Source organism: Somniosus microcephalus, chromosome 4, assembly GCF_052327205.1.
Source record: "Somniosus microcephalus isolate GS21.2 chromosome 4, FLI_Smic_1.0, whole genome shotgun sequence".
Lineage (NCBI taxonomy): Eukaryota > Metazoa > Chordata > Chondrichthyes > Squaliformes > Somniosidae > Somniosus > Somniosus microcephalus.
The window spans coordinates 103,389,384-103,533,562 of record NC_140990.1 but is presented as its reverse complement, the minus strand read 5'-3'; the positions used below and the strand labels follow the sequence as shown (position 1 = coordinate 103,533,562).

The 144,179-nt window shown below is 47.9% G+C and overlaps 2 pseudogenes; one reads left to right on the top strand and one right to left on the bottom strand.

The window, feature by feature from the left end:
* Positions 1 to 44,720: 44,720 nt before the first annotated feature.
* LOC147119634 (uncharacterized) lies at positions 44,721 to 134,844 on the bottom strand (annotated as a pseudogene).
* Positions 84,577 to 106,390, top strand: LOC147119635 (uncharacterized; annotated as a pseudogene).
* Positions 134,845 to 144,179: the final 9,335 nt, after the last annotated feature.

Genomic DNA, 144,179 nt, shown 5'->3' with positions numbered 1-144,179 from the left:
TTCCTCTATCAGGATACATTTTAGATTAATCATCAGGTAGAAATAACATATTGACAGAAGTATCCTGGACACATAAGTCAACCGTTAATGTATAACAGGGCATGAATCGTGTAACCGGAGGTCCTCTTTAATCATATATAGGGAGGCTAGCTTTACTTACGGTCACAAGTTATCAGGTCATTGGTACATCAAAGGAACTCATTATTTCACTTCTACATTCTCATTAGGTGGGCAGACATCTGTTCTTGGCTGTAGTCCGAGTACTTACAATAGCTCTAGTTACACATCGACACTTGCCCAGTGTCAAGTCTGAAAGCTTTTACCCAGCAAGCACTTGAAATTAACCCCTTATATCATGTAGATTTCCTCATTCCCCCCTTTTGTCCTTTCTAAGGACAATCTATTTCACTAAGTTTAAAAAACTCTACATCAAAGGTCTCACCCTTAATATCCTCATATTCAGACATCATTGGTACTGGAGGAGTTGACGTTAATAAGGAAAGGACTTTTGTACACAATAATTTTAAACAACCAATCAATAAACTAATTAAAATTATCATCACAATTGCGATTAAGGCTTCCAAAATTTGCTTTCCCAATGCTCCTCCCCATCCTGAAATCCAATCCCACATGGACCATGGTTCAGGTTGACGTAGTTTCTCTACAGCCTCCTTTATGTGGTTTACCAGGTTGGTGATATTCTCTGAGCTATCTGGGATATAGGTGCAACATTTGGTTTTTATGATTGCACATGTGCCCCCTTCTTTTGCCAACAACTAGTCCAGAGCCATGCGGTTTTGTAAGGCAACAGTGCGCAAAGCCACCATTTCTGCGTTTCCATCACTAAGAGCATCAGCAGTATCATTGGCTATTTGTTCCAACACTGCTGCCATGTTTATAGATTCTCTTGCTAACTTCCCTGTTCCATATCAGGGAAATGCTATAGCAAAGAACCTTTCAGTTTCTGTAATGGCTCGTTTTGCTCGTGTCCCAGGGTGGCTATCCTAAGATGAAATATGATGTATATAGGGCACTACATATCCCAAATAACATGACCCAGTCCAATTTTGTGGCAACCAAGGGTATGCTCTATGCCCACAGATGAAATAGGTGTTATTATAGGCTTCAAATTTGTTCCATATCTGGTGCATCATTCCTATTCCTTGTTCTCCTTTCCAGATTTTTTTTTACTAGTCAAATTTTGTACTGTGGACAGGTTCCACCGTCCCCAATAGGGCCATTCGACTGCGCCCGGTGGTTTAGTAGTAGTTTTAGTCAAAGTGTAGTTACATTTGCACTTACTCCATCTATCTTCTTCTACTATCTTATTCTGCCTAATCCTAAGACTCAGGGGTTGATACGGGGGTACCTGCATAGTGTGATCCTGAAGCTGAACCTTCATAGTCTCGTTATAGCATATAATATAAAAGAAATCACTGTTTAAAAGTACACATTCTTCTATGCATGGTTTGCCCTTCAGGGGATCTGGGTAAATCAATGTGGCAGTTTCAATTATCGTTGACAAAGAGAACAGTCTTGTTAAAGTCCAAATCCAGTTCATCTTGGCAGTGTATTATCTTCGACTGATGCCTTCTTACAATGGGATGCGTGTATCCATGTTGGTCGCTCCTTTACATTCACAGCGGTGTTTGTGGTCAGGAGCACTTGGAAGGGTCCCTCAAATCTGGGTTGAAGGCTATTCTTTCGCTTGAAGATTTTTATGTAGACGTTATCTCCTGGCTCGAAAGTATGGCACTTTCCTTCAGCGGGATCGACCTGGGCTTCCTTCACCTGTTGATGGAAACTAGAAATGCATTTGGTTAGTGCAATGCAATAACTCAACATATCTTCCTCCATTTTATGAATGTCCATTTGTTTAGCTGTTAAAGGTGCCGAAAAGGGCAATCTCTGTGGCCTTCCCATGACGATCTCGTGAGGCGACAATCCTGTAGTTCTGTTGGTAGCAGACCGCATTGTCATTAAAGCTATGGGTAACAGATCAACCCATTTAAGTCCAGTTTCTTTACACAGTTTTGCAAGCTTGTTTTTCAGCATCCCGTTATATCTTTCCACTAGTTCAGCCGACTGTGGATGATAACTGCAATGGAGGTGCTGGTTAATCTGTAAGGCTTTGCATAGTTCCTTAATCACTGTTCCCGTAAAATGGGACCCATTGTCACTTGACAGTTTTGCTGGTATCCCAAAGCGAGGTACAATGTCCTTCAATAAACATTTAGCAACAGTGGTAGCGTCACTCTTTCTACAAGGAAACGCTTCAATCCATCTTGAAAACATATCAATAATAACTAATACATATTTAAAGCTCATACATACAGGTAATTCAATAAAATCCATTTGCAAGTGTACAAAAGGACCCATGGGGTTTGGATGGGATGCGGGCTGTACCTTCTTTATTTTTTTTTTCCTGCATTCATGGTCTGGCAGATAATACAATTTTCACATATTTGTTTTGCCAACTTTGAGATTCCTGGTGCATACCAGGTCTTGAGGATATAGTCCGCCATCCCCCCTTTTGCCCGCATGGGTGAATTTATGAACACATCGGGCAATTGGTGATAGTAATGATTTGGGTGCCACCATGCGGCCGTCATGATGAACCCATAAGCCGTCAGTGTTTTTTAAAACAATGATTAACAACCCATTCCTTTACTTCATCAGAACTGGCCCTATCTTGATGGGTCAGCACATCATCTAAGGACGGGGGCTGCGGTATCTCTGGCTTTTCCCTAACAGGGAAGGCTGAAACTTGTCGTTCAGTACTTGATATAGCTACTGACTTAGCAGCGCTATCTGCAGCAGCGTTTCCAAGCGCAACCTTGTCCAAATGCCCCGTGTGCGCTTGGCACTTAATAATTGCAATCTGTTTACGTCTCTGAATAACTAGTAAAAGATTTTGCACTTCTTGTGCATTTTTAATCTGGGTTCCCGAGGAAGTCAGGTAACCGCGAATTTTCCAAATTTGTCATGCTCATGTCTGGTTATTTCTGAATAGTTCAATATCCATTGTCTACAATAGCCAGTCATTCCTAGAAAATGCTTCATTTCTCTTTTAGTTTTTGGCAACGATGTGTTGCAAACGACCTTTATTCTATCCGGCGTTAACTCCCTGTTTTAACAATGATTCCATCATTGGCTCAATTCCTTTTTCTGCTTTCTCTGACAATGGATACTGTGGCCTTTTGGGTAATGGTGCAGCTGGATTAATTGTAACTTTATAGGGCTGTGCAGTCTAATAGTTAGGTATTTTAAATTTAAAAACGGCTGATAATCTTGTCCTGTTTTGTCATAGCAGGCCGTGCAGTGCAATTTTGGATGCCATTTCCCTAGTTTCAGGGATTCCTGGTATTGTTTTATGGAGCTTGTAACGAATCCCCACGCTCCTAACAGACTGACAAGTTTGGGACTCAAACTTGGGTCGGCAATTTCCCATGCGTAAAGAACAGGGTGTTTTATTTCTGTTACTGGGTACGCATATGCCTTATCTACTTGGATTTCTACCATTACTCCTGATGGGGAGCAAATGATTGTAGCATTCATTTTGCACAGCAAGTCTCTTCCACATAAATTCATAGAGACATCTCCTGATAACAGAAAGGAGTGTTCTTCCTCAAATTCTTCTACTTTTACTGTGAGGGGAGTCGATTGATTCAAGCATTGTAGTATTCCAGCCAATCCAGCTATCGGGGTCTTTTTCCCATTAATAGGCATTCCTTCAGAATATCCTTTCCCTAACACCGAAAAGGTTGCTCCTGTATCTACTAAAATGACATAGGTCTCCCAGCTATTTGCATTTTAACTTCAGGTTCGCTGCGTGAATTTAAAGAAACAACCGGCATTTGGTGGTCTGGGGCTGCTGGTGTCAGTCAGTAATTCTGATCTCTATTTCTCCTAAATCCCTGTCCGTTTGTAGGATAACCTCCTGACTGGTCCGAAAAAGGGTTATGGACAGTGAAATTAGGACCTTTATTCTCTAACGGAGGTCCATTATTGGAGGTTTTGTTCTGACGATTTTTCGCAGCACGGTGGCATAGTGGTTAGCACTGTTGCCTCACAGCGCCAGGGACCCGGGTTCGAATCCGGCCTCGGGTGACTGTCTGTGTGGAGTTTGCACATTCTCCCCGTGTTTGCGTGGGTTTCCTCCGGGTGCTCCGGTTTCCTCCCACAGTCCAAAGATATGCGGGTTAGGTTGATTGGCTATGATAAATTGACCCTTAGTGTTAGGGGGATTAAATACGTGGGGATAGGGTGGGATATGTGTTGGTGTAGGGGTTACGGGGATCGGGTGGGATATGTGTCGGTGCAGGCTCGATGGGCCGAAATGGCCTCTATCTGCACTGTGGGGTTTCTGTGATTCTGTGATTGGTTTGCCCAATGTCCGGGTTGTCCGCAATTGTAACAATTACCAGATCGTCCATACCCTCTTATTCTACCACGTCTTCCTCTATATTCCCCTCTATTCATCCTTCTATAGTTACCTTGTTATCCTACCATAATAGAGGAGAAAGGTGTTTCTTCGGGGTAATTTTTTTTTTTTTTCTTCTGACTCAACAAACATAGAGGCAGTCTTTTTATCTGGCTGTTCTCTATTTCTCCGTTAAACATTCCTCGAGGCAAGTAATTCTTTCTATGTTAAATGACTATCTGAGGGAAAGGGTCTAGTCTTATTTACAGTCCATTTGGACCAATTTGGTAGGTGATCAATGGATGATTGACCAGTTCTTTAACATAAAGGCTGCTGGCGTGCCTTTCTCGGGTGGCTTACTGGTGCTAGCACTCATTATAGCAGCTTAAATGGTTCACTTAAAACAATCTAAACTCCCGTGACAATCCATGATCTGCGTTGTACGCCCCTACAGATCAGATTAATAAACTATACATACGTATAAAACTCGAGGGTTCTCAACCCTCGTGGAAGGTATTTCTAACTGGGGAAAATACTGAATCCACAATAGCTTAGTGGATCATGTAAAAGACATCACTATTTTCTCAATAATACATTCCGCCGCGGGACTCACTTCCCCGGCTTGGGTTTTTTCCAACCCCTTCTGCAGTTTTTTTTTCAGCTTAAATATTTTAGTTAAAACATACAACAATTCCGTAACACTCTATGATCTGCGTGGGATGCCTCTACAGATCAGACATGACTAAACATTAATACATATAACAATAAACAATACACTTGTTAAACAACAACCAAAGTGTTACTAAATCCCCAACCTATGCAGCCTTACTGGACAAAGCTGCAAAGTTGATTGACAATAACAAGTAGTTAAATACTCACTCTCATAAACATTAAACATTGACACTGTGTTTCAAACAACCGCCCACTCTTCTCTCTTTTTTTTTACCCTATTCCCTTTAGCCAAATCTTTAGCAAAAAGGGCCTTCAATTTGTCCCAGCTAACTTCAAGCTCTTCTCTCCTTCTACCCTACTCCCTTTAGCCAAATCTTTAGCAAAAAGGGCCTTCAATTTGTCCCAGCTAACTTCAAGCTGGAACCTTGCTAGTTCAATTTCCAGTAAATCGCTAGCTCCTTAGTTAATCAAATTCCTGACTTAACCTTCTCTCTCAGCAAGCTGGAACCTTGCTAGTTCAATTTCCAATAAATCGCTAGCTCCTTAGTTAATCAAATTCCTGACTTAACCTTCTCTCTCTGGTACCTTTATACAGTCCTTTTCTGCACGATCCTGTTCGCGGGGCGTCAGCACCTCATGGCTGGTCCTCTGTTCCGTTTCTGAAAGGGAAGCAGTCACAACGGCAGTTTAACCTCCGAACCTTGTGAGTCAATTACCCGATGGCAGTACTGTCCAATGGAATAAACAGACTATGCGCAGCTATGCTTCTGGCAGGGAAAGTCCTAAAAATGTGGCAAAACACCACCTTCGGCCGATGGGATTTTCCCAACCGAGCAATGTACTCGGCGTCTGTTAACTCACCAATTGGTACAGCAAGCCATCTCGGTGGGACCTCCAAATTGTAGAAGTGCCTTACTTCTTAGCTCTGGGTAATGACTCAATACACACTTGGATTCGTCAGACGGACAGGCCTTTTATTTTCCTTTTCTTGCAAGGGGAATCAGCACCTCTACTCAAGGGGTGAGGCTACTATTCCAATGATACAGCGTAAGCGTTCCATATTTATACAGTGTAACAAACAAGTTTGATTGACATTCCTTTGTTCCTCTATCAGGATACATTTTAGATTAATCATCAGGTAGAAATAACATATTGACAGAAGGATCCTGGGCACATAAGTCAACCGTTAATCTATAACGGGGCATGAATCGTGTAACCGGAGGTCCTCTTTAATCATATATTGGGAGGCTAGCTTTGCTTACGGTCACAAGTTATCAGGTCATTGGTACATCAAAGGAACTCATTATTTCACTTCTACATTCTCATTAGGTGGGCAGACATCTGTTCTTGGCTGTAGTCCGAGTACGTGCAATAGCTCTAGTTACACATCGACACTTGCCCAGTGTCAAGTCTGAAAACTTTTACCCAGCAAGCACTTGAAATTAACCCCTTATATCATGTAGATTTCCTCATGACGTCACACTTCGATTATTTTTTACCTCTCTCCTTCCCTCTGAGTTCCGAGTTCAGAGACTGGTAAGCCTTACCTGGTCTCTGGAGCCTTTTATAGCCCCGCTGCTGCTGCTGAAATTCCCGCCAACGCTCTGACGCCTTACCTGGTCTCTGGAGCCTTTTATAGCCCCGCTGCTGCTGCTGAAATTCCCGCCAACGCTCTGACGCCTTACCTGGTCTCTGGAGCCTTTTATAGCCCCGCTGCTGCTGCTGAAATTCCCGCCAACGCTCTGACGCCTTACCTGGTCTCTGGAGCCTTTTGTAGCCCCGCTGCTGCTGCTGAAATTCCCGCCAACGCTCTGACGCCTTACCTGGTCTCTGGAGCCTTTTATAGCCCCGCTGCTGCTGCTGAAATTCCCGCCAACGCTCTGAGGCCTTACATGGTCTCTGGGGCCTTTTATAGCCCCGCTGCCGCCGCTGAAATTCCCGCCAACGCTCTGACGCCTTACCTAGTCTCTGGAGCCTTTTATAGCCCCGCTGCTGCCGCTGAAATTCCCACTTCATCCAATCTGCTGACAAACCAGCGAGTTCACACCGGGGAGAGGTCGTTCACCTGCTCCCGTGTGTGGGAAGGGATTCACTACTTCATCCAACCTGCTGACACACCAGCGAGTTCACACCGGGGAGAGGCCGTTCATCTGCTCTGTGTGTGGGAAGGGATTCACTACTTCATCCAACCTGCTGACACACCAGCGAGTTCACATTGGGGAGAGGCCGTTCATCTGCTCCCGTGTGTGGGAAGGGATTCACTCAGTCATCCCACCTGCTGACATATCAGCGAGTTCATAAGTGACTGCAGGGTTTGGGTTTTGCTGTTAATTCTGCTGGTAATCACATCCCGGACTGAACCATGTTCACACTGACAGTTGGAGTTTGTTTCTGCTGATGTTAATAACCCCTGTAACTGGGCTGGACTTTAACATTCTGCGTAGATGCCAAATAAATCACTTTGTTTCAAGCAGACAGTGTGTTGAGTCCTCAACGTCTCCAAGATAAGAGGAGACTAATTGATGTCCTGTTACTGACTGCTCCATTTTTGGGCCTTTTCTCTTTTCTAATTTGAGCCTATTTCAGTTCTCATACCTTCGGTTACTCTCATGGACAAGTCTCAGCTCACCAAACCTTCCAAACTGCTAATTGGAAATTTCTAACTGATTTTTTTCTCTTTCAGAGTTTCAAGCGACCAGTTCCTTCTCTCAGAGAATCTCCAAGGAGACTCTTTGATTTAAACACAGCTCTCCCCTTTCATATCCGGGATTAGAGTCAAGGGGAATTTGAATACCTGAACACTCAAATGTAGAAGGACCTGTCAGTCATGTACAGACTGAACCAATCACACAGCTGAATGATTCCTCTCTCCAGCCTGTAACCAAGGAAACTTGTAACACTGAGGCTGAAATTCCACTTCCGTGAGCCGGGGGTGGAGGCAGTGCTGGGCACAGAGGGAGCAGCAAACCAGGTTCAGAGTGGGCACGCTGGGATTGCCCTTGACCGGGGATTGGCGATTGAGCCTGTGCTGGGGCCCAGTGGGCTTTCCCTGCTCCGGGGTATTTCCAGGCTTGTCCTCGCTGCCCCTGGAATTCCCAGGGTGTGAGGCCAGCGCTCTGTGCCTTTAAACACTGGAGCAAAGCCGAGTCCTGCAGGCACACAGTCACCAGGAGGAGCTTCTAACTGTCTGCACCCACCTTTTGGGGAGTTTAGTCCCACTTTTGGGCCAGTTGTGGTTTCTCCCCATTGTCCCGTTGCTTGTTCCCTTGGATTGGATCTTCATTTGTTCACTTTGGTTTGGTTTCAGTTTCACTGCTGGACCCACCACTCAAAGCACTTTGTCTGATCTTCCCCCGGGATGAGCAGACTCCTGCCTCACCCCCCACACTGCACCATCTCTCCCCGCGGTGTGTGATGCGCTATCAATTACTCATAAAAGACTGAGAGTTAAGAGAGTAACTAAAGGCTTTTATTAACAAAAGAATGAAGGTGTGCCTCGAGTGGTCGACCGGTCCAGAATACAAAGGGCTGGGGAGCAGTCACCTTTATACTAGGACTTGTGGGAGGAGTCAGCCGAGGCATGTCCAGGCATGTACACAGTGGAATACAAACAGTGGTTTACCACATTCACCCCTTGTTTAAAATTGAGTCCGGCGGGGTGAAGTGTATTAAAAGTTAGTGTATTGGAGTCTCTCCGGAGGTCTTGTCTGCTGCTGTGATCGGCGTGGCGACGGCAGGGGTAGTGGAGCTTCCGGCGTCGAGTCCTGCGTGGGCTGTGGCACAGGCGTGTCGTCCTCGTAGATGTCGAGCGGGTCGCGGGGCCCAGGCCTGCCGTCTGCTGGGGCTGGATATCAGATCGTGGGGGGGGGGGGGGGGTGGTAGTGAGTAGTGGGTTACTGCGGCCCCCAAGGGTGCAAGGTCTCTTATGGAGACTTTGTCCTCCCGCCCGTCCGGGTATGCAATGTAAGCATACTGGGGGTTGGCGTGGAGGAGTTCGACCCTCTCGACCAGGGGGTCCGTTTTATGGGTCCTCGCGTGTCTTCTCAGTAGGACCGGCCCTGGGGACGTCAGCCATGGCGGTAGCGATGTCCCCGATGTGGACTTCCTTGGGAAGACAAACATTTTCTCGTGAGGGGTGGCGTTAGTGGCAGTGCAGAGCAGTGACCGAATAGAGTGGAGCGCATCGGGGAGCACATCCTGCCAGCGGGAGGTTGGAAGGCCCCTAGACTTTAAGGCTAGCAGGGCGGCCTTCCAGACTGTCGCATTTTCTCTTTCCACCTGTCCGTTCCCCCAGGGGTTGTAACTGGTGGTCCTGCTTGTGGCAATACCCCTAGTTAGCAGGTACTGACGGAGTTCGTCGCTCATAAACGATGAGCCCCGGTCGCTATGGATATAGCTGGGGAAACCGAACAGGGTGAAGAGGTCGTTCAGACATTTAATGACCGTGGCACTGGTCATGTCCGGGCAGGGGATGGCGAACGGGAAACGGGAGTACTCATCAATAATGTTGAGGAAGTACACATTGCGGTCGGAGGAGGGGAGAGGCCCTTTAAAATCAACGCGAAGGGGCAAGTGGCTTTTATCAGGTGGGCCCTGTCTGGTCTATAAAAGTGCAGTTTGCACTCAGCGCAGACTTGGCAGTTCCTGGTCATGTTCCTGACCTCCTCAATAGAGTAAGGCAGGTTGCGGGCCTTGATGAAGTGGAAGAACCTGGTGACCCCCGGGTGGCAGAGGTCATTGTGGAGGGCCCGCAGTCTATCGATCTGCGCGCTGGCGCAGGTGCCACGCGATAGCGCATCCGGGAGTTCATTGAGCTTCCCGGGCCGGTACAAGATCTCGTAATTGTAGGTGGAAAGTTCGATTCTCCACCTCAAGATCTTGTCATTTTTGATTTTGCCCCTCTGCTTGTTGTTAAACATGAAAGCAACTGAACGCTGGTCAGTGAGCAGGGTAAATCGTTTTCCGGCCAGGTAGTGCCTCCAATGACGCACAGCCTCCACAATCGCCTGGGCCTCCTTCTCAACAGCGGAGTGTCTGGTCTCCGGGCCTTGGAGGGTTCGTGAAAAGAAGGCCACGGGTCTCCCCGCCTGATTAAGGGTAGCGGCCAGGGCAAAGTCGGACGCGTCGCTTTCCACCTGGAAGGGGATGGATTCGTCCACTGCGTGCATGTTGGCTTTGGCAATGCCCTCCTTGATACGGTGGAAGGCTAAGCGGGCCTCTGCCGTCAAGGGAAAAGAGGTGGACTTGATCAGCGGACGGGCCTTGTCCACATAGTAGGGGACCCACTGGGCGTAATAGGAGAAAAACCCTAGGCACCTCTTCAGGGCCTTGAGGCAGTGGGGCAGTGGGAGTTCCATAAGGGGACGCATCCGGTCGGGGTCGGGGCCGATGACTCCGTGTTCCACAACACAGCCAAGGATGGCGAGGCGGTTTGTGCGGAATATGCACTTCTCCTTGTTATATGTCAGGTTCAGGAGTTGGGCGGTGCGGAGGAATTTTTCGAGGTTTGCGTCATGGTCCTGCAAGTCACGGCCACAGATGGTCACATTGTCCAGATATGGGAAAGTGGCCTGCAACGCATTTTGATCTACCATCCGGTCCATCTCCCTTTGGAAGACGGAGACCCCGTTGGTGACGCCAAAGGGAACCCTCAGGAAGTGATAGAGGCGGCCGTTTGCCTCAAAGGCTGAATACTGGCGGTCCTCAGGGTGGATAGGGAGCTGGTGGTACGCTGATTTCAGGTCAATGGTCGAGAAGACGCGGTACTGCGCGATCTGGTTGACCATATCAGCTATGCGGGGCCAGCAGGGTGTAGCGATTTATTGTCTGGCTGTAGTCGATGACCAGGCGCTGCTTCTCGCCGGTCTTAACGACCACAACCTGGGCTCGCCAGGGGCTGGTGCTGCCCTCAATAATCCCTTCCTTCAGGAGCCGCTCCACTTCGGTTTTAATGAAAACCCTGTCCCCGGCACTGTATCGCCTGCTCTTTGTGGCGATGGGCTTACAGTCGGGGGTGAGGTTAGCAAACAGTAGGGGGGGGGGTGACTCTGAGTGTGGAGAGGTTGCACCTGGTGCGCGGCGGGCAATTTGGAAGCTGCTGGCTGCGGACTGTGAGTGGGGGTAGGGGTCCACCGTACGCCATCGTAACACTTTTAAGGTGGCACTGAAAATCTAACCCCAGCAGGACGGCAGCGCAGAGGTCGGGCAGGACCAGAAGTTTAAAATGATCGTACACAGTCCCGTCTACTACGAGTGTCACCACGCAGTAGCGCCGATGTCCGCCGACTGGGACTCGGAGGCCATAGAAATCCGCTGGTGCGCAGGCAGGACTGGGAGAGAGCAACGCCACACCGTGTCGGGGTGGATGAAGCTCTCCGTGCTCCCAGAGTCAAAAAGGCAGATTGTATCGTGACCATTTACCTTAATGTCCATTGTGGAACTGGCCAGCTGGTGCGGTCTCGCTTGGTCCAGTGTAACGGATGCCAGCGTAGGGGTCGGTGTGTCGCTGCGGGTATCAGATGAGGCGGTGTTGGGGGCCTGCTGCGTTCCGGCTGTCGTCCAAGATGGCGGCGTCCATGATCCCCATGTGGCTGGAGGCGTCCAAAATGGCTGCTGTACCGGTGGTTCGCACATGGCCGGGGAGGCCCAAGATGGCGGCCCGCATGGCCCACACGCGGCGCTGCTGGGGTTCGGGGTGGCTTTGGCCCTGCAGACGCTAGCGTAGTGTCCCTTCTTCCCGCAGCCCGAGCAGATCGCGTTTTTCACCGGGCAGCGCGCTCTGGGGTGTTTTGCCTGGCCACAGAAGTAGCATTTCTGGCCTTGGGGCACTGCTGTCTGGCCTTGGGACACTGCTGCAGTAGTTGGGCCGTTGCTGGGGTGGCACGGCGCTATGAGGCGGTCCTACCGTGTCCCAGGCTGTCATTCCCCGCGGCGTCCACGGTGCAGAGGAGTAGGCATCCATGCCCCGGTAGGCTGCATCCAATGATAGTGCGAGTTCAGAGGCCTTGTTGAGGTCGAGGTCACTCTGCTCCAACAGTCGCTGTCGGGTGTAATTGGATCTGTGGCCCGCTACAAAAGCGTCCCGGATAAGTTCCTCTGTGTACACGGCGGCCTTTACATCCTTACAACCGCAGGCCTGGCCAAGCACAGACAGTGCCTGAAGGTATTCCACGGTCGATTCCCCAGGTTGTTGTTTACGACTCCCCAGAAGGTGCCTGGCGTACACTTCGTTCACTGGGCGCGTGTACTGGTCCTTGAGGAGCTTGATAGCGTCCGCGTACGAGGTCGCGTCTTGGATGACCGAGTACACTCGGTGGTTCACTTTGGAGGTCAGGACATCCAGTTTGTCCTCGTCCGATTTGATTGCTGCGGAGGCGGTCAGGAATTTTTCGAAACACTTAAGCCAGTGAGTAAACTTGGTGGATGAGTCCGCCTCCCGATGATCTAAGTCCAGGCATGCTGGTGTGAGGATCTTCTCCATTATAAAAATTTTGTTAATAAAATTGATGCGCTATCAATTACTCATAAAGGACTGAGAGTTAAGAGAGTAACTAAAGGCTTTTATTAACAAAAGAATGAAGGTCTGCCTCGAGTGGTCGACCGGTCCAGAATACAAAGGGGCTGGGGAGCAGTCACCTTTATACTAGGACTTGTGGGAGGAGTCAGCCGAGGCATGTCCAGGCATGTACACAGTGGAATACAAACAGTGGTTTACCACAGTGTGCCCACATTCTGGGCCTTGGACCTTGCCCGGGGATTCTCAGTATGAACAGGTGGGGTGTGTTTTGAGACAGGGTGTCCCCGCTCTCCTCTTTTGTCCTTGGTTGTGTTCTACACTCTGGGCCTTGGGCCTTGCCCGGGGATTCTCAGTATGAACAGGTGGGGTGTGTTTGGAGACAGGGTGCCCCCGCTCTCCTCTTTTCCCCCTTGGTTGTGTTCCACACTCTGGGCCTGGGGATTCTCAGTATGAACAGGTGGGGTGTGTTTGGAGACAGGGTGTCCCTGCTCTCCCCCTTTAAAGGGACAAGGAGACGACCAGCTGGGCTGAATGGCCCTGCTTTATGACATCACTGCAGTGCCTAGCAACCAACCTCCCTGAGCCCTGCTCATTATGGGCTGGCAGTGTTTGATGGGACAGTGTAGAGGGAGCTTTACTCTGTATCTAACTCATGCTGTACCTGCCCTGGGAGTGTTTGATGGGACAGTGTAGAGGGATCTTTACTCTGTATCTAACCCGTGCTGTACTTGCCCTGGGAGTGTTTGATGAGACAGTGTAGAGGGAGCTTTACTCTGTATCTAACCCGTGCTGTACCTGCCCTGAGAGTGTTTGATGGGACCTGGAAGAATGAAAGGTGATCTCATTGAAACATATAAGATTCTGAGGGGGTTTGACAGGATAGATGCTGAGAGGTTCTTATGTTCTTAAGGTGACCACTGTTTTTGTTTGTTCATTCACAGGATGTGGGCATCGCCAGCAAGGCCAGCATTTATTGCCCATCTCCAATTGCCATCGAAGGTGGTTGTGAGCAGCCTTCTTGAATGCAACTGCATGGCTTGCCAGGCCATTTCAGAGGGCTGTTAAGAACATAAGAAATAGGAGCAGATGTCGGTCACACGGCCCCTCAAGCCTGCTCCGCCATTCAATAAGATCATGGCTGATCATCGACCTCAACTCCACTTTCCCGCCCGGTCTCCATATCCCTTGATTCCCCTAGAGTCCAAAAATCTACCGACCTCAGCCTTGAATATACTCAAAGACTCAGCATTCACAGCCCTCTGGGGCAGAGAATTCCAAAGATTCACAACCCTCTGTGAAGAAATTCCTCCTCATCTCAGTCTTAAATGGCCAAACCCTTATCCTGTGACTATGCCCCCTATACCTGTGACCCCTTCCACCTAGAAGGACAAGGGCAGCAGGCGCATGGAAACACCACCACCTCCAAGCACCCCTCCAAGTCACACACCATCCAGATTTAGAAGTATATCGCCGTTGCTTCATTGTCGCTGGGTCAAAATCCTGGAACTCCCTCCCTAACAGCACCGTGGGAGTACCTTCACCACACGGACTGCAGTGGTTCAAGAAGGTGGCTCACCACCACCTTCTCAAGGGCAATTAGGGATGGGCAATAAATGCTGGCCTTGCCAGCAACGTCCACATCCCATAAACTAATAAAATAAAACGTTCTAGACACTCCAGCCTGGGGAAACAACTTCTCAGCATCTACCCTGTCAATCCCCTTCAGAATCTTGTATGTTTCAATGAGATCCCCTCTCATTCTCCTAAACTCCAGAGAGTATAGGCCCATTCCAGACAACCTCTCATCATAGGACAGCCCTCTCATCCCAGGAATCAATCCAGTGAACCTTCGTTGCACCGCCTCCAAGGCAAGTATATCCTTCCTTAGATAAGGAGAACAAAACTGTGCACAGTACTCCAGGTGTGGTCTCACCAAGGCCCTGTGCAATTCACAGAATCACAACAGTGCAGATAGAGGCCATTTCGGCCCATCGAGCCTGCACCGACACATATCCCACCCGATCCCCGTAACCCCTACACCAACACATATCCCACCCTATCCCCGTAACCCCACGTATTTAATCCCCCTAACACTAAGGGTCAATTTTATCACAGCCAATCAACCTAACCCGCACATCTTTGGACTGTGGGAGGAAACCGGAGCACCCGGAGGAAACCCACGCAAACATGGGGAGAATGTCTGTGTGGAGTTTGCACAGTCGCCCGAGGCCGGATTCGAACCCGGGTCCCTGGCGCTGTGAGGCAACAGTGCTAACCACTATGCCACCGTGCTGCAATTGTAGCAAGACTTCCTTACTCTTATACTCCAAACCCCTTGAAATAAAGGCCAACATGCCATTTGCCTTCCTTATTGCTTGCTGTACCTGCATGCTAGCTTTCTGTGTTTCTTGTACGAGGAAACCCAAATCTCTCTGAACACCAACATTTAAAAGTTTCTCACCATTTAAAAAAATTCTGTTTTTCTATTCTTCCGACCAGTGAATAATTTCACATTTCCCTACATTATACTCCATCTGCCACCTTACTGCCCACTCACTTAGTCTATCTATATCCCTTTGCAGGTTCTTTGTGTTCTCCTCACAGCTTACTGTCCCACCTAGCTTTGTATCATCAGCAAACTTGGATACATTACACTTGGTCCCCTCATCGAAGTCATTGATATAGATTGTAAATAGCTGAGGCCCCAACACTGATCCTTGCAGAACCCCACTAGGTACAGCCTGCCAACCTGAAAAAGACCCGTTTATCCCAACTCTCTGTTTTCTGTCCATTAACCAATCCTCTATCCATACTACTATATTACCCCCAACCCCATGAGCCCTAATCTTATGTAATGTTATCTTATGGTATGTTGGCCCTCGTAGCGAGAGGGTTTGAGTACAGGAACAAGGATGTCTTGCTGCAGTTGTACCACATCTTGAGTATTGTGTGCAGTTTTGGTCGCCTTATCTGAGGAAGGATGTTCTTGCCATGGAGGGAGTTCAGCGAAGATTCACCAGGCTGATACCTGGGATGGCAGGAATGATGTATGAGGAGAGATTGGGTCGATTGGGCTTATACTCGCTGGAGTTTAGAAGAATGAGAGGGGATCTCATTGAAACTTATAAAATTCTGACAGGACTGGACAGACTAGATGCAGGAAGGATGTTCCCGATGGTCGGGGAGTCCAGAACCAGGGGTCACAGTCTAAGGATAAGGGGTAAGCCATTTAGGACAGAAACGAGGAAGAATTTCTTCACCCAGAAAGTGGTGAACCTGTGGAATTCTCTACCACAGAAGGCAGTTGAGGCCAATTCATTAAACATATTCAAGAAGGAGTTGGATATATTTCTTAAGGCTAAAGGGATCAAGGGATATGGGGAGAAAGCAGGGACAGGGTACTGAATTTGGATGATCAGCCATGATCGCATTGAATGGGGCCGTATGGCCTACTCCTGCTCCTAATCCTCATTATAGAATCATAGAAATTCACGGCACGGAAGGAGGCCATTTCGGCCCATTGTGTCCGCGCCGGCCGACAAAGAGCTATCCAGCTTAATCCCACTTTCCAGCCTAATCCCACTTTCCAGCCTAATCCCACTTTCCAGCTCTTGGTCTGTAGTCTTTTAGGTTACGGCTCTTCAAGTGTACATCCAAGCGCTTTTTAAATGTGGCGAGGGTTTCTGCCTCTACCACCCTTTCAGAGCAGGGAGGTTATGCTTGAATTGTATAAAACACTTGTGCACCATCAGCTTTTCAAAGATCTCTTATCTTCTCTAATGGCTGCTTTCATCTCTCTCCATTGTGGGTGATATTTCTCCCTATTCTCCTGTAAACTGAATCCATCTTGATCTGAACTGGGTTCAATGTGAGACAGTTCGGGGAGTCAGGCATCATTCACCCCTAGACTGACAGGTTAAACATCAGAAATTCAGTCTGGCCACTTTTGGGGTGGTAAAGTCGGGCGGTCGCTAAAGTTAGCGCCCGCCGGAAAGTGTAGGCCACTTCGCCGAAATTCAGTAGATTTGGCCAAGAGTTTGGGCGAGCGCTGAAACTGGCGTTGCACTGCTATCTTCAGGCGCTAAGCCGGCGATGCGGACTGATAACGCCGAGGCCGGGCGCAGCGCAGGTGCGGTCATGTTTTGATTGACAGCAGACACCCTGACGCCGGCCAGCTCTTAAAGGGGGAAGGGTCGACTTTGACTGCTGCCACGCCCTGCATAGTGGAGCCCTGCAGCTAGGCCTCAACACTGCTGGTGGACCCAAATAGCGCCTGAAGCCATGGAGAAGGCCCGTGAACGAGCGCAGCGCTTCTCAGAGCATGCTTTGAGGGTGCTGGTTAATGGTGTGGAAAAGAAAAGAGAGATCTTGTGCCCGGACAGTGGCAAGAAGGTTCCCAGGAGGCAGTACAGGAGAGCCTGGAAGAAAATCGCCCACAGGGTGTCATCCACCAGCGATGTCCCCAGGAGTGCGGACCAATGCCGCAAGAAGTACAACGACCTCACTCGGATGGTGAAGGTGAGTACCCTTTCCAGTGTCCTCCTCATCCTTGCATGTGCACCTCACATTATGGGCAAAGGGACCTCAAAGGCCTAATGGGCAGCCCTCCTCCCGCAGCTATGGCACTGGCATGATCATCAATAGCACTTTCTGCACTTAACACACTGGCCAAGCTATTCGACCATGGGAGGCAGTGCACACAGCAACAGGGCACTACACTGGCCAAGCTATTCGACCATGGGAGGCAGTGCACACAGCAACAGGGCACCACACTGGCCAAGCTATTCGACCATGGGGGGCAGTGCACACAGCAACAGGGCACCACACTGGCCAAGCTATTCGACCATGGGAGGCAGTGCACACAGCAACAGGGCACCACACTGTACATGGAGGCCGTCCTTTCTCTTGCAGGCCAAGCTGGCGTGGAATTTGAGGAGCCAGTCTGCCACCGGGGGAGGCCGTCCCCAGTACCAGGCACTCAGTGAGCTGGAGGAGAGCGTGGCTCGACTCATGCGTGGCCGGGTGACTGGCCCTGTTGCCATTGGAGATGCGGACCCTGTACTGGGACCCACTGGTAAGGACATGACCGGTTGGACCTCTCTTGTTGCCCTTGCGTTTCAGATCTACATCCTTTCCCACTGTCCGACCAATGCGCATAATGCCACCACTCATGCCTCCCTCGCTGACGCCCTGTCCTCACTCTAAAGCTACTCTTGTGCCTTCCTGCTTTCAGCTGGTGAGGAGGAGGTGGTCCCTGAAGCTCAGAGTGCCAGGCCCTTGGAGGAGGAGGACGACGAGGACCAGGAGGAAGGCGGCACATCGGGGGAACCCTCATCCGCGCCAGGGGATGGCAATGGAGGGGACACGTCTGGCCTGGAGGAGAGGCAGGGGGAAGTGTTGCAGGGGGGTGTAGCTCCTGGGCCCAGTGGGGTCGAGGCACGCGGGAAGGGTCGGGCAGCACGGCGGCCTTCTCCCCAGAGGGGAGAAGTGTTGCAGGGGAGGGCAGTTCCTGGGCCCAGTGGGGTCGAGGCACGCGGGAAGGGTCGGGCAGCTCGGCGGCCTTCTCCCCAGAGGGAGAGTCCGCCCTCCAGTCCGGAGACGGTCCTCGCCCAGGAGGTGCGCCTCCTTGATGAGATGTCCGCGGCGTCGGAGCGGCGCCACAAGGAGTTCATGGGGGTTGTGGGACAGTTGCCTCAGGCCATTGAGTCCCTGGCTCATAGTGTGGTCGCTTTCGGGGAATCACAGGCCAGGGGGGTCGAGCAACTCGCGGCAGCACATGACAGGGGTGTCCAGCAACTCGCGACAGTGCAGGACAGGGGTGTCCAGCAACTCACGGCAGCGCAGGACAGGGGTGTCCAGCAACTCGCGGCAGCGCAGGACGCGAGTCGCGAGTCCATGAGTGGTGCCGTCCAGACACTGGCAGATCTGATGCGGGCACATACCAGGGCAGTTCGGGCACTCACTTCTGCCACACTCGCTGTGGCGCGGAAGCATCGCCAGGGCACCCGCCGCCCTGCTGCAGCACAGCGGTCTGGCCTCCACCAGATTGCTGCGCTTGCTGCACTGCCAGCCCGGCCGAGTGCCAGTGTCTCTGGCGAACAGCGCGCGCCTGGCATCAGCCAGCTTGCCCCCATTGGTGCAGCCGACACTGCCACTCCCCCAGCCAAGGTGCGACGAGCTGCTGCTGAGACTGATGCTGGCCAGCCACAGCTGCAGCAGTCAGCAGCTGGCCCCTCCCGGGCCGGGCCTCGTCTAGGCCGACCCCCAAGGGCATCTGCCGTCACGCATTGTGGCCCTCATGAGCCTTCCCCCAGCCTTGCCACACCCACAGGGCCCAGGTTGAGGCGGAGCAGCAGGTCGGGCAGGGGCCGGAGAAGCCTGCATAAGGACTCGCCCTCTCGGCACACCCAGTAGAGTGTGGTGATAGCGGTTTTTTTTATATGGGGGTGTTTGTGTTCTGGGGGGGGCTTATTTTGGTAAGGCCGAAGATGAAGGCATTTTTTGTTTTTATGGGGGTGTTTGTGTTGTGGAGGGGGGGGCTTATTTTTGTAAGGCTGATGATGAAGGCCAATTGGATGGGCAAGTTTTGTTATTCCTCCCCAGGTTGTGGGAGTGACAGATGTTTTTGACTGTTTTTTGGGGGTCTCGTCTGTTTTTCTGTTTCATGTGGGAAGGGCCCTGAGTTTGTAAAATAAAGCTTTTTATTTATTCAGCATGTCCAGGTGTCATGTTTCAAGTGGTTGTTGCGTTAACCGGCTGAGGGCTTGCGGAGCGGCTGCATTCAGGTGCGTTCATTGCCACAGGCCATTCCCTGACAGGGGGCCTAGAAGTGTCGTTCAATAAGCCGCCGGCGGACGGCCCTTGGACCTTGTGGCTCCCTCCTGGGCTGGTACTCCTCCTCCTCCTCCTCATGGTCCTCCTGCTCGTCCTCCTGAGGTGGTGGTGCAACGTCAGGTGGCAGTGCCTGAGTCCTGCGGATAGCCAGGTTGTGCAGCATGCAGCACACGACGACGAACTGGGAGACTCTATCCGGCGAATACTGTAGAGATCCGCCGGAACGATCCAGGCAGCGGAACCGTTGCTCGAGGACGCCAATCGTTTGCTCTATGATGTTCCTTGTGGCTTGATGGCTTTCGTTGTATGCCTCCTCCGCTGGGGTCCTGGGCGTGCGGAGCGGGGTCATGAGCCATGTACACAAAGGGTAGCCCTTGTCCCCAATAAGCCATCCCCTTGGTGGAGGCTGTGCCTCGAACATGTCAGCCACAGTAGTCTGGCGCAGGATAAATGCATCGTGGCTGCTTCCTGGAAAGCGGGCATTGACAGCTAGGATGCGCTGCCTGTGGTCACACACCAGCTGTACATTGAGGGAATGGTAGCCCTTCCGGTTGCGGTAATCCTCGGCATTGTCGATAGGTGCCCGCATAGCCACATGCGTGCAGTCAATGGCGCCCTGCACCATGGGGAAGTCCGCGATCCTGCCAAATCCGACTGCACGCTGCTCCTGCCTCTCTAGGGTCATGGGGAAGGAGATGAATTGGTGTCTCCTCACGAAAAGTGCATCGGTGACCTGCTGGATGCAGCGATGCGCGGCGAACTGGGAGATGTTCGCTATGTCCCCAGCAGCGGCTTGGAAGGAGCCGCTTGCATAAAAGTTCAGAGTCACCGTGACCTTCACTTCCACCGAGAGAGACGTCCTGCACATCAGCTGTGGACGCAGATCTCTGTGAAGCAGCTGGCAGATCTCTGCAACCACCTCCCTTCTGAAGCGCAGCCTCTTAACACAATGCGCCGCAGTCATGGTGAGATAGGACACCTGCTGCCGGTATTGCCTGAGTGGGTAAGGCCTACGTTGCCGACGCCTGATGGCCCCTCTGCATCTAGGCATGGCTGGCCCTCTCACACAGCGTCTGCGAGCCCTTCGCACATAATGCTGCAACTGAGGGTTGGAACCCCATACAGCCCCCATAATAAACTTGCAAACAGTGAAATCACAATGATTCAAATGTCAAAGCTCTGGCCAGAAGCCAAAAATACCTCTCCTATGTTGTCCCAAATCAGTAAGCTCTGTTCCTTGGTCTCTGTCCAGAAATCCAAAGCAGTAAAGTCATTGCAGCAAAATGGCTGGGCTTTATAGGTCAGTGTAAGTGCCCTTTAATTAGCGCTCCCCGAGGCCCACAGGGCCTCTGTTGCGTTCCACTTCACAGTTCTTAACAGCGCCACGCCCACATTGGGCGGGCGCCACTGAATTTCCGGTTTGGGGCGCACAAACAGCGTTGCACGCCGAAATGATGTCATAAGCTGCGCGCGCAGCTGAGCGGGCGCAAACACTTTGCGCCGGCGCTAAATGTCTACTGAATTTGGGCGTAGGCGCAGATCGGCCTGCGCCCGGGCGCTAAGTGCCTAGCGCTGGAAATATACCCCTCTTATGGCGTTAACGGCTGGCGAACGCAACTGAATTTCTAGGCCCAGATGTTTCCTTAGTAAGGATTCCTCTGGTTCCTCACCATATAGTTGTCAGGATACTGAAACCCAGTTTTCTCACAGTCCACTCCTGGAGGCCCCACTCTCTGAGCCTACAACGTTCAGCAGGGTCAGTGGTGGAGTTCCACAGCGGGAGTGATCCCAGAGTAACTGTTGGGATCGCACCCTATGGATGTTCTGGGTCATGTATTTTTAGTTATCCTGGTGTCTAACATGCACACATCAATAAAACAGGGAATTCCTGGAAACACGCTGCAGGTCTTTCTTTATCTGGAGATCAAATGTCTGTTGTATAATTGTACCAGCAGTTAACAGGCTCCTGTGAACTCCTCCCTCTGCTATTTTAATGCAGACTTTAACCAATTTATTTTAAACAGGTTTATTTTAAATGAGCTAACACCTGCCTTAAAATGGTAGACTCAGGACTGTCACACACACATATTAAATCTTCGTGGAATAATTACCAGTCATTTTTAGACTGGAATCTTAACCCTGCCATTTCACTTTCAGTCAGGTACAGATCGCAGTTTGACACCAATCTCTGATTTGACAGCACGTTTCCAGCATTCACCGTTGTTCTTCCTGACTCTAATCACAGTTGTAAAGGAGCCTTCTGTTCCGTGCCCAGGAGCTCTGACCCATGGGAGAGAGCGGCTGGGACACATTCCATACAGGCCTCAAGATTAACCCACACGGGGACATTGCTGTCAGTGAAGAGAGACGAGAAAGACCAAAGTGCCGTTTGCCCCTCTCAGTGTGGCCTTGAAGGACTGTGTCCAGGCTGTAGTTCTGTTCCCGCCATATGATCCTCCCCCAGATTGTCCTTTCAGAGCTCCAGCCAGGTGATGCTAAACACTCAGGTGGGACCGACAAAAATCCACAACAATATGTTTAAAGCTAAGCTGATTTATTTGACATATATCCAGAATATTAATCTCCAGCCCAGTTACAGGAGTTATTAACATTAGCAGAAACAAACCCCAGTTGTCAGAATGAACATGATTCAGTCCGGGATGTAATTAACAGCAGCAATAACATCAGAATCCAAACCCTGCGGTCACTTGTGAACTCACTGGTGTCTCAGCAGGTTGGTTGACTGAGTGAATCCCTTCCCACACACGGAGCAGGTTAACAAGCTCTCCCCGGTGTGAACTCACTGGTGTACAGTGAGGTGAGATGATCGCTTGAACCCAGTCCCACAGTGAGAGCACCTGAACGGTTTCTCGTCAGTGTGAGCACATTGATGGTGCGTCAGTTCCCCGGAACTTTTTATAGCACTTCACGCAGTCCGGGCATTTAAAAGGTCTCTCGTCAGTGTGAACTCGCTGGTGTGTCAGCAGGTGGTACGAACATATGAATCCCTTCCCACACTCAGAGCAGGTGAACGGCCTCTCCCCAGTGTGAGTGCGCTGGTGTACAGTGAGGTGAGTGGATCTCCTGAACCCATCCCCACAGTGAGAGCACCTGAACGGTCTCTCGGCAGTGTGAACACATTGATGGTGTCAGTATCCTGGAACTTTTATAGCATTTCCCGCAGTCCTGACATTCAACAGGTCTCTCGTCAGTGTGAACTTGCCTGTGCTGCAGCAGATTGCATGACTGAGTGAATCCCTTCCCACACACAGTGCAGGTGAACGGCCTCTCCCCAGTGTGAGTGCGCTTGTGTCTCGACAGGTCAGAGGATCGGCTGAAGCCTCGTCCACACACAGAACACATGTACAGTTTCTCCCCGCTCTGAACGGTGCTTTCTGCTTTTATGTTCAAAGGTCCTGATGAATTGAGCGACTCAGTGAGATATTGAAGTGATGTTTGGTTTGAGCTTCCCATCTATAAATCCTCCCCTTCTAACACCCTGTAAAATTAATTTAAAACAGGAAAAAGGGAGGGTGAGAGAGAACCCACAAAAACACAAAGGCAGGTTGTGAAATTGAGCTGAATGAATCTGGCAATTTGTGGGGCCGGCACGAGAAAAAAGTGACCATGAAAGCTGCCGGATTGTCGTAAAAACCCAACTGGTTCACTAATGTCCTTCAGGGAAGGGAACCCACCGCCCGGTCTGGGCCTACACAAGACTCTGGCCTCTATGGGAGGAGAGAGAGCGAGCTGGGAGGGGGAGGGGTGAAGGAGAGCGACTTTATACATCTGCAACTCGACTAGAACTTTAACAGGACCTCCCAAACACGCGACCTCCACCACCTAGAAGGACAAGGGCAGCAGGTGCATGGGAACACCATCACCTCCCAGTTCCCCTCCAAGTCACACACTATCTTGACTTGGGCATATATCGCCGTTCCTACATCGTCACTGGGTGAAAATCCTGGAACTCCTCACCTAACATCATTCTGAGAGTACCTTCACCACACGGGCTGCAGAGGTTCAAGAAGAAGGCCCAGCATCACCTTCTCAACGGGCAACTGGGGACTGGCAATATCTGCTGGCCTTGCTAGTGACACCCACATCGAATGAATTAAAGAAATCTGTATATATAAAATGGATTGAAAGCCTCTACGGAATTATTTGTTCCTAAAACGATAATCTTTTACACTGTACGGACAGTGCCTGTTTAGCAACTTAATCTCCCCTAGAATCCACCTCCCTTCACAGTCCCACATTGGAAATTGTTGGGTCCCACTGGGCTCAGAAGTACTGGGGGTTAAACCCAGCAGCTTCTCCCCCCTCTCCACTCCAGCTCAAACTGATGCAACAAGAAAGCCCTACACAGGAGGCCAGGGACCGAGTTCCACATCCACCGTCCACCCTGATGCTAACCGGCTCTGAGTTGCTCCCTCTGCTGTGCCAAGGCCACTTGTTGTTTCTCCTGTCGGGTCACTCAGTCTCCGCCACTGCCCAACAATGAGCCTCTGCCGCGCATGCTCAGCTCCCGCTGCCCAGATGATTGACGGGAGCTCCGGACCAATAGGAAGAGCGGGACGGGCCTGGAGGACCGAGCGAGCGGCTGGTCCTCCAACCAATCGCAGTGTGTGAGGGGCGGGGCTTGCGGCACCCAGTGGGCGGGGCTGAGCCCGGATCTCCCTCATTGGCTGAAACCCTGCCTCATTGTTGAAGCTGATTTCTCTCAAACTCCAGGAGAAAACTGGACCTTTCTGTTGTGGCTTTGAACAGATGGAACCCTGTGGGGTGGAGCAAACATTGCAACATTTGGCAGTGAAATGGATTCACTCAGGACAGACAGCAGGGATTATTTCAGAAATAACACAGTGTAGTGAGAAAGGAAATGCAGTGGATGTTGTGTAGATGGATTGTCAGAAGGTGTTTGATAAGGCGCCCAGAGAACATAAGAAATAGGAGCAGGAATAGGCCACTTGGCCCCTCGAGCCATTCAATAAGATCATGACTGATCTTGGGCTCAAAGCTACTTCCCAGCCCGCTCCCCATAAACTTTCACTCCCTTATCTTGCAAAAATTTGTCTATTTCCACTTTAAATGTATTTAATGACCCAGCCTCCACAGCTCTCTGGGGCAGAGAATTCCACAAATTTACAACCCTCTGAGAGAGGAAATTCCTCCTCATCTCAGTTCTAAAAGGGCGACCCTTTATTCTGAGACTGTGCCCCCGAGTTCTAGATTTCCCCATGGGGGGAAAACATCCTCTCTGCATCTACCCTGTTGAGCCCCCTCAGTATCTTATATGTTTCGATAAGATCACCTCTCATTCTTCTAAAGTCCAATGAGTATAGGCCCAACCTGCTCAACCTTTCCTCATAAGTCAAACCCCTCATCTCTGGAATTAACCTAATGAATCGTCTCAGAGAAATGATCTGGGCTTGGGTATGAGGGGCACAAGATCAAAATCTCCAGATGAGACCAAAATAGGGACCCTGGCCAACTGTGAAGAGGACTGTAAGTGACTTCAGTGTGAATACACAGCTTAGTAAATGGGGCCGGTAGATGTCAGCTGAGATTTCATGCAGAGAATTATGAGGTGATGCATTTTGGGAGGAAGAAAAAAGAAGGAAATCTCCATTAAATGGTAAAAGTTTAAAAGGAGTAGAGGAACAGAACAGTAAAGAGGTGTAAGATTCTAGCTGATGCCTTGTCTTATTAATTAGCAGGTTCGAGAGTCTCGTGTCAGCAACTTTAATACCTTATTAGAAATATAAGATGAGCAGATTCTCCGTCCTCTACCGTACCTTACATTGATCCATCAATCAGAGTAAACTTGCAAGTCCCGCGTGTCCACAGTAACTTACACGAGGTCAGCCCACTGGATGGAACCTCGGGCACCCTGAGCTTGATCTCCGGTGTCTCCAGTCCCGACTGTCCCCTTACATCAGGATCCCCTCACTTTTATACCCTGTAGTGATCCATCTCTGGCACCTGACTCTTCTTTGTCTTCTCTGCTGGGTTTTGGCAGGAAGCGAGGGAAAGACAGCTGGAACTTCTCTAATCTGTGATTTACAAGGGCACTTTCCCTGGTTCCCGGCAGTTACTTTTCTTCAGTTATTTTCTCTTTATCTCTAAATTACTGTTAATTATGTTATTTTACTGTTTCACAATTATAGGCATAAACATCACACATTATAATCTAATCTATTCTATTACTCACTCTGGTTTATATTGTGGTTACTAACAGACAAACTCTGTTCTTTCCCCTGATCTGATTAGAGTTTCCACCCAGTGGATTCAGTGGAATGGAATGTCTTATCAGTGTTGCCATGGCGACCTGTCTGCAGTGAAACGCCTGTTTGAGTTTCTAACTCAGACTAAACTTCTCTCTCCCATAATACACATTATATCAGACTTTTAATGGCAATGTATTTTAACCATTTTATGTTAAAACATGTTCGTCTCTGAACATTATTGCCCAAAACCCTGCACAGATTTTAGCTCCATTTGAGCTGGTTTTCAGTATTTGGGAAATCCCTTTAAAGATTATTTGGCAAAAGTAACAACAAACTCCACTGGAGGGAAACACAATCAGCAGTAATTTTACCCCCCTTTCAGGGACAAGGGTGACTCTGACCTTTCACCCTTTGGTTTATTTGACAGATATCCAGAATATTGAACTCCAGCCCAGTTATAGGGATTATTAACATCAGCAGAAACAAACCCCAACTGTCAGAATAAACATGATTCAATCCGGGATGTGATTAACAGCAGCAATAACAGCAGAATCCATCCCCAACAGTCAAATGTGAACTCACTGGTGTGTCAGCAAGTTAGATGAATGGATGAATCCCTTCTCACACACGGAACATTTAAATGACTTCTCTCTAGTGTGAACTCGCTGGTGTGTCAGCAGGTGAGAGGACTGGTTAAATCCCTTCCCACACATGGAGCAGGAGAACGGCCTCTCCCCAGTTTGAACTCGCTGGTGTGTCAGCAGGTGAGAGAACTGGTTAAATCCCTTCCCACACATGGAGCAGGTTAACGGCCTCTCCCCAGTGTGAACTCGCTGGTGTGTCAGCAGGTGAGAGGACTAGTTAAATCCCTTCCCACACATGGAGCAGGTGAACGGCCTCTCCCCAGTGTGAATATGCAGGGGCCTCATCAGGTGGGATGAGTTTGTAAACCTCTTCACACAGTGAGAACAAACAGGCTCTGATCAGTTTTAATACACTGGTGTCTCACCAAGTGGGATTGCTGAGTGAATCCCTTCCCACACGTGGAGCAAGTGAACTCTCTCCCCGACCCATCACCATTTACCCTTCATTTACAGATGCTCCTTGACCCATCACTATTTCCCCTTCATTTACAGACGCTCCCTGACCATTCCCCATTTCTCCTTCATTTACAGAAGATCCCTGACCATTCCCCATTTCTCCTCCAGTTAGACACTCCCGGACCATTCCCCATTTCTCCTCCAGTTAGACACTCCCTGACCACTCACCATTTCTCCTTCATTTACTGACGCTCCCTGACAATTCCCCATTCTGCTCCATTTACAGACTCTCCCTGACCACTCACCATTTCTCCTTCTTTTACAGATGCTCCCTGACCAGTCACCATTTCTCTTCCTTTTATAGAGGCTCCCTGACCAGTTACCATTTCTCCTTTTTTTTACAGACGCTCCCTGACCAGTCAGCATTTCTCCTCCATTTACAGACGCTCCCTGAGCAGTCACCATTACTCCTTCATTTACAGATAGAGGGGTCAGAGTAGGGAAAAATGGTAAAAAGACAAAATTAAAAGCTCTATATCTGAACACATGCAGCATTCGTAACAAGATAGATGACTTGACAGCACAAATAGAAATAAATGGGTATGATCTGATAGCCATTACAGAGACGTGGTTGCATGGTGACCAATGATTGGAACTGAATATTCAGGGGTATTTGCTATTTCGTAAGGATAGGCAGAAAGGAAAAGGAGGTGGTGTAGCTCTGTTAATAAGGGATGAGATCAGTGCAGTAATGAGAAATGATATTGGACTAGAAGATCAAGACGTAGAATCAGTTTGGGTGGAGAGAAGAAATAATAAGGGTAAAAAGTCACTGGTGGGAGTGGTCTACAGGCCCCCAAACAGTAGCCACACTGTGGGACAGAGAATAAATCAAGAAATAATAGAGGCTTGAAAGAAAGGTATGGCTATAATCATGGGAGATTTTAATCTTCATTTTGATTGGACAAAGCATATTGGCAAAGGTAGACTTGAGGAAGAGTTCTTAGAATGTATACGGGATGGTTTCTTGGAACAATATGTTGTGGAACCAACCAGGGAGAAGACTTGGTTAGAGTGGACTGGGAAAATATATTACAGGGTAAGGCTGTAGAAAAGCAGTGGCAAACATTTAAGGAGATATTTCATAACTCTCAGCAAAGATATATTCCAGTGAAAAAGAGAAGGATGAACCATCCATGGCTAACTAAGGAAGTAAAGGATGATATCAAATTGAAAACAAAAGCATACAATGTTGCGAAGAATAGTGGAAGGCCAGCGGATTGGGAATTTTTAAAAAACCAGCAAAGGACGACTAATAAAAAATAATAAAGAGAGAGAAGATAGCTTATGAGAGTAAGCTAGCAAGAAATATAAAAACAGACAGTAAGAGCTTCTACAAGTATATAAAAAGGAAGCGAGTAGCTAAAGTAAATGTTGGTCCCCTAGAGGATGAGTCTGGGGAAATAATAATGGGAAACAGGAAATTGGCGGAGACTTTGAACAAATATTTTGTATCGGTCTTTGTTGTGTCCGTCAGTAGTAAGACACAGACTGCAGGAGAACGGTACAACAGGTGTTTACTCAACGTGGCTCACTCTGGAACTGACTGTACAGATTACTACTCAGTGCTATATACAGGTGTGGTCACTGCCGGTACTACAGTATACATGAGCTGTAAAAAGTAGTTCCCCCCTTAAAGGTATATACATTACAATTCATCCCCTTTTAGATTAACAGTACCAGAACACTCATTTAACAATTAAATATCAAACTAATTGCAATTAACACTTTTAACATACAACGTTAGCTGAAAATAGTCCATATATATATTCAGTCTTTGGGGAGGCTTCCTGATCCTTTCTGGATAGCACCTTTCCCGAGTGTCTCGCTCTTGGTGCGGAGGCGATTCTGGCACCCTGTCGTCGGTTGGGTCATCAGCTTCCAATGCTACTGTTTCTGGGGTAGATGCAACCTGTACATCGGGTTCCTCACCAGGTATGTATGAGCGAGGCATGGGGTTGACTTGTTCCTGTGACTCTAGGATCTGGTCAGCATGGCGTCTCACGATGCTCTCCCCAACGTCCACTGTGTACATTAGTGGGCCCTGCCGTGTGCATATTGTTCCTGGCTGCCATTTTCTGTTCGGTAGTCGCGGGCCAAGGCTGGTTGCCCTACATTGAAACTCCTTGTTGGCTTCTCATGGATGTGCTGGAATTGCTTACTCTCAACATCTCTTCGTATGTTTGGTCTGAGCAAATCCAGGCGAGATCTTAACCTTTGGTTAAAGAACATCATGGCCGGGGCCTGGTTGGTGACTGCGTGTGTCGCATTCCGGTAGGCGAACAGGAAATTGTCCACCTTATGCTGCAGCGGAATGTTGTCATTGTACATAGCCTTTATTGCCTTCTTAAAGGTTTGTATGAACCTCTCAGCCAATCCATTTGTGGCTGGATGATATGGGGCGGATGTGTAATGCCTTACCCCATTCCTCTGCATAAACCTCCGGAACTCTTCGGACACAAACTGTGGTCCGTTATCGGAGCAAATCTGTTCTGGCAAGCCGTTCCTGGCAAAAATGGTCCGTAGGACTGCAATAGTTTTCTCCGTCGTGGTGGAGGACATTTTGATGACCTCAGGCCATTTCGAGTGCGCATCCACGGCTATTAAAAACATTGAGTCCATGAATGGACCAGCAAAATCAATATGCACCCGTTGCCATGGAGATGAGGGCCACTCCCATGGGTGTAGAGGGGCATGTGGTGGTGCATGTTGGACATTCTGGCATCCTGAGCAGCTCTTGGTCAGGTCCTCAATTTGTTTATCGATTCCCGGCCACCACACATAAGCCCTGGCAAGGCTTTTCATTTTTACCCCTCCCAGATGACCCTCATGAAGCTCATTGAGCACTCTATCCCTTAACTTGGGTGGAATTACCACTCGGGATCCACACATCAAGGTCCCCCGGCACACTGACAGCTGTTCTCTTCTTGTCGAGAATGCTGGCAACAGTGAGTTGCCATGTGCTGGCCATCCCTTCACCGTCAAATCATATACCCGAGACAGTGTCGGGTCATTTCGGGTCTCCTTTTCTATACGAGCGTTAGTTACCGGTAGGTATTCAACTATAGTCGAATGAAATATTTCGACAGGATCCACTGTAGGTGCTTCCTCCGCAGTAGGCAGTGGCAGGCGTGATAGCCCATCAGCATTTCCATGCTGTTTCATGCCCTTATATTCAATCTCATAGTGGTGTGCCCCTAGAAAGAGTGACCATCTTTGTAGTTGTTGCGCAGTCATCACCGGAACGCCCTTCTTCGGATTAAAAATGGAGATAAGAGGCTGGTGGTCAGCCAGCAAGGTGAATTTCTGCCCATGCAGATAGTGATTGAACTTTTTCACTCCCCACACTAGGCTGAGGGCCTCCCTGTCAATCTGGGCGTAGTTACGCTCGGCTGAGGTTGGTGATCGTGACGCAAAGCCTATTGGCCTCTCTGAGCCGTCCGAGAATTTGTGCGACAGCACCGCTCCAATGCCGTAGGGTGACGCATCACACACCAACCGAATTGGTAGTGCTGGGTTGAAATGGGCCAATACCTCTTTCGATGTGATTAGTGTTTTGCTCTTCTGGAAAGCTCGTTTACATTCGTCACTCCACTTCCATGGCACTCCAGTTTGCAGTAGGGTGTTCAGTGGGTGTAGTATTGTAGACAAATTTGGCAAGAACTTAAGGTAGTAGTTTACCAGCCCAAGGAACGACCTCAGTTGTGACACGTTTTCCGGTGCTGGAGCCTTGACTACTGCCTCAATCTTTTCTGGGGACTTATGTAACCCCTCTTTATCGATAACGTGGCCACAATACGAGATCTGTTTTTTAAAAAACTCGCATTTGGGGCGGTTAGCTCGGAGCCCATATTTCTTCAATCTAGTGAGCACCTGCTCCAGGTTGGCGAGGTGATCACTGTCATTTTCACCCGTGACCAGGATGTTGTCCAAATAACACTGGGTCCCTGGGATCCCTTGCAGGACTTGTTCCATTGCCCTTTGCCAAATAGCCGGAGCTGATGCTACCCCGAATACCAGCCGGTTGTATTGGTAGAGACCTTTATGGGTGTTGATTGTGAGGTATTTTTTTGATGCTTCTTCTACCTCCATTTGCAGATACGCCTGGGCCAGATCAATCTTAGTGAAGTGTTTCCCTCCAGATAGCGAGGTGAAAATATCTTCAATCCGCGGAAGTGGATATTGCACGGTGTTAAGGACTGGGTTCACTGTTACCTTAAAGTCCCCACAGATGCGAACCTTCCTTGGTTCCCCAGGCGTGCTGCTCAATGACTTTTTCATCACAGGGATGATGGGTGTAGCCCACTCGCTCCAGTCTACCTTGGACAGTACTCCTGAACGTTCCAAACTCTCCAGCTCTGCTTCGACGGCTGGGCGGATCTCATAAGGTACCGGTCTGGCCTTAAAAAATGTTGGGCTTGCGTTTCCTTCGATTTTAATTGTTGCTGTCATGCCTTTTAGTGTTCCGAGTCCTTGCTGGAACACTTCTTGCGTGTCGGTTCGGATCTTTGACAGTCGCCCAGGTGTGACGTCATCATCCTTTTTGGTAGCCACAGTCAGTGCTTGTATGGAATGCCAATCCAGCTGTATTTTCCAGATCCATTCACGTCCCAGTAATGGTGGTCCTCCATCTTGCAATACATACAGGTCTAGTTTTGGTGTTTCCTTACCGTTATATATAACGGTCACCCTTATTTTTCCTTTGGGGTAGACTTTTTGCCCCGTGCACATCTTCAAAATAATTTTTGTGTCTCTCAAGGGTATGTGTGAGAATAGCCACTCGTAGTCCCGTCGGTTTATGACTGTTAGGGCTGATCCTGTGTCCAATTCCATTTTTACCTGGACTCCTGCTATCTTGAGAGTGACCCAAATGATTCGGTGATCCTCCGTTTTGATCACATTATGTAGTTTCAGACAACTCAGCTCCCTGTTTTCGGAGTCGGTATCACTCTTTTGTTCGTCTGAACTATTCTCCGTCACCTTATGTACCTTCTTGTACTTTTCTTTTGGAGATTTCTTATTGCTGGTTTTCTTTCCCGACCTGCAGACTCGTGCTATGTGTCCTACTTTTCCACACTGTCTGCACACTTTGTCTTTGAACCAGCAATCATTGTGGTCATGTGTTGTTCTGCCGCAGCGATAGCACTTCTCTGTTCTGTATGACATTTCGTTTGTGCCATATTCTTGCGGTCTCTGTTGTATCTCTGCAGCGCCCCGTGCTGCTGCTTCATATGATACCGCAATGCTGAAAGCCTTGTCCAGCGTAAGGTCCTTTTCAGATAAAAGCCGCTTCTGGGTTCCTTCACTTTGAAGCCCACACACAAACTTGTCCCTTAAGGTATCTGCCAGTCCTGTTCCAAACTGGCAGTGTTTCGATAGTTTGTGCAGTTCTGTTAAATATTCAGCATTGCTTTCATCCTTATGCTGGTTCCGTTTGTAAAACTTGAATCTTTCTGCTATCAGCAGTGGTGTGGGGTTTAAATGTTCCTGTAGTATCGTCACTATGTCTCCAAAACTCTTTTCCACTGGCTTCGCTGGGGTTACCAGATTTCGTAATAAGCCATACGTCTTTGCACCCACTAAATTTAACAATACCGGCGCTTTCTTGTCATCCGACACCTCATTTGCCTTGCAGTATACCTCTATTCGTTCGACATATGTAGTCCAATCTTCAACTTCATTGTCAAATGCGGTGATACTGCCACTCTTCGGCATTTTGGGTGTGGTTTACAATGGCTTAAAATGGCGTCTCCCGCGCTTTCCTTCCTCCCGCGCTGCTGCCAACGCCGGTCTCGGCGGTCCTCGTGGCAATGGCGGCGCCCTGTAGGTTTTGCGCGCTTCTCCTGCGCTGCTGCCAACGCCGCTCTCGGCGGTCCTCGTGGCAATGGCGGCGCTTCGCAGGTTTCTCTCCCTCTCCTCGACGCTGCTCGGCCCCTGAACACCGGCTGCGCCCTGTGCGCTCTGCCCTCTCTCTCTCTCTCCCGTCGACGCTGCTCGGCCCTTTGATGTGCCGCTCGGTCGAGCACTAGCCTGCCACTGTCCGGGAAGGGTCTGCACACTACCTGTTGCCAGCCCATTTCGCTGGACCACCGCGACTGGAAAGCCAAGCCTGGCTCTCAACATCCTCCCCCGCAATTCTCGTGTCTCTGCTGGATGACTGGGCGGTTGCCCGTGGTCGACGCCTGTGTCTCTGGCCTTGACCTCCAATCTACTGGTCTCCAGGAACGAATCCATGGGAGGTGATGCAGAGTTGCAAGTAGGATCGAATTTGCCTCGTCGCCAATGTTGTGTCCGTCAGTAGTAAGACACAGACTGCAGGAGAACGGTACAACAGGTGTTTACTCAACGTGGCTCACTCTGGAACTGACTGTACAGATTACTACTCAGTGCTATATACAGGTGTGGTCACTGCCGGTACTACAGTATACATGAGCTGTAAAAAGTAGTTCCCCCCTTAAAGGTATATACATTACAGTCTTCACAGTAGAAGACACTAAAAGCATCCCAATAATGGATAATCAAGGGGCTATTGGGGTGGGGGTGGGGAACTTAAAACAATCACTATCACTAGAGAGAAAGTACGAGGCAAACTAATGGGACTAAAGGTGGACAAGTGTAAGAATTCACAATAATTTACAGTTCTGAAGATTCATTTTTTTGATTAAAGGATCCCTGAGCGATGTGCTTTTAAATTTCCAGGGATAAAATGGCAGTCACCACATGGCCGAGACAAAAAGGTTTGGAATGCAGCTTTCTGTGTCTGGAAGTAAGGTTCAATGAAGACAAAGGACAATGCTTTGTTTACAAAGCAACTGAATGCTATTAGCATTTGTTTAGATACACCTGAAACTGCAGAAGAGACTTTTGCACTGATGCGCTATCAATTACTCATAAAAGACGGAGAGTTAAGAGAGTAACTAAAGGCTTTTATTAGCAAAGAACAGAGCATGCCTCTCGTGGTTGACTGGGTTCTGAGAAGGCAGGGGGCTGCAGGTCAATCACCTTTATACCTGGTGCCTGTGGGTGGAGCCAGCCGAGACATGTTGAGGCATGCATAGGTACAGCAGTGTGCAACAACAACGTGAATAACAATAACAGTGGTTTACCACATTCACCCCTTGTTTAAAATTGAGTCCGGCGGGGTGAAGTGTACTAAAGGTTCGTGTAAGTAAGTCTATCAGGTGGCCTTGTATGCCGTCCTGATCGTCGTGGTGGCGGCGGTGATGGTGCAGCATCCAACGTTGAATCTGGCGTCTCATTGAGTGGTTGGGTGGTCAATGACGGGTCCTGGGGCTGCGGCATGCCGTCTAGCGGGGTTGGGTTGTGGGTAGTGGTGGATGGCAATGGTAGTGTTTCAGGGGCACCCAAAGGTGTGAGATCTCGTGTGGGGGCTGTGTCCTCCCGCCCGTCCGGGTACGCTACGTAAGCGTACTGGGGGTAGGCGTGGGTAGTGGTGGGTGGCGAGGGAGGTGTTTCGGGAGCACCCGAAGGTGCGAGGTCTCGTATGGAGACTGTGTCCTCCCGCCCGTCCGGGTACACCACGTAAGCATACTGAGGGTTGGCATGGAGGAGGCTCACCCTCTCGACCAGGGGGTCCGTCTTATGGGACCTCACGTGCTTCCGCATTAGGACGGGTCCTGGAGAAGTCAGCCATGTCGGTAACGAGATCCCCGATGTGGACTTCCTGGGGAAGGAGAACATTCTCTCATGAGGGGTAGCATTGGTGGCTGTACAGAGCAGTGACCGAATGGAATGGAGCGCCGCAAGGAGGACTTCCTGCCAGCGAGAGGTCGGAAGGCCCTTAGATTTCAAGTTTAAAAGGACTGCCTTCCAGACCCTCGCATTCTCCCTTTCCACATGGCCATTGTGCATTGTGGCCTTCGCAATATCTCCTTTTATGAGAGTGAAGGCTGCACAGGCCTCTGCTGTCAGGGGGAAGGAGGTGGACTTGATGAGGGGTCTGGCTTTGTCCGCATAGTTGGGCACCCACTGAGCATAGTACAAGAAAAACCCTAGGCATCTCTTAAGTGCTTTTTGGCAGTGGGGGAGGGGGAGCTCCATAAGGGGGCGCATCCTGTCGGGGTCGGGGCCGATGACTCCGTTCTCCACTACACAGCCAAGAATGGCAAGGCGCTTGGTACGAAACATACATTTGTCCTTGTTGTATGTTAGGTTCAGCCGCTGGGCCGTACGGAGGAATTTCTCTAGATTAACATCATGGTCCTGCTGGTCGCGGCCGCAGATGGTGACGTTGTCTAGATAGGGGAAAGTGGCCTGGAGCGCGTTCTGGTCAACCATCCGGTCCATCTCCCGTTGGAAGACTGAAACCCCGTTGGTGATGCCGAAGGGAACTCTGAGGAAGTGGTAGAGACGACCGTCAGCTTCAAAAGCTGAGTACTGGCGGTCCTCAGCCCTGATGGGGAGCTGGTGATATGCCGACTTCAGATCAATCGTCGAGAACACCCGGTATTGTGCTATCTGATTGACCATGTCAGATATGCGGGGGAGTGGGTATGCATCTAGCTGGGTGTAGCGATTGATCGTCTGGCTGTAGTCAATAACTAGGCGCTGTTTTTCGCCAGTCTTCACTACCACCACTTGTGCTCGCCATGGGCTGGTGCTACTTTCAATAATCCCTTCCTTCAGGAGTCTCGCTACCTCGGATTTAATGAAGCTCCTATCCCCGGCACTGTAACGCCTGCTTTTGGTAGTGATGGGCTTACAGTCGCGGGTGAGGTTAGCGAACAAGGAGGGGGGGGACTTTAAGGGTGGAGAGGCTGCAAATGGTGCGCAGCTGGCGATTTAAAAGCTGCTGGCTGCAGACTGTGAGTGGGGGGAGGGGTCCGTCATACGCTAATGTGACACTCTTAAGGTGGCACTGAAAATCCAACCCCAGTAGAACGGCAGCGCAAAGATGGGGCAGGACCAGGAGTTTAAAATTTTTGTATTCTGTGCCCCTTACTGAAAGGGTCACTACACAGTAGCCACCGACGTCCGCTGACTGGGCTTTGGAAGCCAAAGAGATCCGATGTCGTGTCGGCAGGACCGGGAGAGAGTAACTGCGCACCGTGTCGGGGTGGATAAAGCTTTCCGTGCTCCCGCTGTCAAAAAGGCAGGTAGTGGCGCGGCCGTTTACCGTAATGTCCATCATGGACCTGGACAGTTGATGAGGGAGAGATTGGTCCAGCATCACGGAGGCCAGCGTATGGTCGAGCGAGTCGATGTGGTCGTCAGATGAGGCGGTGGTTGAGTCCGGGTCCCCCGTGGTTGAAGTTGGAGACGTCCGAGATGGCGGACAAAATGGCGGCGCCCATGGTCCCGATCCCCACGCGGCTGGGGGAGCCCAAGATGGCGGACAAGATGGCTGCCCCCACGGTTCGCACGCGGCGCTGCTGGCGTTAGCGGTTTTACCTTTGCAGGTGCTGACATAGTGTCCTTTCTTCCCGCAGCCGGAGCAGGTAGCGTTTCTCGCCGGGCAGCGTGCTCTGGGGTGTTTTGCCTGGCCACAAAAATAACATTTCTGTGCCTTGGACATCGCAGCAGCAGTTGAAGGTGGCGGTCCCATGACCCAAGGTTGTGGCGTCCACGTTGCGGAGCGGTTAGGGGAGAAGGCGTCCATATTCCTGTGGGCCGCGTCGAGTGAGAGCGCGAGGGACACTGCCTTTCTCAGGTCCATTTCTCCCTTTTCCAACAGTCTCTGCCGGGAGTAGTCGGACCTTAGACCCGCAACGAAAGCATCTCGGATCAGTCCCTCCGTGTGTGCTGCGGCTGATGCTTCTTTGCAATCGCAGTCTCGGCCGAGTATCTGTAGTGCCCGTAGGAAGGCCTCCACCGATTCCCCGGGCTGCTGTCTGCGGGATCTTAAGAGGTGCCTGGCATAGACCGTATTTACCGGGCGTGCGTATTGCCCTTTTAGCAGATCGATAGCCGCCGCATAGGTCGTCGCGTCCTGGATTATTGTATAAACTTGGTGGCTCACCTTTGAGGCCAGGATTTCCAACTTGTTTTCGTCCAGGGTCACAGTTGAGGCTTGCAGGTAGGCCTCGAAGCAACGCAGCCAATGCGCGAACTTGGTAGCCGAACCCGCTTCTTGGGGGTCTAGGTCCAGGCATGTTGGTCTGAGGGCTTGCAGCAGCTCCTGCTGCTCAGCGTTTGGTGCAGCAGCCTGCTGTTCAGTGTTTGGTGCAGCAGCCTGCTGTTCAGCGTTTGGTGCAGCAGCCTGCTGTTCAGTGTTTGGTGCAGCAGTCTGCTGCTCAGCGTTTGGTGCAGCAGCCTGCTGTTCAGCGTTTGTCGACATTTTGTTTTTGCTAATAAAATTGATGCGCTATCAATTACTCATAAAAGACGGAGAGTTAAGAGAGTAACTAAAGGCTTTTATTAGCAAAGAACAGAGCATGCCTCTCGTGGTTGACTGGGTTCCGAGAAGGCAGGGGGCTGCAGGTCAATCACCTTTATACCTGGTGCCTGTGGGTGGAGCCAGCCGAGACATGTTGAGGCATGCATAGGTACAGCAGTGTGCAACAACAACAGTGAATAACAATAACAGTGGTTTACCACATGCACCTTGAATGGGAATCGTTCAAGATTTGAAATGGGTTTCCAATCACCCAGTACTGGACAATAGAGCTTTTGTATCTCCCTTTTGTTTCAGCACAGGGAGCTCTGAAAATCACATTAACTCAATCTAACCACTTTGAGTTAGCCTATCACAGCTTTCGACCCTTTTGGGTGGGGAATTTTTGCACACAGCCCTTGCAAGGCAGAACGGCAGGGGGGCTCACCAGGTATAAAGATAGATGCTGAAGCCAGCTCGCTCTCTTGACTCTTGACTCTCTCTTGACTTCCTGGGACCATGGGTGAGCTCTCTCTCTCTCTCTCTCTCTCTTCGCTGGACCACATGTGAGCACAGTTTCTGACTCCTCAACAAGGCAACCTAGCAGGAGTTTGGGGGGAGGGTGATTTAAGGGAATTGCTAAGATTGTTTAAATAACATTGTAGCCATTGTATCCCTCGTTTTTGCCGTCTGCCTTACCCCCTGTTAAGCAATTTTACAATTTTACTGTGTTCGTGTGGGATAGTTTGATATTGTGATTATAGTTTCTTTTAGTTAATAAAGCTTGATTTTTTTCTCTCATCCAAACCACGTGTTCCGTTTTAATATCATTAATTATAAGTTCCTCCACTCAGAACTAAAGGAGGGGTAGCGATTCGAAACCGCTGTTTGTAAATTGGTTTAGAGTGCAGCAGCAAAAAGACTGCTGGCCAGGTAGATTACCTTAAACCAGTTAAAAGAAGCCCCCGGAATCCTTACACAAGTCCCCTGGACCCGATGGCCTGCATCCCAGAGTCTTAAAAGAGGTCGCTGCAGAGATAGTGGATGCATTGGTTGTAATCTACCAAAATTCCCTGGATTCTGGGGAGGTCCCAGCAGACTGGAAAACCGTAAATATACCGCCCCTATTTAAGAAAGGAGGGAGACAGAAAGCAGGCAACTATCGACCAGTTAGCCTAACATCTGTCATTGGGAAAATGCTGGAGTCCATCATTAAGGAAGTGATGGGACATTTAGAAAATCATAATATAGTCAAGCAGAGTCAGCATGGTTTTATGAAAGGGAAATCATGTTTGACAAATTTGCTGGAGTTCTTTAAGGGTGTAATGAGCAGGCTGGATAAAGGGGAACCAGTAAATGTTGTGTATTTGGATTTCCAGAAGGCATTCAATAAGGTGCCACATAAAAAGTTATTACACAAGATAAGAGCGCACAGGGTTGGGGGTAATATATTAGCATGGATAGAGGATTGGTTAACTAACAGAAAACAGAGAGTCGGGATATACGAGTCATTTTCAGGTTGGCAACCTGTAACTCGTGGGGTGTCGCAGGGATCAGTGCTGGGGCCTCAACTATTTACAATCTATGTTAATGACTTGGATGAAGAAACTGAGTGTAATGTAGCCAAATTTGATGATACAAAGATAGGTGGGAAAGTAAATTGTGTGGAGGCAAAGAATCTCCAAAGGGATAGAGATAGGCTAAGTGAGTGGGCAAAAATCTGGCAGATGGAGTCTGATGTGGGAAAATTGAGTCTAATGTCCCACTTTGGTAGGACAAATAAAAAAGCAAATTAGTATTTAAATGGGGAGAGATTACAAAATGCTGAGGTACAGAGGGATCTGGGGGTCCTTATACATGAATCACAAAATGTTAGTATGCAGGTACAGCAAGTAATTAGGAAGGGAAATGGAATGTTGGCCTTTATTGCAAAGGGAATGGAGTAGAAAAGTAGGGAAGTCCTGTTGCAACTGTACAGGGCATTGGTAAGACCACACCTGGAGTACTGTGTACAGTTTTGATCTCCTTATTTAAGGAAGGATATTACTTGCATTGGAGGCAGTTCAGAGAAGGTTCACAAGGTTGATTCCTGGGATGAAGGGGTTGTTTTATGAAGAAAGGTTGAGCAGGCTGGGCCTATACTCATTGGAGTTTAGAAGAATGATAGGGGATCTTATTGAAACATGTAAGATTCTGAAGGGGCTTGACTGTGTAGATGCAGAGAGGATGTTTCCCCTCATGGGGGAATCTAGAACTAGGGGACATAATTTCAGAATAAGGGGCAGCATTTTAAATCGGAAATGAGGAGGAATTTCTTCTCTCAGATGGTCGTGAATCTTTGGAATTCTCTTCCCCAGAGAGCTGTGGAGGCTGAGTCATTGAATATATTTAAGGTGGAGATAGACAGATTTTTGAACGATAAGGGAGTCAAGGGTTATGGGGAGCGGGCAGGGAAGTGGAGTTGAGGCCAAGATCAGATCAGCCATGATCTTATTGAATGGTGGAGCAGGATCGAGGGGCCGAATGACCGACTCCTGCTCCTACCTCTTATGTTCTGACCAGTCACCATTTCTCAAATAACAACAGAAAATGCTGGAAATACTCAGCAGGCCAGGCAGCATCCGTGGAGAGAGAAACAAGAGTTAACGTTTCAGGTCTGGGACCCTTCATCAGAACTGGAAAAAGCTGGAGATGTAATAGATATTAAGCAGGTGCAGAGACAGGGGTGGGGGGGGGGGTGGTTAGGAGGGGAGGAAGAAATAGAAAGAACACCCTGTACTTTTGTAAGAGGCAGGAAAGATAAAATGTTGCAAATGGGAATGGCAAAAATCATACTGCATGAAAAATGGGGGCAGGGATAATTATCTGAAATTGTTGAACTCAATGTTGAGTCCGGAAGGCTGTAAAGTGCCCAATCGAAAGATGAGGTGCTGTTCCTCGAGCTTACGTTGAGCTTCATTGGAACAATGTAATAGGCCGAGGACAGAGAGATCAGAGTGGGAGTGGAGCGGAGAATTAAAGTGACAGGTGACCGGAAGCTCAGGGTCACCCGTACGGACTGAACGGAGGTGTTCCGCAAAGCGGTCGCCCAATCTGCGTTTGGTCTCCCCAATGTAGAGGAGACCGCATCGTGAGCAGCGAATACAGTATATTAAATTGCAAGAAGTACAAGTAAATCGCTGTTTCACCTGGAAGGGGTGTTTGGGGCCCTGGACAGTGGGAAGGGAGGAGGTAAAAGGGCATGTGTTGCATCTCCTGCGCTTGCACGGGAAGGTGCCAGGTGAAGGAGCAGGGCTGTTGGGAGTGATTGAGGAGTGGACCAGGGTGTCGCGGAGGGAGCGGTCCCTTCGGAATGCTGAAAGGGGAGGTGAGGGGAAGATGTGTTTGGTGGTGGGATCACGTTGGAGGTGGCGGAAATGGCGGAGGATGATCCGTTGAATGTGGAGGCTGGTGGGGTGAAAGGTGAGGACAAGGGGAAACTATCGTGGTTCTGGGAGGGAGGGGCAGGGCTGAGAGCAGAAGTGCGGGAAATAGAACGGACACGGTCAAGGGCCGTGTCAACCAAGGTAGAGGGGAATCCTCGGTTGAGGAAAAAGGAAGACATGTCTGAAGCACTAGTATGGAAGGTGGCATCGTCAGAACAGACGCGGCGGAGACGGAGAAACTGGGAGAACTCACATTGAACAACTTCTCCTTTGACTCCACTCACTTCCTCCAAATTAAAGGTGTTGCTATGGGAACCCGCATGGGCCCTAGCTATGCCTGCCTGTTCATGGGACACGTGGAACATTCTTTGTTCCAGTCCTACTCAGGTCCCCTCCCTCACCTCTTTTTCCGGTACATCGATGACTGTATTGGTGCCGTTTCCTGCTCTCACCCTGAACTGGATAAGTTCATTCACTTTACTTCCACTTTTCACCCTGCCCTCACCTTTACATGGTCCATCTCCGACTCTTCCCTTCCCTTCCTTGACTTCTCCGTCTCCATTTCTGGCGATCGGCTTTCAACAAACATCCACTACAAGTCCACCGACTCCCACAGCTACCTGGACTACACTTCCTCCCACCCCGCTTCCTGTAAGGACTCTATTCCATTCTCCCAGCTTCTCCATCTCCGCCGCGTCTGTTCTGATGATGCCACCTTCCATACGCTCCCAAGCAATGGGATAACAGTGCCTTTTTCCGTGATGTACTCACATTTTCTAGTCCAAGAGCAATGAGGTAGGTTTCAAAGGACTGTAACCAGCGAACCCATGGGATCGGCGGCTCACTGGGTAGTGCAAGGAAGGGAGGAGGTGGTGGAAGAGAGATTTCAGCCATCCTCGTCGCCAAATGTTGCATTTGCAAAGATAATCCAGAGGCCATAAGAAGAGCTCACTTCATGTTGCTTTTAATGGCTGATCCAAACACACTCTACAGGCAAAAGCAATCGAATACCTATATTCAATGTCAGACACAATACAACGATAATAGCACTATCAAACTCCATGTGCTCAGGCCAAGGCAATCAAGCACCTATCACCAATGTCAGACATAACAGATGGATTGTCAAAAGGTGTTTGATAAGGTGCCGGACAGGAGGCTTGTTGATCAAATGAAGGCTGACGGTATTAAAGGGAGTGGGGCAGCGTGGACAGGAAGTTGGGTAAAGGGCAGAAAACAGAGAATAGTGGTTAATGGATGTTCTTCAGTCTGGAGGGATGTACACAGTGGTGTCCCCCAGGGTCAGTGTTGGGAGCACTGCTCTTCTCAATATAGAGAAATGATCTGGGCTTGGGTATGTGGGGCACAAGATCAAAATCTCCAAATGAGGCCAAAATAGGGACCCTGGCCAACTGTGAAGAGGACTGTAAGTGACTTCAGTGTGAATACACGGGTTAGTAAATGGGGCCGGGAGATGTCAGCTGAAATTTAACACAGAGAAATGTGAGGTGATAGATTTTGGGAGGAAGAAAATGGTAGAAAAAGTACATTAAATGGAAAAAGTTTAAAAGGAGTAGAGGAGCAGAACAGTGAAGAGGTGTGGTTTACAAGGACACTTTCCCTGGTTCCCTTTTCTTCAGTAACTTTCTCAATATCCCTAAACTACCATGCCTACTGTTAATGATGTTATTTCTTATAGTTTCACAATTCTAGGTATAAATATCACACATTATAATCTAATCTATTCTATTACTCACTCTGGTTTAAGCTTATATTGCGGGTACTTACTGACAAACCCGGTTCTTTCCCCTGATCTGATTAGAGTTTCACCCCGAGCGGAATTTGTGGAACGGAATGTCTTATCAGTGTTGCCATGGCGACCTGTCTGCAGTGAAATGCCTGTTTGAGTTTCTAACTCAGACTAAACTTCTCTCTCCCATAATGCACATTATATCAGACATTTATGTTAATGTACTTTAGCCATGTTCTGTTAATATCACTAAAACCAACAAGTGGTTCAGATACACAAACCTTTAAAAGTGGGAGGGGCAAGCTGATAAAGTGTTTAAAAAGCACATGGGATCTTAGATTTTATAAATAGGGGTGTAGAGTACAAATGGCAGGTACAGTATGGATTAGATACAGAGTAAAGCTCCCTCTGCACTGTCCCAGCAAACACTCCCAGGGCAGGTGCAGCACGGGTTAGATACAGAGTAAAGCTCCCTCTACGCTGTCCCATCAAACACTTCCAGGGCAGGTACAGCACGGGTTAGATACAGAGTAAAGCTCCCTCTACACTGTCCCATCAAACACTCCCAGGGCAGATACAGCACGGGTTAGATGCAGAGTAAAGCTCCCTCTACACTGTCCTATCAAACACTCCCAGGGCAGGTACAGCACAGGTTAGATACAGAGTAAAGCTCCCTCTACACTGTCCCCATCAAACACTCCCAGGGCAGGTACAGCACGGGTTAGATACAGAGTAAAGCTCCCTCTACACTGTCCCATCAAACACTGCCAGCCCATAATGAGCAGGGCTCAGGGAGGTTGGTTGCTAGGCACTGCAGTGATGTCATAAAGCAGGGCCATTCAGCCCAACTGGTCGTCTCCTTGTCCCTTTAAAGGTGGAGAGTGGGGACACCCTGTCTCCAAACACATCCCACCTGTTCATACTGAGAATCCCCAGGCAAGGCGCAAGGCCCAGAGTGTGGAACACAACCAAGGGCAAAAGAGGAGAGCGGGGACACCCTGTCTCAAAACACATCCCACCTGTTCATACTGAGAATCCCCGGGCAAGGCGCAAGGCCCAGAGTGTGGAACACAACCAAGGGCAAAAGAGGAGAGCGGGGGCACCCTGTCTCCAAACACATCCCACCGGTTCATACTGAGAATCCCCGGGCAAGGCCCAAGACCCAGAGTGTGGAACACAACCAAGGGGGAAAAGAGAGTGGGGACACCCTGTCTCCAAACACACTCCACCTGTTCATACTGAGAATCCCCGGGCAAGGCCCAAGGTCCAGAGTGTGGAACACAACCAAGGGGGAAAAGAGGAGAGCGGGGGCACCCTGTCTCCAAACACACCCCACCTGTTCATACTGAGAATCCCCAGGCAAGGCCTAGGGCCCAGAGTGTGGAACACAACCAAGGGCAAAAGAGGAGAGCGGGGACACCCTGTCTCCAAACACACCCCACCTGTTCATACTGAGAATCCCCGGGCAAGGCCCAAGGCCCAGAGTGTGGACACACCGCGGGGAGAGATGGTGCAGTGTGGGGGAGGTGAGGCAGGAGTCTGCTCATCCCGGGGGAAGATCAGACAAAGTGCTTTGAATGGTGGGTCCAGCAGTGAAACTGAAACCAAACCAAAGCGAACAAATGAAGATCCAATCCAGGGGAACAAGCAATGGGACAATGGGGAGAAACCACAACTGGCCCAAAAGTGGGACTAAACTCCCCAAAAGGTGGATGCGGACAGTTAGAAACTCCTCCTGGTGACTGTGTGCCTGCAGGACTCGGCTTCGCTCCAGTGTTTAAAGGCACAGAGCGCTGGCCTCACACCCTGGGAATTCCAGGGGCAGCGAGGACAAGCCTGGAAATACCCCGGAGCAGGGAAAGCCCACTGGGCCCCAGCACAGGCTCAATCGCCAATCCCCGGTCAAGGGCAATCCCAGCGTGCCCACTCTGAACCTGGTTTGCTGCTCCCTCTGTGCCCAGCACTGCCTCCACCCCCGGCTCACGGAAGTGGAATTTCAGCCTCAGTGTTACAAGTTTCCTCGGTTACAGGCTGGAGAGAGGAATCATTCAGCTGCGTGATTGGTTCAGTCTGTACATGACTGACAGGTCCTTCTACATTTGAGTGTTCAGGTATTCAAATACCCCATGACACTAATCCCGGATATGAAAGAGGGGAGAGCTGTGTTTAAATCAAAGAGTCTCCTTGGAGATTCTCTGAGAGAAGGAACTGGTCGCTTGAAACTCTGAAAGAGAAAAAATCAGTTAGAAATTTCCAATTAGCAGTTTGGAAGGTTTGGGGAGCTGAGACTTGTCCATGAGAGTAACTGAAGGTATGAGAACTGAAATAGGCTCAAGTTAGAAAAGAGAAAAGGCCCAAAAATGGAGCAGTCAGTAACAGGACATCAATTAGTCTCCTCTTATCTTGGAGACGTTGAGGACTCGACACACTTTCTGCTTGAAACAAAGTGATTTATTTGGCATCTACGCAGAATATTAAAGTCCAGCCCAGTTACAGGGGTTATTAACATCAGCAGAAACAAACCCCAACTGTCAGTGTGAACATGGTTCAGTCCGGGATGTGATTAACAGCAGAATTAACAACAAAACCCAACCCCTGCAGTCACTTATGAACTCGCTGGTGTCTCAGCAGGTGGGATGACCGAGTGAATCCCTTCCCACACTCAGAGCAGGTGAACGGTCTCTCCCCAGTGTGAACTCGCTGGTGCATCAGCAGGTGGGATGACCGAATGAATCCCTTCCCACACTCGGAGCAGGTGAACGGTCGCTCCCCAGTGTGAACTCGCTGGTGTGTCAGCAGGTTGGATGACTCAGTGAATCCCTTCCCACACTCAGAGCAGGTGAACGGCCTCTCCCCACTGTGAACTTGCATGTGTGTCAGCAGGCTGGATGACTGAGTGAATCCTTTTCCACACTCAGAGCAGGTGAACGGTCTCTCCCCAGTGTGAACTCGCTGGTGTATCAGCAGGTCGGATGACCGAATGAATCCCTTCCCACACTCGGAGCAGGTGAATGGCCTCTCCCCAGTGTGAACTCGCTGGTGTGTCAGCAGACTGGATGACTGAGTGAATCCCTTCCCACACTCGGAGCAGGTGAACGGCCTCTCCCCAGTGTGAACTCGCTGGTGTGTCAGCAGGTCGGATGAATTAGTGAATCCCTTCCCACACTCGGAGCAGGTGAACGGCCTCTCCCCAGTGTGCACTCGCTGGTGTGTCAGCAGGTGGGATGAATTAGTGAATCCCTTCCCACACTCGGAGCAGGGGAACGGTCTCTCCCCAGTGTGAACTCGCTGGTGTCTCAGCAGGTGGGATGACCGAATGAATCCCTTCCCACACTCTGAGCAGGTGAACGGTCTCTCACCAGTGTGTATTTTCTGGTGTGTCAGCAGGTGGGATGAACTTGTGAATCCCTTCCCACACTCGGAGCAGGTGAACAGCCTCTCCCCAGTGTGAACTTGCTGGTGTGTCAGCAGGTGGGATGAACGAGTGAATCCCTTCCAACACACAGAGGAGGTGAACGGTCTCTCTCCAGTGTGAACTCGCTGGTGTGTCAGCAGGCTGGATGACTGAGTGAATTCCTTCCCACACATGGAGCAGGTGAACAAACTCTCCCCAGTGTGAGTGCGTTGGTGTCTCAGCAGGTGCTGTTTGCTTTTAAAGCTCTTCTCACAGTCAGAACATTTGTACAGTCTCTTATCAGTGTGAACTCGCTGGTGTGTCAGCAGGCTGGATGACTGAGTGAATCCCTTCCCACACACAGGGCAGGTGAATGGTCTCTCTCCGGTGTGACTGCGCCGATGAATTTCCAGCTGGGACGGGTAACTGAATCGCTTCCCACAGTCCCCACATTTCCACATTTTCTCTGTGGTGCAGGTGTCCTTGTGTCTCTCCAGGTTGGACGATCAGTTGCAGCCTCGTCACACAGAACACGTTTACGGATTCTCCCCGCTGTGAATGGTGCGATTTTTTTTAGGCTGTGTAACTGGTTAAAGCTCTTTCCACAGGCAGTGCACTGGAACACTCGCACTTGGGTGTGTGTGTCTCGGTGCTTTTCCAGTCACACTGATGTTTGAAATCTTTTCCCACAGACAGAACAGACAAACATTTCTCCTTCCACATTCAAAGCCTGATGATATTCAGGTCCTGATGAATCGAGTGACTCTGTCAGATCTTGACGTGATGTTTGGTTTGTGTTTCCTGACTGCAAATCCTCCCCTTCTAATACCCTGTAAAAGGAGTTTACAAAACTTATCACTAAGTACAGGACAGAAATTCAGAACAGATAATTCAAGTTTCTATGGAACATTCTTTCCTCTCTTGTTCCTCCAAAGCTGTAAATCCCCGTCCCACACATTGTCCCTCCTCCCCATGTTAAAATCCAAACACATCGCACATCTCAAGACAGTTTGTTCTTTGCTCCCAGTTTTCGCCACCAACTCTGGCAGGGTTCAGTTCTACACTCACTGGTTCCCCTCCCTCTCCTCCCCTGAAGGTGCTGACTCTGGCTGGGTTCAGTTCTACACTCAATTCAATTCAATTCAAATCGCTTTATTGGCATGACAAGGTACATCTTATGTTGCCAAAGCATCGAAAAACATTCATGGTTGAACACAAAAAATACAGATCTATCCATACAGTGTATAAGCAGAAATATATCCCTGAGTGTATAAATATACATTCATATAATTTGTATATACTCTTTTCTTATATTTAGTGGTTGTCCCTCTGTTTATGGCAAGCTGTAACATAGTGTGCCGCTAAGGTTACACAATTTCTCTCTTCCCCTAGTAGGTATGGGAGTTTTTGGTCGTCATTCAAATTTCTGAATTCCGGGCATACTTTTGTGAATTTTGGGTAGAAATTCTCCCTTATGCCCTGATATTTTCTACAAGCTGTGAGGAAGTGCATCTCTGTCTCCACCACTCCCTGACTGCAGTGAGAGCATATCCTGTCCTCTCTTGGTAGCCGGGTCTGCCTGTGTCTACCTTTTTCGATCGCCAGGCTATGTTCACTAAGTCTGTACATTGTCAAGGTTTTTCTCAGTTTTCTATCCTTTACCATGGTCAGGTAATCAGCCCTGCTGTATTGTCTGTTTAGGGCCAAGTAGCAATTGAGTTTGTTTTGGGTTTTTGTTGTTTCTGCCCAATATGACAGATATTTTTCCTTTTGCTTAGTGACGATTGTGTTGGGTCGAATTCTTTGTGTTACGCTGTCACTGTCCTGGGGCTGGTTATTGTTAGTAGTGTTAGTAGTTACTTCACTGAGTCCCAGGACTAGTTCACTGAGGGTATTCTTCTTTATGGTCCTCTCTTGGCATTTCAGGGCTTCGTAATGATAGCAGTGGGGGTTGCTCATTTTCAGGTGTTTCCAAAATTTGGTGGCTCTTTTTTGGATAGTGATTATTAATGGATATTGGCCTAGTTCTGCCCTGCATGCATTGTTTATGGTTTTCCTTTGAGTCCGGAGGATACCTTTACAGAATTCTGCATGCAGGATCTCAATTGGGTGTTTGTCCCATTTTGCAAATTCTTGTTGTGTTACTGGTCCCCACACCTCACTGCCACAGAGTGCAATTGGTTCAATTACTGATTTAAAAATTTTGAGCCAAATGCTAATTGGGATTTCTATTTGGATTGATTTTTTAATGGCATAGAAAGCCCTTCTTGCTTTCTCTTTCAGTTCATTCACAGCCAGATGAAAATTTCCCATAGAACTGATTTTTAAGCCCAAGTATGTGTAGTTAGTGGTTTGTTCAATTTTGGTTGTTCCTAGTGTGAAATTTATTTTGGGTCCCTGATGTCTGGATCTTTGCTGGAACACAAGGACTTTGGTTTTTTGGGGATTTATTGTCAGGGCCCAGGTCTGGCAGAACGACTCCAGCAGATCCAGGTTCTGCTGTAGACCCTCCTTAGTTGGTGACAGCAGAACCAGGTCATCTGCATAGAGGAGGAATTTAACCTTGGATTCATATAGGGTGAGGCCGGGTGCTGTAGATTGTTCAAGTAGTTTTGCCAATTCATTTATGTAAATATTAAAGAGTGTCGGTGAGATGGGCGAGCCCTGCGTCACCCCCCGCCCCTGTGGGAAGTATTTTGTTTGTTTGTCTCCAATTTTAACTGCACATTTGTTGTTTGGATACATTGATTTAATTACATCATATGTTTTTCCCCCTACCCCGCTTTCGATAAGTTTCAGGAATAGACCGTCGTGCCAGATGGAATCAAAAGCCTTCTGGAAATCTATAAAGCATGCGTAGATTTTGCTTTTGTTTTGATGAACATGTTTGTCAATTAGGGTCTGTAGGGTGAAGATATGATCTGATGTTCTATAGTTTGGTAGGAATCCAATTTGGCTTTTACTCAAGACATTGTGCTCCTCAAGGAAGTTTATAAGTCTTTTGTTTATGATACTACAGAATACCTTCCCCAGGTTACTGTTTACACAGATGCCTCGATAGTTATTTGGGTCGACTTTGTCCCCACTTTTGTATATGGGTGTTATGAGTCCTTTGTTCCAGATATCAGGGAAGTAACCAACACTCAGAACCAAGTTGAAGAGTTTTAGGATAGCCAGTTTCATTTTATCGTCTGTGTGTTTAATCATCTCGCTTAGTATGCCGTCTGCACTGCAAGCTTTTCCAGGTCGCAGGTCCTTGAGTTTTTCAAATAGTTCTTTTTCTGTTATTATGGAGTTTAGCGGGTTTTGGTTATCTTTTATGGCCATTTCGAGCTTTTCCAGTTTTTTGCATATTTGGTGTTGCTCTGGCCTTAGTGTGTTTTTCTGGTATAATTTTTCAAAGTGGTTTTCCCATGTGTCTCCATTTTGAATGGCCAATTTGTCGTGTTGTTTTTTGTGTAATGTATTCCAGTTGTCCCAGAAACAATTTGAATCAATGGATTCCTCAATGGAGCTGAGTGTATTCTTAATATACTGCTCTTTTTTGGTTCTGAGTGTGTTCCTGTATTGTGTTAGTGTCTGACAATAAGTAAGGCGTAATTCCTCGTTTTCTGGCTGTCTGTGTTTTTGGTTTGATATTTTTCTAAGTTTTTTCCTCATGTTATGGCAATCTGGGTCAAACCATTTTTCATAGTTTTTTGTTTTGGGTTTGTTCTTGCGAGCTTTCAAGTTTGACCTTGTTGCCAAATTATCAAAAATATTATTTAGGTTATTTAGTGCCCAGTTTACGCCTTCTTTATTGTGAGTGTATATGTTATCCAGAAAGGTGTCCAAGAGAGCTTGAGTTGATTGATTGCTAATTGCTTTCGGTATTTCTCCGTGCTGTTTTTGGCCCATCTGTATGATTTTTTGGTGTTGTACAGCTTACTGGGTTGTGTTTCTATGTTGTTTGTTTCTGTCTTTTTAAAATACATAGTAATCTGACTGTGGTCTGACAGTGTTGTTTGTGGTTTGACTGTGAATGCTCTGAAAGAGGATGGGTCCAAATCCGTAATCATATAGTCTACGGTGCTACAGCCAAGAGGTGAGCAATAGGTCGATCTTCCTAGGAGGTCTCCCATGAACCTACCATTGACAATGTACAGACCCAGGCTTCGACAGAGCTGCAGGAGCTGTTTTCCGTTAGTATTTGTCTGTTTGTCGCAGTTATGCCTGTATGGATGGGAAGGGATATCGAAGTGGTTATTCCCGAATATGTAATTGTTTCCCTGATTATTGGTGAAGTCTGGTTCTTCGCCAGTTCTTGAATTGAGGTCACCACAGATCAACACGTTCCCCTGGGCCTGGAATTGGATAATCTCCCTCTCAATGTTGGAGAAGGTGTCCTCTTTAAAGTACGGGGATTCCATTGGGGGGATATAGAGTGCGCAAATGAAAACATCTTGAGTGTTAGAGATAATCCCCCTCTCAATTTTGAGCCACATGTGGTTTTCGCCCTTTTTTATAAATTTGATGCAATTCTTAAGCTCTGTTTTAAACCAAATCAGTATGCCTCCGGAGTCTCTGCCTTGGGTTACTCCTGGCAATTTATTGGAGGGGACCACCAGCTCTGTGTACCCTTGGGGACGGCCAGTGTGTCCTTCTCCTCTATACCAAGTTTCCTGTAAAATGATAATATCCAGATCTTTAGTTTCATCTATGAACTCTGGGGTCCTACTCTTCACGTCGAGCACCGAAGAGCGTAGACCTTGGATATTCCAGGTCGAAATATATAAGGATTTCATGTTAAGTTTGATCTTTTACTATGATAGGGTAAAGAATGATATGTGTTTGTTGTGTCTAAATGGGGGAAAAAAAGATCATCTCAATTGTCTATAAATGCTGATACTACTTGGTTACAACTCTTTCCAGTAATTCGTCCTTAAATTAAAAAAAAATTTTTTTTTTTAATTTTCTGATCCATAAGGTGGAAGTGGATGCTGCTGCACGTCTGCCTAGTGTCTCTTAATGGATTGTCTCTGTCTGAGGTATTGCGTACGCCCTGTGCATCTCTCCCTCTGTCTGGCTGGGGGCGGTCCTGTTCCCCTGTAGGACAGGAGTGGTGCAGGTCTGATATTGTTGTTGTACATGGGGATCCTCTCTGGTCCCGGTTGGTGTGGTGGTGGTCTCTGTAGTGTTCCTGATATGTACCCCGCTGACCTCTGGTGGTCGGGGGGGGGTCCTCTTGGAGTCTGGGTATGGACCCGGTTAAAAGCGACGTCCTTCAGGGCTTTAGCAAAGATCGATATTCGTTTCCTGTGGATATGGACGCGGTCGTGAAGACATTCCACATCGAGGGTGGGGTGTTGGGCCAGGTGCACGTTGTGTTTTAATTCACAGTCTCTTGCTATGCTGGCATTTATCTCACGAATTGTTTTGTTGTTAAAGTCTGTTCTCGGCAATATTGTGGAGACAGTGATTCTAGTGTTTGGGAATGTATTGCTTGCCTTCTCAATCACTGCTCTGAGCGAGGTTGCTACCCCTTTCTGCTGGGCCTTTAGGTCATTTGTGCCAGTGTGTATTATTATGTGTTGGGGGGAGCCTAATCGGGTTTTGGTCAGCCATTCCAGGGCTCTGTCTGTTGTTGGGCACCGGATCTTTTTTACTATATGTCTAGGGAAGAGCTTTTTCTCCCATAGAAATTTCCCATTTGCTTCAGTCAGTGGCTGGGTTCAGTTCTACACTCACTGGTTCTCCTCCCTCTCCTCCCCTGAAGGTGCTGACTCTGGCTGGGTTCAGTTCTACACTTGTACAAAAGTAAAATACTGCGACTGTTGGAAAACTGAAGTAAATTTCCCATTTCCCACTCACTGGTTCCCCTCCCTCTCCTCCACTGAAGGTGCTGACTCTGGCTGGGTTCAGTTCTACACTCACTGGTTCACCTCCCTCTCCTCCCCTGAAGGTGCTGACTCTGGCTGGGTTCAGTTCTACACTCACTGGTTCACCTCCCTCTCCTCCCCTCCCCTGAAGGTGCTGACTCTGGCTGGGTTCAGTTCTACACTCACTGGTTCCCCTCCCTCTCCTCCCCTGAAGGTGCTGACTCTGGCTGGGTTCAGTTCACTCACTGGTTCCCCTCCCTCTCCTCCCCTGAAGGTGCTGACTCTGGCTGGGTTCAGTTCCACACTCACTGGTTCCCCTCCCTCTGTTCCCCTGAAGGTGCTGACTCTGGCTGGGTTCAGTTCTACACTCACTGGTTCCCCTCCCTCTCCTCCACTGAAGGTGCTGACTCTGGCTGGGTTCAGTTCTACACTCACTGGTTCCCCTCCCTCTCCTCCCCTGAAGGTGCTGACTCTGGCTGGGTTCAGTTCTACACTCACTGGTTCTCCTCCCTCTCCTCCCCTGAAGGTGCTGACTCTGGCTGGGTTCAGTTCTACACTTGTACAAAAGTAAAATACTGCGACTGTTGGAAAACTGAAGCAAAACCAGAAACTGCTGAAAATACTCAGGCAGCATCTGTGCAGAGTGAAACAGAGTTAACGTTTCAGGTCGCTGTCCTTTCATCAGAACTCCTTCTACACTCCACATTGAACAAAGATTTGTCTCAGGGATCAGTTCTGAGTACAAGGGGCAAATCTGGGGCCCGTCTGTTACAAATGTGTGGGCTGTAAACCGTAACCCCGGCACTTCCCAGCGCCATCAGGAGAGATGGTGAGAAAGCCCCTGTAAGACGGGGGGAGGGATCTACAAGAAAGGAAACCAGCCTAAATATAAACAAAACAGGAAAGGAGAGCACAGGAAAGAGTAACGTTTGGGAGAACATTGATCGTCAGGGAATAAATAGAGTTATAGAACAGGAGTTTAAAAAGATGGTTAAAAATAAAGTGAGAGGAGCTGCTAATAAAAATGAGTAAAACTGTCTGTGCAGCAATGCACACAGTGTCTGTAATAAACAGGGGAGTTGGAGGCAGTCATGCGTTGAGAGGAATCAGACATAGTAGGGATTACTGAGACATGGCTACAGAAAAATTAGGGCTGGGAATTAAACATTGCAGGGTATAACATATTTAGAAATGATAGAGAGGGAAAAAGCGGAGGTGGCGTAGCTGTACTTATTAGAGATAACATAATGGCAGTAGAAAAAAGTGACGCAGCTACCAGCAAGATAGAAATAGAATCCATGTGGATAGAAATAAAAGATAATAAAGGATGAATCACACTAATAGGGATAGACTACAGACCACCAAATAGTGGAAGGGAGGTGCAGGAAGAAATATGCAGACAAATTAGGGAAATGATGAAAAAAAACTTGGAATGATAATCATGGGGGATTTCAACTACGAGATATTAATTGGACAGAAGAGGTAGGTAAAGGGGATAAGGGAATGGAGTTCCATCAATGTGTACAGGACTCCTTTCTAACCCAATATCTGCAAAGCTCAACAAGGGAGGATTCGCTATTGGATCCAGTAATGGAGAATGAATCAGTGCAAATAAGAGAAGTAAAAGTAGGGGAACATATAGGCAATAGTGACCATAATATAAGATGAATTAATGAAACTCAAAGAGGATAAACCCCCTGGTCCGGACGGATTACATCCGCGCATTTTAAAAGAATCTAGGGAAGAAATAGCAGAGGCATTACTACACACATTTAGTCATTCATTAGAAAATGGTGTAGTGCCAGAGGACTGGCAGATAGCTAACGTAATACCGATATTTAAGAAGGGAGATAGAGCATGTCCAGGGAACTACAAATCCGTCAGCTTCATATCGGTGGTAGGAAAAATAATGGACACAGGGAGTGGTTGAAGCGAGTAGTAAGGATACATTTAAGGGGAGGTTGGACAAGCAGATGAGGGAGAAGGGAACAGAGGATTATAGATAGAGTTAGATGAGGAAAGACAGGAGTTGGCTCGATTGGAGCATGAACGCTGGCATAGACTGGCTGGGCCGAATGGCCTGTTACTGTGCTGTACATTCTACGTAATCCGATGTAATCCGTGTGTGCAGAGTGAGAGTAAAATCAATGAGTCCCCTGGCCACAGGAAGCCTTAAGCCCCGCCCACTCATTGTTCCTTTACAAATATGACCGCGCATGCGTATTAGCAGTCGATGAAGCAAGAGGGCGGCACATTGACCTTCCTTTGCAATGATGGCGGCCGTTAACCTGGGCCTGTTACCCCGAAAAAGCCCCGGAGCCGCAAACACGGAACCTGTAGGTTCTCATTCAGTCCTGCGGCCTACACCAGGTGTTTATGAAACTCACCCACCGGGTGCGTTACCTCCCTGCGCCCCGTTGATTCGTAATCGGCGATAAACTGCAGCTCCCGCCTCGGTCTGCTTCCCGCAATCGCCTGGCTCTGATCACAGTGAAATTGCGCATGCTCCAAATACAGGCGGGCACTGCGCCTGCGCACTGGGCTCCTCCTGTTTGAATAGGGCACTTTCGCCCCCGCGACGCATGCTGGGCAACAGCCCCGCCATTGAAAGCCCCATTAGTGAATGAAGAATGAGTTTCTGTGATCCCATTGAGAGAAAATTCATCAATAACATAGAAGATAGCAGCAGGAGTAGGCCATTCGGCCCCTACGAGCCTGTTCCGCCATTTAATGAGAATAATTCACACAGAAACCCAAGTGCACGGGCACTCTGCCATGGTTCAGTCCTGGATGTGATTAATAACAGAATCCAGACCCCTGCAGTCACATGTGAACTCACTGGAGTCTCAGCAGGTGGGGTAAACTTTTTCCCACACACAGGATATTGAAACAGCCTCTCTCCAGTATCAGTGCCCTGATCACACATCAGCTGCTTTGAACTTTGAAAGCTTTTCTCTCAGTCAGAGTATTTAAAGCAACAGTTCTCAATGTGGACACTCTGGAGTGTCAACAGTTGGGACAACGGAGTGAATCCCTTCCCACACATGAAGTATCTGAACGGTCTCTCTCCGGTGTGACTGTGCTGGTGTGCCAGTAAATGGGATGATTGATTGAATCACCTTCCACACACAGAGCAGTGAATGGATTCTTCCCATTACGAACATTTTTGTGTGCTAATAGGTGAGATGAGTGAATGAGTCTCTTTCCACACTCAGCTGGTGAACAGCCTCTTCCCGGTGAGACTGTATCCATGAGTTTCCATCTCAGACGTGCAACTGAATGCATTCCCACACTCCCCACATTTACACTGTTGATTCAGGTGGGTGCACGAATCTTGATGATTTGTTCAAGGTGGATCCCCACATATAACATGTGTCCTGTTTCTTCCCGCTGTGATTGGTGCGTTTTCCTTCTATATCCAAAGGCCGATGATATTCAGGTCCTGATGAATCCAATGAATCTGTCACATCTTGACGCGATGTTTGGTTTGAGTTTCGATCTGCAGATCCTCCCCTCTAATACACTGCAAATGGTGTTTACAACAGGATATAAATTCAGAACAGACAAATCTATCTCTATAGACACTTTCTTCCCTCCAGTCCCTCCTAAGCTGTAAATTCTCCATTCTACACACCCTTCTTCTATACTTACTGTCTAAAAACATCATTCATTACACCATCTGTGATTTTGTTTCTCCCCTTCTCTCTAGAAGGTGCTGAATCTGGCTGGGTGCAACAACAAGAACAACAACTTGTATTTACATAGTAAAATGTCCCAAGGCACTGCACAGGAGGAATTTGACACTGAGCCACATAAGGAGAAATTAGGGCAGATGACCAAAAGATTGGTCAAAGAGGTAAGTTTTAAGATGCGTCTTAAAGGAGGAAAGAGAGGTAGCAAGGTGGAAAGGTTTAGGCAGGGAATTCCAGAGCTTAGGGCCGAGGCAACAGAAGGCAATGCCAATAAAGGTTGAGTGATTATACTCAGGGATGCTCAAGAGGGCAGAATTAGAGGAGCGCAGATATCTCAGGAGGTTGTGGGGCTGGAGGAGATTACAGAGATAGGGAGGGGAGATGCTCTGGAGGGATTTGAAAACAAGGATAAGAATTTTGAAATCGAGGCGCTGCTTAACCAGGAGCCAATGTAGGTCAGCGAGCACAGAGATGATGGGTGAACGGGAATTGGTGCAAGTTAGGACACGGTCCAAGTTAGGACATGGGCAGCCGATTTTTGGGTCACCTCCAGTTTATGTAGGGTAGAATGTGGGAGGCCAGCCAGGAGTGCATTGGAGTAGTTATGTCTAGAGGTACCAAAGGCATGGATGAAGGTTTCAGCAGAGGATGAGCTGAGGCAAGGGCGGCGACGGACGATGTTATGGAGGTGGAAGTAGGCGGTCTTTGTTATGCTGCGGATATGTGGTCAGAAGCTCATTTCAGGGTCAAATATGACACCAAGGTTACAAACAGTGTGGTTCAGCCTCAGACAGATGTCAGGGAGAGAGTTGGATTCAGTGGCTTGGGACCAAAAACAATGGCTTCGGTCTTCCCAATATTTAATTGGAGAAAATTCTGCTCATCCAGAAAAGGGCAGCACGGTGGCATTGTGGTTAGCACTGTTGCCTCACAGTGCCAGGGACCCGGGTTCGAATCCGGCCTCGGGTGACTGTCTGTGTGGAGATTGCACATTCTCCCTGTGTTTGTGTGGGTTTCCTCTGGGTGCTCCGGTTTCCTCCCACAGTCCAAAGATGTGCGGGTTAGGTTGATTGGCTATGATAAAATTGAACCTTAGTGTTAGGGGGATTAAATACGTGGGGTTACGGGGATAGGGTGGGATATGTGTTGGTGTAGGGGTTACGGGGATCGGGTGGGATATGAGTCGGTGCAGGCTCGATGGGCCGAAATGGCCTCTATCTGCACTGTGGGGTTTCTGTGATTCTGTGATTCTGTGAACTGTATGTCAGACAAGCAGTCTGACAGTTTAGACACCGTGGAGGGGTCGAGAGAAGAGGTAGTGAGGTAGAGCTGGGTGTCATCAGCCTACATGTGGAAACTGACACTGAGTTTTCGGATGATCGCCAATGGGCATAATGTAGATGCAAAATAGGAGGGGCCAAGGCTAGATCCTTGGGGGAAACCAGAGGTAACAAGGCGTGAATGGGAAGAGAAGCCGTTGCAGGTGATTCTCTGGCTACGATTTGATAGATAAGAATGGAACCAGGTGAGTGCAGTCCCACCCAGCTGGACGACAATGCAATTAGCTCACCTCTGCATTTTGGTAGGAAGAACGAGGAGAGGCATTGGCCCAGAAATTAAGGTCAGAGGCTTCCCGCGCGTGCAAGCCCCCGACCTGCACTTACCTAGCGCGCCAGCCATTGTTCAGTGGGACCGCATGGAATTTCGATCCTGGGCCTCCTCCAACGGCCGGTGCGCAGTGCTTGTGTATCCCAGGGGCGCAGTTCATTTGAAGCATCCCCTGGGATCAAGTGGGCCAAGGAGAGCCAATGGTAGAAGGGAATCTGTATTCATAGATTTGACAGGAGGACCTGTCAAATTTATGAATACAATTCAGCCCCAAAACGTCACTAAAACTTCAAATAATTTTTTTTAGAAACATCACATTTTTAAAATATCTATAAATTACATAAAATAACTACTTTAAACAAAAATTTAAATTTTTGAATAAATTAATTACAGTGTCTAATGGGGCTAAAAATAAACTTACCTTTCTTTAAAGTATTTAAAAATAATAAACCTGTGGATAAAATGTTTTAATTTTACTTAATTCACTCCTGGAGACTTACCCTCCCGCAGAAACCTGCAAAAAAAACAGGAGTTCCAGGTCTACGCGCTGCCTCTCTGGCACACGTGTTCGACCTGTGAACCCCTTCATTTAAGAGAACGGAAGTTCCGGTTTCCCATGCATGCGCAGTGCATGCACGAAATTGGCACTTTCGTTGGGCCTACGGGTGAGTACCCAGCGCGTACTCACCCATGGGGACCCGAAGTTCTGGGCCAATATAAATTAAAAGGTACAATTCTAAAGTGGGTGCAGGAACAGAGGGACCTGGGGGTTTATGTTGAAGATGGCAGGGCAGGTTGAGAAAGCAGTTAAAAAAGCGTACGGGATCCTGGGCTTCATAAATAGAGGCATAGAGTACAAAAGCAAGGAAGTTATGACGAACCTTTAGAAAACACTGGTTCGGCCTCAACTGGCGTATTGTGTCCAATTCTGGGCACCGCAGTTTAGGAAGGGTGTGAAGGCCTGAGAGCTGGTGCAGAAAAGATTGACAAGAATGGTTCCAGGGATGAGGGACTTCAGTTACGTGGATAGACTGGGGAAGCTAGACTACAGGAAGATATCAATGGACTGATCAGGTGGAATTGAATTCAATCCAGGGAAGTGTGAGGTCATGCATTTGGAGAGGACTAACAAGGCAAGGGAATACACAATAAATGGTAGGACATTGAGAAGTGCAGTGGATCAGAGGGACCTTGGTGTGCATGTCCACAGATCCCCGAAGGTAGCAGGACAGGTAGATAAGGTGGGTAAGAAGGCATACAGGATACTTGCCTTTATTAGCTGAGGCATAGAATATAAGAGCAGGGAGGTTATGGTTGAACTGTATAAAACACTAGTTAGGCCACAGCTAGAATACTGCGTGCAGTTCCGGTCACCACATTACAGGAAGGATGTGATTGCAATAGAGGGGGTGCAGAGGATATTTACGAGGATGTTGCCGGGGTTGGGGAATTTTAGCTATGAGGTAAGATTGGATAGGCTGGGATTGTTTTCTTTGGAACAGAAGAGGCTGAGGGGAGACCTATTTGAGGTGTATATAATTATGAGGGACCTAGATACAGTGGATAGGAAGGACCTATTTTCCTTAACAGAAGGATCAATAACCAGGGGACATAGATTTAAAGTACAGGAATCCCTCCCCAACCGCGGGGGATCTGTCCCTGTAAACCCCGTGGTTAGTAAAACCGCGGTTGGCAAATTCAGTATAAATGTGTATAAACACAATAAAAAAGAATATAAAAAGCATATAAATAGCATAAAAATCATGTTATTTACCTTATTCCTAAATTAAAAACCACGGATACGCGAATTTCACCGCCGCGGTTGGTGAAAATAGTCGCAGAGTGTAAACCATGTATACGTGAAATCCGCGTATGGCATAACCACGGTTGGGGCGGGATTCCTGTAATTGGTCGGAAGTTTAGAGGGAATTTGAGGAGAATTTTTTTCACCCAGAGGGTGGTGGGGGTCTGGAACTCACTGCCTGAAAGGGTGGTAAATTCAGACTTCCTCATCACATTTGAAAAGTACTTGGATATGCACTTGAAGTGCTGTAACCTACAAAGATATGGACCAAGTGCTGGAAAGTGGGATTAGGCTGGACAGCTCTTTATCGGCCGGCATGGACAAGATGGGCCGAATGGCCCCCTTCTGTGCTGTAAATTTCTATGATTCTAAGCTGGGATTGTTCTCCTTAGAGCAGAGAAGATTGAGAGGAGATTTGATAGAGGTGTTCAGAATCATGAGGTGTCCAGACAGAGTAGAGAGAGAGAAAGTGTTCCCATTGGTGGAAGGGTCGAGAGCCAGAGGACACAGATTTAAGGTGATTGGCAGAAGAACCAAAGGCGACATGAGAAAAGTCTTTTACGCAGCGAGTGGTTATGATCTGCAATGCACTGCCTGAAAGGGTGGTGGAGGCAGATTCAATCGTGGCTTTCAAAAGGGAATTGGATAAGGACCTAAAGGAAAATAAATGTCAGGGCTTCGGGGAAAGGGCGGGGTAGTGGGACTAGCTGAGGTGCTCTTGCAGAGAGCCGGCATGGGCTTGATGGGCCGAATGGCCACATTCTATGCTGTAACCATTCTATGATTTGAAGTATCGATATAGTTAATCTTCATTTATTCCTATTTTAATAACTTTTGCTGAATGTGGCCCTCGCCAAGGGCCAGGATATTGCATTCGGCCCACCATGGAAAATGAGATTGACACCCCTGAGGTAGACAATGTCAACCGGATTCCCCTCATCCCCCCAACCCAGCAACTTCTTCACAAAACTCAAACAAGTTCGCCTTGTTTTCTGGAAGCCATGTTGAATATCTCTAACCGCTCCTTCCCTTTCCCCGTGATCGAAAACAGCATCTCTTAGGGTCCCTTCAGGCACCTTCCCTGTGATCGATATCACACTGATGGGCCTCGAGTTCTCTTAGGGTCCCTCCAGGCACCTTCCCTCTGATCGATATCACACTGATGGGCCTCTAGTTCTCTTAGGGTCCCTGCAGGCACCTTCCTTGTGATCGATATCACACTGATGGGCCTCTAGTTCTCTTAGGGTCCCTGCAGGCACCTTCCTTGTGATCGATATCACACTGATGGGCCTCTAGTTCTCTTAGGGTCCCTGCAGGCACCTTCCCTGTGATCGATATCACACTGAAGAGCCTCTAGTTCTCTTAGGTTCCTTCAAGCACCTTCCCTGCAATCGATACCACACTCATGGGCCTCTAGTTCTCTTAGAATCCCTTCAGACACCTTCCCTGCGATTGATATCACACTGAAGAGCCTCTAGTTCTCTTAGGATTCCTTCAGGCACCTTCTCTGTGATCGGTATCACACTGATGGGTCTCTAGTTCCCTTATGATCCCTTCAAGCACCTTTCCTATGATCGATATCACACTGATGAGCCTCTAGTTTGCTTAGGATCCCTTCAGACACCTTCCTTTTGATCGATATCACACTGATGGGCCTCTAGTTCTCTTAGGATCCCCTCAGGCACCTTCCCTGTGATCGATATCACACTCATGGGCCTGGCTCTGATTTGTCCCCAATTTGGAAAATGGGAACTACGTGAGCTACCTTCCAATCTCAGGGAGCAATCCCTGACTCTATTAATTAATCAAGGATAGTCAGCATGGCTTTTTCAGGGGGAGATCATGTCTACCCAATTTGATTGAATTTTTTGAGGGGGTGACTAGGTGTATGGATGAGAGTAGTGCAGTTAATGTAATCTACATGGACTTCAGTAAGGCTTTTGACAAAGCATGGGAAACTCGTCAAGAAGGTAAGAGCCCATGGTATCCCAGGGCAATTTGGCACATTGGATCCAAAATTGGCTTAGTGGCAGGAGGCAGAGGGTGATGGTCGAAGGTTGTTTTTGTGACTGGAAGCCTGTGTCCAGTGGTGTACCGCAGGGATTGGTGCTGGGTCCTTTGCTGTTTGTAGTGTACATGAATGATTTAGATATGAATGTAGGAGGTATGATCAGTAAGTTCGCAGATGACACGAAAATTGGTGGAGTGGTAAATAGCGAGGAGGGAAGCCTCAGGCTACAGGATGATATAGACGGGATGGTCAGATGGGCAGAACAGTGGCAAATGGAATTTAACCCTGAAAAGTGTGAGGTTGCGGCAGAACCACTGAATGACTCTGGCTAACTACATAATTCTCTTTAACGATGTTCCAACACCAGCCTAAGCCTGTACCATTGTGTTAGGCATTACTGTGTTTTGTATATAGAGTTTGCATGTATGGGGCGTGGCCCCTTTGAGAGTGTGGGAAAACGTGGGCAAACACGATGACGTCATGTCGCAAACCACGTGACTGCCCAGGCAGTCCTCGTGGCATCTCCGTTGAGTAAAGACCTGTTTCATTGTTCTCCTGTGTCGATCTCAGTTATTTGTAGGAATTCGTCAATTCCTACATTGGTGACCCCGTTTTTGTGAACGTTTTCACAGAAGAAGAGCACAGCATGGAGGCAAACGCAGTTTCGCTAAAGCTACCGCAGTTCTGGGAGCAGCAAGTGCCCTCGTGGTTTATTCAGGTCGAGGCCCAGTTCATCCTAAGGAACATCGATGCAGATCAGACCAAGTATCTTTACGTGGTCTCCGCACTCCACAGCTCTATCGCCTCTCGGATCGTCAGCCTCCTCAAAAAACCCCCAACGGAACACAAGTATGAAACGCTGAAAGCGCGGTTACTGCAAGTTTTCGGGCTCACAAAATCGGAGCGCGCCCGGCGATTACTCGCTATGCCTGGGCTCAGGGACACCAAGCCTTCAGAGTTGATGAGCCAAATGCTCACACTCCTGGGCTCAGAACGGGAATGTTTCCTATTCCGCTAAATTTTCCTCAGCCAACTGCCTGAACAGGTACAAACTGCCCATGGCCAGATCTGAAACTAAAGACTGCGCAGCGGAGGCTGACAAAATTTTCGCTGTAACTCGGCAGTACTGTGCCGCCATGAGGCACCCATCCCCCACAGACATTGCCCCAGCTCGTCAGCCTGCTGGGCTGTGTTTCTACCACACGCAGTTCAGCGTGAAGGCGAAGCGTTGCCGCCCTCCCTGCAGTTTTCCCCAAAAGAAAAACCAGCATCATCTGACACTGTGGCCACCGAGGAACGGGTCTAACGGGCACCCCGCGGCAAAGATGGTGATTGGCAACGTGGGAAAATTGCTGTTCATCACCGATACCCTCTTCGGTCGTCGTTTTCTGTGTGACACCGAAGCACAGTGCAGCATTTTACCCGCATCCGCCCTCGATGTGCAGATGGGGAATCACAGCCCCGCCCTTGAAGCGGCCAATGGCGGCACAATTCGGACCTTCGGCAGATGGCGAGTGGAGTTGTGCCTCGGGGGGCAATGTTTTCACTGGGAGTTTGTTTCGGCAAAGTTTCCCAGCCCCTCCTCGGCGCAGATTTCCTGTGCGCCAACAGCCTCCTGGTCAACGTTCAGAACCGACGGCTGATCAACACAGCCGCTTTTAATTGCCTTCCATGTTACCGCAGTAACAATACGTCACGCACTGCCTCCTGTGCGTTCCCAACTCCTGATGAGTTCGCTCACCTGCTCAGCGAATTCCTCGACCTGACAAGACCCACGTTCTCCTCCACAGCCACGAAACATGGTGTGGAACACCACATCACCACCAACGGCCCCCTGGTCTACGCACGGGCCCGGCGCCTGGAACCTGGCAAGCTGGCGGTTGCAAAGGCAGAGTTCGCCACCATGGAATGGTTAGGGATTATTCACCGGTCATGCGGCGACTATCGACGACTAAACGATGCCCCCACTCCTGATCGGTACTCGATTCCCCATATCCAGGATTTCTCTGCCCATTTGGCAGGGAACACCGTTTTCTCAAAAGTCAACCTCGTCCGAGGCTACCACCAGGTCCCAGTTCATCCACAGGATGTCCAGAAGACCACAGTCGTCACCCCATTTGGCCTCTTTGAGTTTTTACGGATGCCGTTTGGGTTTAAGAACGCCGCCCAGGCTTTCCAACGCCTGATGGACTCCGTGCTGCGGGACCTCAAGTTCCTCTTCATCTATCTGGATGATATTCTAATTGCCAGTCCTACCAAGGAAGAACATACCTGTCACCTACGCATCCTTTTTCGATACCTCAGCCAACACGGCCTGATTATCAACCCGGCCAAGTGTCAGTTTGGCCTGCACCAAATTGACTTCCTGGGGCATCACATCACCTCAGAGGGAGCGGTTCCTTTACCTTTGAAGTTAGAGGTGGTGACATCCTTTCCACGCCCGCAGAACATAAAGGCCCTGCAGGAATTCCTAGGCATGGTAAATTTTTACCACCGTTTTGTGCCTAAGGCAGCACTACTTATGCGGCCCCTGTACGAGGCCCTCAAGGGCAAGACTGGCAAGAACCTGGTAGACTGGAAGGATGACATGGTCCGAGCATTTGCCGACACCAAAAGCACCTTAGCCAACGCGACTATGCTGGCACACCTGCTGCCAGGAGCCACTACGCAGTCGGTGCCGTGCAACAGCAGTGGGTGAACAGGATGTGGCAGCCATTGGCATTCTTCAGCCGTCAACTACGGCAGAATGAGAAAGCATACAGCACGTTCAACCGGGAGTTGCTCGCCCTTTTTCTGGCCATCCGCCATTTTCAGTTCCTTCTGGAAGGACGTCCTTTCACCGCCTTTGTGGACCATAAGCCACTGACCTTTGCGATGTCCAAGACTGCCGAACCGTGGTTAGCCCGACAGCAGCGTCAACTGACCTACATATCCGAATTCACCACGGATATACGGCACGTGGCCGGTAAGGACAACCTGGTGGCAGGCTGCCTCTCCCGCGCGGTCGTCAATACGGTTCATTTGGGCATCAACTATGCCCTCATGGCAGCAGACCAAGCCTCAGATCCGGAAGTCCAAGCTTACAGAATGGCCATCACCAGCCTCCAGTTGGCTGACGTCAAGTACCATTTGGCAGGTACCACGCTGTTGTGTGACATCTCCATCCAGGATCCTCGCACTGTCGTGCCAGTCGTCTGGCGCCACAAAGTGTTCAACGCCATACATGGGTTGTCACACCCTGGAATGAAGGCCTCTCAGAAGCTGATGTCTGTGAAATTCGTATGGCATGGCATGCATAAAGATGTCCGCGACTGGGCCAACACCTGCGTGGTTTGCCAAAAGGCAAAGGTACAGCACCACATCAAAGCTCCGTTGGCCATCTTCACAGTTCTGGAGCGACATTTTGACCATGTCAACGTGGACCTGGTAGGACCACTCCCACCCTCCCATGGTTTTTCACACATCCTGACCATGGTTGACTGCACCACCAGATGGCCAGAGGCAGTTCCCCTGTCATCCACTACTTATGCGGAAGTGGCCAGGGCATTCATTTCCTCCTGGATCGCCCATGTCGGAGTGCCCACAGATATTTCATTGGACAGGGGACCGCAGTTTTCCTCCGAACTCTAGAATGCAGTGGCCCAAGGACTTGGTGTCAAATTACACCACACCACAGCCTACCACCCACAGGCAAATGGCCTCTGCGAATGCTTCCACCGCTCAATGAAAGCCGCCCTGAGGGCCAGCCTCCAGGACGCTGGATGGGCAGACAAGCTACCGTGGGTCCTGTTGGGCCTTCACATGGCCCCCCAAAGAAGACCTTCAGTCTTCATCTGCAGAACTCGTGTATGGCCAGCCGCTGCGAGTCCCAGGGGACTTCCTACCAATATCGACGGAGCCATGGTCCGCATCTGCCCAACTTGCTAGTCACCAAGAGGCGGCCAGATGTTTCGCACCGGTGCCCACTTCGCACCACGGGCTGCAGAGGTCACACGTTCCCACAGAGCTTCACAAGGCTGAGTATGTTTTTATTCACCATGACGCATATAGGGATCCACACAAGGCCCCATATACCGGTCCCTTCCGCGTGTTGGAAGCAGGGGACAAAACCTTCACAGTAGATGTCGGTGGTAAACTGGACCACATTTCCGTCGATCGCTTCAAGCCAGCACATTTGGACCTTGACCGCCCCGTCGAGACAGCACAACCGCCGAGATGGGGTCGGCCACCTATCGTCGTTGTGGCAGACCAAGTGCGACCGCCCGCCAGACCGCAGGCCGCCCTGCAGCCTCTGCCTCGAGAGTACAGGAGTCATTCTGACAGGCTCGTCAGACCCCCTCACCGTTTGACTTTGTCTGTTAAAGCGAATTCTGGGGGGGGCGCATGTGGCAGAACCACTGAATGACTCTGGCTAACTGTACATAATTCTCTTTAACGATGTTCTAACACCAGCCTAAGCCGGTACCATTGTGTTAGGCATTACTGTGTTTTGTATATAGAGTTTGCATGTATGGGGCGTGGCCCCTTTAAGAGCAGAGGAAAACGTGGGCAAACGCGATGACGTCACGTCGCAAACCACGTGACTGCCCAGGCAGTCCTCGTGGCATCTCCGTTGAGTAAAGGCCTGTTTCATTGTTCTCCTGTGTCGGTCTCAGTTATTCGTAGGAATTCGTCAATTCCTACAAGGTGATGCATTTTGGGAGGAAAAACAAGGCAAGAGATGGTAGGACCCTAGGAAGGACAGAGGATCAGAGGGACCTTGGTGTGCATGTACATAGATCCCTGAAGGCAGCAGGACAGGTAGATAAGGTGGTTAAAAATGCATATGGGATACTTGCCTTCATTAGCCGAGGCATAGAATATAAGAGCAGGGAGGTTGTGATGGAGCTGTACAAAACGCTAGTTAGGCCACAGCTGGAATACTGTGTGCAGTTCTGGTCGCCACACTATAGGAAGGATGTGATTGCATTGGAGAGGGTGCAGAGGAGATTCACCAGGATGTTACCTGGGCTGGAGCGCTTCAGCTATGAAGAGAGACTGGACAGGCTGGGGTTGTTTTCCTTCGGGCAGAGAGGGCTGAGGGGGGACCTGATTTGAGGTGTACAAAATTATGAGGGGCATAGATAGGGTAGATAGAAAGGAACTATTCCCCTTAGTAGAGGGGTCAATAACCAGGGGGTATAGTTTCAAGGTAAGGGGCAGGAGGTTTAGAGGGGATTTGAGGAAAAACTTTTTCACCCAGAGGGTGGTTGGAATCTGGAACTCACTGCCTGAAAGGGTGGTAGAGGCAGGAAACTTCACAACATTCAAGAAGCATTTACATGAGCACTTGAAACGCCATAGCATACAAGGATACGGACCAAGTGCTGGAAAATGGGATTAGAATAGATAGGGCTTGATGGGGGGCACAGACACGATGGGCTGAAGGGCCTCTTTCTGTGCTGTATAACTCTGTGACTCTATGACTGGACTGAACTGAAGACATGGGCAAGGGGCTCACAGAGCACACGTCCGATCTCTTTAAACACCCTTGGGTGGAAATCCTCTGGACCTTACAGGCCTCAAGATTAACCTGCACGGTGACTTTGGTTTCAGTAAAGAGAGACGAGAAAGACCAAAGTGCCATTTGCCCCTCTCAGTGTGGCCCTGAAGGACTGTGTCCAGGCTGTAGTTCTGTTCCCACCGTACGATCCTCCCCCCAGATTGTCCTTTCTGAGCTCCAGCCAAGTGATGCTAAACACTCAGGTGGGAACGACAAAAATCCACAACAATGTCTTTAAAGCAAAGCTGATTTATTTGATGTATATCCAGAATATTAAACTCCAGCCCAGTTACTGGGGGTTAGTAACATCAGCAGAAACAATCCTCAACTGTAAGAATGAGCATGATTCAGTCCTGGGTGTAATTAACAGCAGCAATAACAGCAGAATCCAAATTTGCAGTCACTTGTGAACTCGCTGGTGTTTCAGTATGTTGGATGAACAAGTAAATCTCTTCCCACACACGGAGCAGGTGAATGACCTCTCCCCAGTGTGAACTCGCTGGTGCTGCAGCAGGTGGGATGACCGAGTGAATCCCTTCCCACACTCAGAGCAGGTGAACGGCCTCTTCCCAGTGTGAACTTGCTGGTGAGTCAGCAGGTGGGATGACCGAGTGAATCACTTCCCACTCTCGAAGCAGGTGAACGGCCTCTCCCCAGTGTGAACTCGCTGATGTTGCAGCAGATTGGATGAATCAGTGAATCCCTTCCCACACTCGGAGCAGGTGAACGGCCTCTCCCCAGTGTGAACTCTCTGATGTTGCAGCAGGATGGATGAATCAGTGAATCCCTTCCCACTCAGAGCAAGTCAACAGTCTCTCCACTGTGTGAAGTCGCTGGTGAGTTACAAGTTGGAATGACTCAGTTAATCCCTTTCCACACACGGAGCAGGTGAACGGTCTCTCCCAGGTGTGAAGTCGCTGGTGCCTCAGCAGCCTGGATGATGAAGGGAATCCCTTCCCACACTCAGAGCAGGTGAACGGCCTCTCCCCAGTGTGAACTCGCTGGTGTGTCAGCAGGGTGGATGAATGAATTAATCCCTTCCCACACACAGAACAAGTGAATGGTCTCTCCCCAGTGTGAACTCGCTGGTGTATCAGAAGGTTGCATGACCGAGTGAATCCCTTCAAACACATGGAGCAGGTGAACGCTCTCTCCCCAGTGTTTCAGCAGGTTGGATGACTGATTGAATCCCTTCCCACACTCAGAGCAGGTGAACGGCCTCTCCCCAGTGTGAACTCGCTGGTGTATCAGCAGGCTGGATGATGAAGGGAATCCCTTCCCACACTCAGAGCAGGTGAACGGTCTCTCCCGAATGTGAATTCGCTGGTGTTTCAGCAAGTGGGACGACGAATGGAATCCCTTCCCACACTCAGAGCAGGTGAACAGTCTCTCCCCGGTGTGAACTTGCTGGTGTATCAGCAGGTTGGATGACTGAGTGAATCCCTTCCCACAAATGGAGCAGGTGAACAGCCTCTTCCCAGTGAGAACTCATTGGTGTTTCAGCAGGGTGGATGACTGAGTGAATCCCTTCCCACACATGGAGCAGGTGAATGGCCTCTCCCCAGTGTGAGTGCGATGGTGAATTTCCAGCTCAGATGGGTAATTGAATCCCTTCCCACAGTCCCCACATTTCCACGGTTTCTCCATGGTGCGGGTGTCCTTGTATCTTTCCAGGTTGGACGATCAGTTGAAGCCTCGTTATGCAGAACACATGTACAGTTTCTCCCCGCTGTGAATGGTGCAATGTTTTTTCAGGCTGTGTAACTGGTTAAAGCTCTTTCCACAGTCAGTGCACTGGAACACTCTCACTCGGGTGTGTGTGTCTCGGTGCTTTTCCAGTCACACTGATCTTTGAAATCTTTTCCCACAGACAGAACAGACAAACATTTCTCCTTCCACATTCAAAGTCCATTGATATTCAGGTCCTGAGTAAACGAGTGACTGTCAGATCTTGACATGGTGTTTGGTTTGAGTTTCCCATCTGCAAATCTGCCCCTTCTAATACCCTGTAAAAGGAGTTTACAAAACTCATTACTTTAAGTATAGGACAGAAATTCAAAACAGACAATTCTAGTTTCTATGGAACATTCGTTCCTCTCTTCTTCCTCTGAAGCTGTAAATCCCCATCCCACATATTGTCCCTCCTCCCTGTGCTAAAATCTAAACACATCGCACGTCTCAAGATAGTTTGTCCTCCGCTCCCAGTTTCCAGTATGATCGCTGGCTGTGTTCACTTCTACACTCACTGGTTCTCTTCCCCCAAAGGTGCTGATTCTGGCTGTGTTCACTTCTACACTCACTGGTTCTCCTCCCTCGAAGGTGCTGACTCTGGCTGGGTTCAGTTCTACTCTCACTCGTTCCCCTCCCTCTCCTTCCCCAAAGGTGCTGACTCTGGCTGGGTTCAGTTCTACTCTCACTGGTTCCCCTCCCTCTCCTCCGCTGAAGGTGCTGACTCCAGTTCTACACTCACTGGTTCTCCTCCCCCGAAGGTGCTGAATCTGGCTTGGTTCAGTTCCAAACTCACTTGTTCCCCTCCCTCTCCTTCCCCGAAGGTGCTGACTCTGGCTGGGTTCAGTTCTACTCTCATTGGTTCCTCCCCCTCTCCTCCCCTGAAAGTGCTGACTCTGGCTGGATTCTATTTACACTCACTGGTTCCCCTCCCTCTCCTCCCCTGAAAGTGCTGACTCTGGCTGGGTTCAGTTCTACACTTACTGGTTCCCCTCCCTCTCCTCCCGTTAAGGTGCTGACGCTGGCTGTGTTCAGTTCTACACTCACTGGATCTCCTCCCCTGAAGGCGCTGACTCTGGCTGGGTTCAGTTCCAATAATCACTGGTTCCGCTCTCTCTCCTCCCCTTTTGGAGCTGACTATGGCTGAGTTCAGTTCCACACTCACTGGGACCCTGACTCCTCGCCCACGTTTGGGTCCTTTACAAAGATGGCCACGCGAATCAAGTTGGCAGCCAACAAAGACACTGCGTTTCTTTACAAAGATGGCCACCGTTAACCAGGCCTGTTCCCAGGAAAAAGCCCTGTAGCTGCAAACGTGGAACCTGTAGGTTAACATTCGGGGCTTGCGGCCTACACCAGATGCTTATAAAGCTCACCAGCCGGGTGCGTTACCTCCTGGCGCCCCGCTGATATGTAATCGGCGCAAAAACGACGTCTCCCAACTCGGCCCGCTCCCGGCACTCGCCTGGTGCTGATCACAATGACACTGCTCATGTTCCAAATATAAGCAGGCACTGCACCTGCGCGTTGGGCTCCTCCTGTGTGAATAGGGCACAATCTCCCCGTGGAGCATGAAACATGGGAACATAGAAACATAGAAACATAGAGGATAGGAGCAGGAATAGGCCATTCGGCCCCTCGAGCCTGCTCCACCATTCAATGAGATCATCCAAATTCAGTACCCTGTCCCTGCCTTCTCCCCTTGATCCCTTTAGCCTTAAGAAATATATCTAACATCTTCTTGAATATATTTAATGAATTGGCCTCCACTGCCTTCTGTGGTAGAGAATTCCACAGGTTCACCACTCTCTGGGTGAAGAGATTCCTCCTCATCTCTGTCCTAAATGGCTCACCCTTTATCCTTAGACTGTGACCCCTGGTTCTGGACTCCCCGGCCATTGGGAACATCCTTCCTGCATCTAGTCTGTCTAGTCTTGTTAGAATTTTATAAGTTTCAATGAGATCCCCTCTCATTCTTCTAAACTCCAGCGAGTATAAGCCCAATCGACCCAATCTCTCCTCATACATCATTCCTGTCATCCCAGGTATCAGTCTGGTGAATCTTCGCTGCACACCCTCCATGGCAAGAACATCCTTCCTCAGATAAGGTGACCAAAACTGCACACAATACTCAAGGTGTGGCCTCACCAAGGCTCTGTACAACTGCAGCAAGACATCCTTGTTCCTGTACTCAAACACTCTCGCTACGAAGGCCAACATACCATTTGCCCTCTTAACCACCTGCTGCACCTGCATGCTTACCTTCAGCGACTGGTGCACAAGGACACCCAGGTCTCGTTGCACTTCCCATTCTCCAAATCTATTGCCATTCAGATAATAATCTGCCTTCCTGTTTTTGCCACCAAAGTGGAAAACCTCGCATTTATCCACATTATACTGCATCTGCCATGCTTCTGCCCAATCACCCAACCTTTCCAAATCATACTGGAGTTTCTCGGCATCCTCCTCACAGCACACATGCCCACCCAGCTTTGTGTCATCTGCAAACTTGGAGATATTACATCTAGTTCCCTCGTTTAGATCATTTATATATATTGTGAATAGCTGGGGTCCTAGGACCGATCCCTGCGGTACCCCACTAGTCACTGCCTACCACGCGGAAAAAGACCCATTTATTCCAACTCTTTGCTTCCTGTCTGTCAACCAGAATAGATAGGCGTTTCTGCAGCCGCAAACGAGACCCCAGGATGGTGTGTTGCCTCCCTGGTGCAAGGGTCAAGGATGTCTCAGAGTGGCTGCAGAATATCTTGGAAGGGGAGGGTGAGCAGCCAGTTGTCGTGGTGCATATAGGTACCAACGACATAGGTAAAAAACGGGATGAGGTCCTAAAAGCTGAATATAGGGAGTTAGGAGGTAAATTAAAAAACAGAACTTCAAAGGTAGTAATCTCAGGATTGCTACCAGTGCCATGTGTTAGTCAGAGTAGAAATAGAAGGCTATTTCAGATGAATACGTGGCTAGAGGAATAGTGACAGGGGGAGGGATTCAAATTCCTGGGACATTGGAACCGGTTCTGGGGGAGGTGGGACCAGTTTGCACCTGGGCAGGGCTGGGACCGATGTCCTAGGGGGAGTGTTTGCTAGTGCTCTGGGGGAGGGTTTAAACTAAAATGGCAGGGGGTTGGGAACCTGAGCAGGGGGACAGAGGAAAGGGAAACAAGGATAAAAGCAAAAGATAGGAAGGAAAAAAACAAAAGTGGCAGTCAGAGAAATCAACGGTTTGAATCAAACATGGCCACAGTAAATAATAATTCTAATAGGTCTAAGAGCGTTACAAAAACAAGCCTGAAGGCTTTGGCCTAGAAATTCACTATGGCCCCGCCAGCTGGCTAGCGCCCAAAAGTTAGCGCTGGGCGGGAAACCTATAGCGATCGTCAGATATTCATTGTTAGCGCCCCAATTCGGAACCGAGCGCTATACCAGGGTGTGCCCGCCTCCGCTTGGGGCGCTGACACTGAATATCAGCGTTCTTGGCGCCGCTGCGCCAGCCGCTGTGGAGCAGCAAGCTGCGGTACTGCAGGCCTCCTCCTTCTCTTAAGGGGGAGCTGCCTGCAATGGGGAGATCGCCGCTGGATAGTGCCGGGAAATGAACCCGGCACCACAGAGAAGTGCCGGGCTCGTGGAAAGCAGCCGGCAATGCCGCGGGGGGGGGGGTTGGAGGAGGCCGGGGAAGGAGGTGCGGGCAGGCGGCCGCCAAAAAAGCGGCCGGCTGCACCTTCCGCTTTAATGCGCCCCACTAAGGCAGGAGGACGGCCCCGTTTTCTGGTCGCTGTTTGCGGCCGCTTCGGAGGAGGCGGCCGCAACTAAATATGGGGATCGGGCCGGTTTTGGGGCGGAACCGGGGCACTGCGCACACCGATGACATCATCAGTGCCGGCGCAGCGCTAACGGCTACCGCCGCCAATACTGCTGCGCTGAATATCTGCGCAAACTCATTTCTGGCGCAAAATCACTATTTAGGCGTTAACTGGGCGCAAAGCTGGCAGCGCCTTAATGAATTTCTAGGCCTTTGTGTCTTAATGCGAGGAGCATTCATAATAAGGTGGATGAATTAGCTGCGCAAATAGAGGTAAATGAATATGATTTGATTGGGATTACGGAAACATGGCTCCAGGGTGGCGAAGGCTGGGAACTCAACATCCAGGGGTATTCAATATTCAGGAAAGATAGGCAAAAAGGAAAGGCAGGTGGGGTAGCATTGCTGGTTAAAGAAGGGATTAACACAATTGTAAGGAAGGATATTAGCTCTGATGATGTGGAATCTGTATGGGTAGAACTGAGAAATACCAAGGGGCAGAAAACGTTAGTGGGAGTGGTATATAGACCACCAAACGGTGATGCGGAGGTTGGGGATGGCATTAAAAGGGAAATTAGAGAAGCATGCAATAAGGGCACAGCAGTCATCATGGGTGACTTTAATCTACATATAGATTGGGCTAACCAAATTAATAACAATACTGTGGAGGAGGAATTCCTGGAGTGTTTACGGGATGGTTTCCTGGACCAAGATGTCGAGGAACCAACCGGAGATCAGGCCATCTTAGACTGGGTATTATGTAACGAGAAAGGATTAATTAGCAATCTTGTTGTATGAGGCCCCTTGGGTCGGAGCGATCATAATATGATCGAATTCTTCATTAATATGGAGAATGAAGTAGTTGACTCAGAGACTAGGGTCCTGAATTTAAATAAAGGAAACTACGATGGTCTGAGGAGCGAGTTGGGTAGGATTGATTGGGGAATGTCACTCAAAGGGTTGACGGTGAATAGGCAATGGCAAACATTCAAAGACCGCATGGATCAACTACAGAAATTGTTCATCCCAGTCTGGCATAAAAATAAAACAAAAAAGGTGACTCAACCGTGGCTAACTAGGGAAATTAGGGATAGCATAAGATCCAAGGAGAGGACATATAAATTGGTCAGAAAAAGCAGTAATCCAGAGGATTGGGAGCAGTTTAGGATTCAACAAAGGAGGACAATGGGATTAATAGGAAAATAGAATATGAGAGTAAGCTTTCAGGGAACATAAAAACTGACTGTAAAAGCTTCTGTAGATATGTGAAGAGAAAAAGATTGGTGAAGTCAAGCGTAGGTCCCTTGCAGTCAGAATCAGGGGAAATTATAGTGGGGAACAAAGAAATGGCAGGCCAATTAAATGCATATTTTGGTTCTGTCTTCACAAAGGAGGGCACAAATAACCTCCCATAGATGTTGGGGAACATAGGGTCTGATGAAAGGGAGGAACTGAAAGAAATCAGTATTTGTAGGGAAATGGTATTAGTGAAATTGATGGGATTGAAGGCCATTAAATCCCCAGTGCCCGATAATCTACATCCTAGGGTACTTAAGGAAGTGGCCCTAGAAATAGTGTATGCATTGCTGATCATCTTCCAAAATTCGATGGAATCTGGAACAGTACCCATGGATTGGAGGGTAGCTAATGTTACCCCACTATTCAAAAAAGGTGGTAGAGAGAAAACGGGGAATTACAGACCGGTAAGCCTGACATCGGTAGTGGGGAAAATGCTAGAGTCCATTATAAAAGATGTAATAGCAGAGCGCTTGGAAAACAGTGACATGGATTTACAAAAGGTAAATCGTGCTTGACTAATCTACTGGAATTTTTTGAGGATGTAACTAATAAAATAGATAAGGGAGAACCAGTAGATGTGGTGTATTTGGACTTTCAGAAGATTTTCAATAAGGTCCCACATAAGAGATTAGCGTGTAAAGTTAAGGCACATGGGATTGGGGGCAAGGTTGGATAGAGAACTGGTTGGCAGATAGAAAGCAAAGAGTTGGAATAAACGGGTCTTTTTCTGAGTGGCAGGCAGTGACTAGTTGGTGTACCGCAGGGATCGGTCCTTGGACCCCAGCTATTCACAATATGTATTAATGATCTAGACAAGGGAACTAGATGTAATATCTCCAAATTTGCAGATGAGGCAAAGCTGGGTGGCCGTGTGTGCTGTGAGGAGGATGCCGAGAAACTACAGTATGATTGGACAGGTTGTGTGATTGGGCTGAAGCATGGCAGGTGCAATATAACGTGGATAAATGTGAGGTTATCCACTTTGGTGGCAAAAACAGGAAGGCAGATTATTATCTGAATGGCAATAGATTTGGAGAAGGGGAAGTGCAACGAGACCTGGGTGTCCTTGTGCACCAGTCGCTGAAGGTTCGCATGCAGGTGCAGCAGGCGGTTAAGAAGGCAAATGGTATTTTGACCTTCATAGCAAGAGGGTTTGAGTACAGGAACAAGGATGTCTTGCTGCAGTTGTACAGGGCCTTGGTGAGACCACATCTTGAGTATTGTGTGCAGTTTTGTTCGTCTTATCTGAGGAAGGATATTCTTGCCATGGAAGGAGTTCAGTGAATATTCACCAGACTGATACCTGGGATGGCAGGAATGACGTATGAGGAGAGATTGGGATGATTGGGCTGGAGTTTAGAAGAATGAGAGGGGATCTCATTGAAACTTATAAAATTCTGGCAGGACTGGACAAACTAGATGCAGGGAGGATGTTCCCGATGGTCGGGGAGTCCAGAACCATGGGTCACAGTCTAAGGATAAGGGGTAAGCCTTTTAGGACAGAAATGAGGAGGAATTTCTTCACCCAGAGAGTGGTGAACCCGTGGAATTCTCTACTACAGAAGGCAGTAGAGGCCAATACATTAAATATATTCAAGAAGGCGTTAGATATATTTCTTAAGGCTAAAGGGATCAAGGGGTATGGGGAGAAAGCAGGGACCGGGTACTGAACTTGGATGATCAGCCATGATCACATTGAATGGCGGAGCAGGCTCGAGGGGCCGAATGGCCTACTCCTGCTCCTATCTTCTATGTTTCTATGTTTCTATTAACCAGTTCTCTATCCAAGTCAGTACTTTGCATCCCAATCCCATGTGCTTTAACTTTACATGCTAATCTCTTATGCAGGACCTCATCGAAAGCCTTCTGAAAGTCCAAATACACCACATCCACTGGTTCTCCCTTATCTATTCTACCAGTTATACCCTCAAAAAATTCCAGTAGATTAGTCAAGCAAGATTTAGCTTTTGTAAACCCATGTTGACTTTGTCCGATCCTGTCACTCTTTTTCAAGTGCTCTGCTATTACATCTTTTATAATGGACTCTAGCATTTTCCCCACTACCGATTTCAGGCTTACCGGTCTATAATTCCCCGTTTTCTCTCTAGCACCTATTTTGAATAGTGGGGTAACATTAGCTACCCTCCAATCCATGGGAACTGTTCCAGAGTCTATAGAATTTTGGAAGATGCCCAGCCCCAGCAATGCATCTACTATTTCTAGGGCCACTTCCTTAAGTAACCTAGGATGTAGATTATCAGGCCCTGGCAATTTATCAGCCTTCAATCCCTTCAATTTCCTTAACACCATTTCCCTACAAATACTGATTTCTTTCAGTTCCTCCCTCTCATTAGACCCTATGTTCCCCGACATCTCTGGGAGTTTATTTGTGTCCTCCTTTGTGAAGATAGAACCAAAGTATGTATTTAATTGGCCTGCCATTTCTTTGTTCCCCATTTTAAATTCCCTTGATTCTGACTGCAAGGGACCTACGCTTGACTTCACCGATCTTTTTCTCTTCACATATCTATAGAAGCTTTTACGGTCAGTTTTTATGTTCCCTGAAAGCTTACTCTCATACTCTATTTTCCCCTTCATAATTAATCCCTTTGTCCTCCTTTGCTGAATCCTAAACTGCTCCCAAACCTCAGGTTTGCTGCTTTTTCTGGCCAATTTATATGTCCTCTCCTTGGATCTTATGGTATCCCTAATTTCCCTTGTTAGCCATGGCTGAGTCACCTTTTTTGTTTTATTTTTATGCCAAACAGGGATGAACAAATTCTGTAGTTCATCCATACGATCTTTAATTGTTTGCCATTGCCTATCCACCATCAACCATTTAAGTAACATTCCTCAATCCATCCTACCCAACTCGCGCCACATAGCATTATAGTTTCCTTTATTTAAATTCAGGACCCTAGTCTCTGAGTCAAATACTTCACTTTCCATCTTAATGAAGAATTCCATCATAGTATGATCGCTCAGCTCCAAGGAGCCTTGCATAACAAGATTGCTAATTTATCGTTTCTCATTACATAATACCCAGTCTAAGATGGCCTGATCTCTCGTTGGTTCCTCAACATATTGGTCCAGGAAACCATCCCGTATGCACTCCAGGAATTCCTCCTCCACAGTATTGTTACTAATTTGGTTAGCCCAATCTATATATAGATTAAAGTCACCCATGATAACTGTTGTGCCCTTATTGCATGCATCTCTAATTTCCCATTTAATGACATCCCCAACCTTCGCATTACTGTTTGGGGGTCTGTATACAACTCCCACTAACGTTTTCTGCCTCTTGGTATTTCTCAGCTCTACCCATACAGATTCTACATCATCAGAGCTAATATCCTTCCTTACTATTGTGTTAATTTCCTCTATAACCAGCAATGCTACCGGACCTCCTTTTCCTTTTTGCCTGTCTTTCCTGAATATTGAATACTCCTGGATGTTGAGTTCCCAGCCTTGGTCACCCTGGAGCCATGTTTCCATAATCCCAATCATATCATATCTGTTTACATCTATTTGCACAGTTAATTCATCCACCTTATTACGAATGCTCCTCGCATTAAGACACAAAGCCTTCAGGCTTGTTTTTTTAACACTCTTAAACCTTTTAGAATTATTATTTGCTGTGACCCTGTTTGATTTAACCCCTTGATTTCTCTGTCTGCCACTTCTGCTTTTCTCCTTCCTGTCTTTTGCTTCTATCCTTGTTTTCCTTTCCTCTGTCTCCCTGCATAGGTTCCCAACCCCCTGCCATTTTAGTTTAAACCCTCCCCAACATCACTAGCAAACACTCCCCCTAGGACATCAGTCCCGGTCCTGCCCAGGTGCAAACTGTCCAGTTTATACTGGTCCCACCTCCCCCAGAGTCGGTTCCAATGTCCTAGGAATTTGAATCCCTCCCCGTTGCACTATTCCTCTAGCCACGTATTCATCTGAAATATCCTTATATTTCTAAACTGACTAGCACGTGGCACTGGTAGCAATCCTGAGATTACTACCTTTGAGGTCCTATTTTTTAATTTACCTCCTAACTCCATATATTCAGCTTTTAGGACCTCATCCTGGTTTTTACCTACATCGTTGGTACCTATATGCACCACGACAACTGGCTGTTCACCCTCCCACTCCAGAATGCCCTGTAGCCGCTCTGAGACATCCTTGACCCTTGCACCAGGGAGGCAGCATACCATCCTGGAGTCTCGTTTGCGGCCGCAGAAACGCCTATCCATTCCCCTTACAATAGAATCCCCTATTACTATAGCTCTCCCACTCTTTTTCCTCCCGTCCTATGCAGCAGAACCACCCATGGTGCCAGGAAGTTGGCTACTGCTGCCTTTCCCCGATAAGCCATCTCCCTCAACAATATCCAAAGTGGTATATCTGTTTGAGAGGGGGATGGCCACAGGGGACCCCTGCACTTCCTGCCTGTGCCTACTACTCTGCCTGGCGGTCACCCATTCCCTTCCTGCCTGTGCAACCTTTACCTGCGGTGTGACCAACTGATTAAATGTGATATCTATGATGTCCTCAGCATCGCAAATGCTCCAGTATGTATCCATTCGCAGCTCCAGCGCCGCAATGCGGCCTGCCAGTAGCTGCAGCTGGATACACTTCCCGCACACATAGTCATCAGAGACACCGGAAGTGTCCCTGATTTCCTACATAGTGCAGGAGGAGCATGCCACGGTGCCGAGCTGTGCTGCCATGACTTACCCTTCAATTAATATAAATTAACAAATCAAATCAATACCACCAATTACACTACAATTAAATGATATACTCAAGGGCCCTTGGTTATTAGCACTCCCCGATACACAACAGAGACCTTTGAAACTATAACAACAAAAATTAAGACCTTCTAAACGTTATAAACTATTAGCCTTAACTGTCAAACTACAGAGTAGTATAAATACTCACCTGGCCGTACTCACCCAATCCTTTGCTTCCTCTTGCCCGCGTCACTTTTGGAATTGTGGCATGGCTCTGGAACGCCACCACCAGTCTGAGAGATTGACCGGCCTTTGAGAAAAAGCCCGCAAAAGTGAGTTTAAAAACTCACTACTCTCCTGCTGCTCCCGACACCCTCTTTTTAAATCAGCCTCTCCCGCTCTTGGAGCTCTGTTTAAATCAGCCTCTCCCACTCTTGGCTCTGTTATGACTTACCCTTTAATTAATTTAATTTAATTTAAATCAAATCAATACCACTAATTAAACTACAATTAAATGATATCCTCAAGGGCCCTTGGTTACTAGCACTCCCCGATACACAACACAGATCTTAGCAAGTATAACCACAAAAATTAAGACCTTCTAAATTTAATAAACTATTAATGTTATCTATCAAACTATAAAGTAGTATAAAAATTCACCTGGCCGTACTCACCCAATCAGCTGCTTCCTCTTGCCCGCATCACATTTTGAATCATGACGTGGCTCCAGAACAGCACCACTGGTCTGTAAGATTGGTAAGCCTCTGTAAAAAAGCCCGTGAAAGTGAGTTTAAGTACTCACTGTACCGCCGCTCTCTGCTCCACCCAAAACTGGCCTCTGTTCCAGGTTTTTCACCCAGCAACAATGTAGGAATGGCAATATATGCCCAAGTCAGGATAGTGTGTGACTTACATAGAAACATAGAAGATTGGGAAGCATTTAAAAGTCAGCAAACAACAACTAAAAGATTAATTAAGAAAGGGAAGATAGATTATGAAAGTAAACTAGCAAAAAATATAAAAACAGATAGCAAGAGTTTCTACAGCTATATAAAAAGAAAAAGGGTGGCTAAAGTGAACATTGGCCCCTTAGAGGATGGGACTGGGAAACTAGTGGTGGGGAACATGGAGATGGCAAAGATGCTGAACAAATATTTTGTATCAGTCTTTACAGTAGAGCACACTAAAAATATCCCAACACTGGACAAACAGGGGGCAATGGGGGGGGGGAGGAGCTAAACACGATTAAAATCACTAAGGAGATGGTACTCAGTAAAATAATGGGACTTAAGGTGGATAAATCCCCCGGACCTGATGGCCTACATCCTAGGGTCTTGAGAGAAGTGATGGTAGGGATTGTGGATGCATTGGTGATCATTTTCCAGAACTCCCTGGACTCCGGAAAGGTCCTGGCAGATTGGAAAACTGATAATGTAACACCCTTATTTAAGAAGGGAAGTAGACAAAAAGTTGGAAACTATAGACCAGTTAGCCTAATATCTGTGGTTGGCAAAATGTTGGAGTCCATTATTAAGGATACAGTAACAGAGCATTTGGATAAGCATAATTTAATAGGACAGATTCAGCATGGTTTTACGAAGGGGAAGTCATGTTTGACAAATTTGCTCGAATTCTTTGAGGATGTAACATACAGGGTGGATAAAGGGGAACCAGTGGATGTAGTGTATTTGGACTTCCAAAAGGCATTTGACAAGGTCCACACAAAAGATTACTGATCAAGATAAAAAATCACGGGATTGGGGGTAATATACTGGCATGGGTAGAAGATTGGCTATCTAACAGAAAACAAAGAGTTGGGATAAATGGTTCATTCTCAGGCTGGCAATCAGTAACTAGTGGTGTTCCGCAGGGGTCAGTGCTGGGATCCCAACTCTTTACAATCTATATTAACGATTTGGAGGAAGGGACCGAGACCAAGTTTGCCGACGATACAAAGATGAGAGGGAAAGCAGTGAGTGAGGAGGACATAAAAAACATGCAAAAGGACATAGACAGGCTAAGTGTGTGACGGTGCCAGTCAGTTCCTTCTCTAGCCTCTAGATGGCACCTTCACTTGTTTTGGCTCTAGCCTTCTGTTAATTGTTCCTAACCTCCTGTGTTAATTCTTAACGGCCTGTTAGCCGTTCATGGGTTGCACCTGGTTTTCTTGGTATATAAGTTCTGTGGTTGCTCCCTTCCTTGCTCAGTCCTAACCGGGGAATCCAGGGACTAGCCGCCGTTCTATGGCTCCTGGCTTTGACTAGCTGGTTGCCATGGTTCTCTCGAGTTCTGTATTTAAGATGTAACTAACTCTGTGTCCTTGTTTCTTAGTCTTGATAAGGTGCTGGACTGGACTGGCGTGTTGCCATGCTGGCACTTGTCTTGAGCTCTATTGAGAAGCCTGTTACCCCTGCGGCAGCCCCTCGTGATAGCTTGTCTTGAGTCTCGTCTCGGCAAGCTGGTTGCGCTTGTGGTAAGCTTATCCCAGCTCAGTATGGACAAGTATGTTGCCTCATGGAAGCTGTCCTGAGTTTCCTATTCTTGACTAGCCATTTTGTAACTTGTCTCGAGTTCTATGTATATTGTTCTTCTCTCGAGTTCTATGTATGATGTGGTGTTCCTGTCTCGAGTTCTATGTTTATTGTTGTGTTCCTTGTATGAATCTAGTTAAGTAATGAATAAAGTACTGTTCCTTAAGATTGTATACCTGCCTCTAGCCTGGTTTCTGCACTTGGGTCCAGAACCTACCTTGCCCGGCGAGCACGGCCCCGTATCTACACGGTCCCGTGGCTCCCCAACCCTGACAGTAGGACTGAGCCATACATGGACCCAGTAGAAACCAACCGGCTAAGGTTTGAAACTCTCGAGTTAATTTTCGAGTTCTCTTGGGCAATATAAACTCTCGAGTTAATTTTCGAGTTCTCTTGGGCAATATGCGGTTCTCCTAGGAAGGAGACCCCCACTGTGTTAAGTTTTCAAGTGTACTTTCAAGTCTTGTGTTAAATTTTTGAGTGAATTTTCGAGCCTCCTAGTGTTAAATTTTCGAGTGAACTTTCTAGTCTCTTGGGCCTTCATTGTGTTAAAATTTCGAGTAAACTTTCATGGGCCTTCGTTGTGTTAAATTTTCAAGGCTACCCCTCAAGCTTCTTGGGCCTCTACTGTTAGACCCCCAAGTCAACTCTCAAGCTCCTTGGGCCTCTACTGTTAGACCCCCAAGTAAATTCTCAAGCTTCCTGGGCCTCTACTGTGTTAAACCCCAAGCAATTCTCAATTTTCCTGGGCCTTCATAGAGTGAAATTTTCGAGTGAACTCTCAAGTCTCCTGGGCAAATTAAGCTTTCAAGTTCTCCTAGAAAAGTTAAGTTTTCAAGTTCTCCTGGGCAAGTTAAGATTTCAAGTTCTCCTAGAAAAATTAAGTTTTCAAGTTCTCCTGGGCAAATTAAGATTTCAAGTTCTCCTAGAAAAGTTAGGTTTTCAAGTTCTCTTGGGCAAATTAAGTTTTCAAGTTCTCTGGGGCAAATGACTCCCCCCTGTGTTTCTGTGTTTAATTCTCGAGTTCCCTAGGAAGAAGACCCCGTTGTGTTTTGCTATTCTCCTGGACAAGTTAAACTTTCGAGCTCTCCTGGATAACATACTTTCGAGTTCTTCTGGACAAATAACTTTCGAGCTCTCCTGGATAAGATACTTTCGAGTTCTCCTGGACAATTAAATTCTCAAGCTCTCCTGGACAAGTTAGATTCTCGAGTCTTTGCCCTTCTTGCATCCCTTCGGAATATAATCCATTGAGCGTGCTAACTCTGGAGAAACGATGGCTCCGTTGCTTACCAAGATTTTGGTCATATGATCGCCACGACATGTCTCTGCCGCTAGTGGATGAAGAGGATGATTCTGTCTTGAGATTTCTGAACATCTGCAGTTTGTGAACAGTTGGAATGGGGAATATCATTGCTTGAAAAGCTAAGAAGATTCGCCCTGTGTATTAGCGCCCTGTGTATTAGCGCCCTGTGTATTAGCGCCCAATGTATTAGCGCCCAGTGTATTAGCGCCCAGTGTATTAGCGCCCAGTGTATTTCGAGCCCAGTGTATTTCGAGCCCAGTGTATTTTGAGCCCAGTGTATTTCGAGCCCAGTGTATTTCGAGCCCAATGTATTTCGAGCCCAGTGTATTTTCGAGCCCAGTGTCTTTTCGAGCCCAGTGTCTTTTTGAGCCCTGTGTCTTTTCGAGCCCTGTGTCTTTTCGAGCCCTGTGTCTTTTCGAGGCCTGTGTCTTTTCGAGCCCTGTGTCTTTTCGAGCCCTGTGTCTTTTCGAGCCCTGTGTCTTTTCGAGCCCTGTGTCTTTTCGAGCCCTGTGTCTTTTCGAGGCCTGTGTCTTTTCGAGCCCTGTGTCTTTTCGAGCCCTGTGTCTTTTCGAGCCCTGTTGTCTCTCGAGCCCTGTTGTCTCTCGAGCCCTGTTGTCTCTCGAGCTCTGTTGTCTCTCGAGCCCTGTTGTCTCTCGAGCCCTGTTGTCTCTCGAGCCCTGTTGTCTCTCGAGTCCCCCTGTGTCTCTCGAGTCCCCCTGTGTCTCTCGAGACCCCGGTGTCTCTCAAGCCCCCCGTGTCTCTCGAGCCCCCCTGTGTCTCTCGAGCCCCCCTGTGTCTCTCGAGCCCCCCTGTGTCTCTCGAGCCCCGTGTTTGGAACGTCAGGAGCCGTTCCTGGGGGGGTGGTCCTGTGACGGTGCCAGTCAGTTCCTTCTCTAGCCTCTAGATGGCACCTTCACTTGTTTTGGCTCTAGCCTTTTGTTAATTGTTCCTAGCCTCCTGTGTTAATTCTTAATGGCCTGTTAGCCGTTCATGGGTTGCACCTGGTTTTCTTGGTATATAAGTTCTGTGGTTGCTCCCTTCCTTGCTCAGTCCTAACCAGGGAATCCGGGGACTAGCCGCCGTTCTATGGCTCCTGGCTTTGACTAGCTGGTTGCCATGGTTCTCTCGAGTTCTGTATTTAAGATGTAACTAACTCTGTGTCCTTGTTTCTTAGTCTTGATAAGGTGCTGGACTGGACTGGTGTGTTGCCATGCTGGCGCTTGTCTTGAGCTCTATTGAGAAGCCTGTTACCCCTGCGGCAGCCCCTCGTGATAGCTTGTCTCGAGTCTCGTCTCGGCAAGCTGGTTGCGCTTGTGGTAAGCTTATCCCAGCTCAGTATGGACAAGTATGTTGCCTCATGGAAGCTGTCCTGAGTTTCCTATTCTTGACTAGCCGTTTTGTAACTTGTCTCGAGTTCTATGTATATTGTTCTTCTCTCGAGTTCTATGTATGATGTGGTGTTCCTGTCTCGAGTTCTATGTTTATTGTTGTGTTCCTTGTATGAATCTAGTTAAGTAATGAATAAAGTACTGTTCCTTAAGATTGTATACCTGCCTCTAGCCTGGTTTCTGCACTTGGGTCCAGAACCTACCTTGCCCGGCGAGCACGGCCCCATATCTACACAGCCCCGTGGCTCCCCAACCCTGACAAAGTGAGTGGGCAGAGATTTGGCAGATGCAATATAATGTTGGAAAGTGTGAGGTTATGCACTTTGGCAGAAAAAATCAAAGAGCAAGTTATTATCTAAATGGAGAGAAGCTGCAAAGTGCTACAGTACAAAGGGATCTGGGGGTCCTGGTGCATGAAACACAAAAAGTTAGTATGCAGGTGCAGCAGGTGATCAGGAAGGCTAATGGAATCTTGCCTTTTATTGCAAGGGGCATGGAGTATAAAAACAGGGAAGCCTTGCTGCAGTTATACAGGGTATTCATGAGGCCACACCTGGAATACTGCGTGCAGTTTTGGTTTCCATATTTAAGAAAAGATATACTTGCTCTCGAGGAGGTTCAGAGAAGGTTCATTCGGTTGATTCCAGAGATGAGGGGGTTGACGTATGAGGAATGGTTGAGTAGGTTGGGACTCTACTCATTGGAGTTCAGAAGAATGAGAGGCGATCTTATCGAAACATATAAGATTGTGAGGGGGCTTGATCGGGTGGATGCAGTGAGGATGTTTCCACTGATGGGTGAGACTAGAACTAAGGGGCATAATCTTAGAATAAGGGGCTGCCCTTTCAAAACTGAGATGAGGAGAAACTTCTTCATTCAGAGGGTAGTAAATCTATGGAATTTGCTACCCCAGAGAGCTGTGGAAGGTGCAACATTAAATAAATTTAAAATGGAGATAGACATTTCCCTAGCAGATAAGGAATTAGGGGTTACGGGGAGAGGGCAGGGAAGTGGACGTGAGTCTAGATTCAGATCAGCCATGATCCTATTGAATGGCGGAGCAGGCCCAAGGGGCCATATGGCCTACTCCTGCTCCTATTTCTTATGTTCTTATAGGAGCAGTAGTAGGCCATTCGGCCCCTCGAGCCTGCTCCGCCATTCAATGAGATCATGGCTGATCATCCAAATTCAGTGGAGGGGAACTGGGAAGTGATGGTGTTCCCATGCACCTGCTGCCCTTGTCCTTCTAAGTGGTGGAGGTCACGTGTTTGGGAGGTGCTGTGAAAGTTCTAGTCAAGTTGCAGATGTATAAAGTCACTCTCCTTTGCCCCTCCCCCTCCCACCTCACTCTCTCTCCTCCCATAGAGACCAGAGTCTTGTGTAGGCCCAGACCGGGTGGTGGGTTCCCTTCCCTGAAGGACATTAGTGAACTAGTTGGGTTTTTATGAAAATCCGGCAGCTTTCTTGGTCACTTGTTTCTCGTGCCAGCCCCACAAATTCCCAGATTCAGTCAGCTCAATTTCACAACCTGTCTTTGTGTTTTTGTGGGTTCTCTCTCACCCTCCTTTTTTCCCATTTTAAATTCATTTTACAGGGTGTTCGAAGGGGAGGATTTGCAGATGGGAAACTCAAACCAAACTTCACTTCAAGATCTGACAGAGTCGCTCAATTCATCAGGACATTTGAGCATGGAAGAAGGAAGCACCGTTCAGAGCGGGGAGAAACTGTTCACGTGTTGTGTGTGTGGACGAGGCTTCAGCCGATCATTCAACCTGGAAAGACACAAGTGCAGTCACACTGGGGAAAGGCCGTTCACCTGCTCTGAGTGTGGGAAGGGATTCACTCAGTCATCCAGCATGCTGAAACACCAGCATGTTCACACTGATGGAAGACCTTTTAAATGTTCTGACTGTGAGAAGTGATTTAAAAGCAAAAAGCATCTGCTGAGACACCAGCGAGTTCACACCAGGGAGAGGCCTTTCACTGCTCCGTTGTGTGGGAAAGGATTCATTCAGTCATCTACCCTGCTGACACACCAGCGAGTTTACACTGGGGAGAGGCCGTTCACCTGCTCTGTGTGTAGGAAGGGATTCACTCTGTCATCCAACCTGCTAACACACCAGCGAGTTCACACTGGTGAGAAGGCGTTCACCTGCTCCGTGTGTGGGGAGGGATTCAGTCAGTCATCGCACCTTCTGAAACACCAGCGAGATCACACTGGGGAGATGCCGTTCACCTGCTCTGAGTGTGGGATGGGATTCATTCAGTCATCCCACCCACTGACACACCAGCGAGTTCACACTGGGAAGAGGCCGTTCACCTGCTCTGTGTGTGGGGAGAGATTCACTCAGTCATCCCACCTTCTGACACACCAGCGAGATCACTCTGGGGAGAGGCCGTTCACCTGCTCCGAGTGTGGGAAGGGATTCACTCAGTCATCCGACCTTCTGAAACACCAGCATGGTCACACTGATGGTAGACCTTTTAAATGTTCTGACTGTGAGAAGAGATGTAAAAGCAAAAAGCATCTGCTGAGGCACCAGCGAGTTCACACCGGGGAGAAGACATTCACCTGCTCTGTGTGTGGGAAGGAATTCACTTGTTCATCCCACTTTGTAACTCACCAACGAGTTCACACTGGGGGGAGGCCGTTCACCTGCTCCGTGTGTGGGAAGGGATTCACTCTGTCATCCACCCTGCTGAGACACCAGCGAGTTCACAAGTGACTGCAGGGGTTTGATTCTGCTGTTATTGTTGCTGTTAATCACAGCCTCGACTGAACCATGTTCATTCTGACAATTGTTGTTTGTTTCTGCTGATATTAATAACTTCTGTAACTGGGCTGGAATTTAATATACTGGGTATATGTCAAATAAATCAGTTTGCTTTAAATGCGTTGTTGTAGATATTTATCATTCCCACCTGAGTATGAAATGTGTCCCAGCCACTCTCTCCCATGGTTCAGAACTCCTAGGCATGGAACAGAAGGCTCCTTTACAAATGCATTTAGAGTCAGGAAGTACAAAAGTGAATGCTGGAAATGTGCTGTCAAATCAGAGATTGGTGTCAAACTGCGGTCTGTTCCTGACTGAAAGTGAAACAGTAGGGTTAAGGTTCCAGTCTGAACATGAGTGGTAATTATTCCACGAGGATTTAATATGTGTGTGACAGTCCTGAGTCTACCATTTTAAGGCAGGTGTTAGCTCATTTAAAATAAACCCGCTTAACATAAATTGGTTAAAGTCTGCACTAAAATAGCAGAGGGAGGAGTTCACAGGAGCCTGTTAACTGCTGGTACAATTATACAACAGACATTTGATCTCCAGATAAAGAAGGACCAGCAGCGTGGTTCCAGGAATTCCCTGTTTTATTGATGTGTGTGTGTTAGACACCAGGATAACTCAAAATACACGACCCGGAACATCCACGGGGTGCAATCCCGACAGTTACTCTGGGATCACTCCCGCTGCGGAACTCCACCACTGACCCTGCTGAAGGTTGTAGGCTCAAGGATTGGGACCTCCAGGAGTGGACTGTGAGAAAGAAGGGTTTCAGTATCCTGACACATATATGGTGAGGAACCAGAGGAATCCTTACTAAGGAGCCATCTGAGGTTTTATCTACCAGCGTAGGTCTAGTGGTAAATTATTCCTGACTCGCTGAACTGTCTCACATTGAACCCAGTTTGGAACAAGATGAATTGAGTTTACAGGAGAATCGGGACAAATATCATCCACAATTGAGGGAGGCAAAAGCAGCCATTAGAGAAGAAAAGAAAAGATAGACTTGCATTTATATAGAGCTTTTCATGACCACCGTATGTCCCAAAGTGCTTTACCGCCAATGAAATACGTTTTGAAGTGTAGTCACTGTTGTAATGTAGGAAATGTGGCAGCCAAATTGTGCACAGCAAGCTCCCACAAACAGCAATGTGATAATGACCAGATAATCTGCTTTTAGTAATGCTGATTGAATGATAAATATTGGCTAGGAGACCAGGGATAACTCCCCTGCTCTTCAAAATAGTGCCATGAGATCTTTTACATCCACCTGGGAGGGCATCAGGGCCTCGTTTTAATGTCTAATCTGAAAGACAGCACCTCTGACAGTGCAGCACTCCCTCAGTACTGCCCTGGAGTGTCAGCCTAGATTTTTGTGCTCAAGTTCGTGGAGTGGGACTCCAACCCACAACCTTCTGAAACTTTTGAAGCAAAGAGATCTTTAGAAAAGAAGATGGTGCACAATTGTGGTAATACCAAATACTTTTCCAGCTACGTCAGGAGTCAGAAGCCTGTTAAAGATGGTTTGGTGCCACAGTTCAGGGCAGATTGAAACAAATGCCCAGGCTGTGGCAGAGCTGTGAAATGACTTTCACATCAGTCTACACTCCTGTGGATGATGCTCAGATTCTGGCTGTGAGATGTGCTGTCGACAATAACCTCAGCAATATTAAAATAGAAAGAGATTGTCATAGAATCAGTGCATAGTACAGCACAGAAGGAGGCCATTCGGCCCATCAAGTATGCGCCGGCTCTTTCGAAGAGCAATCCAGTTAGTCCCACTCCTCACCCCCGGCTCTTTCCCCATATCCCTGCAATTATTTCTCCTTCAAGTATTTATCCAATTCCCTTTTGAAGGCTGCTATTGAATCTTATCCACCACCCTATCAGGCAGTGCATTCCAAACCACTCGGTACATAAACAGGTTTTTCCTCTATCAATCTCAGTTTATTGCTCCACCTCACCAAACGCACTTCTCCCGAGCCTAAGATCCAACTCATCAGAGAGACTAACTTTCCAATCAGTGAAAGGGGTCAATGGTGGAGTGCCATGCCCAGAATGCACCGGAGGCAGAAAGCGCCCTATCTGATCAGTGGACCTCAGCGCGCAGGCGCGGGAGAGGCCAATTGTTGGGCAGTGTGAGCTAAGCATGAACAGCTCCAGCGGGGAAAGGGAGGCAGGTCAAAAAAAACCAGGAGAAAGAGAGAGTGGTCAGGGAGCGTCTGTAAATAAAGGAGAAATAGTGACTTGTCAGGGAGCATCTGTAACTGGAGGAGAAAGAGTGAGTGGTCAGGGGGCGTCTGTAAATGGAGGAGAAATGGTGAGTGGGCAGGGAGGGTCTGTAAATGGAGGAGAAAGGGAGCGTGGTCAGGGAGCATCTGTAAATGGAGGAGAAACGGTGCGTGGTCAGGGAGCTTCTGTAAATAGAGGAGAAATGGTGAGTGGTCAGGGAGCGCCTGTAAATGGAGGAGAAATGGTGCGTGGTCAGGGAAAGTGTGTAAATGGAGGAGAAAGGATGAGTGGTGAGGGAGCATCTGTAAATGTAGGAGAAATGGTGAGTGGACAGGGAGCATCTGTAAATGGAGGAGAAATGGTGAGTGGACAGGGAGCATCTGTAAATTGAGGAGAAATGGTGAGTGGGCAGGGAGCATCTGTAAATGGAGGAGAAATGGTGAGTGGGCAGGGAGCGTCTGTAAATGGAGGAGAAATGGTGAGTAGGCAGGGAGCGTCTATAAATGGAGGAGAAATGGTGAGTGGCTAGGGAGCGTCCCTAAATGAAGGTGAAATGGGGATGGGTCAGTGAGCATCTGAAAATGATGGAGAAATAGTGAGTGTCAGGGAACATCTGTAAATGAAGGAGAAAGAGTGAGTGATCAGGGAGCATCTGTAAATGAAGGAGAAAGAGTGAGTGGTCAGGGAGTGTGTGTAAATGGAGAAGAAAGAGTGAGTGGTTAGGGAGAATCTGTAAATGGATGAGAAAGAGTGAATGGTCAGGGAGCATCTGTAAATGGAGGAAAAATAGTCGTCAGGAGCATCTGCAAATTGAGGAGAAAGAGCGAGTGGTCAGGGAGCATCTGTAAATGGAGGAGAACGAGTGAGTGGTCAGGGAGCATCTGCAAATTGAGGAGAAAGAATGAGTGGTCAGGGAACATCTGTAAATGGAGGAGAAAGAGAGTGGTCTTGGTCCGTCTGTAAATGGAGGAGAAATGGAGACTGGTCAGGGAGCACCTGTAAATGGAGGAGAAATGGTGCATAGTCAGGGAGTGTCTTTAAATGGAGGAGAAAGGGTGAGTGGTGAGGGAGCATCTGTAAATGTAGGAGAAAGGGTGAGTGATCAGTGAGTGGGTGTAAATGGAGGAGAAAGAGGAAGTGTCTGTAAATGGAGGAGAAATGGTGAGAGTCAGGGAGCGTCTGAAAATGAGGGAGAAATAGTGACTTGCCAGGGAGCATCTGTAACTGGAGGAGAAAGAGTGAGTGGTCAGGGAGCATCTGTAAATGAAGGAGAAAGAGTGATTGGTCAGGGAGCATCTGTAAATGAGGGAGGAAGAGTGAGTGGTCAGGGAGTGTGTGTAAATGGAGAAGAAATGGTGAGTGGTCAGGGAGCATCTGTAAATGTAGGCAAAGCTTCGAGTGGTCAGGGAGCGTGTGTAAATGGAGGAGAAAGTGTAACTGGTCAGGGAGCATCTGTAAATGGAGGAGAAAGAGTGAGTGGTCAGGGAGTGTCTGTAAATGGAGGAGACAGGGTGAGTCATCAGAGAGCGTGTGTAAATGGAGGAGAAATGGTGAGTGGTCAGTGAGCGTGTGTAAATGGAGGAGCAAGAGGAAGTTTCTGTGTTATAAATCTCATCATTCAAGAAACTACTCGTGAAATAACGCTGGACGGCCAGCTGGTGGTGCCGTCCAAGGAGTATAAATACTCGGGCATCGGCCCCAGCTTGCCAGGGACATTTTGTAAGACAAGAAACTAGTGAAGTACAACTAGACCTCCATGTTCTGAAATAAGTTGATTAAAGCCTTGCTTTATACTCAAACCAAGTGCGTAGTGAGTTTTATTACGTCAATTTTATCAACTTGATATCGACACTATGCTTTGGATGATTCGGGGACAGCCAGCTACGACTCGAACCATAGAAGGGAACTCAGACAAGTAATCGATCCATCATGGAGAACTACTCAGACCCGCCCGTCTCGACCTGGACCCGAATTCACTTACCACTGCTAAGGTATGGAAACACTGGTATCGTACCTTTAGCATCTTCCTTGAGGAGTGTGGTGAGAATGTTCCTAACAAGTTACAAATGCTTGCTAATTATATATCCCCTCATGTGTTTGATTATATCAAAGACTGTGTGGACTATGACGCCGCTATCCAAATACTACAGCAGCTATACGTCAAGTCCACAAATGAAATTTTTGTTTGGCATCTACTGGCCACAAGTCGACAACAACCCGGGGAATCACTCGACGAATTCCTTCAGAAACTTTGCAGGCTCAGCAAGGATTGTAATCTTAAAGCTGTTACAGCTGAGCAGTACCAGGAGGAGTTAATTCGTGGTTCCTTTATTAATGGGATTGCATCTCCCTTCATACGTCAGTGTCTGTTGGAGAATGAAACCCTCAAGTTACAGGCTGCCTATGACCAGGCATGTTCTCTGGACTTAGCAAAGAGGAATGCAGACACCTATCTTTCACCACGTGCACGGGCTGCTGCTATCACTTTTAGTGACTCTTTCAATAGGCCTCGGGCGGAAGCCCTCATGGATGACAACTCCAACCCGGCTGATGACAACTCTACCCATAGAAACCTACACTGATGACGACCCTGCCCTAGCGGCATCTTGGCAATCTGGAAGGAAGTGTTTCTTCTGTGGAGGTGCGTTCCATTGTAGGAAATGTTGTCCTGCTCGTAACGCAACCTGCAATCATTGCAGCAAGAAAGGTCACTTTTCTAAGGTATGCCAGTCAAGAGCCACTGTTTGTAAGAAAGGCCCCCTTTCTAAGGTATACTGGTCGAGAGCTCCTGTTAGTTTTGCAGCTACTATCTATAAAACTGCTCCTCCACCAAGAGCCACTACTAAGGTTACAGCTGTCAAGGGTAAAACTGCCCCTCCTCCCATCACAGCTGTTTTTCCCCAAAGTCTGTCCCATGCAGCCACAAAGGTTTCAGTAAATGGATACATTTTGAGTGCACTAACCGACTCATGCAGCTCTGACAGCTTCATTAGTGAGCGGGCTGTCAGTAAGTTAAAACTGCGTATTTACCCCTCAGACAGGGAAATTGCAGTGGCTCTGACGACACAGACCACCAATTCTTCCGGCTTTTGTCTTGTTGACCTAATTCTCAATGGCCGCACTTATTTCTCTACCTGGCTCAGGGTGCTCTAGAACCTATGCAGTGATGTGCTCCTGGGACAGGATTTCCAGAAACAACACAAAAGACTCACTTTCGAGTTTGGAGGGTCAAAGTCAGAGCTTACTATTTCCAAAGTACTGTTCTGTGCGCTTTTGGCGGCTTCGCTCAATGAGCCCTCCTTGTTTGCCAATCTTTCCCCCCGATGTAAGTCCATAGTCACTAAATCACAACGTTTCAGCCAAGATGATCGATCCTTTATCGAGACAGAAATCTCTCGCCTTCTAGCTGACGGTATCATTGAGCCATGTTCATCTTCCTGGCGGGCTCAAGTCGTTGTTAAAAATCCTCTGAAGCAACACAAGAAACGTCTTTACATCGATTACTCGCAAACTAGTAACCAGTATACCGACCTTGATGCCTACCCACTACCATGCATCGATGACATGGTTAATAACCTTGCCAACTACAAGGTATTTCCAACTTTTGATTTAAAGAGCGCATATCATCAAGTGCCGTTAAAGGACTCTGACAAGATGTATACGGCCTTTGAGGCCAATGGTCTGCTTTACCAGTTTTGTCGCCTTCCATTTGGGGTCACCAATGGGGTGGCCATCTTTCAACGGGCAATGGATAGCCTAGTCAAACAGGAGAGCTCAACAGACACTTTTCCATATCTGGATAATATCACCATTGCTGGTCATGACCAGAAGGAGCATGATGCCAAACTCCAGAAATTTTTTGACGTTCTCTGTCATCGCAACTTAACCTTAAATGAGTCCAAATCTGTGAAATCAGTGCCATCAGTCAACATCCTTGGCCACTAGGTGGGCAACGGTGTCATCAAACCGGATCTGGAGTGACTTCATCCGCTTCAGGAGCTCCCTCCCCCTATGCATCTCGGCTCTCTTCGTCGGGCACTCGGCATGTTTGCCTATTATGCAAAATGGATACCCCACTTCTCCAACAAGTTCCAGCCCCTGCTTCATGCAAAGTCATTTCCATTTGAGGCAACGGCTATTTCAGCTTTCAACCTCCTCAAGCGACAACTGGAAAAAGCCACGCTTCGTTCCATTGATGAAAATTTTCCTTTCGTAGTCGAGTGCGATGCATCGGATGTGGTGATCTCTGCTACCTTGAATCAAGGTGGTTGACCCATTGCATTTCTGTCCAGAACTTTGCAGGGTAGCAAGCTCCATTATCCTCCTGTCGAGAAGGAGGCTATGGCCATCATCGAAGCATTACATAAATGGAGTCATTTTCTCGCTCGTCGCCATTTCACACTTATAACCGATCAGCGCTCCGTGGCCTTTATGCTGGATAACCGGAAACGCAGTAAGATCAAAAATAACAAAATACAACTCTGGAGGATGGAATTGGCTACCTTTGGATACGCCATACATTATCGACCCGGCAAAGAGAATGTGGCCCCGGATACCCTCACACGGGCATTCTGCTCTTCTATGTCAACTTCGACTCTGGAGGATCTTCATACTGACTTATGCCATTCTGGCATTACCCGTATGTTGCACTTTGTGCGATCTAAAAATCTCCCATTTTCTATGGAAGATGTGGAAAGAACGTGCTCCTCCTGTAGAATTTGTGCGGAATTAAAACCGCAATTCTTCCTTCCATCGGATGGCTCGCTCATACACGCTATGCAGCCTATGCAGCGACTCAGCATTGACTTTAAAGGGCCATTGACCTCCTCAATGTGAAACACCTACTTACTGACTATGGTGGACGAATATTCACGCTTTCCATTTGCTTTCCGCTGTCCCAATATGCTTACTTCCACAGTGATCAAATGCCTTGATCAAGTCTTTTCCCTTTGCGGTATGGCCAATTTCATCCACTCTGATCGGGGTCCCTCCTTCATGTCAAGTGAACTCAAAAGTTATCTCTCCCAACGGGAATCACCACAAGTAAAACAACACTGTACCAGCCCATCGGTAATGGACAGGTTGAGAGATACAAAGCTATCATTTCGAATGCTGTTCATCTTGCGCTGAGGTCACGCAAACTACCAGACCAGCAGTGGGAATCTATGCTCCCTGACGTGTTGCATTCCATCAGGTCTCTCCTTTCTACGTCTACCAATGTCACACCTCACGAGCGATTCTTCAGCTTCCAGCGTCGCTCCACCCATGGGATGTCTCTACCATCATGGTTGGCAGCTCCCAGCCCCATGCTGCTCCGAAGATTCGTCCAATCATCTAAAACTGATCCTCTCGTCAATGAGGTGGAACTCACGGATGTCAACCCCACGTACGCGCACGTGCGGTATCCTGATGGCCGGGAGTCCACCGTTTCGCTCCAGGGCCTGGCTCCCTGTCTGGCCATATCCATGGACTCAACTGATAGAGGGACCCACGGGGATGATGCCTACACTCTGCGCTCCCCCGAAGATGATGCCCTACCTGGGGCATCGAGAGATCTGCCAGCTGCCCCACTGGATCCACTCAGGGAGCCGAGCACGCCCCGTGGGATGGCCACCCGCGGCCAGGACACTGGTCAATCCCCGGCTATCCAACAGGATGAAGCCAGTTCTGCGCCTGTAGGAACCCACACCTGGAGTCACAATCTCCCCAGCCTCCCTTGGGTTGATCAGAGCAACACGGGCCCAGCTGATCCACCGGTATGGATCAAGCGGCCCAGGGACCAAGACGTCCCTTCTAGCCATAAACAAATATCTAACAGACTGCGGCTATTCGTGGTCCGCCTCATCCGCTAAGAGGAAGTCGGCAGACTTCCAAATCCTTTAGGCAGGAAGAATGTTATAAATCTCATCATTCAAGAAACTACTCATGAAATAATGCTGGACGGCCAGCTGGTGGTGCTGTCCAAGGAGTATAAATACTCGGGCGTTGGCCCCAGCTTGCCAGGGACATTTTGTAAGACAAGGAACTACTGAATTACAACTAGACCTCCATGTTCTGAAACAAGTTGATTAAAGCCTTGCTTTATGCTCAAACCAAGTGCGTAGTGAGTTTTATTACGTCAGTCTGTAAATGGAGGAGAAATGGTGAGTGGTCAGGGTGCATCTGTAAATGGAGGAGTATTGGTGAGTGGTCAGGGAGCGTCTGTAAATGAAGGAGAAAGAGTGAGTGGTCAGGGAGCGTGTGTAAATGGAGGAGAAATAGTGACTTGTCAGGGAGCGTCTGTAACTGGAGGAGAAAGAGTGAGTGGTCAGGGGGCGTCTGTAAATGAAGGAGAAATGGTGACTGGTCAGGGAGCGTCTGTAAATCGAGGAGGAAGGTTGAGTGGTCAGGGAGCATGTGTAAATGGAGGAGAAATGGAGACTGGTCAGGGAGCATCTGTAAATGAAGGAGCAATGGTGAGTGGTCAGGGAGCATGTGTAAATGGAGGAGAAATAGTGGTCAGGGAGCATCTGCAAATTGAGGAGAAAGAGCGAGTGGTCAGGGAGCATCTGTAAATGGAGGAGAACGAGTGAGTGGTCAGGGAGCATCTGCAAATTGAGGAGAAAGAATGAGTGGTCAGGGAACATCTGTAAATGGAGGAGAAAGAGAGAGGTCTTGGTGCGTCTGTAAATGGAGGAGAAATGGTGTGTAGTCAGGGAGCATCTGTAAATGAAGGTGAAGCTTCGAGTGGTCAGGGAGCATGTGTAAATGGAGGAGAAAGAGTAACTAGTCAGGGAGCATCTGTAAATGGAGGAGAATGAGTGGGTGGTCAGGGAGCGTCTGTAAATGGAGGAGACAGGGTGAGTCATCAGGGAGCGCCTGTAAATGGAGGAGAAATGGTGAGCGGTCAGAGAGCATGTGTAAATGGAGGAGAAAGAGGGAGCGTCTGTAAATGGAGGAGAAATAGTGAGTGGTCAGGGAGCATCTGTAAATGGAGGAGAAATGGTGCGTGGTCAGGGAGCGTCTTTAAATGGAGGAGAAAGAGTGAGTGGTCAGGGAGAGTCCATTAAAGAAGAAGAAATGGCAACTGGTCAGGGAGCATCTGTGTATGAAGTAGAAATGGAGACTGGTCAGGGAGCGTCTGTGAATGAAGAAGAAATGGGGACTGGTCAGTGAGCATCTGTAAATGAAGAAGAAATGGTGAGTGGTCAGGGAGCATCTGTAAATGGAGGAGAAATGGTGCGTAGTCAGGGAGCGTCTGTAAATGGAGGAGAAAGGGTGAGTGGTCAGGGAGAGTCCATTAAAGAAGAAGAAATGGCAACTGATCAGGTAGCATCTGTAATTGAAGGAGAAATGGGGACTGGTAAGGGAGCGTCTGTGAATGAAGAAGAAATGGGGACTGGTCAGGGAGCATCTGTAAATGAAGAAGAAATGGTGAGTGGTCAGGGAGCGTCTGTAAATGGAGGAGAAATGGTGCATAGTCAGGGAGCGTCTGTAAATGGAGGAGAAATGGTGCGTGGTCAGGGAGCGTCTTTAAATGGAGGAGAAAGGGTGAGTGGTCAGAGAGCGTCTGTAAATGGAGGAGAAATGGTGAGTGGTCAGGGTGCATCTGTAAATGGAGGAGAAATGGTGAGCGGTCAGGGAGCATCTGTAAATGAACGAGAAAGAGTGAGTGGTCAGGGAGTGTCTATAAATGAAAGAGAAATGGTGAGTGATCAGGGAGCGTCTAAAAATGATGGAGAAATGATGAGTGTCAGGGAGCATCTGTAAATGTAGGAGAAAGAGTGAGTGGTCAGGGAGCGTCTGGAAATGAAGGAGAAAGAGTGAGGGGTCAGGGAGTGTGTGTAAATGGAGGAGACAGAGTGAGTGGTTAGGGAGCATCTGTAAATGGACGAGAAAGGGTGAATGGTCAGGGAGCGTCTGTAAATGGAGGAGAAATAGTGGTCAGGGAGCGTCTGCAAATTGAGGAGAAATAGTGGTCAGGGAGCGTCTGCAAATTGAGGAGAAAGAGCGATTGGTCAGGGAGCATCTGTAAATGGAGGAGAAAGAGAGAGGTCTTGGTGCGTCTATAAATGGAGGAGAAATGGTGCATAGTCGGGGAGCATCTGTAAATGAAGGAGAAATGGTGCGTGGTCAGGGAGCGTCTGGAAATGCAGGAGAAAGGATGCGTGGTGAGGGAGCATCTGTAAATGTAGAAGAAATGGTGAGTGGTCAGGGAGCGTCTGTAAATGGAGGAGAAATGGTGCGTGGTCAGGGAGCGTCTTTAAATGGAGGAGAAAGGGTGAGTGGTCAGTGAGCGTGTGTAAATGGAGAAGAAAGAGGAAGTTTCTGTGTTATAAATCTCATCATTCAAGAAACTACTCGTGAAATAATGCTGGACGGCCAGCTGGTGGCGCCGTCCAAGGAGTATAAATACTCGGGCGTCGGCCCCAGCTTGACAGGGACATTTTGTAAGACAAGGAACTAGTGAAGTACAACTAGACCTCCATGTTCTGAAACAAGTTGATTAAAGCCTTGCTTTATGCTCAAACCAAGTGTGTTGTGAGTTTTATTACATCAGTTTGTAAATGGAGGAGAAATGGTGAGTGGTCAGGGTGCAAATGTAAATGGAGGAGAAATGGTGAGTGGTCAGGGAGCGTCTGTAAATGAAGGAGAAAGAGTGAGTGGTCAGGGAGCGTCTGTAAATGGAGGAGAAATAGGGACTGGTCAGGGAGAGTCTGTAAATGAAGAAGAAATAGTGACTTGTCAGGGAGCGTCTGTAACGGGAGCAGAAAGAGTGAGTGGTCAGGGGGCATCTGTAAATGAAGGAGAAATGGTGACTGGTCAGGGAGCATCCAAAAATGGAGGAAAAAGGTTGAGTGGTCAGGGAGCATGTGTAAATGGAGGAGAAATGGAGACTGGTCAGGGAGCGTCTGTAAATGAAGGAGAAATGGTGAGTGGTCAGGGAGCATATGTAAATTGAGAAGAAATGGTGAGTGGTCAGAGAGCATCTGTAAATGTAGGCGAAGCTTTAAGTGGTCAGGGAGCGTGTGTTAATGGAGGAGAAAGAGTACCTGGTCAAGGAGCGTCTGTAAATGGAGGAGAAAGAATGAGTGGTCAGGGAGCGTCTGTAAATAGAGGAGAATGAGCTTTCAGGGAGCGTCTGTAAATGGAGGAGAAATGGTTAGTAGGCAGGGAGCATCTGTAAATGGAGGAGGAAGGATGAATGGTCAGGGAGCATCTGTAAATGGAGGAGAAATTGTGCGTAGTCAGAGAGCATGTGTAAATGGAGGAGAAAGAGGGAGCGTCTGTAAATGGAGGAGAAATGGTGAGTGGTCAAGATGCATCTGTAAATGGAGGAGAAAGAATGAGTGGTCAGGGAGAGTCTGTAAATGGAGGAGAAAGAGTGAGTGGTCAGGGAGCGTCTGTAAATCGAGGAGAAATGGTGAGTGGTCAGGGAGCATCTGTAAATGGAGGAGAAATGGTGAGTAGGCAGGAGGCATCTGTAAATGGAGGAGAAATGGTGAGCGGTTAGGGGGCATCTGTAAATGGAGGAGAAAGAGTGAGTGGTCAGGGGGCGTCTGTAAATGAAGGAGAAATGGTGACTGGTCAGGGAGCGTCTGTAAATGGAGGAGGAAGGTTGAGTGGTCAGGGAGCATGTGTAAATGGAGAAGAAATGGTGAGTGGTCAGGGAGCATCTGTAAATGTAGGCGAAGCTTTGAGTGGTCAGGGAGCATGTGTTAATGGAGGAGAAAGAGTACCTGGTAAGGGAGCGTCTGTAAATGGAGCAGAAAGAATGAGTGGTCAGGGAGCATCTGTAAATAGAGGAGAAAGAATGAGCTTTCAGGGAGCATCTGTAAATGGAGAAGCAATGGTGAGTAGGCAAGGAGCGTCTGTAAATGGAGGAGAAATGGTGAGTAGGCAGGGAGCATCTGTAAATGGGGGAGAAATGGTGCGTAGTCAGAGAGCGTGTGTAAATGGAGGAGAAAGAGGGAGCGTCTATAAATGGAGGAGAAATGGTGAGTGGTCAGGATGCGTCTGTAAATGGAGGACAAAGAATGTGTGGTCAGGGAGAGTCTGTAAATGGAGGAGAAAGAGTGAGTGGCCAGGGAGCGTCTGTAAATTGAGGAGAAATGGTGAGTGGTCAAGGAGCATCTGTAAATGGAGAAGAAATGGTGAGTAGGCAGGGGGCATCTGTAAATGGGGGAGGAATGGTGAGTGGTCAGGGAGCATCTGTAAATGAAGGTGAAATGGTGAGTTGTCAGGGAGTGTCTGTAAATGAAGGTGAAATGGTGATGGGTCAGGGAGCGTCTGTAAATGATGGAGAAAAGGTGAGTGGTGAGGGAGTGTCTGTAAATGAAGGAGAAAGTGAGTGGTCAGGTAGTGTGTGTAAATGGAGGAGAATGTGTGAGCGGTTAGGGAGCATCTGTAAATGAATGAGAAATGGAGAATGGTCAGGGAGTGTCTGTAAATGGAGGAGAAAGCGTGGTCAGTGAGCGTCTGCAAATTGAGAAGAAAGAGTGAGTGGTCAGGGAGCGTCTGTAAAAGGAGGGGAATGAGTGAGTGGTCAGGGAGCACCTGCAAATTGAGGAGATAGAATGGGTGGTCAGGGAACATCTGTAAATGGAGGAGAAAGAGAGTGGTCTTGGTGCGTCTCTAAATGGAGACTGGTCAGGAAGCGTCTGTAAATGGAGGAGAAATGGGGAGTGGTCCGGGAGCATCTGTAAATGGAGGATAAATAGTGACTGGTCAGGGAGCATCTGTAAATGGAGGAGAAAGAGTGAGTGGTCAGGGAGCGTCTGTAAATGGAGGAGGAAGGTTGAGTGTTCAGGGCGCGTGTGTAAATGGAGGAGCGTGTCCAAAGATGTGCGGGTTAGGTTGATTGGCTATGATAAATTGACCCTTAGTGGTAGGGGGATTAAATACGTGGGGTTATGGGGATAGGGTGGGATATGTGTTGGTGTAGGGGTTATGGGGATCGGGTGGGATATGTGTCGGTGCAGGCTCGATGGGCCGAAATGGCCTCTATCTGCACTGTGGGGTTTCTGTGATTCTGTGAAATGGGGATTGGTCAGGGAGCATCTGTAAATGAAGGAGAAATGGTGAGAGGTCAGGGAGCATCTGTAACTGAAGGAGACAAACTGAGTGGTCAGGGAGCATCTGTAAAAATGTAGGCGAAGCTTTGGGTGGTCAGGGAGTGTGTGTAGACGGAGGAGAAAGAGTACCTGGTCAGGGAGCGTCTGTAAATGGAGGAGAAAGAGTGAGTGGTCAGGGAGCGTCTGTAAATAGAGGAGAAAGAATGAGTTTTCAGGGAGCAACTGTAAATGGAGGAGAAAGGGTGAGTGGTTAGGGAGCGTCTGTAAATGGAGGAGGCAGGGTGAGTGGTCAGGGAGCGTCTGTAAATGGAGGAGAATGGGTGAGTGGTCAGGGAGCGTCCGTAAATGGAGGAGAAAGGGTGAGTGGTCAGGGAGCGTCTGTAAATGGAGGAGAAAGAGTGAGTGGTCAGGGAACTTCTGTAAATGGAGAAATGGTGATTGGTCAGGGAACGTCTGTAAATGAGGGAGAAATGGTGACTGGTCAGGGAGTGTCTGTAAATGAAGCAGAAGTGGTAATGGGCCCGTTAGGGAGACAATTCACTTTTTCCATGTGTGGGAAGGGATTCATTCAGCGGTCCCACTTGGTTAGACACCAGCGTATTAATACTGATCAGAGCCTGTTCGCGTGTTCTCACTGTGCGAAGAGGTTTACAAACTCATCCCACCTGATGAGGCACCTGCCTATTCACACTGGGGAGAGGCCGTTCACCTGTTCCGGGTGTGGGAAAGGATTTAACCAGTCCTCACCCCCGCTGACACATCTGCGAGTTCATACTTGGGAGAGACCGTTCACCTGCTGTGAGTGTGGGAAGAGATTCACTTGGTCATCCCACTTGCTGAGGCACCAGTGAGTTCACACTGGGGAGAGGCCATTCACCTGCTCCGGGTGTGGGAAGGAGTTTAACCAGTCCTCCTCCCTGTTGACTCACCAGCGAGTTCACACTGGGGAGTGGCCCTTCACCTGCTCCCAGTGTGGAAAAGGATTTAACCAGTCCTCGCTCCTGCTGATAGACCAGCAAGTTCACACTGGGGAGAGGCCGTTCACCTGCTCCGGGTATGGAAAGGGATTTAACCAGCCCTCTCCTCTGCTGACACACCAGCGAGTTCACACTGGGGAGAGGCATTTCACCTGCTCCAGGTGTGGGAAGGGATTTAACCAGTCCTCGCTCCTGCTGATACACCAGCGAGTTCACACTGGGGAGAGGCGGTTCACCTGCTCTGTGTGTGGGAAGGGATTTAACCAGTCCTCTCCCCTGCTGACACACCAGCGAGTTCACAAGTGACTGCAGGGGTTGGATTCTTCTGTTATTGATACTGTTAATCACATCCAGGACTGATTTGTGTTCATTCTAACAGTTGGGGTTTGTTTCTGCTGATGTTAATAAACCCTATAACTGGGCTGGAGTTCAATATTCTGAATAGATGTCAAATAAATCAAAGGGTGAAAGGTCAGAGTCACTCTTGTCCCTGAAAGGGGGGTAAAATTACTGCTGATTGTGTTTCCCTCCAATGGAGTTTGTTGTTACTTTTGCCAAATACTCTTTAAAGGGATTTCCCAAATACTGACAACTGTTTCAAATGGAGCTAAAATCTGTGCAGGGTTTGGGGAAATAATGTTCAGAGACGAACATGTTTTAACATAAAATGGTTAAAATACATTGCCATTAAATGTCTGATAGAATGTTCATTATGGGAGAGAGAAGTTTAGTCTGAGTTAGAAACTCAAACAGATGTTTCACTGCAGACAGGTCGCCATGGCAACACTGATAAGACATTCATAGAAACATAGAATATAGGAGCAGGAGTAGGCCATTCGGCCCCTCGAGCCTGCTCCGCCACTCAATGAGATCATGGCTGATCATTCAAATTCAGTACCCTGTCCCTGCCTTCTCCCCATATCCCTTGATCCCTTTAGCCTTAAGAAATATATCTAACTCCTTCTTGAATATATTTAATGAATTGGCTTCTACTGCCTTCTGTGGTAGAGAATTACACAGGTTCTCCACTCTCTGGGTGAAGAAATTCCTCCTCATCGCTGTCCTAAATGGCTTACCCCTTAACCTTAGACTGTGACCCCTGGTTCTGGACTCCCCGGCCATCGGGAACATCCTTCCTGCATCTAGTCTGTCTAGTCCTGTTAGAATTTTATAAGTTTCAATGAGATCCCCTCTCATTCTTCTAAACTCCAGCGAGTATAAGCCCAATTGACCCAATCTCTCCTCATACATCATTCCTGCCATCCCAGGTATCAGCCTGGTGAATCTTCGCTGCGCTCCCTCCATGTCAAGAACACCCTTCCTCAGATAAGGCGACCAAAACTGCACACAATACTCAAGATGTGGTCTCACCAAGATCCTGTACAACTGCAGCAAGACATTCTTGTTCCTGTACTCGAACCCTCTCGCTACAAAGGCCAACATACTATTTGCCTTCTTAACTGCCTGCTGCACCTGCATGCTTACCTTCAGCGACTGGTGCACAAGGACACCCAGGTCTCGTTGCACTTCCCCTTCTCCCAATCGATTGCCATTCAGATAATAATCTGCCTTCCTGTTTTTGACACCAAAGTGGATAACCTCGCATTTATCCACATTATATTGCATCTGCCATGCTTCTGCCCAATCACCCAACCTGTCCAAATCATACTGGAGTTTCTCGGCATCCTCCTCACAGCACACATGTCCACCCAGCTTTGTGTCGCCTGCAAACTTGGAGATATTACATCTAGTTCCCTCGTCTAGATCATTAATATATATTGTGAATAGCTGGGGTCCTAGGACCGATCCCTGTGATACCCCACTAGTCACTGCCTGCCACTCGGAAACAGACACGTTTATTCAAATCAAATCAAATCAAATCAAATCAAATCAACTTTTATTGTCATTGTTAGTGCACAAGTGCAGTACAACGAAATGTAGGCTTGCGGCTCCCGAGAGTGTACAATTTGGATTAGGACACTTAAACATTCAACATACATTTATACATTTGGCTTGCAGTATATTAGCATAAATATGACCATAATGAAGTGCATTGGCAGATGTGCAGGCTTTAGTGTTTATTTGTGGAGTTCAGTAGGATGACAGAACTACTCTTTGCTTTCTGTCTGCCAACCAGTTCTCTATCCAAGTCAATACCTTGCCCCCAATCCCATGTGCCTTAACTTTACACGCTAATCTCTTGTGCGGCACCTTATCAAAAGCCTTCTTAAAGTCCAAATACACCACATCCGCTGGTTCTGCCTTTTCTATTTTACCAGTTACATCCACAAAAAATTCCAATAGATTAGTCAAGCACGATTTACCTTTTGTAAATCCATGTTGACTTTGACCGATCCTCTCACTGCTTTCCAAGTGCTCTGCTATTACATCTTTTATAATGGATTCTAGCATTTTCCCCACTACCGATGTCAGGCTTACCAGTCTATAATTCCCCGTTTTCTCTCCACCACCTTTTTTGAATAGTGGGATAACATTAGCTACCCTCCAATCCATGGGTACTGTTCCAGGGTCTATCGAATTTTGGAAGATGACCAGCAATGCATCTACTATTTCTAGGGCCTTTGAATCCACTGGGTGGAACTCTAATCAGATCAGGGGAAAGAACAGAATTTGTCTGTTAATATCAGCTTAAACCACAGTGAGTAAAAGAATACATTAGATTATAATGTGTGATGTTTAAACCTAGAACTGTAAAGCTGAAAAATAACATCATTAAAGCAGGCAGGGTAGTTTAGGGATAATAACAAAATTACTGAAGAAAAGTAACTGCCGGGAACCAGGGAAAGTGTCCTTGTAAACCACAGATTAGAGAAGTTCCAGCTGTCTTTCCCTCGCCTCCTGCCGAAAGTCAGCAGAGAAGACAAAGAAGAGTCAGGTGCCAGAGATGGATCACTACAGGGTATAAAAGTGAGGGGATCCTGATGTAAGGGGGCAGTCGGGACTGGAGACACCGGAGATCAAGCTCAGGGTGCCCGAGGTTCCATCCAGTGGGCTGACCTCGTGTAAGTTACTGTGGACACGCGGGACTTGCAAGTTTACTCTGATTGATGGGTCAATGTAAGGTACGGTAGAGGACAGAGAATCTGCTCATCTTATATTTCTAATAAGGTATTAAAGTTGCTGACACTGGACTCTTAAACCTGCTAATTAATAAGACAAGGCATCAGCTAGAATCTTACACCTCTTTACTGTTCTGTTCCTCTAATCCTTTTAAACTTTTACCATTTAATGGTGATTTCCTACCTTTTTCTTCCTCCCAAAATGCATCACCTCATAATTCTCTGCATTAAATTTCAGCTGACATCTCCCGGCCCCATTTACTAACCTGTGTATTCACACTGAAGTCACTTACAGTCCTCTTCACGGTTGGCCAGGGTCCCCATTTTGGTATAATTTGGAGATTTTGATCTTGTGCCTCACATACCCAAGCCCAGATCATTTCTCTATATTGAGAAGGGCAGTGGTCCCAACACTGACCCTGGGGGACACCACTGTGTACATCCCTCCAGTCTGAAGGACATCCATTAACCACTACTCTCTGTTTTCTGCCCTTTACCCAACTTCCTGTCCACACTGCCCCACTCCCTTTAATACCATCAGCCTTAATTTGATCAACAAGCCTCCTGTCCGGCACCTTATCAAACACTTTTTGACAATCCATCTACACAACATCCGCTGCATTTCCTTTCTCAGTACACTGTGCTATTCCTGAAATAATCCCTGCTGTCTGTCCTGAGTGAATCCATTTCACTGCCAAATGTTGCAATGTTTGCTCCACCCCACAGGGTTCCATTTGGGCAAAGCCACAACAGAAAGGTCCAGTTTTCTCCTGGAGTTTGAGAGAAATCAGCTTCAACAATGAGGCAGGGTTTCAGCCAATGAGGGAGATCCGGGATCAGCCCCGCCCACTGGGTGCCACAAGCCCCGCCCCTCACAAAGTCCGATTGGTTGGAAGACCAGCCGCCCGCTCGGTCATCCAGACCCGCCCCGCTCTTCCTATTGGTCGGAAGCTCCCGTCAATCACCCGGGCAGCATGAGCTGAGCATGCGTGGGAGAGGCTCATTGCTGGGCAGTGGCGGAGACTGAGTGACCCGACAGGAGAAACATCAAGTGGCCTTGGCACAGCAGAGGGAGCAACTCAGAGCCGGTTAGCATCAGGGTGGACGGTGGATGTGGAACTCGGTCCCTGGACTCCTGTGTAGGGCTTTCTTGTTGCGTCAGTTTGAGCTGGAGTGGAGAGGGGGGAGAAGCTGCTGGGTTTAACCCCCAGTACTTCTGAGCCCAGTGGGACCCAACAATTTCCAATGTGGGACTGTGAAGGGAGGTGGATTCTAGGGGAGATTAAGTTGCTAAACAGGCACTGTCCGTACAGTGTAAAAGATTATCCTTTTAGGAACAAGTATTTCTGTAGAGGCTTTCAATCCATTTTATATATACAGATTTTTTAAATTCTTTCGATGTGGGTGTCACTAGCAAGACCAGCAGATATTGCCAGTCCCCAGTTGCCCGTAGAGAAGGTGATGCTGGGTCTTCTTCTTGAACCTCTGCAGTCCGTGTGGTGAAGGTACTCTCAGAATGTTGTTAGGTGAGGAGTTCCAGGATTTTCACCCAGCGACGATGTAGGAACGGCGATATATGCCCAAGTCAAGATAGTGTGTGACTTGGAGGGGAACTGGGAGGTGATGGGGTTCCCATGCACCTGCAGCCCTTGTCCTTCTAGGTGGTGGATGTCGCGTGTTTGGGAGGTGCTGTCAAAGTTCTAGTCGAGTTACAGATGTATAAAGTCGCTCTCCTTCACCCCTCCCCCTACCACCTCACTCTCTCTCCTCCCATAGAGGCCAGAATCTTGTGTAGGCCCAGACCGGGTGGCGGGTTCCCTTCCCTGAAGGATATTAGTGAACTAGTTGGGTTTTTGCGACAATCTGGCAGCTTTCATGGTCACTTTTTTCTAGTGCCGACCCACAAATTCCCAGATTCATTCAGCTCAATTTCGCAACCTGCCTTTGTGTTTTTGTGAGTTCTCTCTCACCCTCCCTTTTTCCTGTTTTAAATTCATTTTGCAGGGTGTTCGAAGGGGAGGATTTGCAGACAGGAAACTCAAACTAAACATCACTTCAGGATCTGACAGAGTCACTCAATTCATCAGGACCTTTGAACATGGAAGCAGAAAGCACCATTCAGAGTGGGGAGAAACCGTACACGTGTTCTGCACGTGGACGAGGCTTCAGCCGATCCTCTGGCCTGTTGAGGCACCAGCGAGTTCACACTGGGGAGAGGCCATTCACCTGCTCTGAGTGTGGGAAGGGATTCACTCAGTTATCCCACCTTCTGACACACCAGCGAATTCACACCGGGGAGATGCCATTCAACTGCACTGAGTGTGGGAAGGGATTCACTGATTCATCCAACCTGCTGACACACCAGCAAATTCACACCGGGGAGATGCCATTCACCTGCACTAAGTGTGGGAAGGGATTCACTGATTCATCCAACTTGCTGAAACACCAGCGAGTTCACGCTGACGAAAGACCGTTCAGGTGCTCTCACTGCAGGAGTGGGTTCAGGCAATCATCTGATCTCACTGTACACCAGTGCACACACACCAGGGAGAGGCCACTCACCTGCTCTGAGTGTGGGAAGGGATTCACTCGGTCATCCCACCTGCTGAGACACCAGTGAGTTCACACTGGGGAGAGGCCGCTCACCTGCTTTGAGTGTGGGAAGGGATTCAGTCAGTCATCCTATCTGCTAATGCACCAGTGAGTTCACACTGGGGAGAGGACATTCACCTGCTCCGAGTGTGCGAAGGGATTCATTGATTCATCCAACCTGCTGCAACATCAGAGAGTTCACACTGGGGAGAGATCGTTCACCTGCTCCAAGAGTGGGAAGGGATTCACGCGGTTATCCCACCTGCTGACGCACCAGCGAGTTCACACTGGGGAGAGGCCGTTCACCTGCTCTGAGTGTGGGAAGGGATTCACTCAGTCATCCCACCTGCTGACGCACCAGCGAGTTCACACTGGGGAGAGGCCATTCACCTGCTCCGAGTGTGGGAAGGGATTCACTCGGTCATCCCACCTGCTGCAGCACCAGCGATATCACACTGGGGAGAGGACATTCACCTGCTCCGAGTGTGGGAAGAGATTAACTTGTTCATCCAACCTGCTGAAACACCAGCGAGTTCACAAGTGACTGCAGAGATTGCATTCTGCTGTTATTGCTGCTGTTAATTACACCCAGGACTGAATCGTGTTCATTCTTACAGTTGGGGTTTGTTTCTGCTGATGTTAATAACCCCTGTAACTAGGCTGAATTTAATATTCTGGATAAATGTCAAATAAATCAGTTTGCTTTAAAGACATTGTTGTGGATTTTTGTCGTTCCCACCTGAGTGTTTAGCATCACCTGGCTGGAGCTCAGAAAGGACAATCTGGGGGGAGGATCTTATGGCAGGAACAGAACTACAGCCTGGACACAGTCCTTCAGGGCCACACTGAGAGGGGCAAATGGCACTTTGGCCTTTCTCGTCTCTCTTTACTGAAACCAAAGTCACCGTGTGGGTTAACCTTGAGGAGTGTAAGGTCCAGAGGATTTCCACCCAAGGGTGTTTAAAGAGATCGGACATGTGCTCTGTGAGCCCCTTGCCCATGTCTTCAGTTCAGTCCAGTCATAGAGTTATACAGCACAGAAAGAAGCCCTTCGGCCCATCGTGTCCGCACCCCCCATCAAGCCCTGTCTATTCTAATCCCATTTTCCAGCACTTGGTCCATAGCCTTGTATGCTATGGCGTTTCAAATGCTCATGTAAATGCTTCTTGAATGTTGTGAGGTTTCCTGCCTCTATTACCCTTTCAGGCAGTTTTTCCTCAAATCCCCTCTAAACCTCCTGCCCCTTACCTTGAAATTATGCCCCCTGGTTATTGACCCCTCTACTAAGGGGAATAGTTCCTTTCTATCTACCTATCTATGCCCCTCATAATTTTGTACACCTCAATCAGGTCCCCCCTCAGCCTTCTCTGCTCTAAGGAAAACAACCCCAGCCTTCCAGTCTCTCTTCATACCTGAAGTGCTCCAGCCCAGGTAACATCCTGGTGAATCTCCTCTACACCCTCGCCAATGCAATCACATCCTTCCTATAGTGTGGCGACCAGAACTGCACACAGTATTCCAGCTGTGGCCTAACTAGCATTTTGCACAGCTCCATCATAACCTCCCTGCTCTTATATTCTATGCCTCGGCTAATGAAGGCAAGTATCCCATATGCCTTTTAATCACCTTATCTATCTGTCCTGCTGCCTTCAGGGATCTATGTACATGCAGACCAAGGTCCCTCTGATCCTTTGTCCTTCCTAGCGTCCTACCATTCATTGTGTATTCCCTTGCCTTGTTTGTCCTCCCAAAATGCATCACCTCACACTTTTCAGGGTTAAATTCCATTTGCCACTGTTCTGCACATCTGACCAACCTGTCTATATCCTCCTGTAGCCTGAGGCTTCCCTCCTCGCTATTTACCACTCCACCAGTTTTCGTGTCATCTGCGAACTTACTGATCATACCTCCTACATTCATATCTAAATCATTCATGTACACTACAAACAGCAAAGGACCCAGCACCGATCCCTGCGGTACATCACTGGACACAGGCTTCCATTCACAAAAACAACCTTCAACCATCAACCTCTGCCTTCTGCCACTAAGCCAATTTTGGATCCAATATGCCAAATTGCCCTGGATACCATGGGCTCTTACCTTTTGACCAGTTTCCCATGCTTTGTCACAAATACTTTGTCAATAGCCTTACTGAAGTCCATGTAGATTACATCAACTGCACTACCCTCATCCACACACCTAGTCACCCCCTCGAAAAATTCAATCAAATTGTTTAGACATGACCTCCCCCTGACAAAGCCATGCTGACTATCCTTCATTAATTAATAGAGTCAGGGATTGCTCCCTGAGATTGGAAGGTAGCTCACGTAGTTTCCGTTTTCCAAATTGGGGACAAATCAGAGCCAGGCCCATGAGTGTGATATCGATCACAGGGAAGGTGCCTGAGGGGATCCTAAGAGAACTAGAGGCCCATCAGTGTGATATCGATCACAGGGAAGGTGCCTGAAGTGATCCTGATGCTGTTTTCGATCACAGGGAAAGGGAAGGAGTCGTTAGAGATATTCAACATGGCTTCCAGAAAACAAGGCGAACTTGTTTGAGTTTTGTGAAGAAGTTGCTGGGTTGGGGGGATGAGGGGAATCCGGTTGACATTGTCTACCTCAGTGGTGTCAATCTCATTTTCCATGGTGGGCCGAATGCGATATCCTGGCCCTTGGCGAGGGCCACATTCAGCAAAAGTTATTAAAATAGGAATAAATGAAGATTAACTATATCGATACTTCGAACCATAAAATGGTTACAGCACAGAATGTGGCCATTCAGCCCATCGAGCCTGTGCCAGCTTTCTGCAAGAGCACCTCAGCTAGTCCCACTACCCCGCAATTTCCCCGGAGCCCTGACATTCAAACTGTCCTCTCCAGCTCCCGCTCCTTTCAAACTGTCCTCTCCGGTGCTCACTCCTTTCAAACTGTCCTCTCCGCCTCCCGCTCCTTTCAAACTGTCCTCTCCGGTTCCCGCTCCTTTCAAACTGTCCTCATCGGTTCCCGCTCCTTTCAAACGGTCCTCATCGGTTCTCGCTCCTTTCAAACTGTCCTCTCCGCCTCCCGCTCCTTTCAAACTGTCCTCTCCGGTTCCCGCTCCTTTCAAACGGTCCTCATCGGTTCTCGCTCCTTTCAAACTGTCCTCTCCGCCTCCCGCTCCTTTCAAACTGTCCTCTCCGGTTCCCGCTCCTTTCAAACTGTCCTCATCGGTTCTCGCTCCTTTCAAACTGTCCTCTCCGGTTCCCGCTCCTTTCAAACTGTCCTCTCCGTCTCTCGCTCCTTTCAAACTGTCCTCTCCGGCTCCCGCTCTTTTCAAACTGTCCTCTCCGGTTCTCGCTCTTTTCAAACTGTCCTCTCCGGCTCCCGCTCTTTTCAAACTGTTCTCTCCGGATCTCGCTCCTTTCAAACTGTCCTCTCCGGCTCTCGCTCCTTTCAATCTCTTCTCTCCGGTTCTCGCTCCATTCAAACTGTCCTGTCCGGCTCCCGCTCCTTTAAACTGTCCTCTCCGGCTCCCGCTCCTTTAAACTGTCCTCTCCGGCTCCCATCCTTTCAAACTGTCCTCTCCGGCTCCCGCTCCTTTAAACTGTCCTCTCCGGCTCCCGCTCCTTTCAAACTGTCCTCTCCGGCTCTCGCTCCTTTCAATCTCTTCTCTCCGGTTCTCGCTCCATTCAAACTGTCCTGTCCGGCTCCCGCTCCTTTCAAACTGTCCTCTCCGGCTCCCATCCTTTCAAACTGTTCTCTCCAGCTCCCGCTCCTTTAAACTGTCCTCTCCGGCTCCCACTCCTTTCAAACTGTCCTCTCCGGTTCTCGCTCCTTTCAAACTGTCCTCTCCGGCTCCCACTCCTTTCAAACTGTCCTCTCCGGTTCTCGCTCCTTTCAAACTGTCCTCTCCGGCTCCCGCTCCTTTCAATCTCTTCTCTCCGGTTCTCGCTCCTTTCAAACTGTCCTCTCCATATCTCGCTCCTTTCAAACTGTCCTCTCCGGCTCCTGCTCCTTTCAAACTGTCCTCTCCGGCTCCCACTCCTTTCAAACTGTCCTCTCCGGTTCTCGCTCCTTTCAAACTGTCCTCTCCGGCTCCCGCTCCTTTCAATCTCTTCTCTCCGGTTCTCGCTCCTTTCAAACTGTCCTCTCCGGCTCCTGCTCCTTTCAATCTCTTCTCTCCGGTTCTCGCTCCTTTCAAACTGTCCTCTCCGTATCTCGCTCCTTTCAAACTGTTCTCTCCGGCTCCTGCTCCTTTCAAACTGTCCTCTCCGGTTCTCGCTCCTTTCAAACTGTCCTCTCTGGCTCCCGGTCCTTTCAATCTCTTCTCTCCGGTTCTCGCTCCTTTCAAACTGTCCTCTCCGTATCTCGTTCCTTTCAAACTGTTCTCTCCGGTTCTCGTTCCTTTCAAACTGTTCTCTCCGGTTCTCGTTCCTTTCAAACTGTTCTCTCCGGCTCCCGCTCCTTTCAAACTGCCCTCTCCGGTTCTCGCTCCTTTCAAACTGTCCTCTCCGGCTCCCGCTCCTTTAAACTGTCCTCTCCGGTTCTCGCTCCTTTCAAACTGTCCTCTCCGGCTCTCGCTCCTTTCAAACTGTCCTCTCCGGTTCTCGCTCCTTTCAAACTGTCCTCTCCGGCTCTCGCTCCTTTCAAACTGTCCTCTCCGGTTCTCGCTCCTTTCAAACTGTCCTCTCCGGTTCCCGCTCCTTTCAAACCGTTCTCTCCGGTTCTCGCTCCTTTCAAACTGTCCCTTCCGGTTCTCGTTCCTTTGAAAATGTTCTCTCCGTCTCCCGCTCCTTTCAAACTGTCCTCTCCAGCTCCCGCTCCTTTCAAACTGTCCTCTCCGGCTCTCGCTCCTTTCAAACTGTTCTCTCCGGCTCTCGCTCCTTTCAAACTGTCCTCTCCGGCTCTCACTCCTTTCAAACTGTTCTCTCCGGCTCTCGCTCCTTTCAAACTGTCCTCTCCGGTTCTCGCTCCTTTCAAACTGTCCTTTCCGGTTCTCGTTCCTTTGAAAATGTTCTCTCCGTCTCCCGCTCCTTTCAAACTGTCCTCTCCAGCTCCCGCTCCTTTCAAACTGTTCTCTCCAGCTCCCGCTCCTTTCAAACTGTTCTCTCCAGCTCCCGCTCCTTTCAAACTGATCTCTCCGTCTCCTGCTCCTTTCAAACTGTCCTCTCTGGTTCTCGGTCCTTTCAATCTGTTCTCTCCATCTCCCGCTCCTTTCAAACTGTCCGCTCTGGCTGCCGCTCCTTTCCAACTGTCCTCTCCGGCTCCCGCTCCTTTCAAACTCTCGTCTCCGGTTCTCGCTCCTTTCAATCTGTTCTCTCCGGCTCCCACTCCTTTCAAACTGTTATTGCCGGATCTCGCTCCTTTCAAACTGTCCTCTCCAGTTCCTGCTCCTTTCAAACTGTCCTCTTCGATTCTCGCTCCTTTCAAACTGTCCTCTCCGGCTGCCGCTCCTTTCAAACTGTTCTCTCTGGCTACCGCTCCTTTCAAACTGTTCTCTCTGGCTCCCACTCCTTTTCAAATTGGCCTCTCCGGTTCTCGCTCCTTTCAAAATCTATGTCCCCTTGTTATTGATCCTTCTGTTAAGGGAAATAGGTCCTTGCTATCCACTCTATCTAGGCCCCTCATAATTTTAAACACCTCAATTAGGTCTCCCCTCACCCTCCTCTGTTCCATTGAAAACAATCCCAGCCTATCCAATTTTTCTTCATGGCTAATATTCCCCAGCCCCAGCAACATCCTCGTACATATCCTCTGCACCCCCTCTAGTGCAATCACATCCTTCCAGAAATGTGGTGACCAGAACTGCACACAGTATTCTAGCTGTGGCCTAACTAGTGTGTTATACAGTTCAAGCAGAACCTCCCTGCTCTTATATTCTATGCCTCAGCTAATAAAGGCAAGTATCCCGTATGCCTTCTTACCCACCTTATCTACCTGCCCTGCTACCTTCAGGGATCTGTGGACATGCACTTCACGGTCCCTCTGATCCTCTGCACTTCTCAGTGTCCTACCATTTATTGTGTATTCCCTTGCCTTGTTAGGCCTCTCCAAATGCATGACCTCACACTTCCACGGATTGAATTCCATTCCACCTGACCAGTCCATTGATATCTTCCTGCAGTTTAGCTTCTCCAGTCTATCCACGTGACTCAAGTCCCTCATCCCTGGGACCATTCTTGTCAATTTTTTCTGCACCCTCTCTCAGGCCTTCACATCCTTCCTAAACTGTGGTGCCCAGAATTGGACACAATACTCCAGTTGAGGCTGAACCAGTGTTTTCTAAAGGTTCATCATAACTTCCTTGCTTTTGTACTCTATGCCTCTATTTATGAAGCCCAGGATCCCATACGCTTTTTTAACTGCTTTCTCAACCTGCCCTGCCACCTTCAATATTAACCCCCAAGGTCCCTCTGTTCCTGCACCCACTTTAGAATTGTACCTTTTAATTTATATTGGCCCAGAACTTCGGGACCCCATGGGTGAGTACGCGCTGGGTACTCACCCATAGGCCCAACGAAAGTGCCGATTTCGTGCATGCACTGTGCATGCATGGGAAACCGGAGCTTCTGGTCTCTTAAATGAAGGGGTTCACAGGTCGAACGCGTGTGCCGGAGAGGCAGCGCGTAGACCTGGAACTCTTGTTTTTTTTGCAGGTTTCTCCGGGAGGGTAAGTCTCCAGGAGCTACGTTTGTAAAAAGCAGTCGCAAGGCCTGCTTTTAACAAGGTAAGTGGGGAATTAAGTAAAATTAAAACATTTTTTCCACAGGTTTATTATTTTTAAATACTTTAAAGAAAGGTACGTTTATTTTTAGCCCTGTTAGACACTGTAATTAATTTATTTTAAAGTTTAAATTATTGTTTATAATAGTTATTTTATGTAATTTATAGATATTTTAAAAATTTGATTAAAAAAAATTATTTGAAGTTTTAGTGATGTTTTGGGGCTGAATTGTATTCATAAATTTGACAGGCTTGCACACGTGGGAAGCCTCTGAACCAAATTTCTGGGCCAATGCCTCTCCTCGTTCTTCCTACCAAAATGTAGAGGTAAGCTAATTGCATCTTCGTCCAGCTGGGTGGGACTGCACTCACCTGGTTCCATTCTTATCTATCAAATCGTAGCCAGAGAATCAGCTGCAATGGCTTCTCTTCCCACTCACGCATTGTTACCTCTGGCGTCCCCCAAGGATCTAGCCTTGGCCCCTCCTATTTCGCATCTACATTTTGCCCATTGGCGACATCACCCAAAAACTCAGCATCAGTTTCCACATGTAGGTTGACAACACCCAGCTCTACCTCACTACATCTTCTCTCGACCCCTCCATGGTGTCTAAACTGTCAGACTGCTTGTCCGACATACAGTTCTGGATAAGCAGAAATTTTCCCCAATTAAATATTGGGAAGACCGAAGTCATTGTTTTTGGTCCCTAGCCACTGACTCCAACTCTCTCCCTGACATCTGTCTGAAACCAAACCACACTGTTCGTAACCTTGGTGTCATATTTGACCCTGAAATGAGCTTCTGCCCACGTAACCACAGCATAACAAAGACCGCCTACTTCCACCTCCATAACATTGCCCGTCTCCGCCCCTGCCTCAGCTCATCCGCTGCTGAAACCCTCATCCGTGCCTTTGGTACCTCTAGACTTAACTATTCCAGTGCACTCCTGGCTGGCCTCCCACATTCTACCCTACATAAACTGGAGGTGATCCAAAAATCGGCTGCCCATGTCCTAACTCAGACTGTGTCATAACTTGCACCAATTCCCATTCACCCATCACCTCTGTGCTCACTGACCTAAATTAGCACCTGATTAAGCAGCACCTCGATTTCAAAATTCTTATTCTTGTTTTCAAATCCCTCGAGGGCATCTCCCCTCCCTATCTCTGTAATCTCCTCCAGCCCCACATCCCCCTGAGATATCTGCGCTCCTCTAATTCTGCCCTCTTGAGCATCCCTGATTATAATCACTCAACCTTTGTTGGCATTGCCTTCTGTTGCCTCGGTCCTAAGCTCTGGAATTCCCTGCCTGAACCTCTCCACCTCGCTACCTCTCTTTCCTCCTTTAAGACGCATCTTGAAACTTACCTCTTTGACCAATCTTTTGGTCATCTGCCCCAATTTCTCCTTATGTGGCTCAGTGTCAAATTCCTCCTGTGGAGCGCCTTGGGACGTTTTACTACGTTAAATGCACTACATAAATACAAGTTGTTGTTCTTGTTGTTGCACCCAGCCAGATTCAGCACCTTCTAGAGAGAAAGGGAGAAACAAAATCACAGATGGTGTAATGAATGTTGTTTTTAGACAGTAAGTATAGAAGGAGAGTGTGTAGAATGGAGAATTTACAGCTTAGGAGGGACTGGAGGGAAGAAATTGACTATAGAGACTAGATTTGTCTGTTCTGAATTTATATCCTGTTGTAAACACCATTTGCAGGGTATTAGAAGGGAAGGATCAGCAGATCGAAACTCAAACCAAACATCGCGTCAAGATCTGACAGATTCACTGGATTCATCAGGACCTGAATATCATCGGCCTTTGGATATAGAAGGAAAAAACACCAATCACAGCGAGGAGAAACAGGACACATGTTATATGTGGGGATCCACCTTTAACAAATCATCTAGCCTGTGAGGTTCGTGCACCCACCTGAATCAACAGTGCAAATGTGGGGACTGTGGGAATGCATTCAGTTGCCCGTCTGAGGTGGAAACTCATGGATACAGTAACACTGAGGAGAGGCCATTCACCAGCAGAGTGTGGAAAGAGACTTATTCACTCATCTCACCTATTAGCACACGGACATTTTCGAAATGGGGAGAATCCGTTCACTGCTCTGTATTTGGAAAGAGATTCAATCAATCACCCCATTTACTGACACACCAGCACAGTCACACCAGAGAGAGACTGTTTAGATACTTCACGTGTGGGATTCACTGTTGTCCCAACTGTTGACATTTCAGAGTGTCCACATTGAGAACTGTTGCTTTGAATACTCTGACTGAGAGGAAAACTTTCAAAGTTCAAAGCAGCTGATGCGCGATCAGGGCACTGATACTGGAGAGAGGCTGTTTCAATATCCTGTGTGTGGGAAGAAATTTACCCCACCTGCTGAGACTCCAGTGAGTTCACATGTGATTGCAGGGGTCTGGATTCTGTTATTAATCACATCCAGGACTGAACCATGGCAGAGTGCCCGTGCACTTGGGTTTCTATGTGAATTATTCTCATTAAATGGCAGAACAGGCTCGAGGGGCCGAATGGCCTACTCCTGCTCCTATCTTCTATGTTATTGATGAATTTTCTCTCAATGGGATCACAGAAATTAATTCTTCATTCACTAATGGGGCTTTCAATGGCGGGGCTGTTCCCCAGTATGCCCCGCGGGGCAGAATGTGCCCTATTCATTCTGGAGGAGCCCAGTGCGCAAGCGTAGTGACCGCCGGTATTTAGAGCATGCGCAATGTCATTGTGATCCGAGCCAGGCGAGTGCGGGAAGCGGACCGAGGTGGGAGCAGCAGTTTATCGCCGATTATGAATCAACGGGGTGCACGGAGGTAACACACCCGGTGGGTGAGCTTCATAAACACCTGGTGTAAGCCGCAGGATCCGAATGAGAACCTACAGGTTTCGTGTTTGCAGCTCCGGGGCTTTTTCGGGGTAACAGGCCCAGGTTAACGGCCGCCAGCTTTGCAAAGGAAGGTGGAAGGGTCAATGTGCTGCCATCTTGCTTCATCGACTGTTAGAGCGCTTGCGCGGTCATATTTGTAAAGGAACAATGAGTGGGCGGGGCTTCAGGCTTCCAGTGACCAGGGGACTCATTGATTTTACTCTCACTCTGCACGCAGGGATTACATCGGATTACACAGAATGTACAGCACAGTAACAGGCCATTCGGCCCAGCCAGTCTATGCCAGCGTTCATGCTCCACTCGAGCCTCCTCCTGTCTATCTCCCTTCTTAAATAACGATATTACGTTAGCTATCCCCCAGTCCTCTGGCACTACACTGTTTTCTCATGAATGTCTAAATATGTGTAGTAATGCCTCTGCTATTTCTTCCCTAGATTCTTTTAAAATGCGCGGATGTAATCCGTCCGGACCAGGGGTTTTATCCTCTTTGAGTTTCATTAGTTTATTTAGTATATCTCCTCGTTTTATTTTAAATGCAGTTAACTCATTACTAATCTCTTCATCCGATGTCATCTAAACTTGTTCTATCTCCCTGGTAAATACTGAAGCAAACTAATTATTTAATATCTCTGCCATCTCTCTATTGCTGCCTGTGGTATTATGCTATCCATTCCTTAGTGGCCCTATTCCCATTCCGACCTTCCTTTTTTTAATTTACGTGCCTGTTTTTACTATTTTGTTTTATGTTCCTTGATAATTTAATTTCATGGTTCCTCTTTGCTTTCCTAATTGTTTTTTGACTTCTCTCCTAATCCCTTCGTATTCTCCCTTATCGTGCTCTCCCCTGCTGTCCATGTACTTAATATATGCCTCTTTCATTATCCTCAATTTTTCCCTTATGGCTTTATTCATCCACGGTGTCTCATTAGTGTTGAGCTTGTTCTTGTTTTTTAGCGGAATACATTTTTCCTGGATTCTGTTGAACACCATTTTAAATGTTTCCCATTGCTGTTCTACATCATTGTTTGTCAATATTGTTGTCCATTTTATTTTCCCAAGTTCTATTCTGAGCCCCTGAAAATCAGCTTTTCTCCACTCTGGTCTTTGTCATACTTTGTCTTTCTCAATTATCATCTTAAAGCGTCTTATATTATGGTCACTATTGCCTATATGTTCCCCTACTTTTACTTCTCTTATTTGCACTGGTGCATTCTCCATTACTGGATCCAATAGTGAATCCTCCCTAGTTGAGCTTTGTAGATATTGGGTTAGAAAGGAGTCCTGTACACATTGATGGAACTCCATTCCCTTATCCCCTTTACCTACCTCTCCTGTCCAATTAATATCTCGTAGTTGAAATCACCCACGATTATTATTCCAAGTTTTTTTTTACTAATTTCCCTAATTTGTCTGCATATTTCTTCCTGCACCTCCCTTCCACTATTTGGTGGTCTGTAGTCTATCCCTATTAGTGTGATTGATCCTTTATTATCTTTTATCTCTATCCAGATGGATTCTATTTCTGTCTTGCTGATAGCTGCGTCACTTTTTTCTACTGCCATTATGTTATCTCTAATAAGTACAGCTACTCCGCCTCCGCTTTTTCCCTCTCTATCATTTCTAAATATGTTATACCCTGCAATGTTTAATTCCCAGCCCTAATTTTTCTGTAGTCATGTCTCAGTAATCCCTACTATGTCTGGTTCCTCTCAATGCATGATTCCCTCCAACTCCTCTGTTTATTACAGACACTGTGTGCATTGCTGCACAGACAGTTTCACTCATTTTTAATAGCAGTTCCTCTCTCTTTTTTAACCATCTTTTTAAACTCCTGTTCTATAACTCTATTTATTCCCTGATGATCAATGTTCTCCCAAACGTTACTCTTTCCTGTGCTCTCCTTTCCTGTTTTGTTTATATTTAGGCTGGTTTCCTTTCTTGTAGATCCCTCCCCTGGTCTTACAGGGGCTTTCTCACCATCTCTCCGGAAGGCGCTGGGAAGTGCCGGGGTTACGGTTTGCAGCCCACACATTTGTAACGGACGGGCCCCAGATTTGCCCCTTGTACTCAGAACTGATCCCTGAGACAAATCTTTGTTCAATGTGGAGTGCAGAAGGAGTTCTGATGAAAGGAAAGCGACCTGAAACGTTAACTCTGTTTCTCTCTCCACAGATGCTGCCTGAGTATTTTCAGCAGTTTCTGTTTTTACTTCAGTTTTCCAACAGTCGCAGTATTTTACTTTTGTACAAGTGTAGAACTGAACCCAGCCAGAGTCAGCACCTTCAGGGGAGGGCAGAGAGGGAGGGGAACCAGTGAGTGTAGAACTGAACCCAGCCAGAGTTGGTGGTGATAACTGGGAGCAGAGGACAAACTGTCTTGAGACATGCGATGTGTTTGGGATTTTAACACAGGGAGGAGGGACAATGTGTGGGATGGGAATTTACAGCTTTGGAGGAACAAGAGAGGAAGGAATGTTCTTTAGAAACTAGAATTATCTGTTCTGAATTTCTGTCCTGTACTTACACTGATGAGTTTTGTAAACTCCTTTTACAGGGTATCAGAAGGGGAGGATTTGCAGACGGGAAACTGAAACCAAACATCACGTCAAGATCTGACAGAGTCACTCGATTCATCAGGACCTGAATAACATCAGGCTTTGAATGTGGAAGGAGAAATGTTTGTCTGTTCTGTCTGTGGGAAAAGATTTCAAACATTGGTGTGACTGGAAAAGCACCGAGACACACACACCCGAGTGAGAGTGTTCCAGTGCACTGACTGTGGAAAGAGCTTTAACCAGTTACACAGCCTGAAAGCACATCGCACCATTCACAGCAGGGAGAACCCATACACATGTTCTGTGTGTGACGAGGCTTCAACTGATCGTCCAACCTGGAGCGACACAAGGACACCCATACCACGGAGAAACCGTGGAAATGTAGGGACTGTGGGAAGCGATTCAGTTACCCGTCCCAGCTGGAAATTCATCAGCGCAGTCACACCGGGGAGAGGCCGTTCACCTGCACCGTGTGTGGGTTGGGATTCACTCGTTCATCCCACCTGCTGACACACCAGCATGTTCACACTGGAGAGAGGCCATTCACCTGCTCCGTGTGTGGGAAGGGATTCACTCAGTCATCCACCCTGCTGAGACACCAGCGTGTTCACACTGGGGAGAGGCCGTTCACCTGCTCCGAGTGTGGGAAGGAATTCGCTCAGTCATCCACCCTGCTGAAACACCAGCGAGTTCACACTGGGGAGAGGCCATTCACCTGCTCCGTGTGTGGGAAGGAATTCGCTCAGTCATCCCCCCTGCTGAAACACCAGCGAGTTCACACTGGGGAAAGGCCGTTCACCTGCTCTGAGTGTGGGAAGGGATTCACTGTGTCATCGGGCCTGCTGACACACCAGCTAGTTCACACTGAGGAGAGGCCGTTCACCTGCTCTGAGTGTGGGAAGGGATTCACTCGGTCATCCGACCTGCTGACACACCAGCGAGTTCACACTGGGGAGAGACCGTTCACCTGCTCCGTGTGTGGGAAGCAATTTATTCAGTCATCCAACATGCTGAAACACCAGCGAGTTCACAAGTGACTGCAGAGGTTGGATTCTGCTGTTATTGCTGCTGTTAATCACATCCCGGACTGAACCATGTTCATTCTGACAGTTGGACTTTGTTTTTGCTGATGTTAATAACCCCTTTAACTGGACTGGTGTTTAATATTTTGATATTTCAAATAACACAGTGGGTCGATATTTGATGTCTCCAAGATAAGAGGAGACTAATTGATGTCCTGTTACCGACTGCTCCATTTTTGGGCCTTTTCTCCTTTCTAACTCGAGATTATTTCAGTTCTCGTAACTTTGGTTACTGTCATGGACAATTCCCAGCTCCACATACCTTCCAGAGTGCCTCTCCTAGCCTTGGTATCCAGGGAAGGTCTCGGTAGCACACCCGGGATCACTAAACACAAAACCCAGTCTGTTAATCACTTTCAGCTACTGGACTTAGCATGTGTCCCACAGCATCTCTCACCTTCGATGTGTGAATAGAGCATCATGTCTGCAAACCTGCTTTCAATTTAAATTTGAATCCACTCAGCAAGTGTATTTAAAAAAGTACGTACAAGTAAACAGATCACATCAAATAATTGACAAAGGTTTAGAGTCAAAAAGATGAACAAGTGAACACATCACGGCCCAATACCCCAACTCTATATTCACAGGAGAAAGTCTGTTATCTAACTCCTTGAGTGGACAGAGTAGAGAAAGATCCCAACTCTAAGAACATCTAGAATCTGTTGTAAATATCTTTCAAATCCTGACTGGTCCAATCTGTCGGTTTCCTTTCAATTGAAGTGAATGGAAGATGAGAGGGGTGTTGGCATATGGACCTCGGTTAATTCAGCTTCTGGAAGGTGTTCATGTTTAGTTCATTTGATATCGGGGAAAATGTGGTTGGTATCATTAGAAAGAGAGAGAGATTTCACTGAGCAACAGCTGGTGTTTGCAACCAACTGGCCTTGGATATTTTCATCACAGAATGTTTTGATCAGAAATATGATGTTGGGATAAGAAAAGCCTGGAGACTAGTGGTTTGTGCTGCCCCAGGAAGGCCACAGTGTTTTTACTGCTTCTAACGTTGTTGATGTGTGTTGAAGAAAATGCAGACTTGTGTCTCTGGACTGTGCAGTAGCCAGAGACGACCATATTAGGCAATGCCAGCTCCAGTTTGATAAGAGGTTGATGGCAGAGCAAGAGATCCAGCAGTTTTAAGAATTTATCTCCCGTTATCTGCAGACATCGAATGTCGCAGCGTGCTGACAAAATTGGACTTAAGACTTTAACCTATTGGGTTCAATTATTGGGATCGATTGTTATAGAATTGAATTGTTATAGAATGGAAAAGTAGTGAAGTTATGCTAAACTTGTATCGAACCTTGGTTAGACCACACTTGGAGTACTGCGTACAATTCTGGTCACCATATTATAAAAAGGATATAGAGGCACTGGAGAGGGTGCAGAGAAGATTTACAAGGATGATACCAGAAATGAGAGGGTACACCTGTCAGGAAAGGATGGACAGGCTGGGTCTCTTTTTCCATTGAAAAAAGAAGGCTGAGTGGTGAACTAATAGAGGTCGTTAAAATAATGACATGTTTTGATAGAGTGGATACAGAGAGAGTGTTTCCACTTGTGGGGAAGAGCATAACTAGAGGCCATCAATATAAGATAGTCACCAAGAAATCAAATAGGGAATTCAGGAGAAACTTCTTTACCCGGAGAGTGGTGAGAATGTGGAACTCGCTACCACAGGGAGTGGTTGAAGCAAATAGTATAGATACATTTAAGGGGAGGCTAGACAAGCCTATGAGGGAGAAGGGAATAGAGGGTTATACTGATAGAGTTAGATGGGGAAAGACGGGAGGAGGCTCGAGTGGAGCATAAACGCCAGCATGGACTGGTTGTGCCGAATGGTGTGTTTCTGTGCCGTATATCCTGTGTAATCCTATTTTCCAAGACACATTGTCGAAGGGGAGGATAAATGACTCGCATCCAAATGCAATTGTTACATTTGTCTTCTTTGTAAAATCACATAGTTTGTGAAATTAAAACTGATCATATGGACTGGAAGTAATTGAATCAGGAAATGTATTTTATAATGATGTGCATTTTGAAATTGTACTTGGAACATCTCCTCCTTAAAGATCACCCATTGTTCCATTACAGTTTTTACTGTCAGTCTTTGGTTCCACTTTACCCTGGCTAGATCTTTTCGCATCCCATTGAAGTTAGCCCTATTCCAGTTTAGAAACATAGAAGATAGGAGCAGGAGTAGGCCATTCGGCCCCTCGAGCCTGCTCCGCCATTCAGTGAGATCATGGCTGATCATCCAAGTTCAGTACCCTGTCCCTGCCTTCTCCCCATATCCCTTGATCCCTTTAGCCCTAAGAAATATATCGAACTCCTTCTTGAATATATTTAATGAATTGGCCTCAACTGCCTTCTGTGGTAGAGAATTCCACAGGTTCACCACTCTCTGGGTGAAGAAGTTCCTCCTCACCTCTGTCCTAAATGGCTTACCCCTTATCCTTAGACTGTGACCCCTGGTTCTGGACTCCCCGGTCATCGGGAACATCCTTCCTGCATCGAGTCTGTCTAGTCCTGTTAGAATTTTATAAGTTTCAATGAGATCCCCTCTCATTCTTCTAAACTCCAGCGGGTATAAGCCCAATCGACCCAATCTCTCCTCATACGTCATTCCTGCCATCCCAGGTATCAGTCTGGTGAATCTTCGCTGCACTCCCTCCATGGCAAGAACATCCTTCCTCAGATAAGGCGACCAAAACTGCACACAATACTCAAGATGTGGTCTCACCAAGGCCCTGTACAACTGCAGCAAGACATCCTTGTTCCTGTACTCGAACCCTCTCGCTACGAAGGTCAACATACCATTTGCCTTCTTAACCGCCTGCTGCACCTGCATGCTTGCCTTCAGCGACTGGTGCACAAGGACACCCAGGTCTCGTTGCACTTCCCCTTCTCCCAATCTATTGCCATTCAGATCATAATCTGCCTTCCTGTTTTTGCCACCAAAGTGGATAACCTTGCATTTATCCACATTATACTGCACTGCCCAATCACCCAACCTGTCCAAATCATACTGGAGTTTCTCGGCATCCTCCTCACAGCACACACGCCCACCCAGCTTTGTGTCGGCTGCAAACTTGGAGATATTACATCTAGTTCCCTCGTCTAGATCATTAATATATATTGTGAATAGCTGGGGTCCTAGGACCGATCCCTGTGGTACCCCACTAGTCACTGCCTGCCACTCGGAAAAAGACCCGTTTATTCCAACTCTTTGCTTCCTGTCTGCCAACCAGTTCTCTATCCAAGTCAGTGCCTTGCCCCCAATCCTATGTGTCTTAACTTTACACGCTAATCTCTTATGCGGGACCTTATCGAAAGCCTTCTGAAATCCAAATTCACCACATCCACTGGTTCTCCCTTATCTATTTTACCAGTTACATCCTCAAAAAATTCCAGTAGATTAGTCAAGCACGATTTACCTTTTGTAAATCCATGTTGACTTGGTCCGATCCTGTCACTGTTTTCCAAGTGCTCTGCTATTACATCTTTTATAATGGACTCTAGCATTTTCCCCACTACCGATGTCAGGCTTGCCGGTCTATAATTCCCCGTTTTCTCTCTACCACCTTTTTTGAATAGTGGGGTAACATTAGCTACACTCCAATCCATGGGTACTGTTCCAGAGTCTATAGAATTTTGGAAGATGACCAGCAATGCATCTACTATTTCTAGTGCCACTTCCTGAAGTACCCTAGGATGTAGATTATCAGGCCCTGGGGATTTATCGGCCTTCAATCCCGTCAATTTCCCTAACACCATTTCCCTACAAATACTGATTTATTTCAGTTCCTCCCTCTCATTAGACCCTATGTTCCCCTGTTAAGCTAGGTGTTAATCCAATACTGCTGTACCAACGATTCGCAAGGCATGATGGACTACTTGACATGCAGTGAATAGTTTAAATGTAAAAACTGATGCAGGGCTGTGGGAATGCAGTACAAATAGATAAGAAAGGACAAGAACAGAATGTTTAGATAACTGGTGGAGACAGTCTCATGGTCATTATCTGTTGAAAGTTAAATGTGAAACTTAAGCAAAACTCTGTAAAAAAACAAGTGACTCGTGGAGCGCGTGATCACCTAGTTTTCTGTTTTCCATGACTTGCAATTTATGAAAATGTATAAATATTGTAGCCCCATGAGTCTTGGGGCTCACTCTTTGGGAGGCATACTTGTGTGCAAACACAATTGGGTTTCTCAGAGTGAAGTCCAGGTACCTTAATAAAACTTTACTTATTTTACAGTTTCTGACTTTGTGTATTACTGAGAAAGTGATAGACTGACCGGCGTGTTTAGTCTCCTAAAGCAGCAAACCCTGACCCCAAGTTAGGGGTAGATCCTCCTCACAGAAGCGAGGGGTTAACACCCCGACATCTCTGGGAGGTTATTTGAGTCCTTCTTTGTGAAGACAGAACCAAAGTATGTATTTTAGAAGTTCCACTCTGGGTTGTTCCTTGCTCCTTTCCATTGCTAATCTAAATCTTATGATACGATGATCACTCATACCCAAGTGTTCTCCCACAGACACTTGGTCGACCTGACCCACCTCATTCCCCAGATCCAGCTGGGCCAAGAACATACTGGTCAACGAAATTCTCCTGAACACATTTCAGAAATTCCTCCCCCTCATTTCCTTTTACCCTAGCATTATCCCAATCGATATTTGGGTAATTAAAGTCCCCCAATATCACCACTCTTTAGCTCTTGCATATCTCTGTGATTTCCCTGCAGATTTGCTCTGCTACCTCCCTCTCACTATTTGGAGGCCTGTAGAATACCCCCAATAGTGTGATCATACCCTTTTTGCTCCTCAACTCTAACCAAATGGATTCTGTCCTTGTCCCCTCAAGAACATCCTCCCTTTCCAACACCTCCCTTTTTTCCTTCCCTATGTTTTCTGAACACCTTGTACCCTTGAATATTAAGTGCCCAGTCCTCACCGTTTTTAAGCCACGTTTCCGTTATTGCCACAACATCATATTGCCGCACCGCTAATTGTGCTTGTATCTCACCAACCTTATTCACCACACTTTGTGCGTTTACGTACATGCATTCTGAACCCATTTTTAAATTTTTTGTAGTCTTTCTTAGTCTGCTCCTATATAATATGGTACTACAGGTAGACTACCTTTTATCCGAACTTCCGAAAACCGAAACCCTCTAAAAACCGAAGGTTTTTTTGTTCAGCGTAAGTCGTGCGCACGACATGACCAGAGTGGTGCACGACCCCGACCCCCGCCGACGACCCCCCGCGGACCCCCCTGCGGACCCCCCCCGCCGACCCCGACCCCCCCACCGACTCCCGCGGACCCCCGCCGACCCCGACTTCCGCCGACACCCCCGCCGACCCCCCCGCCGACCCCGACTCCCGCCGACCCCCCCCCCGGACCCCCGACGACCCCCACCCCCGACCCCCCGCCGACCCACCCCCGACAAATTTCCCAGTCTTATAAAATACCTTCCGAAATCCGAAATTTTCCGAAAACCGAAACACAGCTGGTCCCGAGGTTTTCGGATAAAGGATAGTCTACCTGTACTTCCACCTTTAGCACACAGTCAGAATGTGTTTTTGCTGATCTTAATAAACCCTATACCTGGGCTGGAGATTAATATTCTGCATAAATATCGAATAAAGCAGCTTTGTTTCAAACACAGTGTATTGAATATTTGATTTCTCCATGATCAGAGGAGACTTATTGATGTTCTGTTACCCACTGCTCCATTTTTGGGCTTTTCTTGATTATACCAATTCTCACCAATTCACCTTCTACCACATCTAACCCCAAGCTGGTTCCATTTGACTACATGGCTTGTGGGTGTCATAGACTGAACTACAGTTTCTCACTTTATACTCATCTGAAATTCCTTTCAACCAATGCTTGAAAGAACTCTCTTGCTTCAGATTTGAAATCAGTTATTGTGTGCATGGTTTAACACTTCTTGGATGTGGTTAGTACAACTCCTCCACAGGTACTGCATGTGACAGCCTTTGAAATGTTCTGATCTTTGTCATTGTCTTTGCTGATTGTGATGGTGTCCTTGATTTAATCTCCTGGAACTAACACACCGTGCACTATTTCCTCCATCGAGATCATTGTTTCAAATACTGAGCTTGAGCACAGAGCTTGGAGACAGAGCCGGGAGATTCACAAACACAGTGATTCACAAGCAGAGTGGGCGCAGGAATTGGTGGAGAGGAAGAAGGCGGTGGAGATGTCTGAGTGAAAAGGAGGAGTGGAGCCACAGAACCCAAGTTAATCGGCACGAGAGCGGAGCTGTGGGACAGCGAGAGGAGCGGCCGCAGATAAAGACAGGCCCACGAGCCCGGAGGGAGCGCCAGTGTCAGGGAGCGAGGTAAGTGACCTCAGCACAAGGGAAGGAGCAGATTGGGGAGAGATTGTTTTATGTCTCGAGTTTATTTCTGTTAAGTTACTTAAAAAGAAGTTAGTTAATACTCGAATAATTAAAGGCACAGCAGGGCAACTTGGTCCAGCGGATACACATCCTGTGCCTTTCCACCATCTACAAGGCACAAGTCAGGAGTGTGATGGAATACTCTCCACTTGCCTGGATGAGTGCAGCTCCAACAACACTCGAGAAGCTCGACACCATCCAGGACAAAGCAGCCCGCTTGATTGGCACCCCATCCGCCACCTTAAACATTCACTCCCTGCACCACCGGCGTACTGTGGCTGCAGTGTGTACCATCTACAAGATGCACTGCAGCAACTCGCCAAGACTTCTTCGGCAGCACCTCCCAAACCCGCGACCTCTTCTACCTAGAAGGACAAGGGCAGCAGACGCTTGAGATCACCACCACCTCCAAGTTCCCCTCCAAGTCACACACCATCCTGACTTAGAAGTATATCGCCGATCCTTCATCGTCGCTGGGTCAAAATCCTGGAACTCCCTCCCTAACAGCACTGTGGGAGGGTGATGGTTCCTCTATACAGCCAGGGCCAAGTCCATGGCACCATGGGTGGCTCAGCTGCACAGGGGTGGAGGAGGAAGACAGGGAAGGCAATACTGGTAGGGGATTCAATAGTTAGGGGAGCAGACAGGCGTTTCTGCAGCTGCAGACCTGACTCCAGGATGGTATGTTGCGTCCCTGGTGCCAGGGTTAAGGATGTCACTGAGTGGCTGCAGAACACTCTGAGGGGGGAGTGTGAACAGCCAGAGGTCGTGGTCCATATCATACTAACAACGTAGGTAGAAAGAGGAATGAGGTCCTGCAGACAGATTTTTGGGAGTGAGGAAAGAGATTAAAAAGCAGGACCTCAAAGGTAGTAATCTCTAGATTACTCCCGGTGCCACGTGCGAGTGCGTATAGAAATAGGAGGATAGAGCAGATTAATGTGTGGCTGGAGAGATGGTGCAGGAGGGAGGGCTTCAGATTCCTGGGGAATTGGGGCCGGCTCTGGGGGAGGTGGAACCTGTACAGGCTGGACGGGTTGCACCTCAACAGAGCCGGTACCAATATCCTCACGGGGAGGTTTGCTAGTGCTGTTAGGGAGGGTTTAACTAAGTTGGCAGGGGGATGTGTAGTGTATGTGCCTTTAAGAGCCCCCTGTGTACTGTAATGCCGGTAATGGCCACTCGGGCTATATAAGCCTGTATTATGTGTTGTATCAGTTCGTTCCCCTCCAGACTTTGTTCAGTAAACACCTGTGAAACCAACTCCTGTCTTCAGTGTCTCTATTAACACACGGACACAACAGTGGCGACGAATTGGAAACGATCGTACCTGCAATTCGGCAGCACCTCAAGGACATCGATTCCTCTGACGTCCAAAGTCGAAGCAAGAAAAAGAAAAAGCTGTGGTTTCACCAGCTAGCCGAGCTGGTGGCTGGTACTGCAATAATCTTTCCTGGGCGTCGGGCTGGGGCTCCAGCGGCTGGCTCTGCAGCGAGGCCAAGCAGCGAAGGCGGAAGCAAGCAGTAACAGACGGGGAGGGAGCACTCGGGAGACGGCCAGCGCTGCAAGCAGGTCGGCGTTCAGACCTAGCAAAGAGAGTCCGGCGGGAACGAGTCTCCACCTGTAAATAAATTTTAATTTTTTAAAAAAAAATGCGGAAAACAGCGTTGTCATCGGCAGCAGTGGCGGGGAAGCGCGGGAAGCACCATATCTTTTCTGCAGAAAAGAAAGAAAAGCGCGGGAAGCGCCATTTTTTTCCCAGGATGCCTAAGGCTGGCAATATTGATGCTTTTGATAACGATATAGAGGATTGGACCACATATGTGGAAAGAGTGGAGGTATATTGCACCGCAAATGGAATAGAAAATGATAAAAAAGCATCAGTACTTCTAAATCTAATGGACACAAAGACATACGGGCTGTTACGAAACTTAATCACTCCAGCCAAACCAAAGGACAAGGATTTTAAAGAAATTGTTGATATCCTACAGGAGCACTTAAACCCAACACCGCTGCTGATAGTGGAACGATTCAAATTCTTCAAGAGGAATCAACACAAGAATGAAAGTAACGCTGATTACCTCACCGAATTAAGAAAGCTATCAAAGCACTGCCAATTCGGGGCAGGACTAGCAGATTATCTTCGAGACAAATTCGTCTGCGGTCTCTTAAGTGAAGGAACACAGAAAAGGCTGCTTTCTGAGAAAGATTTAACACTGGACAAGGCTTTCAGTATGGCTGTATCATACGAAGCAGCCGCAAGAGGAGCTGCAGAGATACAACAAAAGACACAGGACTTCGGCACCCATGAAATGACACAGGGTTTCGAGAGATGTTATCGCTGCGGCAGATCCACCCATGACCAGAGGGACTGCTGGTTCAAGGACAAAGCATGCAGGCAATGCGGAAAGATTGGACACATTGCACGGGTATGCCGATCTGGCCAAAAAAAATCCATGGACAGGAAAAAAAAAAAATCAATAAAGAAAAGTACAAAAAGGTACAAATGATGACGGACAGTAGCTCCGAAGACCAGAAGAGCGATATCGACTCCGAAAATAAAAGACTAAGCTGTCTCAAATTACATAATGTAATTGCCAAAGAAGATTACCAGACCATTTGGGTTACCCTCACGATAGCAGGGTCTCCAGTTAAAATGGAGCTAGATACAGGATCAGCTCTGACCGTCATAAAACGACGGGATTACGAGCGGCTATTTCCGCATATACCTTTAAAAGACACATCTTGAAAACATATACGGGGCAGAAAGTATACCCCAAAGGAAAAATAAGGGTGCCTGTTGTATACAACGGCAAGGAAATACAAAAGTTGTATTTATACATTCTACAAGATGGTGGTCCACCGCTATTGGGACGTGAATGGATCAGGAAAATACGTTTAGACTGGCACTCCATTCAGGCACTGACGGTGACCAGTAAGGAAAAAAATGATGACGACGTCATGCCTGCACGATTAAAAGACATCTTGGCCAACGCCAAAGAAGTGTTTCAAGAGAAACTAGGAACCTTGAAAGGCATCACTGCCTCAATAAAAGTGGAAGATGCAGCAATTCCCAAGTTTTTTAAGGCAAGACCGGTGCCATACGCAATTCATCCAGCAGTCGAGGCAGAGCTGGAGAATTTGGAAAAGGCAGGCGTATTATCCAAAATAGATTGGAGCGAGTGGGCAACACCCATCGTCCCAGTCATGAAGAAAACGTTGAATAATGATAAATCTGAAGAACAGAGAAAAATTCGCATCTGTGGAGACTTCAAGGTGACTGTAAACCCAGTCCTTCACATGGTACAGTATCCTCTTCCGAGGATAGAAGATATTTTCGCCTCACTATCCGGAGGGAAACGTTTCACCAAAATTGACTTGGCACAGGCATATCTACAGATGGAGGTTGAAGAGGCCTCTAAAAAGTATCTCACGCTAAATACACACAAAGGCCTGTACCAGTACAATCGACTGGTTTTCGGAGTAGCATCCGCTCCAGCTATCTGGCAAAGAGCTATGGAGCAAGTCCTCCAAGGGATTCTGGGGACTCAATGCTACCTAGATGACATCCTTGTAACAGGAAAAAACGACAACAAGCACCTTGCCAATTTGGAGCAGGTGCTCACTAGGCTGAGAGAACGGGGCCTACGAGCAAATCGCCCCAATTGCGAATTTTTCCAGAATCAAATATCATATTGTGGCCACATTATTAATAAGGAAGGGTTGCATAAGTCACCTGAAAAAATTGAAGCGGTCATAAAAGCCCCAGCACCTGAAAATGTTTCACAATTAAGGTCGTTCCTGGGATTAATAAATTACTATCATAAATTTTTACCGAACTTATCAACTCTTCTGCACCCTCTTAATGAACTGCTACAAGCAGGAGTAATTTGGAAATGGAGCGAAGACTGTAAACGTGCCTTCCATAAATGCAAAGACTTAATCACGTCCAAAGAAGTTTTGGCTCATTACAACCCATCACTGCCAATCAGACTGGTGTGCGATGCATCCCCTTACGGCGTAGGAGCGGTATTATCACATAAATTCCCTGATGGCTCGGAACGGCCGATAGCTTTTGCGTCACGCTCATTAAACTCAGCTGAGCGTAACTATGCCCAAATCGACAGGGAAGCACTCAGCCTGGTATGGGGAGTGAAGAAATTCAACCATTACCTACACGGACAAAATTTACCTTGTTGACTGACCATCAACCCCTCATCTCCATATTCAACCCTAAAAAGGGTGTTCCCATTATGACAGCGCAAAGGCTACAGAGGTGGTCCCTTTTTCTAGGGGCACACCAATATAACATAGAATATAAAGGATCAAAACAGCATGGGAATGCTGATGGTTTGTCGCGCCTACCGTTGCCAACGGTAGAAGAGGCACCTACCGTAGACCCAGTGGAGATTTTCCACTCTACCATAGTCGAATGTCTACCAGTAACAAATTCTGCCATTGAAAGGGAAACTAGAAATGACCTGACTCTCTCACGAGTCTACGATTTAACAGTGAAGGGATGGCCAGCACATGGCGAACCACTGTTGCCAGCATTCTCGCAAAGAAGAGAACAGCTGTCAGTGTGCCGAGGAACCTTGATGTGTGGATCCAGAGTGGTGATTCCACCCAAACTCCAGGATAAAGTTCTAAAGGAGCTTCACGAGGGGCATCTGGGTGGAGTGAAAATGAAGAACCTAGCCAGGGCGTTTGTATGGTGGCCAGGTATCGATGGAGACATCGAAGAAATGACCAAGAGCTGCCTAGGATGCCAGAAGGTCCAAAACGCTCCACCACAAGCCCCTCTACATCCATGGGAGTGGCCCTCATCTCCATGGCAAAGGGTACACATTGACTTTGCTGGTCCATTTATGGACTCAATGTTCTTAATTGCGGTTGATGCACACTCCAAGTGGCCGGAGGTAATAAAGATGTCCTCCACCACCACGGAAAAAACCATCACAGTATTAAGGACCATATTTGCCAGGAATGGGCTGCCTGAACAGATCTGTTCTGATAATGGACTGCAATTTGTGTCCGAAGAATTCAGGAAGTTTTTAAAAAACAATGGGGTTAAGCACTACACGTCCGCCCCATACCATCCCGCCACCAATGGATTGGCTGAAAGGTTTGTCCAGACCTTCAAGAAGGCCATAAAGGCCATGGGTAATGAAGACATAAAACTTCAGCATAAGGTGGATAACTTTTTGTTTGCATACAGGAATGCAACACATATGGTTACAAACCAAACTCCCGCCATGATGTTCTTCAATAGAAGCCTAAGATGCCGGCTGGATTTGATCAAGCCAAACATCAAAAGGGACATGGAGAACCGGCAATTTCAAGGCATGAATGAAAGGCCAACTAGAATCTTCCAGATAGGTCAACAAGTTTTGGCCCGGGACTACCGTACCGAGAAATGGCAGCCTGGAACTATCTGCACACGACTAGGACCGCTGATGTATACCGTGGACATTGGAGAAAGCATAATAAGGCGCCATGCTGACCAAATCATAGAGTCATCTGAAAAGGGACAACCTACACCACAACTCTATATGCCTAATGATGAAGCAGAGATACCCATAGTATTTACCTCCGATCCGGTGATACTGGAACCCGATGAACCCGACACTGGCATTCAAGCCGAATCAGCCTTGCCAAAAGAACCTACTACACCACCAGAAACTACTACACCACCGAGGCGTTATCCGGACCGAGTCAGGAAGCCTCCAGAGAGACTGACTTATAATTGATTAACTACAGCAATGTGTAGATTATTTTTCTTGTAACATGTAATTAATGATTACTTAAAATATTATGTACTGGTTGGCTAAAAGGGGAGGAATTGTAGTGTATGTGCCTTTAAGAGCCCCCTGTGTACTGTAATGCCGGTAATGGCCACTCGGGCTATATAAGCCTGTATATTGTGTTGTATCAGTTAGTTCCCCTCCAGACTTTGTTCAGTAAACACCTGTGAAACCAACTCCTGTCTTCAGTGTCTCTATTAACACACGGACACAACAGGATGGGCACCAAGATGTAACATTAGAAAGGGGAAATAAAGTGCTCAAGGGATTGGGAGAGGCAGAGAGCACTAAAGTAAGAAATAGTAAGGTATTAGGTGGGGTCAAACTAAGAGAGAATACAGGATGGTCTAAGATGGGTTTACAGTGTATGTGTGTGAACGTACGAAGCGTAGTAAACAAGGTCAGTGAGCTGCAGGCACAAATAGCCACTGGGGAATATGATGTTGTGGCAATAACTGAGACCTGGCTCAAAAAAGGGCAGGATTGGGTATTAAATATTCCTGGTTATAAAGTGTTCAGGAAAGATAGGGAAGGGAAGATTTGTGGCAGTATTGGTTAAGGAGAATGTTACAGTGCTGGAGAGGGAGGATGTCCTGGAGGGGTCAAGGACAGAATTTATGTGGCTAGAGTTAAGAAATAATAGAGGTGCCATTACACTACTAGGTGTATTCTATAGACCACCAAATAGTGGGAAAGATATGGAGGAGCAAATTTGCAGAAAAATTACAGAAAGGTGCAAGAACTATAGAATAGTAATAATGGGGGACTTCAACTATCCTAATATAGACTGGGATCATAATAGTGTTAAGGGCAGAGAAGGGGAAGAATTTCTGAAGTGTGTTAAGGAGAACATTCTTGGTCAGTACGTTTCTGGCCAAACGAGGGAGGAGGCATTGCTGGATCTGGTTCTGGGGAATGAGGTGGGTCAAGTGTCAGTAGGTGAACATTTAGGGAACAGTGATCACAGTATCATAAGGTTTAGATTAGCCATGGAAAAGGACAGGGAGCAATCTAGTGTAAAAATGTTTAACTGGGGGAAGGCCAATTTCAGTGGGATGAGAACGGATCTGGCCCGGGTAAACTGGAATCAAAGATTAGCAGCAAAACTGTACTGGAACAATGGGCTGCCTTTAAAGAGGAAATAGTTCAGGTACAGGTGAGGTACATTCCCACTAGGGGGAAAGACAGGGCAACTAAAGTCAGGGCTCCCTGAATGACGAAAGAGATAGAGAATATGATGAAGCAGAAAAAGAGCGCATATGACATATGTCAGGTTGCAAATACATCTGAGAATCAGGCTAAATATAGAAAGGTCAGAGGAGAAGTGAAAAAGAAACTAAGAGGGGCAAAGAGAGGGAATGAGAATAGAATGGCAGCCAACATAAAAGGTAATCCAAAAGTCTTAACCATAAGTAGTAACCAAATAGTAAGAGGAGGGGTGGGGCCAATTAGGGACCATAAAGGAGACCTATGCGTGGAGGCAGAGGGTATGGCTGAGGTACTAAACGAGTACTTTGCATCTGTCTTCACCAAGGAAGAGGATGCTGCCATAGACATCGTGAAGGAGGAGGTAGTGGAGATACTTGATAGGATAAAAATTGATAAACATGAGTTATTAGAAAGACTGGCTGTACTTAAAGTAGATAAATCACCAGGAGTGGATGGGATGCATCCTAGGATGCTGAGGGAATTGAGGGAGGAAATTGCAGAGATACTTCTGGCACCACCCCCTCCTTGGATACGGGGGTGGTGCCAGAGGACTGGAGAATTGCAGAAGTTACACCATTGTTCAAAAAGGGATAAACCCAGCAACTACTGGCCAGTCAGTTTAACCTCGGTAGTGGGGAAGCTTTTAGAAACAGTAATCAGGGACAAAATTAATCGTCACTTGGATAGGTGTGGATTAATTAAGGAAAGCCAGCACGGATTTGTTAAAGGCAAATCGTGTTTAACCAACTTGATCAAGTTTTTTGATGAGTTAACAGAGAGGGTTGATGAGGGCAATGCAGTTGACATGGTGTTCATGGATTTCCAAAAGGCATTTGATAAAGTGCCACATAATAGCCTATTGTTCTTCCTGACTCTAAACACAGTTGTAAAGGAGCCTTCTGTTCCGTGCCTAGGAGCTCTGACCCATGGAAGAGAGCGGCTGGGACACATTCCTTACAGGCCTCAAGATTAACCTGCACGGGGACATTGCTGTCAGTGAAGAAAGACCAAAGTGCCATTTGCCCCTCTCAGTGTGGCCCTGAAGGACTGTGTCCAGGCTGTAGTTCTGTTCCTGCCGTACGATCCTCCCCCAGATTGTCCTTTCAGAGCTCCAGCCAGGTGATGCTAAAAACTCAGGTGGCAATGACAAAAATCCACAACAATGTGTTTAAAGCAAACTGATTTATTTGATCTATATTCAGAATATTAAACTCCAGCCCAGTTACCGGGGTTATTAATATCAGCAGAAACAAACCCCAACTGTCAGAATGAACATGATTCAGTCCTGGATGTGATTAATAACAGCAATAACATCAGAATCTATTCCCTGCAGTCACTTGTGAACTCGCTGCTGTGTCAGCAGGGTGGATGACTGAGTGAATCCATTCCTACACATGGAGCAGGTGAACGGCCTCTCCCCAGTGTGAACTCGCTGGTGTGTCAGCAGGTCGGATGACTGAGTGAATTCCTTCCCAAACTCAGAGCAGATGAACGGCCTCTCCCCAGTGTGAACTCGCTGGTGTACAGTGAGGTGACATGATTGCCTGAACCCAGTCCCGCAGTGCGAGCACCTGAATGGCCTCTCTTCAGTGTGAACACGTAGATGGCGCATCAGGTCCCCGGAATTTTTATAGAACTTCCCGCAGTCTGGGCATTTAAAAGGTCTTTTGTCAGTGTGAACTCGCCAGTGCTGCAGCAGGTTGAATGAACGAGGGAATCCCTTCCCACACTCAGAGCAGGTGAACGGCATCTCCCGAGTGTGAACTCGTTGGTGTGTCAGCAGGCTGGATGAACACGTGATTCCCTTCCCACACACGGAGCAGGTGAACGGCCTCTCCCGGGTGTGAACTAGCTGGTGTGTCAGCAGGCTGGATGACCGAGTGAATTCCTTCCCACACTCAGAGCAGGTAAATGGCCTCTCCCTGGCGTGAACTCGCTGGTGTCTCAGAAGGCCAGATGAACATGTGAATCGCTTCCCACACTCGAAGCAGGTGAACGGCCTCTCCCCAGTGTGAACTCGCTGGTGTTTCAGTAGGCCGGCTGAAAACGTGAATCCCTTCCCACACTCAGTGCAGATGAATGGCCTCTCCCCAATGTGAACTCACTGGTGTCTCAGAAGGCCAGATGAACATGTGAATCCCTTCCCACACTCGGAGCAGGTGAACGGCCTCTTCCCAGTGTAAAGGCGCTGGTGTCTCAGAAGGTCGGATGGACACATGAATCCCTACCCACACTCAGAGCAGGTGAAAGGCCTCTCCCCGGTCTGACTGCACTTGTGTCTCGACAGGCCAGAGGAGCGGTTGAAGCCACGTCCACACACAGAACAGGTGTACGGTTTCTCTCCGCTCTGAACGGTGCTTTCTGCTTCCATGTTCAAAGGTCCTGATGAATTGAGCGACTCTGTCAGATCTTGAAGTGATGTTTGGTTTGAGCTTCCCATCTGTAAATCCTCCCCTTCTAATACCCTGCAAAATTAATTTAAAACAGGATAAAGGGAGGGTGAGAGAGAACCCACAAAAACACAAAGGCAGGTTGTGAAATTGAGCTAAATGAGTCTGGGAATTTGTGGAGCTGGCACTAGAAAAAAGTGACCATGAAAGCTGCTGGATTGTTGTAAAAACACCAACTCGTTCACTAATGTCCTTCAGGGAAGGGAACCCGCCACCCGGTCTGAGCCTACACAAGACTCTGGCCTCTATGGGAGGAGAGAGGTGAAGGAGAGCGACTTTATACATCTGCAACTCGACTAGAACTTTGACAGAACCTCCCAAACACACGACCCCCACCACCTAGAAGGACAAGGGCAACAGGTGCATGGGAACACCATCGCCTCCCAGTCCCCCTCCAAGTCACACACTATCCTGACTTAGGCATATATCGCCGTTCCTACATCGTCGCTGGGTGAAAATCCTGGAACTCCTCACCTAACAGCATTCTGAGAATACCTTCACCACACGGACTGCAGAGGTTCAAGAAGAAGGCGCAGCATCACCTTCTCAACGGACAACTGGGGACTGACAATATATGCTGGCCTTGCTAGTGACACCCACATCGAATGAATTTAAAAAATCTGTATATATAAAATGGATTGAAAGCCTCGACAGAAATACTTGTTCCTAAAATGATCATCTTTTACACTGTACGGACAGTGCCTGTTTAGCAACTTAATCTCCCCTAGAATCCACCTCCCTTCACAGTCCCACATTGGAAATTGTTGGGTCCCACTGGGCTCAGAAGTACTGGGGGTTAAACCCAGCAGCTTCTCCCCTTCTCCACTCCAGCTCAAACTGATGCAACAAGAAAGCCCTACACAGGAGGCCAGGGATTGAGTTCCACATCCACCGCCCACCCTGATGCTAACCGGCTCTGAGTTGCTCCCTCTGCTGTGTCAAGGCCACTTGTTGTTTCTCCTGTTGGGTCACTCAGTCTCCGCCACTGCCCAACAATGAGCCTCTCCCGCGCATGCTCAGCTCCCGCTGCCCAGATGATTGACGGGTGTTCTGTACCAATAGGAAGAGCGGGGCGGGGCTGGAGGATCGAGCGGGCGGCTGCTCCTCCAACCAATCAGAGTGTGTGAGGGGCAGGGCTTGCGGCATCCCGTGGGCGGGGCTGAGCCTGGATCTCCCTCGATAGCAAAATACTGCAGATGCTGGAAATCCGAAATAACAAAAGAAAATGCTGGAAAAACTCAGCAGGCCAGGCAACATCCATGGAGAGATAATAGAGTCAATGTTTCGGGTCAAATCGGGTCTTGACAAAGGATTTCACCCGAAACGTTGACTCTATTTTCTCTCCACGGATGTTGCCTGGCCTGCTGATTTTTTCCAGCATTTTCTGTTGTTATCCGGATCTCCCTCATTGGCTGAAACTCTGCCTCATTGTTGAAGCTGATTTCTCTCAAACTCCAGGGGAAAACTGGACCTTTCTGTTGTGGCTTTGAACAGATGGAACCCTGTGGGGTGGAGCAAACATTGCAACATTTGGCAGTGAAATGGATTCACTCAGGACAGACAGCAGGGATTATTTCAGGAAATAACACAGTGTAGTGCGAAAGGAAATGCAGTGGATGTTGTGTAGATGGATTGTCAAAAGGTGTTTGATAAGGTGCCCAGAGAACATAAGAACATAAGAAATAGGAGCAGGAATAGGCCACTTGGCCCCTTGAGCCTGCTCCACCATTCAATAAGATCATGACTGATCTTGGGCTCAAAGCTACTTCCCAGCCCGCTCCCCATAAACCTTCACTCCCTTATCTTGCAAAAATTTGACTATTTCCACTTTAAATGTATTTAATGACCCAGCCTCCACAGCTCTCTGGGGCAGAGGATTCCACAAATTTACAACCCTCTGAGAGAAGAAGTTCCTCCTCATCTCAGTTCTAAAAGGGCGACCCTTTATTCTGAGACTGTGCCCCCGAGTTCTAGATTTCCCCACGAGGGGAAACATCATCTCTGCATCTACCCTGTCGAGCCCCCTCAGTATCTTATATGTTTCGATAAGATCACCTCTCATTCTTCTAAAGTCCAATGAGTATAGGCCCAACCTGCTCAACCTTTCCTCATAAATCAAACCCCTCATCTCTGGAATTAACCTAATGAATCGTCTCAGAGAAATGATCTGGGCTTGGGTATGAGGGGCACAAGATCAAAATCTCCAGATGAGACCAAAATGGGGACCCTGGCAAGCTGGGAAGAGGACTGTAAGTGACTTCAGTGTGAATACACAGGTTAGTAAATGGGGCCGGGAGATGTCAGCTGAGGTTTCATGCAGAGAATTATGAGGTGATGCATTTTGGGAGGAAGTTAAGAGTAGGAAATCGCCATTAAATGGTAAAAGTTTAAAAGGAGTAGAGGAGCAGAACAGTAAAGAGGTGTAAGATTCTAGCTGGTGCCTTGTCTTATTCATTAGCAGGTTCGAGAGTCTCGTGTCAGCAACTTTAATACCTTATTAGAGATATAAGATGAGCAGATTCTCCGTCCTCTACCGTACCTTACATTGATCCATCAATCAGAGTAAACTTGCAAGTTCCGCGTGTCCACAGTAACTTACACGAGGTCAGCCCACTGGATGGATCCTCGGGCACCCTGAGCTTGATCTCCGGTGTCTCCAGTCCCGACTGTCCCCTTACATCAGGATCCCCTCACTTTTATACCCTGTAGTGATCCATCTCTGGCACCTGACTCTTCTTTGTCTTCTCTGCTGGGCTTTGGCAGGAAGCGAGGGAAAGACAGCTGGAACTTCTCTAATCTGTGATTTACAAGGACACTTTCCCTGGTTCCCGGCAGTTACTTTTCTTCAGTTATTTTCTCTTTATCTCTAAATTACTGTTAATTATGTTATTTTACTGTTTTACAGTTATAGGTATAAACGTCACACATTATAATCTAATGTATTCTTTTACTCACTGTGGTTTAAGCTGATATTAACAGACAAACTCTGTTCTTTCCCCTGATCTGATTAGAGTTTCCACCCAGTGCATTCTGTGGAATGGAATGTCTTATCACTGTTGCCATGGCGACCTGTCTGCAGTGAAACGCCTGTTTGAGTTTCTAACTCAGACTAAACTTCTCTCTCCCATAATACACATTATATCAGACTTTTAATGGCAATGTATTTTAACCATTTTATGTTAAAACATGTTCGTCTCTGAACATTATTGCCCCAAAACCTACACAGATTTTAGCTCCATTTGAGATAGTTGTCAGTATTTGGGAAATCATTTAAAGATTATTTGGCAAAAGTAACAACAAACTCCATTGGAGGGAAACACAATCAGCAGTATTTTTACCCCCCTTTCAGGGACAAGAGTGACTCTGACCTTTCACCCTTTGATTTATTTGACAGATATCCAGAATATTGAACTCCAGCCCAGTTATAGGGATTATTAACATCAGCAGAAACAAACCCCAACTGTCAGAATAAACACGATTCAATCCGGGATGTAATTAGCTGCAGCAATAATAGCAGAATCCAACCCAACAGTCAAACGTGAACTCGCTGATGTGTCAGCAGGTTGGATGTATGGATGAATCCCTTCTCACACACGGAACATTGAAATGACCTCTCTCTCGTGTGATCTCGCTGGTGTGTCAGCAGGTGTGAGGACTGGTTAAATCCCTTCCCACACATGGAGCAGGTGAACGGTCTCTCCCCAGTATGAATACACAGGTGCCTCATCAGGTGGGATGAGTTTGTAAACCTCTTCACACAGTGAGAACAAACAAACAGGCTCTGATCAGTGTTAATACACTGGTGTCTCACCAAGTGGGATTGCTGAGTGAATCCCTTCCCACATGTGTAGCTAGTGAACTCTCTCCCTGACCCATCACCATTTATCCTTCATTTACAGATGCTCCCTGACCCATCACCATTTCTCCTTCATTTACAGACGCTCCCTGACTAGTCACCATTTCTCCTTCATTTACAGATGCTCCCTGACCATTCCCCATTTCTCCTTCATTTACAGACGCTCCCTGACCATTCCCCATTTCTCCTTCATTTACAGAAGATCCCTGACCACTCACCTTTTCTTCTCCATTTAGACGCTCCCTAACCAGTCATCATTTCTCCTTCATTTACAGATGCTCCCTGACCACTCACCATTTCTCCTTCATTTACAGATGCTCCCTGACCATTCCCCATTCTGCTCCATTTACAGACACTCCCTGACCACTCACTATTTCTCCTCCATTTATAGATGCTCCCTGACCAGTCAGCATATCTCCATCATTTACAGATGCTCCCTTACAAGTCACCATTTCTCTTCCATTTATAGATGCTCCCTGACCAGTCAGCATGTCTCCTTCATTTACGGACGTTCCCTGACCATTCCCCATTTCTCCTGCATTTACAGACGCTCCCTGACCAGTCAGTATTTCTCCTCCATTTATAGACAGAGGGGTCAGAGTAGGGAAAAATGGTGAAAAGACAAAATTAAAAGCTCTATATCTGAATGCAAGTAGCATTCATAACAAGATAGATGACTTGACAGCACAAAAAGAAATAAATGGGTGTGAACTGATAGCCATTACAGAGACACGGTTGCAAGGTGACCAATGATTGGAACTGAATATTCAGGGGTGTTTGCCATTTCGTAAGGATAGGCAGAAAGGAAAAGGAGGTGGTGTAGCTCTGTTAATAAGTGATGAGATCAGTGCAGTAATGAGAAATGATATTGGCCTGGAAGATCAAGACGTAGAATCAGTTTGGGTGGAGACAAGAAATAATAAGGGTAAAAAGTCACTGGTGGGAGTGGTCTACAGGCCCCCAAACAGTAGCCACACTGTAGGACAGAGAATAAATCAAGAAATAACAGAGGCTTGTAAGAAAGGTATGGCTATAATCATGGGAGATTTTAATCTTCATTTTGATTAGACAAAGCATATTGGCAAAGGTAGACTTGAGGAAGAGTTCTTAGAGTGTATACGGGATGGTTTCTTGGAACAATATGTTGTGGAACCAACCAGGAAGAAGACTATTTTAGATCTGGTAATGTGTAATGAGGCTGGATTAATTAATGATCTCGAAGTGAAGGATCCTCTTGGGAAGAGTGATCATAGCATGGTAGAATTTCAAATTCAGTTTGAGGGTGAGAAAGCTAGGTCTCAAACTAGTGTCCTGAACTTAAACAAAGGTAATTACAAAGGTATGAAGGCAGACTTGGTTAGAGTGGACTGGGAAAATATATTACAGAGTAAGACTGTAGAAAAGCAGTGGCAAACATTTAAGGAGATATTTCATAACTCTCAGCAAAGATATATTCCAGTGAAAAAGAAAGACTCTAAGAGAAGGATGAACCATCCGTGGCTAACTAAGGAAGTAAAGGATGGTATCAAATTGAAAACAAAAGCTTACAATGTTGCAAAGAATAGTGAAAGGGCAGAGGATTGGGAATTTTTTAAAAACCAGCAAAGGACGACTAAAAAAAATAAAGAGAGAGAAGATAGCTTATGAGAGGAAGCTAGCAAGAAATATAAAAACAGACAGTAAGAGCTTCTACGGGTATATAAAAGGAAGAAAGTAGCTAAAGTAAAAATTGGTCCCCTAGAGGATGAGTCTGGGGAAGTAATAATGGGAAACAAGGAATTGGCAGAGACTTTGAACAAATATTTTGTATCGGTCTTCACGGTAGAAGCACCCCAATAATGGATAATCAAGGGGCTATTGGGATGGGGGTGGGGGACTTAAAACAATCACTATCACTAGAGAGAAAGTACTAGGCAAACTAATGGGACTAAAGGTGAACAAGTCCCCTGGACCCGATGGCCTGCATCCCAGAGTCTTAAAAGAGGTGGCTGCAGAGATAGTGGATGCATTGGTTGTAATCTACCAAAATTCCCTGGATTCTGGAGAGGTCCCAGCGGACTGGAAAACTGCAAATATACCGCCCCTATTTAAGAAAGGAGGGAGACAGAAAGCAGGCAACTATCGACTAGTTAGCCTAACATCTGTCATTGGGAAAATGCTGGAGTCCATCATTAAGGAAGTGATAGGAAATTTAGAAAATCATAATATAGTCAAGCAGAGTCAGCATGGTTTTATGAAAGGTGTAGTGTATGTGCCTTTAAGAGCCCCATGTGTGCTGTAATGCCGGTAATGGCCACTCGGGCTATATAAGCCTGTATATTGTGTTATATCCGTTAGTTCCCCTCCAGACTTTGTTTAGTAAACACCTATGAAACCAACTCCTGCCTTCAGTGTCTCTATCAACGCACAGACACAACAGTGGCGATGAAGTGGAAACGGACTTAACTGCAATTCGGCAGCACCTCAAGGACATCGATTCCTCTGGCGTCCAGAAGAATCAAGAAACAGAAAAAAGCTGTGGTTTCACCAGCTGGCCAAGCTGGTGGCAGGTACTGCGCTAATCCTTCCTGGGCGTCAGGCTGGGGCTCCAGCGGCTGGTTCTACAGCTGGGCCAAGCAGCAAAAGTGGAGGCAAGCAGTAACAGACGGGGAGGGAGCACTCGGGAGACGGCCGGCGCTGCAAACAGGTCGGCGTTCAGGCCTAGAGAAAAAGTCCGGCGGGAACGAGTCTCCAACTGTAAATAAATAAATTTTAAAAAAGAACGGAAACCGCGGGAAACAGCGTTGTCATCGGCATCAGCGGCGGGAAAGCGTGGGAAGCGCCATATCTTTTCTGCAGAAAAGAAAGAAAAGCGCGGGAAGCGCCATATCTTTTCTAAGATGCCTAAGTCTGGCAATATTGATGCTTTTGATAGCGAGATAGAGGATTGGACCACATATGTGGAAAGAGTGGAGGTATATTGCACTGCAAATGGAATAGAAGATGAAAAAAAAGCTTCAGTACTGCTAAATCTAATGGGCGCAAAGACATACGTGCTGTTACGAAATTTAATCACTCCAGCCAAACCAAAGGACAAGGATTTTAAAGAAATTGTTGATACCCTACAGGAGCACTTAAACCCAACACCGCTGCTGATAGCGGAACGATTCAAATTCTTCAAGAGAAATCAACACAAGAATTAAGAAAGCTATCAAAACACTGCCAATTCAGGGCAGGACTAGCAGATTATCTTCGAGACAAATTCGTCTGCGGTCTCCTAAGTGAAGGAACACAGAAAAGGCTGCTTTCTGAAAAAGATTTAACACTGGACAAGGCTTTCAGTATGGCTGTATCATATGAAGCAGCCGCAAGAGGAGCTGCAGAGATACAACAAAAGACACAGGACTTCGGCACCCATGAAATGACACAGGGTTTCGAGAGATGTTATCGCTGCGGCAGATCCACCCATGACCAGAGGGACTGCTGGTTCAAGGACAAAGCATGCAGGCAATACGGAAAGATTGGACACATTGCACGGGTATGCCGATCTGGACAAAATAAATCCACAGACAGGAAAAAAAAAATCATTAAAGAAAAGTACAGAAAGGTACAAATGATGACGGACAGTAGCTCCGAAGACCAGAAGAGCGATAGCGACTCCGAAAACAAGAGACTAAGCTGTCTCAAATTACATAATGTACTTGCCAAAGATGATTACCAGACCATTTGGGTTACCTTCACGACAGCAGGGTCCCCAGTTAAAATGGAGCTAGATACAGGATCAGCTCTGACCATAATAAATCGACGGGATTATGAGAGGCTATTTCCGCATATACCTTTCAAAGACACATCCATTATCTTGAAAACATATACGGGGCAGAAAGTATACCCCAGAGGAAAAATAAGGGTGCCTGTTGTATACAACGGCAAGGAAATACAAAAGTTGTATTTATACATTCTACAAGATGGTGGCCCACCGCTGTTAGGACGTGAATGGATCAGGAAGTTCTTAAAAAACAATGGGGTTGAGCACTACACGTCCGCCCCATACCATCCCGCCACCAATGGATTGGCTGAAAGGTTTGTCCAGACCTTCAAGAAGGCCATAAAGGCCATGGGTAATGAGGACATAAAACTTCAGCACAAGGTGGATAACTTCTTGTTCGCATACAGGAATGCAACACATATGGTTACCAACCAAACTCCCGCCATGATGTACTTCAATAGAAGCCTAAGATGCCGGCTGGATTTGATCAAACCCAACATCAGAAGGGACGTGGAGAACCGGCAATTTCAAGGCATGAATGAAAGGCCAACTAGAACCTTCCAGATAGGTCAACAAGTTTTGGCCCGGGACTACCGTACCGAGAAATGGCAGCCTGGAACTATCTGCACACGACTAGGACCGCTGATGTATACCGTGGACATCGGAGAAAGCATAATAAGGCGCCATGCTGACCAAATCATAGAGTCATCCGAAAAGGGACAACCTACACCACAACTCTATATGCCTAACGATGAAGTAGAGATACCCATATCTACCTCCGATCCGGTGATACTGGAACCCGATGAACCCGACACTGGCATTCAAGCCGAATCAGCCTTGCCAAAAGAACCTACTACACCACCAGAAACTACTACACCACCGAGGCATTATCCGGACCGAGTCAGGAAGCCTCCAGAGAGACTGACTTATAATTAACTAGCTGAAGTGCCCGGCGGTGCCGAGGGTCTTTTGGAGGGCATGTTGTTGTTGGAAGAGAGAGAGAGAGCGACTGGGGGGAAGAGAGAGAGCGACTGGGGGGAAGAAAGAGAGCGACTGGGGGGGAAGAGGGGAGGGGGGAAGGGGAGGGGGGGAGGGTGAGGGTGAGGGGGGGAGGGTGACGGGGGAGGGTGAGGGGGAGGGGAGGAGTGGGAGGGGGGGAAGGGAAGGGGAAGGGGGGGAAGGGGGAAGGGAGAGAGGGGGGGAGGGGGAGACTCCCCGAGCCCCCTGATCCCCGAGGCTCGCCCCCCACCCCCCCGAACTCCCGAGCCCCCTGATCCCTGCCCCCCCGAGGCTCACCCCCCCCGAACTCCCGAGGTTGGCCCCGCCCCCCAACCCCAACACCCCAACCCACCCACCCACCCCCCCCCAAGCACCGAACTCCGGAGGCCCGATCTTCCGAGCACGGCCCCCCGCCCTCTGGAGCCCTGCCCTCCCGAGCTGGCTTCAAGACCGCCGATTGCGGCTGTGAGACGGCCGGCGGGCCCGGTTGCCGGGGTAACCCTTCCCGCTCACCAAGCCCCGGCCGGGATCCGCACTCCCGAGAGCCCCGCCCGAGCCGAGCGGGGAAGAGAGAGAGACGCCGCGTCTCAGCTGCTCCTGCTGCGCGCGCACCCTGACCCTCGTGGCTGACGCCGTTGCCCCGGGTAACGTGACACCGGGGGGGGGGTGGGGGGGAGCTTTGCAAAAGCCGTGGGACAATTACCTAGCTCGGGCCTGGCTGGGCAAGAAAGCCCCAGGCTTTC